The sequence below is a fragment of the Schistocerca cancellata genome, chromosome 1 (assembly GCF_023864275.1).
Source record: "Schistocerca cancellata isolate TAMUIC-IGC-003103 chromosome 1, iqSchCanc2.1, whole genome shotgun sequence".
Lineage (NCBI taxonomy): Eukaryota > Metazoa > Arthropoda > Insecta > Orthoptera > Acrididae > Schistocerca > Schistocerca cancellata.
This window is the reverse complement of record NC_064626.1, coordinates 914,891,186-915,035,364: the sequence shown is the minus strand read 5'-3', so window position 1 is coordinate 915,035,364 and position 144,179 is coordinate 914,891,186.

The following is a 144,179-nucleotide window of genomic DNA, read 5'->3' as shown; positions in this document are numbered from 1 at the left end:
CCCAAGTCGTCTCTGCTGGCCACTTACAATTTTTCAAAATGGCTCTGAGTACTATGGGACATAACATCTGAGGTCATCAGTCCCCTAGAAATTAGAACTACTTAAACCTAACGAACCTAAGGGCATCACATACATCCATGCCCGAGGCAGGATTGGAACCTGCGACCGTAGCGGTTGCGTGGTTCCAGACTGAAGCGCCCAGAACCGCTCGGCCACACCGGCCGGCACAATTTTTCAAACACCTCGATAAAATACAGGGATTTTGAAATGTTCTCAGGTATACAGCAGTAGTAGCGTCTCCGGAACCGCGGGACTGCTACGGTCGCAGGTTCGAATCCTGCCTCGGGCATGGATGTGTGTGATGTCCTTAGGTTAGTTAGGTTTAAGTAGTTCTAAGTTATAGGGGACTGATGACCACTGCAGTTAAGTCCCATAGTGCTCAGAGCCATTAGTAGTAGCGTCGTTCAGATGGTGGGATATTTCGGCAAGTTGAATTGTTGCCATCTTCAAGTTGCAGCTTTGCAGAAATATCGCACGACCCCGATGAACGCCAGAGAATATTTGAAAATCATTACACACCGGGAAAGCCTGAAATTCCGCATCAAGTAAGGGAACAAAATTTCACTATTTTTGACGGTAATTATCGCCATCGTCGGTGGTTACCTTTAAACTTATTTTGATAACTTCAATTCAGTGCTAGGGCTGTCGGTCGCGTGGGGCTGCACAGCGCTTGTGGGAAGTCGGCCACGTACGGGTCACACGCGGCCGGCCACGGGCAGTGCCTTGAGCGGACGCGAGTATTTACCAGATATGGTGATTGCAGGCGTAATGGCCAGGCCGTTACACTAATGGCGCGGAGAGTCACGTCAGCTGGGATGCTTTCAGCTCCGTCCGCCTAGAGACAAGTGTCACCAACGCACCACGTCACACCGATAGACTCCTCCGTGTCATCAAATAACGCCCGGAGCACGAAATTAATGGCGAGCCTCCCTCCCCCCCCTCTCTCTCTCTCTGTTTTTGTCTCTCTCTCTCTCTCTCTCTCTGTGTGTGTGTGTGTGTGTGTGTGTGTGTGTGTCCAGTTAGTTATTCCTGGCCTGGCAAAGTTTTAAAACCGTGAAAAAATTCGGTGAGTCAGCACTTAGAGAGACAGTGTCACGAAACAGGGAGACCCCCTTCATTAAAAAAAAAAGCGCTAGAATATACATATATTTCCTCTTTTTTCTCATCATCTCTCGTGATTTGTCTTTAGTCAGTTATGGAATGCTATCTTCGTGCGCCGGCCGCAGTGGCCGAGCGGTTCTAGGCGATTCAGTCCGGAACCGCGTGACCGCTACGGTCATAGGTTCGAATCCTGTCTCGGGCATGGAGGTGTGTGATGTCCTTAGGTTGGTTAGGTTTAAGTAGTTCTAAATCTGGGTGACTGGTGACCTCAGATGTTAAGTCCCACAGTGCTCAGAACCATTTGAACCATTTATCTTCGTGCCTTAACACAAATTTTGAATATGTTTAGCCGGCCGGTGTGGCCGTGTGGTTCTAGGCGCTTCAGTTTGGAACCGCGTGAGCGCTACGGTCGCAGGTTCGAATCCTGCCTCGGGCATGGATGTGTGTGATGTCCTTAGGTTAGTTAGGTTTAAGTAGTTCTAAGTTCTAGGGGACTGATGACCTCAGAAGTTACGTCCCATAGTGCTCAGAGCCATTTGAACCATAATGTCAACATACTGAGTGTTTGTAATAGATGAATTTGAAATTTTGCGCATGAAACTTTAATACTCACTTGTTTCTTAATACGTTTGTGGGCACCCAGCAAACAGATATTTAATATCTTCTACTTCGCAGCTGCACAGGAGGGGGTCTGAGTCTCATGGATGCAATAGAGATGTCAACTATTTTGGATAAGGTTCTCAACAGTGATACGTAAAAAATGCATAAGAAAAATACGCAAGGAAAAAATGCTTTAGTGAAGCCGGTTCAACTACTTTTCACACAAGTAATGGATAAACAGTTGGTGTTGAAATTAACTCAAACAAGGAAACTCGAGTTTCATCTGGCGTTAACCAAGTTCAAATAATTTACGAGAATACAACTGGGTGACGTCTTCGACAGCTGCTGTTACTGAAGACGTCACCCGGTTGCGTCGATATGTGGCGGGGTTGGCTCATGTGGGAGAACATTGATCGTGAAACGCAAGTGCGTTCGATTCTAGAAGCGGAAGACTTTTTAATTTTTCCCCCCTGAGGTGCAAAATATTCTTTCTGAAACGAGTTCTGAAATATTATTAATATTGGCGTTCTTTTAAAAAACAAATATTCCTGGAATTTTAACGGACACCGTGGAGATAGCTACACCATTTCCTGCTCGCTAATTGCCAAGTTAGCACTCTTTTCTTACGGCAATGAGGAAAGGTGATTGAAAGTGCTTGCGCAGTGATCGATGTGGTGTAGTGGTCAGGACACAGCTCTCGTATTTGGAACAATGTGGCGTCGAATACCGGTCCGACAATTCATATTTAGGTTTTCTAATATTTCCCTCAAATTATTTAAGGAAATAGAGATGTGGCTCACGGCCGATTTTCTTTCACATTTTTCCTCACTCAGAACTTGTGCTCCAGCCTAAAGCCCCTGTTGGAAGAGGACTTTAAAGCATAAGCTTGAGTTTTGTGTAATATACTTCTTATTGATCTACTTTTTAAATGTCGAACATGATGGGATGTCTTACTGTCGGTGTTACTCAAATAATTAATCAGATTCACAAATTTCGGTAAGACCTAACATGTCTGAGAATGCCATTGTATTGTATTGTATGGAACTGGGGACCTAGAAACGACACAGAGGCTTCGTCCCCGCCGTAGCCCTCAGTGGTACACAACCCTACAACAGGCTACAGCAGTCCATGCGCCCCAACGCCGCCCCATATCGAACCCAGGGTTACTGTGCGTTTCGGTCCCCAGTGGACCCCCCGGCAATGTCTCACAACACTCGGGGTGTGTAACCTCAATGTTTGCGTGTTAGAGTAATGGTGGTGTACGCGTACGTGGAGAAAGTGTTTCGGAGGCAGTTGCCGGCGTAGTGTAACTTTGGCGGAATAAAGGGAACCATCCCGCATTCCCCGAGGTAGATGGAAAACCGTCTAAAAACCATCCACAGACTGGCCGGTACACCGGACCTCGACACTAATCCGCAGGGCGGATTCGTGCTGGGGACCAGCACGCCTTCCCGCCCGGAAAGCAGTGCTGTAGACCGTACGGTTAGCCGGGAGGGCGAGAACGCCGTACAGTCGCAGAATATCGGAAACATTATACAGGATTGACAGTTGCCTCGTATTTTGACACTACACGGAATGATTCGACTGTCGGTAATACTGCGCAGTTCAGAGCCGGCAGACTCTTCCACACAATAACAAGGAAATTCCAGGGGTCATGGAGGGCAAATTCTTTGTGCGTTGCAAGTATCGAGGACACACCTTTCTCGTTTGCTTTATGACTTTGTCCTATGATGTAAAATGAGCTTCACAAAGTGCACTCAAGGAAAAAGGAAAAAAAAGAAACAGTAGTTAATGTAGTGGCTATAAACTGATTGAAGCAGTAGATGCCAGCTAGTGCTTCATCGGAATGACGACAAGTTCCCATGCTCAGCAAGTGTGTTACCACATGGAGAAAACATATTAAAGAACAAGACTATTTATGTTTTACGTCAGGAATTTGTCAACTTCAGTTGATACAAAAATATCAGCTAGGATGTGCTTGCCATCAAACAGAAGAAAGGAATTGCAAATAATAGTTTAATGAAGTGACTCGATACAGCTTGAAATTTGAAAAATGACATGTTTGCTTTTAGCTGTACAAATTTGTTCTTTATTTTCCACCGGTTTCTGTCGTATTGACCGTCTTCGCAGGAATGCTATATCAACACAAAAAAACATTGTACAAGCAGTATAAAACAAGTAATTTGTCTAGTTGATCAAGGTAAAGATGTGGAAATACTTACAAAAAAGCTGTACATTAGTTATATATGCAATTCAGTTTTCCATTGGATAAACTGAAAATCATCATAACCATAAAATATTTATGGCACAGTACAATGGGACATGATTTCGATACCACGACAAAACTGACTTCACTCTTATTAAACAGAACGATCTTTAAGGTAGTAACAGGAGGACTGACCTCTGTTGATACAAGTACATCGAAGAACTTCTGCATATATGTGAAATCTTGTTACCTTACAGTGCAAAGATCATCTTTCCGTAATCGATTTTGTGTTATGTACAAAGATATATACTGTCAACTATCAATGAAATGTAGATTATGAACGTCTTTCTCTGAAAAATGTAATGTTTACATTACAATATATATCTTTGAGGATAACAGAAATTCATTACTAAATGATGATCTTTACTTTGTAAAGTATCGAGATTTCTCATATATATGTAAGTTCTTTGATGTGCTTATATCAACATAGATCATTCCCTCTGTTACTACATTAAGGATCGCTCTGTTTAATCATAATGAAGTCAGTTTTGTGCTGGTACCGACATCATGGGCTGTTGTACTTGGTTCTGCAAACATTCTATGACTCTGATAATTTTCAATCTATCCAATGGAAATCTGATTTCCATATCCATCTAATGTACAGCTTTTTTGTAAGTACTTCCACATGTTTACCTTGTTCAACCTGACAACTTATTTGTTTTATGCTGCTCGCTCACTGTTAGTTGGTTTTTGTTTATATAGTCTTCCTGTGAAAATGGTCGGTACGACTGAAGACAGTAGAAAATTCATATAAATAAAAATGAACGTTTCTTTGTATGTTTGTCGTCATTGTGTTACTAAAACAGTCATGCGATTGAAATGAAACTTTGGTAAGTTGTTATCCGTACGCCCTCGAAGGTTTCTAGGCACCCCCCCCCCCCAAAAAAAAAAGCGTACGACACTTTAAGGAGATATGAGGTCATAACACCGTGCGGAAATATCGAGATTTATGCATCCACTGTTTGAGAGTGAAGGCACTTAGTAACTGGCAACAAACTTAACTTAATTTACAATTTCAGACTTTTACGAAATTTTTTATTGCTGACACCCTCCAAAAAATGATGAAAGGAAAAAATTTATTGCTTACCACATTTGCTCTGTACAAGCCGTAAAACTGCCGCATCACGCACAACGTTTTAATCTATAACTAGCATCTCCATTCGCAATATATTTTGCATACAGTATCCGTATATATCACTAAATGTGCCGGCAAACTTATATCACTCTACGACTCAGCAGATATGATGTCATAAATTCTTGACATGCGTGAGAAACTGCCGCGTCAGGCACGGCGTTTTGTTTTATTGCTTGTTTGCTACTAAAGCTTTTTGCAACACATTTCGCAAACGCACGAAAAAAGTATGTGAAGCCACGGGTGTATTCCTTTGCAATGTTGTGACAAAATTTCAGATCAATCCGTGGCATTGATAGCATGCCGTGTACAGATAGTAAATTATAAATTTGTACAGCTGATGGCAAATCTTCGAACTACTACTACTACTACTACTACTACTATTGCTACTGCTAAAAAAAAAAAACACCAGCTGAAATGACAGTCACCAGTGAAGTCAAATGAAAGTATTTCCTAGCCTCTTGGATGGATACATGGGTGGACGGATGATTGGATCTAAAGAAATGAAATCAACACACGGGAGGCGCCTTTTTCTGGAACGGGGAATTAGTGAGCGGAAAGCATGATTGCTGGATTTCAGGTCCCCTGTTAAGCAGACAGATGTTTTTAGTAACATGGAATAGAATTATTCTGCCAACAGTACTTGTGCATCCCGATTTATTTGTATGGGTGACGTTGGTATATTAAGTGAAATGTAGAATGATTTTATATGATTATGATCTGATAGATCAATCTAGATCGTAAATTATTAGGCACTAGATTATTTCTGATGTCCTTCAGCTATCAACTAAAGCAGTACTTCACGTTAAATCGCAAACAAACTTGGATATCCCTGCGACTCAAGAAGTTACGGACGTCCTATATAGCAAATTAAGTTGCACATTACCTCATCAGAGAAGTACATAATTTAAAATTATAATGCCTCTTGGAATATACAGCTGGAAGCAAGGATTCGTATGGTCATGCTATAAAATACTTTCAAGAATGCACGGATTCGAAAACATGTATTACGCTTGAACCTGCTAAAAGAGTTGCACAAGACTGCAGACAGAACCAAAGAAATCTGCTGCACAAAGAGGTAATCCCTTCAGCCACGGAACGCAACATCTCACAGTTACGTAAGGACGAATGATTTCCTCCGCCTCCTCTTCACTTAAAGCGCACACAGAATGAGCTGGGAAAACGTGTGCTGTGGAAAACCGCAGGTTGCTGCTCCGTGACACGACTGAAACCACAAGCTGTTGCTTGCACCTTGCACCTGTTGGATTATGCTTCCTCATTCTCGGTAAATGGGCACAGACTAAAATATCATTCCTGATGATGAATCTATGACTGATACCCGAAAAGTCATTATTGCTTTAGCTGACACGTAGTATTCATTTTATACGTTTTCGATCCGATAGGTGAGTTACACGTACACTGATGGCCATCAAAAATTGCAGCACCCTAAAGACGGCATGCTGCAAGCCTCAAATTGGCAAGATGTATACTACATGGCTCGATATGCAAATGATTAGCTTTACAGCACAACCGCAGGAAGTACTTAGCAGTAACGGCGTCTACGTTCTGAATACAGAGAAATATTGGTTACGCAACGGGTATTCATTCAGAAATGACATTTAAATGTTGCGTGCTTGTAATAATATCGCGTTATGTTTCCTGTAATCATGGTAAGCCAACGGCCTTGCCGCAGTGGTAATACCGGTTCCGATCAGATAATCGATGTTAAGAGCTGTCGGGCTGGGCCAGCACTTGGATGGGTGACCATCTGGTCTGCCGAGCTCGTTGGCAAGTGGGGTGCACTCAGCCCTTGTGAGGCAAACTGAGGAGCTACTTGATTGAGAAGTAGCGGCTCTGGTCTCGTAAACTGACATACGGCCGGGAGAGCGGTGTGCTGACCACATGTCCCTCCATATCCGCGTCCAGTGACGCCTGTGCTTTGAGGATGACACGTCTGCCGGACGGTGCCGTTGGCCCTGAAGGTCTGTTCCGAGGACTTCCTTTTTGTCCTGACCATCACCTGGCAACAGTGCCGATCTGAAGTCGATTGAAAGTTTGTTGTCAAGGCTGGACATTGTGGTTTTACGAAGGAAAACCAGTAACAAGAGGGAGGTGTTACAGGCCATTGTCAGTTCATGTGCCAGAATGATCAAACCGGAAAATAGACGATGTTTGGTGGACTCGATGCTATGCGGAATAGATGCAGTGATAAAATCAAAAGGATATTCTACGAAATACTGAGAAACTTTGTAATAACTTTTGTGCCAAATAATTTGCAAGTTCTGAAATTGTTGGATTGTAAGCAACAAAATTCGAGAAATTAGAGCTACTGCAGAGGCTTACCGACAATCATTCTTCCCATTTGCCATTCGCGAATGGAACAAAGAAAGGAGGATTAGTTTGTGGTACCAGACGTACCAAATGGTTCAAATGGCTCTGAGCACTATGGGACTTAACATCTATGGTGATCAGTCCCCTAGAACTTAGAACTACGTAAACCTAACTAACCTAAGGACATCACACACATCCATGCCGGAGGCAGGATTCGAACCTGCGACCGTAGCAGTCGCGCGCTCCGGACTGAGCGCCTAGAAACGCTAGACCACCGCGGCCGGCCCAAACGTACCGCCCCGCAACACATCGTCAGGTGGCTTGCGGAGTATTGATGTAGATGCAGGCTAGAACGGAAAGTGTTGGTTACCAGAGCATGCGATCGCACACCAGAATAACAAAACTGCACCACACAATGCCCTGTCGTCCTTCATCTTTCCTCGAAGATGGAAATGCCAGGGAGTTCACACAAACTCAAGGCCTACAACAGGAGAGCAGAGTTCGTTGACCTGCATCACCAAGATGGCAACGAAGAAAGACGCCGGCTCTTGTACGTGACGACGCGTAGCTCGTGCTGTGTCGAGGTTGGCCGTGAGTGCACGAGAGCCGCTCCGCCGTAGTAAAACGGGTCCTCACCGCCAGGGCGGAATTATTCATGTCGTGTGTCGGCAGGGCCGCCCACGCGCGGCTCTGTCAAAGAGGGAAAGGCCAGCGGCTGCGGCAGTCGCTTCACTTTCGCAGGGTGCGCGTGTGAGAACGGCCGTGGGAGGGCCGCCCGCCGTGCTGTGCGGGGGACGTTCACCTGTCGCTGCCGCTGCTCCTCTCGGAACACACGCGGCTGGCTCACTTCACATACAGTGCCCATTGTGGCAGCAGCCTGCAGGGCACTCTACTGTGCGCGCCAATGTTAGGGGGCTAGCAAATATCCTGTAATTGGTTTTGGACGACCGGGCTAAGAGAAACCCTTAACGCATTCAAAGCTATGGTGTATAAAATGCTGCAATATCTAAAAAAGAAAAAAGTGGTTACAACTTGGTAATTACTAATATGCGATTTATAGTAGGCAGCCCAGAAGAGCGTCTGAGAACGATAAGCCGGTGAGCTCTCTTCCGCCCTGCGGCTGCCCGTGCTCAAAATGTTATTTGTGGTCCGAAAGATGTTGCCTTACCTTCATTGTCAGTCTCAGTCAGTAAAAATGGAAGCCTTACACGAACACTTTGCTGTCCGTCGGTCTGCCTGTCCGGCTGTTAACACCCCTTTTTCACAGGAACGGGTAGAGGTATCAAATTTAAATTTATGTAAGATACTAGGATCTACCTCATAGACTGACATACGGCCGAGAGAGTTATTTGCTGACCACGTGCCCCTCCATATCCGCATGCAGTGACGTCTGTGGGCTGAGGATGATACGGCGGCCAGTCGTTACCGGTGGGCCTTCATGGCCTGTTCGGGCGGAGTGTTTTTTTATTTACTTTTTTTTTTTTTTACTTGGATCTATGGTCTTTTGGCGGTGTGAAAAATTTAAGCTTCTAAGTCAATGCAATAGAAACAAAAATACGGCTATATACGTCAGATATTTTAATACAAACTCACTACTCAGAACCTGTAAATGAACAACCTATATATATGTCGGCCCTGCTGGCCTAGCGGTAAAGCAAATTAAAGATGTAAATTTCGGGGAACAGTGTGATGGGAAGTGGTAAGAACACCAACACTACTAGTATATTTCACTAAAAGTAAATGGAACATTTCGCTCGCTTTAATTAGAGTTACCTGTCATTTTTTAAAAAAATGTTCAAATGTGTGTGAAATCTTATGGGACATAACTGCTAAGGTCATCAGTCCCTAAGCTTACACACTACTTAACCTAAATTATCCTAAGGACAAACACACAGACCCATGCCCGAGGGAGGACTCGAACCTCCGCCGGGACCAGCCGCACAGTCCATGACTGCAGCTTCTAAGACCGCTCGGCTAATCCCGTGCGGCTACCTGTCTTTTTCTTGCAGTGGTTGCGATAAGATACAATTTGGACGCTTATGCCTCTTCCCACGATCAAATTCGTCCCACACATAGCTATTTGATCAGATGGGTGTTGTCCTTGAGTTGCGAACGAAGTACGGGAGTATCAGTGTCTACGTGGATTGGTTTATATGAGTTTCCTCTTTTTATTAAAAACTTTGTTTTTATGGCGGTTACGGCTGAGGGTGGGTTCGGGTTCAACTCCCCTCCTGCCTTTTCCTCCCCCTTCCACCACTGAACCCCTTCAGCCCATTATGGGTCCTCGCACACAACTACCACATGTCTTGGTTGTCACTCCATCAGATGGTTCTAATTTGTCGGGACGAAAGAAGTACATGGAGCAAATACAAGGAAAGGCAACTCGGGTAATCACCCCTCCCTCCCTACGATGGCCTCAAAGAAGTAATGATGATTGATACAATCAAATAACTGAAAAAATTGCTGTTTGAATTAAGTAACCAATTTGCTTTATAGGGGCTCAAAAGCGCGTCGTTTTGCTGAAAGCTCTCAACCTTCCGCAAAAAGACCGTTAGCATTTACCGGTGAACGTCATTTCTGGAGCTGTATTTATAGAAAAACCGATCACGAAAGCCTTCCAAAAGGAATGTTAATCATATAGAATGTTAACATAATATTTTGCAGATCATAATTTGTTACATGTTCCACAGATCATAAATTCTGTTCAAAAATGTTAAACGAGTCACTTTGCAAGCTATATTTACATGGATTGTTTGTGTGTGTGGATCCATGCTTGTCATTTACAGAACACTAAACAGTTTAGCAATGGCTCATATTTAATAAAAATGAATGAATCAGTTCTTTCATTATTCACATTAAAATTTATTAACAACAAAAGGAAGGAAGAAGGAAAATTAGGGTTTAACGTCTCGTCGCCATCGAGGTGATTAGAGGCCGAATGGTTCAAAATGGTTCAAATGGCTCTGAGCACTATGCGACTCAACTTCTGAGGTCATCAGTCGCCTAGAACTTAGAACTAATTAAACCTAACTAACCTAAGGACGTCACACACATCCATGCCCGAGGCAGGATTCGAACCTGCGACCGTAGCGGTCACGCGGTTCCAGACTGAAGCGCCTAGAACCGCTCGGCCACTCCGGCCGGCTGATTAGAGGCCGAGCACAGGCTAGGATTGTTTTCAAGGATGCGGAAGTAAATCGACCTTCCCTTTTCAAAGGAGCCATCCCAGCATTTGTATGGACCGGTTTATGGAAATCATGGATCACAAAAATATAGATGCTTGGACGCGGATTTGAACCGTCATACTCCCGAATGCGAATTCCATGTGCTAGCCAGACCGTCACCTCCCTCGGTTTTAACAACCTAATAAACGTCTTGTGTACTATTCTTCACATACTTCCTTTGTGTAGTTAAGTATTCATCAGTGGAATGGACGATGTATCCAGAAGAACTGGTTGACTGCAAAATTTAAAATCTGTATTGTTATCTGTCGGGCATTTTGTAATGTTAGGTAAACGATCAAGGAGTTCAGTGGTTGAACACACTTTTATCATTTATACATCTCTCATAAAGCGCCTCCTTTAATCAATCAGTGATGAACGAAACGCGGACAAACAGCGAGGCATTCCTCACGCATGCGTGCCTGGCGAGAACACTTCACATGAGCTGCTTGACAAGCAAGGGAAGAGTCGTACGGCATTGCTTGCTGCGAGACCCATAGGGACAGGGTCAGCCTCGTAGTGAAAAAGGGTTTTTTTTCCTCTGCATACACAACACTTGTAACCTATGTGTATCTGTTGAGTTTAGGTTATTAAAGTGTATGTCTGTGTGTGTTTGTGTGTGTGTGTGTGTGTGTGTGTGTGTGTGTGTGTGTATGTGTGTGTGTGTGTGGGGGGGGGGGGGGTGGGTGGGTGGGTGCGCGCGCGTGAGTGTGTAGTGTGGTATCATATTTGTGTTGAGTGATGATGACCTTAGAGGGGAGAAGGTGAAGACAAGTGGGACACTACCGCATAGCTATGCGTCAGAAACCTCGACTACGGCCTAAACGGAAGGAACGACAGTGAACCTCCCAACATTCAGCTAGTGCTGTGGATTCTGATTTGACGGGATTAAAGAAGTGCATGGAGCAAATACAACGATAGGCATCTCCGGTAGTCATCTCTTGCTCGCAATGGTGTCTCACAAAAATATTGATAATCTATACAATCAAATACTTGAAAAAAAAGTTTGTGTCTGAACTTGGTAACTGTATTTGTAAACCTCAACAACTGCTTCCCTTAAGGAATTTGGCAACGCATTACTTTCTGCGTACTGTTTCAGTAGTTTGATCACACCTCAGCAATGGTTCGTGCACCAGCAGAAAATACTAATTGTCATCAACCTGATGTGAAGTAAAGGGCGTAGATTGCGTAGCGAAAGCACTGTCAATACGGTATGCGTTGAGGAGTAGCAGAGACTAAGGACACACCTTGTGTGCTACGACAATAAGAAAGGCAGCTCTGTTAAGCCCAGCAGTGTGTCATATAAAACATTACGCCGTAATTATAAGTGATTATATACCTGACTGTCCTTTATTGAAGGAACTCAGCACGTAACCTGGGTGAAATTGTTAATTCGCTTTGTTGCGGAGAACGCTGCTACAACTGGGCAGGATAAAGTTGGTTTTGGCTCGTTGGAATAGTCTGGCAGCAAGATTTGCGTTTCCACAACTTTATAGCCGAACTACTTTGAATGAAGATTCGTCCACTGTGTATATCATTACACGCATACATAGTATCATTCAGTAGCTGGTGAGCGCAGAAACACAGAATTAATGAGTCGTCCTAAACCCGCACTCATGCTCCAGGCGGGGATTCCAACCCATGCCCTGTGCTTTATGTGGCACGAAAGTTGCATGAGACGACAGATGTGGCAAGCTATGCTTTGGCTTGAAGCTGCGTCATGATCTGATAGTGTGCCGTTGGAGGAAATTAGGGTATTGGGCAGTTCTCTTCGTTTGTGTACCGAAGGCCGTGTCTGATTTTCAGATTCCGGTTTGAATTATACGTCTGGGGATGCGCCGTAGGCATATGGGAGTCATTCAAGAGAAGCAAGTTTAATGTATTCGTCATGCTTTTGTGACTTTTGTATCGTTTAAGGTGAATGGTTCCTCTGTGTCTGGCTCGACCGATTACTTCTACCAATAAGCATGTATAAAATGTAAACAAACACATATGTAATGAGTAAACTGGTACTTTAAGATCATATAAAAGGCGAGTGTTCGTCTGCAGTTTGTCACGTGCGTCGGCTATTCATTCCAAACGGAGCAGAGCAAATGCCCGTCGTGACCGACCAACAGCTAGTTTGAGTCAGCACCGAGTGATTCATCATGTTTACGGTGTTGACCTACCGTCTCTAAGTCCTTCACAATAACTGCGACACGGTTTCGTCATCAACTGCGTTTCACTCTCTCAGACAATATACACACTCGACAGTCATATTATCCCGGCGCACAGTACCTGAAGACGATGAATATTGAGTGAAAAAGTAGTAAGTATATACACTATTTGATTAAAAATATCCAGACACCTGTAAGTGAAATTAATGTGAGCTGTGTCCATCCTTTTTCTTTATGACGGCTTGAACTTTGGTGGAGATATTTTCAGTGAGGTGTCTGCATGCCTGAGGAGAAATGGCAGGCTGCTCTTTCTCAAGAGCCGGAACCAGAGAGCGTAGTGAGGTTGGGCATTAGGGTCTGGAGCGAAGTAACGTTGCAACCCATCCCAGACGTGATCCATTCGGTTTAAGGACGGGGCTCTGGGCAGGCCGGTCCATTACAGGAATGCTACTGTCCACAAACCATTGCCTCCCAGGGTGCACTGTAGCGGTAACAAAGTGGCTCTGAGCACTATGGGACTTAACATCTATGGTCATCAGTCCCCTAGAACTTAGAACTACTTAAACCTAACTAACCTAAGGACATCACACAGCACCCAGTCATCACGAGGCAGAGAAGTCGCGGTAACACTATCACCGTCTCCAAACTGCTCCTTTACTGTACGTGGTACGCAGCGCTGTCACATGAGTACATATCCTTCCGCATTTTCTTAAGGGCAATAAGGGGATCAGAGCGTAACCACGAAAAATATCTCCATACGATTAAACTCCTTCTCAGTACTACAATGTTGACACACACACGATGAGACGTAACTTTCTCCAGGAATTCGCCAAACCCATACCCTTCCATCTGATTGCCACAGTGCATAACAGCTTGATTCATCTCTCTACCTTCCATCTGATTGCCACAGTGCATAACAGCTTGATTCATCTCTCTAAATCATTAGTTTACAGTAATCCACTATCCAATGGTGTCGGTTTTACACTACTTCAAGCGTAGCTTGGCATTGACTATAGACACATGTGGGTTATGAGAGCGGCTCGTCTACTTTACCCCATTATTTTTAACGCCCCACACGCAGTCATTATTCTAGCTGGACTGCAGGCAGCACTTTTGAACTCGCGAGTGATTCCTTCCTCTGACTGGATACCACGTTTTAGAGTCATCCTCCGCAATGTTCGAGTCCCCGTCTGGTCTTGGTTTACCTGTGGTTTTTTCTTCGCGTTTTCACTTTGCAATCACGTCGCCAACAGTATACTTGGACAGCTTTAGAAAGATTGAAATGTCCCTGATGGATCTGTTGCTCAGGTGACATTCAATAACTAGCCCACGTTCGAAGTCAGTGAGCCCTGCTGGCCGACCCATTTCGCTGTTGCTGTTTCTCTGTTGACAACAATATACTCCGCGCCTCCTCTTTAAACTGGTGGATTCGTGACGGCTAGTGGTCAATTTCACATTACATAGGGGTGCCCAGATACTTCTGATCAGCAACTAATCTAGATAGCGTAATATGTAGTAAAAGAAATCTGATGGATGTATAACCTAAACAGCTGTTTTATTTGAAACTAGTTACTGGCATGAACAGAAAGCTGTTTAAGAGATACCACTGAACAATCCGTCATAGGGCGTGCTGAGGAATAATGTCGTGCACAGTATTTGGTATTTCTGTAGGCGGGGTGTTGCAGGCACGACAGGAACTGCTGCTCTCTGTGGATGCAGGTCCATGTCGACCAGTTGTGAAAGGAAGTACACACAACGGATATCTGGCCACTGCTTAGTGCGACAGATAAACCTGCGCTTCTTTAATGGCCCAGGCTACATATAGACTGGACAGTGGGTCACAGGGCGTGTAGTGCGCTCCGAAAAGTCTTCATTTCTCCTCTTTTGTGAACGATGCAAGCCACTGTAGGCAGCGGCGGCACAAAGAGATGTTGGAGGGTGTCATTCCAGATGGAGGTGGTTCTGTGATGTTTTAGGGCCCGTCAACACCGACATTGGACTGTTGATGACTGGAAATATGTTGCCTGGCCGGACGAGTCTCGTTTCAAATTGTGTTGAACGGATGGACGTGTACGGGTATGTAGACAACCTGATGAATCCATGGACCCTGCATGTCAGCAGGGGACTGTTCAAGCTGGTGGAGGCTCTGTAATGGTGCGGGGCGTGTGCAGTTGGAGTGATACGGGAGCCCTGAAGCGTCTAGATACTACTCTGACAGGTGACAGGTGACACTTACGTAAGCATCCTGTCTGATCAGCTGCATACATTGTCCGCCGCGATAGCTGAGTATTCAGCGCGACAGAATCCCATGCAAAGGGGCCCGGGTTCGATTCCTGGCTGGATCGAAGATTTTTTCCGCTAAGTGACTGGCTGTTAAGTTGTCTTCATCATCATCATCTCATCATCCCCATCGACACGCAAGTCGCCGAAGTGGCGTCAACTAAAAAGACTTGCATCAGGCGACCGGTATTCCCGACGGGAGGCCATAACCACACCACATTTCATTTCACCTACATCCCTTCATGCCCATTATGCATTCCGAAGGACTTGGGCAATTCCAATAGGACAATGTGTCGCCCAAAACGTCCAGAATTGCTACAGAGTGGCTCCATGAAAACTTTTCTGAGTTTAAACACTGCTACTGGCCACCAAACACCCCAGACATGAACATTATTGAGTATATCTGGGACACGCAGCAATGTGCTGTTCAGAAGAGGTCTCCATCTCCTCGAAGTATTACGGATTTGTGGACAGCCTCCATCCCCTCGAAGGATTACGGATTTATGGACAGCCGTGCAGGATTCATGGTGTCAATTCTCTCTAGCACTACTTCAGTAATAATAATGTCGAATGACTAGGGCCTCCCGTCGGGTAGACCATTCGCCAAGTGCAAGTCTTTCGATATGACGCCACTTCGGCGACTTGCGCGTCGATGGGGATGAAATGATGATGATTAGGACAACGCAACACCCAGTCCCTGAGCGAAGAAAATCTCCGGCCCAGCCGGAAATCGAACCCGGGCCCTTAGGTTAACATTCTGTCGCGCTGACCACTCAGCTACCGGGGGCGGACACTACTTCAGTCATTAGTCGAGTCCATGCCACGTCTTGTTGCGGCACTTCTGCGTGCTCGTCGTTGCCCTATACAATATTAGGCAGGTATATCAGTTCCTTTGGGTTTTCAGTGTAAAATTCCGGGTAGATGTGGGACGGCTTGCATCGCCTCTTCGATTAGCACAGTTCAGGACAGAGGTGGAACATCGCCGTCACGCGAGCATACAACAGCCGGAAAAATCGACGGTAGCAGAACATTGATTGAACAGGGACATGGGATGAAATTTGACGAGATCATGATAGTTTCCAGTACTTCCGGTTTTTGGAAGAATGTTTACAATGAGTAAATTGAAATTATATTGGCAGAGAATATGATTAATAGAAACAATTGTTTTTCTGTTAGCAGGACATGGAACCCTATACTATCACGCATCGAAACGCAATGTTCTTCGATGTGGCCAGTCCAAGCGTGTTTGTAAATAGTCTTCAAGTGCGGGATACCGTTGACGCCCATGTTCTGCTAAGGGCGGCGCTAACAATCCAGTTTTGGAGGGCAGTAACTGGTGAGCGGGATAGGCCTATACAGGGTGAAAAGTATTTAAACCGACATACTCTGGGAGGTTGTAGGGCACATCAAAACAAATATTTTTCCCTAAGGTCATTTTTTCCTATGAGGATTATTTAAACCGGTGGAGGCCTTATTACGCTCTTCAGTTGTTAGAGGCCGTATTAGGATCTTCAGTTTTTAGAGGCCGTATTAGGATCTTCAGTTGTTAGAGGCCCTATTACGCTCTTCAGTTGTAGGAAACTGCTGTCCACCAGTGTAGTAGCGCATTGCCTCTGTTTACTAATGGAGCGATACACCTGGAGTGAGTATACTGATACGGTTGGTGCGTACTACGTAGCGCACCGCAGCGGACGAGCTGCACAGCGGGTTTATCAACAATAATATCCTAATCGTGATATCCTGCATCATACGATCTTTGCTGTACCAACGTGTGCGTGAGACCGGGTCATTTAGCAGATTACCTGGACAGGGACGCCGTCGCACGGTAAGAACGCTGCAATTTGAGGAAGCTGTCTTGGAGCATGTGGAGGGGCATCCTTCAATCAGCACTCGTGCAATTGCACGTAACATGGGGACGAATCAGACGAATGTAAGAACAGTACTTCGAGAGCAATTGTTACGTCCATTTCACTTACAGCGTGTCCACAACGTGGAACCAGTTGATTATCCACCCAGAGCACAGTTTTCGCAGTGGTACCTTGAACAGTCGAGGGGCATGAAAGGGAAGCAGTGGTTAGGAAAGGAGTAAGACAGGGTTGTAGCCTCTCCCCGATGTTATTCAATCTGTATATTGAGCAAGCAGTAAAGGAAACAAAAGAAAAATTCGGAGTAGGTATTAAAATTCATGGAGAAGAAGTAAAAACTTTGAGGTTCGCCGATGACATTGTAATTCTGTCAGAGACAGCAAAGGACTTGGAAGAGCAGTTGAACGGAATGGACAGTGTCTTGAAAGGAGGATATAAGATGAACATCAACAAAAGCAAAACGAGGATAATGGAATGTAGTCAAATTAAGTCGGGTGATGCTGAGGGAATTAGATTAGGAAATGAGACACTTAAAGTAGTAAAGGAGTTTTGCTATTTAGGGAGTAAAATAACCGATGATGGTCGAAGTAGAGAGGATATAAAATGTAGACTGGCAATGGCAAGGAAAGCGTTTCTCAAGAAGAGGAATTTGTTAACATCGAGTATAGATTTAAGTGTCAGGAAGTCGTTTCTGAAAGTATTTGTATGGAGTGTAGCCATGTATGGAAGTGAAACATGGACGATAACTAGTTTGGACAAGAAGAGAATAGAAGCTTTCGAAATGTGGTGCTACAGAAGAATGCTTAAGATAAGGTGGGTAGATCACGTAACTAATGAGGAGGTATTGAATAGGATTGGGGAGAAGAGAAGTTTGTGGCACAACTTGACTAGAAGAAGGGATCGTTTGGTAGGACATGTTTTGAGGCATCAAGGGATCACAAATTTAGCATTGGAGGGCAGTGTGGAGGGTAAAAATCGTAGAGGGAGACCAAGAGATGAATACACTAAGCAGATTCAGAAGGATGTAGGTTGCAGTAGATACTGGGAGATGAAGAAGCTTGCACAGGATAGAGTAGCATGGAGAGCTGCATCAAACCAGTCTCAGGACTGAAGACCCCAACAACAACAACAAACCTTGAACAGTGTGAAATGCGTCCTACATTTCCATCCTCTGAGTTGTTTACCGAGGAAGGAACGTTCGGGCGTGATGGAGTCTTCAACATGCACAATTCGCATGTTTGGAGTGAGGGTAACTCCCATGTCACAGTTACTAGCGCTCATCAAGTGTGGTCCTTCGTTAATGTGTGGGCCGGTGTTGCTGCGGACTGTTTAATTGGGTCGTATCTGCTACATAGGCCATTAAATGGCAGGCACTATTGCAATTTTCTCGCCACAGCATTGCCAGAATTTCTGGAAAACGTCCCGCTCCGTACAAGACAACGCATGTGGCTCCAACATGACGGGGCGCCGGCACATTTCAGTAATCGTGTGCGTCGATTCGTGGACCGACGGTTCCCAGAAACGTGGATTGGCAGAGGCAGAGTGTTTGTTGGTTTAATTAATTTGCCGCCAGAGAAATCTTCCTCTGCCGGTTTAAATACTTCTCACAGGAAAAAATGACATTAGGGAAAAATATTTGTTTTGATGTCCCCTACAACCTCCCAGAGTTTGTCGGTTTAAATACTTTTCCAAAGCTGTTTCACAGAGGAAGACCGCACTGCAGTTCCTTCTCTAAGTCACCGCACGAACTAAAAAATGGCTGACATCGAAATAAGTGTCCAAGGAATAGAAAAGCAACTGGAATCACTCAACAGAGGAAAGTCCACTGGACCTGACGGGATACCAGTTCGATTCTACACAGAGTACGAGAAAGAACTTGCCCCCCTTCCAACAGCCGTGTACCGCAAAGCTCTAGAGGAACGGAAGGTTCCAAATGATTGGAAAAGAGCACAGGTAGTCCCAGTCTTCAAGAAGGGTCGTCGAGCAGATGCGCAAAACTATAGACCTACATCTCTGACGTCTATCTGTTGTAGAATTTTCGAACATGTTTTTTGCTCGCGTATCATGTCGTTTTTGGGAACCCAGAATCTACTCTGTAGGAATCAACATGGATTCCGGAAACAGCGATCGTGTGAGACCCAACTCGCTTTATTTGTTCATGAGACCCAGAAAATATTAGATACAGGCTCCCAGGTAAATGCTATTTTCCTTGGCTTCCGGAAGGCGTTCGATACAGTTCCGCACTGTCGCCTGATAAACAAAGTAAGAGCCTACGGAATATCAGACCAGCTGTGTGGCTGGATTGAAGAGTTTTTAGCAAACAGAACACAGCATGTTGTTGTCAATGGAGAGACGTCTACAGACGTTAATGTAACCTCTGGCGTGCCACAGGTGTTTGTTATGGGACCATTGCTTTTCACAATCTATATAAATGACCTAGTAGATAGTCTCGGAAGTTCCATGCGGCTTTTCGCGGATGATGCTGTAGTATACAGAGAAGTTGCAGCATTAGAAAATTGTAGCGAAATGCAGGAAGATCTGCAGCAGATAGGCACTTGGTGCAGGGAATGGCAACTGACCCTTAACATAGACAAGTGTAATGTATTGCGAATACATAGAAAGAAGGATCCTTTATTGTATGATTATATGATAGCGGAACAAATACTGGTAGCAGTTACTTATGTAAAATATCTGGGAGTATGCGTACGGAACGATTTGAAGTGGAATGATCATATAAAATTAATTGTTGGTAAGGTGGGTACCAGGTTGAGATTCATTGGGAGAGTCCTTAGAAAATGTAGTCCATCAACAAAGGAGGTGGCTTGCAAAACACTCGTTCGACATATACTTGAGTATTACTCATCAGTGTGGGATTCGTACCAGATCGGGTTGACGGAGGAGATAGAGAAGATCCAAAGAAGAGCGGCGCGTTTCGTCACAGGGTTATTTGGTAACCGTGATAGCGTTACGGAGATGTTTAGCAAACTCAAGTGGCAGACTATGCAAGAGAGGCGCTCTGCATCGCGGTGTAGCTTGCTCGCCAGGTTTCGAGAGGGTGCGTTTCTGGATGAGGTATCGAATATATTGCTTCCCCCTACTTATACCTCCCGAGGAGATCACGAATGTAAAATTAGAGAGTTTCGAGCGCGCACGGAGGCTTTCCGACAGTCTTTCTTCCCGCGAACCATACGCGACTGGAACAGAAAAGGGAGATAATGAGAGTGGGGACGTAAAGTGCCCTCCGCCACACACCGTTGGTTGGCTTGCGGAGTATAAATGTAGATGTAGATGTAGATGTATAGGACGACAATATGCAACCTCGGCATCAGTTTTCAGCGAGACGTATCAGCTGGATTGTCGTGAAGATGTCGGACAGAGGGATCGCCGAAATATGTTGATTTTAGGATCCAACAGCAAATCCGAGGAAATGTTAACGAGGATGCCGTAATATGTTAAAAATTTTAGAGCAGTAGGGAGGTTGCAGACTCACTGCAGATGGCAAATGGAAACAGACCATACTGTGGTGGGGAGCGCCCGTCGGCCTGACCCGCCAGGTTGCGCTGCCCGGTGCCCGCCCAGCGCGTCCTTGACCGTGAGCTAGCAGCTCTCCGCCGCGCCGCAGGAAGCGACGCGGACCGCGCAGCGCCGCTCGCCTGTTTCTTCACGAGATCGCTCATACGCTTCCTGTTTCCCCTGTGCACTTTGCGCCATCTCGCATTGGCCGTAGGTGCAGAGTATCCTCCATCATCCGCAACTCTGTCACGCGTGAAACTTCGTGAGGACCGTAATAAATATATCGCACCAAAGCTATTAGGCTGGTGCGTAAGTCCGTTGTGATTTTGTTTTTGCATGTTGGTTCTCCGGTTTGTTTATCGATTTTCATTTTTGGTTGCAGTTCACTGTTGCTATTTGAATTTATATATTGTCACTTAGAGATAATGAGTGGAGCTGTAGACGATAGAAAATGGTGTGCCTAGAGGAGAAATCCGAACATTTCCGACATAATATTCTGTTTGCGTTCAATATAGAACTGACAGCAGTGAAAGCAGCCAGGTACAATTGCGCCGCGTACAGGGATAATGCCATTGAATAGAGCACGGCACGGAAATGGCTTTCTCGTTTCAAGGAGGATGATCTTGACATCGGTGACTCTCCACGTTCAGGAAGACCACAGTTTAAACGCATTAATCCATAATGAGTCTCGTCAGTGTACAAGACAACTGGCAAATGCAATGAACTATGATCATTCCGCCATTTGCGTGCAATTGGGAAGTTTCAAAATCGGGTGTATAGCTACCGCATGCTCGAAGCCTAAATGCAGAAATCAGTGGATGGCCATAAGTGCATATCTGCTTGCTCGTCACCGGTTGGCTCGTGAGCAACACCGACCATTCCCACCCTGGTGACGATAAATGGCGTCTTTATGCTAACACATGGAAATGAAAGGAACAGTTGAGCCCAAACAAAGCAGCAACTCCCCGTACAAAGAACTACGCGGAATCATAAAAGTTAAGTTATGCAATCTGGTGGAACAACGACGGTGTGCTGTACTAGGAATTGCTCCCCCGAGACGTAACCATCACGGATGACATTTATTGTCAACAACTGAGAAGTCTTGCAGACAAAGTCCAAGGACAGCGACCGGGAAGACTGCGTGAAGAGATGGTACTGTACGATGAGCCCGTCAGCATTCTGCTAGACTGACAAAAAACGCTATACGGGAATTGGGTTCTGAAGTCATTCCGCACCCACCTTATTCACCAGATCTTGCGCCGTCAGATTTTCACCTTCTCCGCTCTCTTACGAACGACTTTCAGGCAACTTCCTTTCAGGATGAAAATGCTCTCCGAACATGGCTCGACCAGTTCTTCGCCTCAAAACCACATAATTTTTACAGTCATGGAATCGAAAAGTTACCTCAGCTTTTTCAGATTGTTGTAAATAGTAAAGGAGAATATATTAGTGATGACTAAAGTCTCTGTTAGGTGTATCTGTTGTGTTTACTAAACTTATGGAAAAATGCTATGAACTTATGCACTAACTCAATACTAGTCAACCCACTGGATGTCGCAAACACGCTTGAGTGAATGCTGATATCTTTCTGCGGAGTCTGTTCCTACTCTAGCGATATTTATTATTTGTTTTCGAGTGCTTGTACAGAGTATAATCGCCTGGATACCCGTGCGTATTAAGGAGTCGCTTCCGTGACAGGGATGTGCGCCGACGATTAACGAAGAGGGCGAGTGTGCCGGTTAGCCTGCACGAGGTTTTTAGGCGGTTTACCACATCCCACTAGGTGAATACAGGACTGTTACCCAAGTCTAGCCTCAGTTACACGATTCGCCAACATTTAGAAAACTTTCGCTCACTTTCACATGAGTAACACTATATGCAGATAGTTGGGTATATGTGTTCCACTGCGAGGGAGAGAGGGGCGGGGGCCGTAAGGAATGGAATCTGACCAACCCCTAAACTAACCATGTGAAATTCGTTAATAACCACGCCTACACTGCGCTGATATGGGGCAACGGTACAAGAAAACGAAGAAGAAGTTCTTGTAGAGAGTATATTAGCATCTGCGCCCTTTTCACTTTGTTATGTCGTAAATAAGTTTTGTTCCGAGTGATCTCGTGCACATGTCTTTCTTGTCATTTCTTGCAATCTATCGGTTTTTTTTTTCATCTGCAGTTCATCCTAGTGCCTTATGCGGCTGTGCAATTCAGCCAGCTGTTGTTTCACACCGAGCCTTCAAGCTACTAATTTTGCCGAAGTGTCATAGAGACATTCGTGGACTGTTTTCCGCTGAAAATGTTAAGCTTGAGCGCAGTTTCTATTCTACTGTGTGCAGTTGTGACGAAGTTAGTAACGTTAAGATGTGACTGAAACAGTCTAGAATACGTTTACAATACGCGAAAAGTCGTGAGGAAGCAATGCCAGTATGAAGTTCACGCTAAGCGTCACGGAAGAAACTGCGTGAAAACAAAGCATGCGTCATCTCTTTACCTTCTGTGTGAGCTTCTGCAGTCCCTTCGATTATCAGACCGAGTGGGGTGGCGCAGTTGTGAGCACAGGGGAGTCGCATTCTGGAGGGCAAAGGTTCAAATCTCCGTCCGGCCATCCTGACTAAGTTTTTCCGTAATTGACTTTAATCGCTCCTGGAAAATGCCGGGATGGTTCATTTGAAAGAGCACGGCCGATTTCCTTTCCATTCCTTGAAACATTCTCAGCTTGTCCTCAGTCTCTTACGACATCGATGTTGACGGGACGTTAAGCTCTAATCTTCCTTCCTCCCTCGGCTAAAACAGACAAGGGATGGATTCCTGACTGGAAATGGAGGAAAAAGTGTCCTATGAACAGCTGTCCGGAAATACATCGTAGCCACGGTAGGTGACGCTGACGAATGGAAGTTCCTGTGACCACATGCTGTGAATCCCTTCTGTGTTGCAGGCAGTGAGACTGACGCAGCGTACTGCGAGCAAATGGTTCAAATGGCTCTGAGCACTATGGGACTTAACATCTGAGGTCATCAGTCCCCTAGAACTTAGAACTACTTAAACCTAACTAACCTAAGGACATCACACACATCCATGCCCGAGGCAGGATTCGAACCTGCGACCGTAGCAGTCTACTGCGAGCAGCGGAATGGTCCGGTATGCATGTCGGGAACAAGCTGAGATGGTGTTTGTGTACGGCTAAGAAGATGGAAACAGTCGAGAGGCAGCATGGCTATACCAAAACAAGTACCCGGACACCAACAACATCAAACAACATTCCAAGCCCATTTTCGGCGTTTGTGTGATCATAGGCCCTTTCAGACGGACGAACGTGCAGAGACGCGGCTGACATATGTACATCAGATTCGAGGGAAAGTATCCTACAGGATACTGAAACGAACCCAAGTACAAGCTCCAGGCAAGTGGCCCACCAACATGGTGCGAGCCAAAGTAAGATTATATGTAACTTGCATGACAACTGCCACATGCAATCCTATGGAGACCGCTTTGGACTTTTGTTGTGACGGGCGTTCCGGGACTATTTGTTGTCGCCGTACGCACAACGCCCATTTCCGGACACATGTTCATAGGACCTTTTTTTCTATATTTCCAATTAGGCAGTTTGGCAGTTCCATTAATGATTACGCTGTAGGTGAGCTTATGGACGGCACACCGCTCTGTCTGCAGCTCGTGGTCTAGTGTATAGAGTTGCTGCTTCTGGTTCACGGGGTCCTAGGTTCGATTCCCGGCCGGGTCGGGGACTTTCTCCATTCGGGGAGTGGTTGTTTGTGTCGTCCGCATAATTTCATCATCATTCGTGAAAGTGGCGAGTCTCGACTGTGTAAATATTTGGAATTTGTACGGACACTGATAACTGCGCAGTTGAGCGTTCCACAAACCAAATATCATCCTCAGCACACCGCCCTCCCGGCCGCCGTACATTTTCGTGACCGGAGCCGCTACTTTTCAGTCAAGTAGCTTTCCGATTGGCCTCACGAAGGCTTAATGCACCCCACTATAGCGCTCGGCAGAACCTGATGGTCACCCATCCAAGCGCTAGGCAAGCCCGACAGCACTGAACTTGGGTGACCTGACGATGTTACCACTGCAGCAAGACCATTTTTTTTCTTTATTGTGATTTTAAACTCCTTATACAAAGGCGGGCTGTCAGCAGCACAATACGCCGCTCTTCAGCCTTGAGTTTGACAACAAGTAGTACATAAAGGTGGCACAGAGAAGACAGTCAAAACGGTGGGCAAAAAATGTAGACACTAAAAATCGAAAAAACATGGAGCCGTTCACGCTGGACGAGAAACAGCACTAACACGAGGCGACACGGTGCACATAACATGGATGATGGCGACGGCGTGTGAATGGTGGTGGCGTGACGGCGAACAACACTACACACAAACGAAGGCACACACACGAAACACTGACGGCGATGATCTCCGGCGCGCGAATGTTCACTGAGCGTGTACGAGTCCTGGGATCTGCCAAGAGTTAAGGAGGAGGAGGAGGAGGAGGAGGGGAATGGGAGTGGGGAGAGCAGAGATGCCATGGGCAGAGGAGAGAGGGGGAGGGAGGAAGGGGGTGGGAAGCCCGGGGGAATAGGGGAGGAGGAAGGGGGGAAAGGAAAGAGAAGGGAAGGGAGGGAGGGTGACTAAGGGAAAGGACACAGGAAGTGGGGGGGGGGAGGATCAAAGTTGAGAAGAGGGGTAGAGGGAGGGGAGGAGGACATCATCAGGGAGGGGGAGCTGGCGGAAGCCACCTTGGGAGAGGGTAAGGAGGGTGGAGAGATGGAGACCGGGTGGGACGTGGGAATACAGTCGCGGCAGCGGACGGGGGTGGGAGAGGATCCGGGAGACTAGCGGGTGAGGAGGATCAAGTTTACGGGAGATGTACAGGATCCGTATCCTGCAAGACCATTGGAATCAAGCGTATATAGTAACGAGATTATGAAATAACTGCAAGGGACATTTAAAAAAACTGGAAAAATCTGCATTTTTCTTGACAATTGACGTACTAACTGCAGTAAACGACGAAAATATTCAAACGATAAGCTGAAATCTCAGATAATGTAGAAAGAAATGTAATGTATTTGACGATTTAATTTTGAAATTAGTAACAAAAGCTTCTCCTGAAATTTCGAGCCGCTTTTGGCTGCAAGAAGGTGAGTACAGTCTTGAAGACCGTATAGCGTGTATAGCGGCCAGTAGATAGCAGCTCTGTTTCCGAGTATGGCCAGGGTCGCCACCTGCGAAGATTTCGCGCTGGCATTGAAGGCGCGTCACGGCGCCGCTGATACTCTATACTTAGCAAGGGATTCTCCTTCCCCTCCCGTAACAAGGCCTGCCGCAGCCGTCTCTCTCACGGCCAAGTACGGCGGGCTCCTGTTGCCATCTTGTCTTCTGCCTACCAATTCTTTTTGTTCGCGTTGCTGTTGCTGCAGAATGATGCTTCTTTGTGTTACATAAGGAGAAATACCAACACTTGTGGTACAGTCTCTTTTAAAGAATATTGGATAAAAATCACTAGCAGACGAGAGGCTCTTCGTGTTTAGAGGGTCTACTTCCTTCTTGGAACGCCATGTAGCACTCGCGGTTGCGTGAACTTCCAAGAATAAGTTAGCCTTGACCGCACGTACGCTACGTAGCCAAACAGAAACCTCAGAGCTTATGATGTAAGGAAAAACGTTTTCTAGTATTCAGCGAGTAGCTTTCAGAGGCTTACTTTGCGTTGCTCAGAGTTGTAGAAGTTTTCTTTTTTCTTTGTAGGGACATTCCTTACGTTAACGAAATAGCTTCCATCCGCCTACGTTACTCTGAATGTCTCTGCGTGCCGGCCGGGGGTGGCCGGGCGGTTCTAGGCGCTTCAGTCTGGAACCGCGCGACTGCTACGGCCGCAGGTTCGAGTCCTGCCTCGGGCACGGATGTGTGCGATGTCCTTAGGTTAGTTAGGTTTAAGTAGTTCTAAGTTCTAGGGACTGATGACCTCAGAAGTTAAGTCCCATAGCGATCTGAGCCATTTGAACAATTTTTTGTCTCTGTGTACGTCGAAAGCGGAATTTTTACGTTACTAGCTATTTTTGAACATAATGGGACAGAACTGTTTAATCCTATGACAGAATTTATGCTGTTCAGGTGACTATAATGTTGAATGGAGAGTGGACGGAGATGTTTGTGAGTAGCAAGAAGCTGGTTTCATTTAGAGAGGAACGTAGATGAAGAGCGGGCTATAAGTATCGATGCGAAGCAAATGACTACTGAAATGTGATTTTGCTTTTGGACATGCCTTCATGCCTCGAAGGTCTGGAAAATCTAGACGTTGTGAGGTGTATGGGCTGAAGCGTGTCAGCAGATGTGAAATTATCCACGTGTAAAAATCTCTCGCAAACGGGGTAGAAAGGCAACACTTGCGAACTGAGACTGTCGAGCGACTCACAGCTTGTGGCTGCATATCCGCTTCTTGAGAAACATCCCGTTCAGTTTTCAGGTGACACACAGCGTCAGGTGCGTCGTAGACATCAAGAAACATCAAAAATTAGTAGCCTCTGAGTGGCTGTATGGATGAGTCTCTCAATTTGAGAAGGCTTTTAGTTACGAGAAAATCGACTCTGATCCAAGTTTCCACTTTCGGTCCCGCAACTACACTACCGGGCATCTGAGTTCTTCGTCTGACCTTAATGCTGAGGAGAATGGAGAACACTCCACTATTAGTTGCGGCGTAACGACTCCCTTGGTAACTACTAACAGCAAATACTTCCAGATGTCGATGTCAACCACGTGTCCGCCATTAGATTTCATTGAAAGGTTAATAAAGTTACGTACAGTTTCTGTTTCCCATGCTCAATTTTTTCATGTGAATCTGTATAGACACTGAAATTAATTGTAATTTCATTCTAACGAGCTGCATGGTCACCGATGGTATCTGTTCTTTGGGGCATGTCCGAAAGAAGATACCGTCTTCATATGTATAAGTATAGATACTGATGCCTTTTATAACCGAAAATTTATACATACCACGCCATATGTCAGAGCTTCATTTTGAGATAAAGGTTATTTTACCCCTGTGATTTAGTAATTTAATCTGCTGTTTAATATATTATGCTATATCTGAAACAACAATAGAAATAACAGTGACTTGTATCTATTTCAGTGTTTCAGCCAGCATTTCATTCCCTCTGCCAGTTTGCAGCTACCTCGTAAGAAAAGTGAACTGCACTGTAAAAGCATTTAACGGAAAACTTCTCACTAGGTGTCGCATCAGTTATGTAACGCTGAACGTGAAGAAAACATTTAGAAACGCTAGTTCTTCCTCCTGTCCAGCCTACAATTTAGTGGCGTTCGGAAGAGAGCGACATCTGCTTAACGGAGACTTCAACGCTCAGTAGGAAAAGGAACCGTATATGTTACTATGGGATGATCAACGAACTGACATTGAGTAGCATTCAAGGTAAACAGTACTGTCAGATCGTCGTAATTGTGAGCTATGTAAATCGCTTAAATACACTTCTTGAATTAAAGGGTACAAAATTCTTGGAATGTGTCACAACACCCACCTAGCGGACGTATTTCTACAGATGTTAACTGTAGAAATAAATTGTTTTGGCTTAAAGAAATTGGACAAGGGGCAGAGAGTGGACTGGTGGTCACATCACGACCACCGTATTATAATCGTATCAACGGAGTCACACAAGCATCAAGATCGTTTCCCCAACGAGGCTACGTTATTTCTTACCCTATTGCCGTCCTGCTCCGCTTACGTTGTATCCGTGAAAATATATGTGTACCATAGCAACAAACTAAAAGAAGTACTATGCTGTGAGTGCTATTTACGGTCGAAATATGTTGCAGAAGTAAAATATTTTTCATCGAGCAGGAAAAATAAAAGAATCTTGAGCGTTTGCTTTATGAAAACAGTAGTACGAGAAGAATTTGGTATAGAGCCAAAGAGAAATGAATATTGAACGCGTGACGATAGCCTATTTGTCACGTAATACACAACATCTTAGACAAACCGTCGTATTTAAATTGAGTGCATCTTAGACAAACCGTCGTTTGGAAAGTGAGTGCTTTTACTTTGGTGGTTTGTGGCTGAGGCACTAGACACTGCGAAAGTAGCCCACGTTGCAGGTGCCGTTTCTGTGGGTCCTGGAGTTACCGAAGCCGCCCCCAGGGCGCTCGAGGGACGGTACCCGCGGGAGAGGCAATTAGCACGCTGTTTCCGTACTGCTGAACGGGCCAAACTGGAGAGGTCCGTGGGCTACGTTTAGCACCGGCCCGAATACTGACTCGTTTAATGGTCCCACTCTTCTCGTTTCTTTTTACGAATGGGTTGGAGTTGTCGTTTTTTGCAGGTGTGAGGCTCTACGTTTGCGAAACCGGCTTCGACACAGTTTGCAGCTTCATTGCGAAACTCAGAGAAAAGAGGAAAGACGGAAGCAGCTATCTGCTTCTCCCGAAACTCCAGGCAAACAGAAGTTTTTTCTTCAATTTGTACTCTCATACCCACGTGAAGCTTTGAGGTTAGAACAATTAAAAGCCACAGTGGCTCTTATTCGAACGTTTGTTAAAAATTCATTAACAGGTTTTTCAGGGACCGCTCCCATTCTCGGTCTTTGTTAACTATTTCTACTGCATCATGTTTCGACATGTAACTCACTCAGGCGAAAATGTCAGCTCAAAAATACAGAGTGTATCAAAACGAACCATCCGATTAAAAAAAAATCGTAACAATTATGTTACTTGTGATACATGCGTGAACAACGTACTGTTAGAGAGAGCAAACTCTCAAGTTTTACGTCGTTTCCACTAGGTAGCAGCAATGTGCGCCAACTTCAGTTCTAGTAAAAATGGTGTCGGGACAACAGAAATCGTTTTGTATTCTACGTTTTGTGCAGTGCGGATCAGTAGTAATAGTTCAGCGTGACTTTCGTACTAGGTATGGCGTGGATCCTCCTACAGCACAGAGAATTAGATGATGGCATAAACAATTCGGAGAAACAAGTAGTTTGTGTAATGGCAAATCGCCGGGCCATCCCTGACGGGCCATCCCTGACGTCGAACGCATCCGCCATAGTTACACAAGGAGTCCGCAGAAATCCGTTCGCCGTGCAGCTCGACAGCGCAACATGCCCCTGATGTCCGTCTGGCGCGTGTTGGGACGACGTTTACACATGACACCATACAAAATTCAGCTACTGTCACAACAACGTGTGGAGTTCTGTAATTTCGTTCTTGGCAAGATGGAGGACGATAATTTTCTTCCATACTTAGTGTTTACTGACGAGGTTTTTTTTTTTTTTTTTTTGCTTTTGCTACTGCCTTTATCCCGCATTGTGCGCAGGGTCGGCAGGGTTAAGAATGGATTTGGCAAGGATAAGTTTGAGGGGTGGCCAGGTGCCCTTCCTGCCGCCACCCCATACCCCCCGGGACGGAATTTGTGCACCCCAGCTGTCTGCGTCTAGTGTAAATCGTGAAATAGTGTGAATGTGTTTCAAGTGCCTGCGAGTCGTGTAACTGAGGCGGGTCGTGGGGACCAGCCCGGTATTCACCTAGTAGGATGTGGAAAACCGCCTAAAAACCACATCCAGGCTGGCCGGCACACCGGCCGTTGTCGTTAATCCGCCGGGCGGGTTCGAACCGGGACCGGCGCGCCTACCCGAGTCCAGGAAGCTCGGCTACCCTGGCGGGTGTTTACTGACGAGGCAACATTCCATTTAAATGAAAAGGTAAAATCACCATAATGTGAGAACACGGGGATACGGAACAACCAAATGAAGTTGTACAACATGAGAGGAACTCTCCAAAATTTAATGTGTTATGCGCAATTTCACGAGGAAAGGTGTATGGTCCACTTTTCTTTGTCGAGAACACTGTTACAGCAAGCACGTATGTCGATATGCTTGAGAACTTTCTTTTCCCATAGTTGGAAACTGATTCGAATGACTTCATTTACCAACGGAATGGGGCACCGCTACACTAGCATCTGGAAGTGCGGGAACTTTTAAATCAAAGGATTACTGAGTTATGGATCGGTCGCACTGGACCAAATGGTTCAGCCTTACATTACTGGCCTCCAAGGTCACCAGACCTGACTGTATGTGATTATTTCTTGTGGGGTCTTATAACAGACTCTGTTTGTGTACCTTTGATACCAGCAACAATGAATGAACTGAGACATCGCATAACAGCAGTTGTGCAAGCTGTAACTCAAGACATGCTCACTGCAGTGTGGGAACAATTTGAATACCGCGCTGACATATGCCGTGCATCTCAAGGAGGTATATTGAACACTTATGAAAAAGCATGGGAAAAAAAACTTTTTAGTTTCCCGTTAATCAAAAAACAATATTAATTGCGTATCGGATGATTCTTTTTGATACACTCTGTACTGTTTAACATAAATTCATTTTGTCTTAAAGTAACTGTATTCTGTGTTGTCATGTACTGTAGCTGCCTGCCTACTTTAACCCTGTGCTGCACGTGTCCGCTACATTGGATAGGTGTTAATGTCACTCCTTTGGCGATTTAAATCGGTCCTCAGGCTATAAATGCACGCAGTCCGCTGCAGTGGCCACTCCCTACTGCTGCTGTGCCCTGCGTGCATTTTCAGCCTCAGAAACGATTGAAAACTCCAAAGAAGTTACTATTAACAGCTGCCCACTGCAGTGGACACGTGCACCACAGGAATGAGAACTATGTGTATGTAAATGTTTTTGTGTATACATTATTGGCTGATGATCAGATTATACCTCGAAACATGTTGTAATATTAAATAGGAGCCTAACAAAAAATTGTAACTGGTAGCAGTTTTCTTAAAAGCCTGTGTTAGTTTTAGTATGAGATGTATTTCGCATACACCTTTTCTTAAAAGCCTGTGTTAGTTTTAGTATGAGATGTATTTCGCATACACCTTTCTGCGACAACTTCCAGTCCTGTGATGCCTGGGATAAAACAGTTTCTGTTGTCTTACTAAAAGAAATATGAGAGAAATCTTAATATTTCGGCTCTTTACTCAATTATATTCGTCTTTTTACAGTGGGAACATTTGCTTGGTTACAACGGCTTTAATTTTATTATTGTTATGTTCTTTGAGAACTTTAAGGCGCAGTATGTTACTTGTTCCGCTTTCCTGTAATTGAGACGAGCTTGGCACTTAGTATCGCCAAAGGACTACGATTAAACTAAATTTTGAAATGAGCAGTATTCACTGTTTATACAAAATTACAAAACTGTAAATTCAGTGTTACACCATAGAGCAAACAGAAATGACACCAACCATAACGCAGTGTTGAGATTAGTTTCTTACAAAGTGATTTGGTTTCACAATCTATTCATGACATTGTCTTAAATTTGTACAGGAGACTAACACCAGAAACACGATCTAGAATCTGGTTTAGGTCTAGACCTGGACATATCTTAACACCCAGGAATGCCGTAACATGATAATTAAAGTTCCCCGGTATGCAGCGAAAAACTAAAACTTTTTATGGGTTAGCGAAATTCTTGCCTCTCAATATTTATCGTATTTACGGTTTTTGCTGTGATGCAAAGCAGAGGGAAAATAATTTAAACAGAGCAGAACCCCCTGCATTAAGTGGACTTGAAAACAGCGAAATACAAACAACATAATCTTATATCTGACTTGATGATTAATACGAAACAATAACCAACGGAGAATACACATTTTAACAATCAGCTCAACAAAACTGCAGCAACATAAAAAGCTATGTATTTTTAAATTTTAATGTGTAGCACAGTCTCTCTTAACTAGAGTGCTCTTTCTGTAAAGGGCCAGTGAGGCAGCGTGCGTAACCTGGAGTCCTTACACGCTTCGCTCACGATAGTTGCCACTGCCATGTTCGGATTCCTCCTTGACCGAGAAAAAAGCCTGACTCACAGATACAACGCAATCGTAACCGCCCGCGTTCCTCCTGAGATTTTATCTTGACATATATATTATGTTACAAGAGCACTTGTTTTAATATACCAAATGTCAATAATACTGACGTGGAACTTACGTCCTTGAAGTGCTATAATTAAGGGGGGACTCATGAGAAAATAAACTGGTCATACAAGTATAAGCCTATGTAACTTCTATTGTTTGAAGAGATAATTCAACTCAATTTTGCACAAGTTGTCATCATGTTATTGGCGTCAATATGGACTGTTTCCAACTTTTTGTGAAATAATTCGATCCGAAAGTTGCTGGATACTTTTAGAAAACATACTACGAACATCATATGAGGAATATTTTCTCAGACGTTACTTTACTTACTATCGAAATGTGATGGGTCATTCTTAGTAATTAGACATACAAATGCGTGCACCAGTTTTTCAGTATCAGTCTTAGAACTTTCGCAAATATTTTTGAAATTTATGTGTATGATACACAGAAATTATTATTCCACAAAAATTTAAATAAATTTGACAGGTACGTACTCTGAAAAAGTTTCTACTACAGGAAGTTGTGTTATGGTATGTACAAATTCTATAGCAAATTTCATGTTTTGATCTGTATACGGCCCAGCAGAAAATGGAGGAGGAGGAGGAGATTAATGTTTAAACGTTCCGTCGACAACGAGGTTATTAGAGACGGAGCATAAGCTCGGATTGGGGAAGGATGGGGAAGGAAATCGGCCGTACCCTTACATCAGAAACCATCTCGGGATTTGTCCGAAGCGATTTAGGGAAATCACAGAAAACCTAAACCGGGATGGCCGGACTTGAGTTTGAATCGTCGTCCTCCCGGATGCGAATCAGCAGAAAATGTTTTTTATACCATGTAAGTGAAAATTGCTGGAAATACGAATAAAATATATCTTGTTAGCATTTATGCCAGAAAAAAGTACCTTAATGCTGGTCATAACCTTGCATTTGGTATTTTCGGTCTTCATGTAGCTCTTTCCTTCTAGTCTGATCCTTCTGCAGCGCCCTTTTTGAAAAATTCTTCACTGACATTTCAGAAATAGTAATAAGCACTTCATCAGTCTTCTTCAGTAGATTTTCAGTGAAGCAACCTGCATCAAAACCTAGTCCCATAACAGTCCTGGATCTTCCAGTGTCCCCATCATTGGACACCAGACAAGCATCATACAGGGAAATAAATGAGCAAAATGTTGTCTTTGGGCGTCTCTTCTAAATGAGATTGTTCAAGCTTTCGCTCGGGTTTTGTGTTACACCACGTGTACATTTCTCTAATAAATCGTAATTAATCTCATCGTAAATGAGCTCCCAGCCTTATATACTTAACACATGTCTTCTCTGATGGTAGGAAGTAATAAAATCTCCCAAACAAGGACAGAGTCGTGTAGAAAAGGAGCCGTGCCTCTGTGCATTGGTTGAATAAAGATGGATATTACATCATTTGTACTACGAATTAAACGCTGAAAGTGAGAGACAATATTTCTAATACGATACAGAACTATCTGGTGGGAAAATTTTACATACATCCACCTTAAGTAGCACTGTTGCAAACACTGATACCATGATATGTCAAACATCAGAAATTAGAATTCTGACAGTAGCGAGGTGAACAGGAAAATGTGAAGGAAAGGAATCAAAAATGCATCGCTGAACGTTTCATCCGGCAAATGACCTGAATAAATTTCTGTAAGCAATGACGATTTGAATCTGGCACGTTTGTTGATGAAACTCTTGTTGCTACTCACAGAAACAAAAGCGATTTTATTACCAAAGAGGACTACTTTCGACGCAACAGTCAGCATTTAAAAAAATGAAATAACGAAAACATGTATTTGAGGAAGGAAATGAGATTCATTATTTAGGTGTGGGAAAACAACTGATCACTCTCGTACCAAATGGCATCCTTGGTTAGAATTTGGTGCCATTCCGCTATGTTACTATCGCTGTGATTTGCTTCTGATTCAGACCCACTGTGGTCAAATACAAGTAAGATTCGCTGTAAACATTTTTTGTGCATCATCTGCTTTGTATAAACGACGCATACAGCGATTTACGAGATTTTAGTGTTGGATGATTTGGAGCGCTAAGAATTAGTGGATTTGTTGCTGATTACTGAAATGTTCTCTTGTTCCTCGATAAATATCTTGTTGTAATGTTTATGAAATCTCGTTAAGTATCAGTTTATAAATTTCATCCATGCCTCCCAAACGGGGAATGCCAATACGTTCCCGGTTCTTACTTTGGCCCAATCTCAAACCTCTAACTCGTGTTGTGAAGCGTCCCATACGACGTTTAATCAGAGTGTATGCAAGGATAATAGGGTTTTCTGACAATGGCGGAGAGTTAAAATATGTATAATAGTATTAAGCTACATGTTTCGTGGAAGCAGATGTTATTGGCCATAATTTTCGGCGTAAAAAACAAGCAAGGGCACTGTATGCGATTCATCGATACGGAGGTGATTTGCAGGAACAACAACACAATAGTGACGATTTAGGAAGGGGAAAATAAGCTGAAGAAATGAATTAAAATTTGTGTAAGGGAGGGCATTGGACTAGGATAGTCCACACACCTGTGTTACCTATACTGTTATGGTGATCTAATGGCCAGCCCACCTTCCTAGTAAGCAAAGAGACCTGGGTTCAAATCAGAGGATTCTCCGTAGGAGACAAAGCAATAGCATGTATAGCCTACGCTGACGACCTAGGAATCTTTATTAAAGATCAGGAAGATATTGGGCGAGTAGAAACTATCATGTGCACATTCCAAAAAGCGTCAGGCGCCCAAATCAACCCCAGAAAAACAGTACTACTGCCGACAGGGAATCAACGACCCAAAACAGACGGGCGGTGGTACAAAATAGCAGACTGCTATAAAATTCTCGGAATATTTATACAGTCTTGTCCGCTTAGAATGGCCGCATACAACTGGAGAGACGTGCTACACACCATAAAAGGTCTCTCCAGACAGCACGCGAACCGTAAACTAACAATCCACCAGAAAATAGACCTCATAAACACGACGATCCTGTCGAAAGCATGGTACCTGGCGCAAATCCTAAGCATAACTACAGAAACTGCGCGAGCACTTACGAGCGCAGTGTACTACCCGCTGTGGCGTCGAAATATATTCAAAGTGGCGCAAGCAACGTGCTCGCTGCCAACGAAAGAAGGGAGACTGGGTCTAGTTGATAAAAAGACCAAATGTGCAGCACTCCTATTAAAGCGAACGCTCGCCATCCACGACAAAAACCCTCACAGCGTCACAGCCACGGCGATTGCAGGATGCAGAGGACGCGCCGGTCGACACGAGGCACATCCCCTTCAGGATGCGACACGTTAGATTGCACGACATCAACAAAAGCTACGCCCTGGACACCGTGGCGAACCCCGGCTACAGAACAGCAAAGAGAATATACTGGGCCCTCAGGGGGAAGCCGGCGAAAACAAAATTAAAAACAAACTTCCGCAGTACAATTGGAAACAAATATGGGACAATGTCTCGGAAAACGTATTGCCTAAAGATGCAAAGGAGACATGGTACAAATCGTAAACAGAACTGTAACAACCAACCAACGACTGGCAGAGATAAAACTCGTCGCAAGTGACAAGTGGGACCTATGTGCTGTGACCGAGGCCCTCGAGCACCGTTTCTCCTGCGGGAATGCCACCAACATATGGGAAGCATGCCAGCAGATGGTGGCCCACATCAACAGAACCGCGGGAAGCAATCACCGCCCCAGACTGCAACCCATTTCCACGACCCAAGCGACTGGCGACCCTCTGGACTCTCGCCATGACGGCACACGCCATCGTAGCGAGGAGCCAGACCGACCAGCTGGCCTTTCTGATGGACCTCTGGGAGGAGAACAAGACGGCCCAGCAGCACAGGCGCTACCGCGAGAACTTCAAAAACTTCCTGCAGATTCCACTGCAGACGGCAATCGGAAGAGTTCTCCCCAGCCTGTGACCCTCAACACCGCCACCACCCACCACACCGCACTCACCACAAGAAGAAAGTGTGCAGTGAAAGTGGATAAGTGCAACAGAAAAGATAAAGTGTTTCTCCTCTCGCCTCAAATAGTCAAGTATAGTATTATAAAGAGTTTCTTCTCGGCGAAATCAGTGCTAAAAAGTGCTCCCCACTAAACATCTGCCATTCTCACTTTCAAATCAGAGTGAAACCTACGTCCAATAGTACTACCAGTGTTTCCTAAACGTGTGTTTGTTAAAAAAAGCAACAGTCACTTCCTGTCACGCGGTGTTGCATAGCATCCAGGTATACTTCATTATTTGTACTATATTGTTTAGGATAAAAGCATTACTTAGTGAAAAGTGCCTATTACTCATAATAACCGAATAGTTTCCCTTATTATGTGCGCTATAAAATTTATATTGTTTGTTCACATTCTCCTCACGTCTTCTCTTAAATAATATGACATTATTTTTCTTTTTTCTTCAATTTACCTTTTAGTTTGTAGTATATACAAAAAACTTTTTTCCTCTTCTGTTCCATTTGTCATGCTGATGTTTTCTCACTGTCCCACCTAACAGTGCTGACTAAAGAAAGATATCAAACCAGCATGCACAATGTGCCTGTGGCACCATACAGTGCATCACATACACAAATCTGAACTCATAATGAATGATGTGTTGACGCTAGACATGAATTATTATGCCTGTCCTGCAATGGTTTATCCACAAAGAAGACGAAAAAGGGCTATGGAAACTGGTTCGAGGATCAAGAATAAGGGAAAAATCAAAAAAGAAAAGAATGTACAAACGAAAAACTATAAAAACGACAGTAATGTTAACCAACTGTAGGATATAATACCTTAATAGAAAGAAATGTTTAAAAATGTATAGTTGTTAATAATTTAAATAAATATATATGCTTACAAAAAAAGTCCTGGCCATGGCATAAATTTTATTTCATTTTTTCAGCTTCAATCATTATTTAACTTCCATCACTAAAAGCAAAATTATACATCTTATGGGTGATACAATTTAGGGAAGTTAGCGAATAGGAGTCATGCGCTAATCACTGCGCCGCCATATTCGACGCACATAAATGAAGAAAAAGGGGTGTTCGGTCATTATCTATTTACTCCACGGAAACAATGTTGCCGATTTCGTGAGTGTTATCCAACATCGGGTATAATTTCACAAAATTGATCATAGCAGGTATGGGGTGAAATTCTATTACCTCTGTCTTCACCTTTACGCTAATACTGAGTTTTTACCTCAACATTCTTACATCAATGGGGTGACAACATTGCACGCTAGTAATATAACATCTGCAGATCATTTACGAAGATTTACCTATCGACTGTCGAGGGATATTAGCAGTAATTTACTTTTCTTTGTTTTCTTCGGAAGTTCTTGAACAGTTTTGACATTGTTAGTCAAGATACACTGGAAGCCCTATTTGTTTTCAAGTTTTTAACAGTGTTCAAATTCCCGACTTGGGAGAATTTGTAACTTTTTTCAGTTCAGTGGGATCTGATAATTTTAACTATCGGAAAGGTATCACAGTTTGTTTTTTCAGTAGCAATGAGTAACACCACGATTCGTTTCAGCAGCATACCGTCATCATGGAAGTCTTTTTGTGTGTAGCGTGACGACGATAGTGTGTTGAAACGCATTTTTCTGATGTATCAAACCTAGCAAGAAGCAAGTCATAGAAACGTATAAGTTCCTTTACATCTACATCATCAATATCAACATACATACTCCGCAAGTCATCGTATGGTGCGTGGTAGACGGTATCCTGTACCACTGTTGGTCATTTCCTTTCCTGTTCTACTCGCAAACAGAGCGAGAGGAAAACGACTGTTTACATGCCTCCGTTCGAGCCCTAATTTCCCTAATCTTCGTGGTCCCTACACGAAATTTACGTTGGCGGCAGTAGAATCGTTTTGCAGTCAGCCTGAAAAATTCCTTCTCTAAATTTTCTCAATAGTGTTCCTCGAAGAGAACGTCGCCTTCCGGCAGGGATTCCCATCTGAGTCTCCGAAGCATCTCCGTAATACTTGCGTGGTTTTCAAGCCCACCGGTAACAAACCTGGCACCCAGCCTCTGAACTGCTTCGATGTCTCCCTTTAATTAGATATGGTGCGGACCCCACACACTCGAACAGTTGAGCAGTGGATCGCACTAGTGTCCTGTGCGCGTTCTCCTGTACTGATGAACCACACTTTCCTAATATTCTCCCAATAAATCGAAATCGACGGTTCGTCTTCCCTACTACGATCCTAGCACGGTCATTCAGTTTCATAGTGCTTTGCAACGTTAGACCTGGCACACTACTAATGCTGTACTCTAATAATATGGGTGTCTTTCCTACTAAACTGCTTTAACGTACGCTTTTCTACTTTTAGAGCTAGCTGCCATTCACCTCCCCAACTAGAAATTTTTTCTTAGTCATCTAGTATCCTGCTACAGTCACTCAAGGACGAAACCTTTCCATACACTACAGCGTCGTCAGCAAATAGCTGCAAATTCTGCGCCGGATCAGTTATGTATATAGAGAATAAAAGTGGTTCTATCACACTTCCCCGATGCACTCCTGACTATACTCTTATCTCTGATGAACACTCTCCTTGAGGATAACGTTGTGGGTTCTATTACTTACCAAGTCCTGGAGTCATTGACATACCTGGGACGCTATTTCGTACGCTCATACCTACGTTAACAACCTGCAGTGGCGCATCGTTTCAAAATTCGTCTAGAGGTCTAGGAATATGGAATCTAACTATTGCCCTTCACCTATGGTTCACAGGATATCCTGTGATAGAAGAACAAGCTGACTTTCGCACGAGCGATGTTTCTTTAAAACCGTGCTGACCTGCGGACAGAAGCTTTTCCCTCTCAAGAAAATTCATTCTATTCAAACCGTGAATATGTTCAAGAATTCTGCTGCTAACCGATATGGAGGATACTGGACTGTAATCTTGAAGGTCCATTCTTGTACACTTCAAAATGGTTCAAATGGCTCTGAGCACTATGGGACTCAACTGCTGTGGTCATAAGTCCTCTAGAACTTAGAACTACTTAAACCTAACTAACCTAAGGACATCACACACACCCATGCCCGAGGCAGGATTGGAACCTGCGACCGTAGCAGCAGCGCGGCTCCGGACTGGAGCGCCTAGAACCGCACGGCCACCGGGGCCGGCTGTACACTTCTTACATCCAGTAGTCACTTGCGCATTTCTCCAGTCGACTGCTGACAAATGCAAGCTAAGTAAGAGGCCAATGCTGTACTCTGTAAAATCGAATTGGAATTCCCTCAGGACCTGGCAACTTATTTGCTTTCAACTGCTGTATGCGGTACGTACGGCCTTCGCGCAGTCATGGCGCAGGAAGTATACTAAAAATCAGGTTGTGGTCCTGGTGACTAGCGGACACTACCACAGCTCCGCAGAGGGAGTAGCGAGCAGACTGGCAGTGCGGCCAGGAGCCGCACAGAGATCGTGGTGCTATGATAAACTGCCCTTCGCAAATGGAGCCGGCTGCTGGCTGCAGCGCAGGTCAACCAGTCTGCGCGGAAACCGGTCGCCGCAAGACGCGTCACTACACAGGGGCGGCGACGGCGCATGCTCATGGCGGCGGAGCCAACAGGCCGCTGATTCCCAGGGAAAGGCGGCGGGCTGCATGTCTCGTTACGGAGAAAGCCGGTAATAGCTCGCCCGCGTTTTTCGCTAAAGGAGAAACTGATAATTGTTGGTGCAGCTGACGAGGGATCCGTCAGTGTCATTCGACACGCTGTGCTTCGTGCAAAGCGAGGCAATATGTCGATAAAAAAAGGCAGCGCTTACGAAATGGTAAGAAACAAAAAGTATTAAAAAATTGGCCAGGTGCGAATAGGACTTGCGCACAGAGGGTTCCGTAGAAACTTAATTAAGTGTACAGACAATCCATCCATTCCGAGAATCTAAAATCTCGACGATCTTTGCCAGTTATGGACACCGATACTGGCAAAATATCGGTCCCAGGGATTTCAAGACATTCGAGTCGGATAACAAATGACAAAAGAAATATTTTTCGAGTGACGTGATTGCAAATTAACGATTTTATGGTTTTAATTTTCATTTACTTGTACTATTAAACGTTTCTTCTTGTCAAATTTCACGATTCTACGTCGAGGGGAAGTACCCATTAGTTTTAATGATCGAGTTTGCGAGAGTCAAAATATGTGACTTAACTAGCCGTATCATTTGACTGTATTGACGCTTCACTTTCTTATATCTCTAAGGGTCGGTGGACCTAATATGAGACATAAATTACTTGGTAGTCTACCCGTTCCTGGAAAGAAGAGGTCTTATCAGACGGAGGACAGAGCGACAGTCTGATAACAAACGAGAAAAATATGTTTTTGGTGTTACACAATTCCATATTAACAATTTTCGAATTATTTAATTTGGTTGAAGTGTGAAACCTTGCTTGTCGGAAAATTTCTAGATTCTCGGTCAACGGAAAGCACCCTGTAGGTTTTGTTTGACGAGTGAGCTTGCGACTGTCAAAATACGTGACGTAAATGGATGAATCTTTTGATTACATTGACTTAGAACCTTCACTTTCTTACATCGTCAGGCGACCTTAAACCTCATGTGACACAAATTTCAACTTGAGACGTCGGGAAGACAGACAGAGAGACGGACAGACAGACAACAAGTGACCATGTAAGGGTTCTGTTTTTATCAACTGAGGTACGGAACCACAAAAATTACGGCAAAGATCACTACCGAGAACTCACGTTTTACATAAATTCCAAGTATTTTTGAGGTCGGACGTACGGATACATGCCACACCCTTCCGTTTTGAATACGACTCTGATGTGTGTCTGTGTATCTGTGTTTTAGTTCGGGACCCTGTTTCTGCTTTCTCCGTTAATTAAAGCCTTGCGTTGTTTATTTTATGGTTAGAATGTTTATAGTAACTTTCTTAGTTTTTTGTAAGGTCATAAAGGAAACACCAGTACATCTATGTCTGAAACGAAGTTGTTCCCTTAATATTGTGTGTCCCTGTTCTTGATTAACGTACCTGGAAAGTAAAAACGAAAGATTGTGGAATGAGACATAAATTACGGACAAATGTAGCTTTTCCTATTTATTTTCTCCTATTTATTTTAATTTTAATGGAAAAATTAGATATGTGAATTTAGTTCAACGTGAGACGTTGCTTAAAAATTTTAAGTGTGACGTGGCTTCACGATTCGGCGCTGAAATTGTTCGAGAAAATTGTCTTCGACGATAGTCAATGCCACCAATGTATCGAAGAGAAAAGTAAATTCTATTTACATTATATATTTGCTAAGAGATGTTAATAAGAGTTTTTTACACAGTGTAACTGTCGGGTACATTAAAAATTCTCATTTTGTTTTACAAAACTCGTCTCTCATTACGTTGTGGTAATTTAATATCGACAGAAAATCCAAGAAGGGAATAGATGTGTTCGAATTTGATACGGTCAAGAGAAAAGGAGGAGGAACAGGGAGAAGAAAAAGATAATTATGTCGACACAAAAGGAGGCGGAAAAGAGCACTTTCAGGGTTATGAATTTGCATAGTACTTACACTTGCCATTTTCACACAATTACGACTATACAGTTTAAGGGTCAGGCTTTTAAGTAAAAAAGGTTTAACAGTATTGTAATGAACAGGGAAACTGTTGTTAAAGTGCCAAGCAATAAATAAAATGTTTTCTCCCCGACTACGACAATGCAATGTTCATATTAAGGTTATGCTTTCTAATACCCATACTCATTGATGTGTGAAATTAAAAATGAAGACTGAAGATACTTATCATACGATAAAAGGGAGGTTGCGTGCCACGTAAACGACATAAACGCCTTGCCATTTTCGCAAAAATCGGAGGTCACCCCAGTACATGTCATTGTGTCTTCGTTTGCGATGGCAGCTAACGAAATTACTGTGAACGAGAGTGTGTGATTCAGCAGGCAGTAGTCACGACTACAGCAAGACCGTGTCGGGATTAAGTAAAATATCTGCACGCTCGACGTCTTACCTTCACCTTTCAAGCAAAGTCCTCCATCGCTTCGTTCTGAGCAGTGCCACATATAATGAAGACATCGCGAGGCTTTCCTTGAGCTAGTTGAACGAGTAGCACACAGATATCAATCCAATTTCTTCAGCACTTTTGTGCCAACAGCGTGTTCCATTACAAACCTAGCAAAACATTTACTCATAGATTTTCTTCTACTGTATACTTATATAATCCAAATACAGAATGTATTTTTGTACCAGAAAACCAAACTACAGGCAAATCCATTATCCAATATTGCAAACGTTGAGACAGTAATAATCGTAAGCCTCTGTGCAATACAAATCTATTGTTAAGTAAACTGTTCATCAGTTGAGGGATTATTTTCCGCTAAAGACAGAAGACCACTGTTCGTGACGTCTGGCGCTTGGAAGAAATACTTGTCGCCCTCATTGACGTAGACCGGCAGCAGTATCTGCCGAGAATGCTACCACAAAGCTCTGCAAATGTGAACTGGAAATCTGGCACAGTGTAGGATTTAATCATCCCTCAGATCTTCCATAACAACATGCTCTTAGCAGCCCTATTTAGGGAACACCATTATTTCTGTCCACTCAGCTACGCTACTCAACATAGCTCATTGTCTTTTTCTGCAAAACAGCGTACTTCCGTGTGTTCGTACGTGCACTACCTTCTTCCTACCACTCACACTCTTTCTCAAGTCAGCAGGTTGGTATCTGCTCAGATTAAGAGTGCTAGCACCGCTGGTATGACACTTCTCTAAAAAGCATGTTTCTCAACGCATTAATCCGAACAGATAGTATCTCGCTGCTTTCCACTTGTTTTTTTTCCACTTGTTTCTGTTATACTTCTCCTCTGCCTGTCTGTCAAACAAAAACGCCTGTCGCATCGAAATCTTACCTCTGATACATCATTCTTTTGAATAATTTGTTGCCATTCTGAATTTCTTCCTGTCCTCCATGCATCTGTTCATTTTATGATACTGAATATACATAATCATATTGTATCCTACATCAACATACAATTCGGCCCAGTTGTCTAACCTGTGATTACTGCGACAACATGTTTCAGCACGAAACTATCCCATATAGCATTTTTAAGTGCTTAAAATTTTTTTATGCCATAAAATGAGATAATGTTATCCCGAAACATGTTGTGACAATAACCACACGTTTGACAACTGGACAGAATATCCTCAATATTGCTTGAATAACAGTTGTATGATTAATTTACAACAAATTATCCTATACCGACATCTTGACTGCTTCCACCATTGCCACATAAATGAATCCCTTATATTTCAGTATATGTATCTTCAACTATCCCATAATTTTATAGCAGTTGAAATGTATTACTGCACTAGCAACTCTTCGGTTCGTACTATTTCTAATTCTCATATGATTAGAATCTACCTCTAGAGTGTCCCTAAGGTTTGAGAAACTCGGTATAACAGAATAATTTGAACACTTCCAGTTTTTTATTCTCTGTATTGTTTCTTTTCATATCAAACAGCGTAATTCAGCTCCCCCTACCACTGGGTTTCATGCAACCTGCAGTGCCTTCAAAACAATGTGCGAGATTTTCATACTCTCCCGTTTGCTATGTGCAAACTTTTAGTACCACAAAAGACCTCTTTGTAGGAAATTTTATGCAGTTAAATTTTGTATCAGAATACGTTTTCTCTAGAGGCCACGCTTTTCGTGTTATTCAAGAAAAATGCGTTTGTAGGTTACTTTTGTACGTTTTTCTTGAATAATTCGAAGACTACAGCCTCTAGTGAAAACGTATCCCAGTACAAAACTTAACTATATTAAAGTTTCTATGAAAAGTTCCTGTTCATTTTCTTTCTGTACCGAGCGAGAAAATGAAAAGTGCATGCTATTTGAAAGCGTTGCAGGCTGCGTAACACTCAGCGGTAGGGGCAAATGAATCAACTTATATAGGTGATCCTTCATTCCTCGTCCATGTGTACTTGAGGTTTGCCATCTTACCTTATATAGGGCGGAGGTTGTTTAGCGGTATGTTCTGAGTATTTGCTAAACGGGACCCGTGGTCCGCGATAGACGTGACAGAGAAGAAACCTGTAAAATGACATCACGGAAACATACCAGACAAAACGCAGAGTAATGTGAGAACCCTCAGCAGCAAAAGTTCTGCGATGTGGTTGTCACCAACGCCTGGACAGCTCAAGAAAGCGTCATTGTGCCTGTCTTCCTTTGCATTCAGTGAAGTATCTTCAAGAGTAAACCCACCCACATCGCTGGGTATCACGGTTAACGCTGTCGGAAACACAAGCCCTCGGCAGAACCAAGTATATAAAGTGTATTACGTGCTGATGTTACAAACCTATGTACCTGGAATACATGTACTGGCACTGTTGCTGCTAAGATTATAGGGCAGACAACTTTCAGGGGTGGTAGTATGGAACACAAAAAGAAAAAGATGTGTAGTAAACAATTGCTCTAAAATGCATACCTTAAAAGCTATGAGTACCTTTTCATCTTCGATACTGTGAAACATACCTCTTCTGCAGGAAGCTCTTTGGCTTCCGTATTTTTGGAGGAGGTAATGTGGACCAAAAGAAGAAAGAAATGTCCAGCAAATGTGGGCTCCAAAATACATACCTTACGAGTTATGGGCAGATGTTCACTAGAAGAGATGTTTCACAGCAGCGAAGATGAACAAGCGTTCTTAGTTATGCTTGTTAGGGACCACGTTTACTATACATCTCTTTCTTGTTTTGGTCCGTACTATCACCTCTGAAAGTTATCTACCCTAAAATATTAGCACAAAAAGTAGCGGTACACGTATTTCACTGCCAGAAGTACCCGAACTATTTTCGCTTATAAGTTTCGACTCGGTCAGTTCCGAACAGGGGCCCTTACCTCAAATCGATGCATTTACCCTTCCCTATCATCTATGGAGGTTTTTAACATTATCACGAATCACCATGTTGGATTCGAACTTGATGGAGAAGAAGTAAAGTGAGCGTCACTGCTGTCAACAGCAAGTACCGGGAATGAATGAAACGAGTTTGTTTCCACACAAGACCGTAGACGTTTGCACAGTTGTGGAACTACTTCACTTGTAAAACAGATTCAAAGATAAATAAGGGTAGGAACTCAAACGAAATGTAATTGCTGTGTAACGAGCTATCGTAGACCAGGGTCCTCAAATTAGAATAGGAAATATCCCTGAAAAACCTCCGAAATGTCACCGGTAAAATTGTCTTCACCCTGTATGTGCAGGAGAGATTAAGTATGAGTAGACTATCGAAAGCAAATGTTAAGACAGTTTTGTCTAGCTAAGTGGTCAAACGTCTTTCATCGAAACGAACTGCATACCCATTCAGTATTAGGGTAAGGACAGCAATAGCGACCATGGCTGGTGAAGTGACCACCTCGGTTTATTTAGGCATTAGACGCTATAAGAAAAGAAAAGTTGCAGTTTGCTACAGCAGCCAAGCTGTTCAGTGTCTCAAGAAACACACTTAAAAGAAGAGTTGTTAAAAAAAAGTGATGCTATTGAAGACCAGAGGATTCTTGGGAAGTCCGCTTGCCGGCAGGCCGCACACAGCTCAGACTCCTGCAATGTTGGAACGTGCGGACTCTCATTCGACGTGATCGACGGATCACAGTCAAACACCTGCTGTACAACTCACGTTTCTGTTGGTAGTACTGATACATGCGTTCACCATTTGGGGTACTTAAAAGAGTATGGACCCGCTGGATTCCTGGCCGCCTAACAAAAAGACTATAAAGGGCAACGAAGGACCATACACTATGTGATGAAAAGTATCCGGACACCTGGCTGAAAATGACTTACAAGTTCGTGGCGCCCTTCATCGGTAACGTTGGAATTCAGTATGGTGTTGACCCACCCTTAGCCTTGATGACAGCTTCCACCCTCGCAGGCATACATTCAGTCAGGGGCTGGAAGGTTTGTTGGGGAATGGCAGCCCATTCTTCACGGAGTGCTGCATTGAGGAGAGATATCGATGTTTGTCAGTTCGGCCTGACACGAAGTCGGCATTCCAAAACATCCCAAAGGTGTTCTATAGGATTCAGATCAGCACTCTGCGCAGGCCAGTTCATCACAGGGATGTTATTGTCGTGTAACCACTCCGCCATAGGCCTTGCATTATGAACAGGTGCTGGATCGTGTTGAAAGATGCAGTCGCCATCCCTGAATTGCTCCTCAACAGTAGGAAGCAAGAAGATGCTTAAACATTAATGTAGGCCTGTGCTGTGATAGCGCCACGCAAAACAACAAGGGGTGAAGTCCCCTCCATGAAAAACACGACCACACCATAACACCACCGCCTCCGAATTTTGCTATTGGCACTACACACGCTGGCAGATGACGTTCACCGGGCATTCGCCATACGCACACCCTGCCATCGCTTCGCCACATTGTGTACCGCGATTCGTGACTCCACACAACATTTTTCCTCTGTTCAATCGTCCAATGTTTTCACACCTTACACCAAGCGAGGCGTCGCTTGGCATTTACCGGTGTGATGTGTGGCTCATGAGCAGCCGCTCGATCATGAAATCCAAGTTTTCTCACCTCTTGCCTAACAGTCATAGTACTTGCAGTGGATCCTGATGCAGTTTGGAATTCCTGTGTAATGGTCTGGGTAGATGTCTGCCTATTACACATTACGACCCTCTTCAATTGTCGGCGGTCTCTGTCAGTCAACAGACGTTGTCGGCCAGTACGCTTTTGTGCTGTACGTGCCCCTTCACGTTTCCACTTCACTATCACATCGGAAACAGTGGACCTAGGGATATTTAGGAGTGTGTAAATCTCGCGTACAGACTTATGACGCAAGTGACACCCAATCACCTGACCACGATCGAAGTCCGTGAGTTCCGCGGAGCGCCCCATTCTGCTCTCTCACGATGTCTAATGACTACTGAAGTCGCTGATATGCAGTACCTGGCAGTAGGTGGTAGCAAAATGCACCCAATATGAAAAACGTATGTTTTTGGGGGTGTTCGGACACTTTTGATCACACAGCGTATGTGGGGAATCGCTTGCACTTTACAAGGCTGATCGTGGCAATTTTTTGTCGAACGCCGTCACACGCTATGAAACATGGTTTCATAATTTCGAACCGGAAATAAAGTGGCGATCATGATGTGGCGCCACACAGTTTCTCCTAGGAAGAAAAAGTTCAAAGCCGCGCGCTTAGTCAGTAAAGTCGTGGAGACGTTCTTTTCGGAATTTGAAGGGGTCAGTCTGTTTGATGTCCTCGCTCATGGTGCAATGATCAACTCTGAAGTGTATTGTGCTTCCCTCAGGAAATCGAAAAAGTGAGTTCAGCGTGTTCGTCGCCACAAGAGAGCAAACGAACTTTTCCTGCTCCATGACAACGGAGGACCTCACACAAATCTGCGCACCTAAGGGGAACTCACAAAAGTTCATTGGACTGCTCTTTCCCATCCACCCTACAGTCCGGATCCTGCAACTTTCGATTTCCATCTGTTTTGTCCAGTGAAGGATGCACTCCACAGGAAGCAGTACGTGGATGATGGGGTGGTTATTGGTTCAACAAGACGCTGGCTTCGGCGTCGACCGATAGAGTGGTGCCATGCAGGCTATCCCACAGAAATGCCGTAAGACCGAAGCACTGAACGGTGATTACGTTGAAAAATAGGGTTTTGCAGCCAAAAGAGTAGAGAATAATATGTTGTACTGGAATCCTGAATAAAAACAACCTGCCTTCAGAAAAAAAATAGTTGCATTACTTACTGAACTTCCCTCGTAGTAATTTGTTTACGTCATTTGACATTTTAACTTGATGAGCAGAATGATTTACCCACACCTATTCAACAAAGAGAAAAAGATAGCAGACAAGGATTCGGTAACACAGTTTAGAAAGAGACAGCCAAACATGATAATTAGAAAACCATATTTCACTTCATCTGAGTCTTATTTTTCCTTTCTCTGTCTTTGGCCACTTGGTCCTTACCAGAAACTGACCATTTTGTAGATTTTCACTTTTGACTTATCACGTTCACTTTTCTAGTACGAAAAATCATCTGAATAATAATATCATTGTTTTACGGTAGTTGATTGTATACAAGTTTATACAAAAATATGTTTATCTATGAGATGAAGTCTGAGTAAAAACATTATTTTCTTTAGTGTTGCCAGTTTTGCCAGCTTTGTAAATGTTCAAATGTGTGTGAAATCTTATGGGACTTAACTGATAAGGTCATCAGTCCCGTGGCTTACACACTACTTAACCTAAACTACCCTAAGGACAAACGCACACGCCCATGCCCGAGGAAGGACTCGAACCTCCGCCGGGACCAGCCGCATAGTCCATGACTGCAGCGCCTAAGACCGCTCGGCTAATCCCGCGCGGCGTCAGCTTTGTAGCAATGTCGTTTGAGTCTGCATGTATGGCTCATAGATGTTTGTGACTTGGAAGGGCTCTGAAATCATATATTTTCATTTGATTATCCAGCATTCCTCGAATTTAGTTAATCTTAACTCAAAAGAATGCTCCAATACAAGACTTTGTTTAGCAGAGCCGCATGATTTATAATGCTCGAACTATTTCGCATGAACTCTCTGGTGCTAGCTGCACCTTGTGCGGAAACTGGACGGCGTGGTCCATCGAGATGAACGTGGACGCCGTCCTCTAGGCCGAAGGGCTCGCCCGGCTGGGCGTGGCTGGTCGGCTTTCTTTACGGCGGCCCGTCCCGCCCCACTCATTACGAGGACGATGGTCGTTAGGTGCCATAAAGCGGAATGAAATCCTTATTGAAACCATAAACTCCCGGCCCCCCCGGTAAGTGGAGTGTCCAGCTGACAAACCCGCTAGGCTTCCCCGAGAAGCGGTTCTAGTTCTGCACACCGGATTTTCTTCGTAGCTGTGGTCATGGAAGGCACTCGGCTGTCAGTTGTTGGGATAATGGTCCGTGCCAAAATGTTCACTTTCTGGTCCATCAGTTGTTCTGGTGAAGGAACCTACTTCAAAAAAGCCCGTAGAAAATTTTTGTAGCTTCTTATTTTGCTTCTCAATTCAGTCTTTACTAAAATCATTGTGTCTTTAAATGCGACCTTCGTAATGTTATTTCTGCAATTTACAGATGATTGAGCGCTACACTTTTGATTTTACATACTATTTCCCTCAAATTTTGATCTGTCTTGTTCATATTTCTCCTCAGAAAATTCACTTTTTCCTACTGAAACCAGATTTGGTCTTTCCTCAAAGAACACATCTGTGGAACACTTTATTATTTTTTTATCCAATGCTACAGGTAAGGGTGATGTATTGCTAATATCACATTCAAAGGACCCCAGAATATTTCTCACTATATATACAATTATAAAACAAGCCGAGCAAATCACTGCTTGCTACTGAATCATTTTTTATGCTATACTTTCTGGACATCCAGTAAGTGCGATATTTAGAGAGTAAGAGTCTTTAGTGTTCTAGCACGTGTGTTGCTGGAAATGATCTGGTGCATCTTTTACGATATGTCCTCTCTCCTGTGTTCAATTGTGACAAGTTCCCATCTAAAAGGTAGGTAAGTTATGATAAGTGTCTACATCGAGGCCATTAGACTTAGAGCGTTAGATCCTTTGTATAAGTATGACGTTAGCACATGGCAGCGAGTTTCGTTTAGGAACTGTCTTGGATTTGCTGATACACCATATGCGAAGAAAAGGAGCCATCCGAAACGGACGGAAATCGGCAAATGCGATGTACAGACGAACAAATGATTACAATTTCAGAAAAAAAACGAGGTGATTTCTTCAAAAGAAAGAGCTTCACAAATTCAGCAAGTCAATAGTGCACTGGTCCACCACTGATCCTTGTGCAAGCTGTTACTCCATTGGCACTGATTGGCAGAGTTGTTGGATGTTTGACTGAGGAATATCGTGCCAAATTCTGTCAAACTGGCTCGTCGGATCGTCAAAATTACGATATTGTTGGAGGTCCATGCCAATGATGCCCCAAACCTTCTCAATTGGGAAGAGTTTAGTATTCTAATGCTTATGTTCGTGCTGGCCAAACTCTACCTTGGCCAGTGATGTCGCCGTATCTCTCCCATTGAGAAAATTTTTAGCATTACGGACTGGGCTCTCCAACTAGCGGGGGATTTTGAGGATCTAATGCGCCATTTGAACAGAATACGGCACGACATCCTCTCGGGAGGACATCCAACAACTCTATCACTCAATGCCAAACCTAATAACTCATAGCGTAAGAGTCAGAGGTGGACCAACACGTTATTGACTTGCGCAATTTATGGAGCTCTTTCTCTTGAATAAATAATCCACATTTTCTGAAATTGTTATCATTTGTTTGTCTGTACATGTTCATCACATCTCCCGACTTCCGTCCCATTTGGATAATTCCTTCGTGGTGAGTCGTTTTTTGTCTCAGAGTGCAATTATTTCAGTAAACAACATAAAAGGCGAATCTGTTTGGCCGGATCTGTACTAAAACTGTGCTCGCCTGAATGCAAAAGTAGCTTTTCAACCATCGCTCCATTTCGCACATAGAAAGAAACTGAGTTTCATTCTTTAGATGAGAGATTAACAATGTATATAGACACGCGCGTGCAAAGAATCTCAAGCAAGCTACCATCTCATGAGTAGGGAATGAAAGATGTTCTCTAAGGATCTATTTCTACCGTCAAGCAAACCTTTACGTCGATTACGAAACAGCTTAGAATTCTAAGAGTAATTACCCTCATGTTTGTTGTAACGTGTGAGAAAAGAAAAAAAGGGGATTCAACGGGCAGAGCCTTCTAAGACTCGCTATTTGAACAGTAGTTCGTTGTGGTGAAGAAATATCATAGTCAGACACAAAATAAACACACATGGACAAGATCTACGAAAGACTGATGACTAACTCATGTGTATAAACAAAGCAGCTAATCGAATTAGTAGGTAATAAGGGAAAGGTTGATAAAGCTATCACTTGCACTGTCGTTTAGGGCCAGGCCACAATGCAAGATACATTAGCAAAACTACCGGACTACCGTATTTTTGGCACAGTTGAATGCAACGCGTGATGGTCATCATACGAACGCCTGATTGAAAACCGTTTGATAATTCTACTATAAAAACTTCTACAGGACGAAATTTGTACGATTTCACAGATGATAAGAGATGCACAAAAGGCAACTGGTGCAAAATGAAGCCCGTTTCGTAAAAATAAAACTTTTTTTGTTACTTTTAAATTACGTAATTTTATGGTGTACATGAAATTTTTATTTGTAAATTTCGTGTCCTTGACATGTCCAACGTAGAATACTTTTACTCTCGGTAGTGACGTAATAAATATTACTAATCAGGACACCACACAGCAACCGGATTTTTGTAATTTTTCATATTTATGATACGTGAAGTTCAGGACTCAAATATCGATCTTGCGAAGTGGTTCGATACACTTCCAAAAATTTTCGAGAAGATCCCCTTTTTAAATTTTCAGAGCGAATTTAATACGCTAAACAAAGATAAAATATTCCACTGGAAGCTTTGCTCTGTGGTACAATGTAGGAGTGTCATGCGGGGGACACGTGTTCGATTCTCGGTCGACACAAATCTTTGAAGAAAGAAGCATTTTTTTTATCATTTTCGAAGTGTAAAGTACATTAACGTCAAAAGATTACGTTATATTTGTTAATTTAAAAAATCTTTGTTAACAATTTTTTAAAGAAAAGGTAGCTAGCCAGAATTTATGTTTGCAATGATAACTGGATTACTGTGTGTGATAATTTATTAGAAATAAGACGTGAATTTTTCATAAAAACGACAAATATGTATATATATGTTAATTAGTATATATTTTATGAATTTTGTATTTAAATGACGTAGATACTCGAACTGAACGAAAAAAATGAAAATAATAACCGGAACTAGACTCGAACCAGCGATCCACCTATTATCAGTCTCGAGTGTTACCAATTTCTTTCCTTTTCATGTATTTTACGTTTCACATGGATGGTCATAGAACATGTAGCTTTATTTAAAAGCCGGCCTGTGTGGCCGAGCGGTTCTAGGCGCTTCAGTCTGGAATCGCGCGACCGCTACGGTCGCAGGTTCGAATCCTGCCTCGGTCATGGATGTGTGTGATGTCCTTAGGTTAGTTCGTTTAAGTAGTTCTAAGTTCTAGGGGACTGATGACCTCAGGTGTTACGTCCCATAGTTCTCAGAGCCATTTGAACCACTTTTTTATTTAAAATTTTGCAATGGCATGGAATCGAACCCACTCCCCTCCTCACCCTACCCCTACACGGGAGATGAGTATTCAACCACAGGGTTACGCCGAAACGTAGATCGTATTTTTAGGGTATAAAAGCCACTCTGAAAACTTCAAATCCGATTTTCTCAAGAATGTTTGAGAGTTGCCTTGAAATACTTTCGGATACTGATGTATGAATACTGAACAACGCGTACCATAAAACTGAAACTGAAAAATTACAGAAACTTGATTGCGCTATGGTCTCCTTAGAAGATATTAACTCATATCGTGATCTAATAGATAAATCGTAATATCGAAACAGCAAATGAGATAATAATCCATTTAGCACAATTCCATCACGTTATCAATGTGCCCTCCCGAAATATAGTAGTTGTATCAGAAACGTATAACAGAGCTCAAGGTCATCGTTTAATAGTTGGTAACAGTGCTTTTCAGACAAACTACTGCATGATCGCTAAATGAAGCTCTGTGGTGTACTACTGCGGTCCGCTGAGCGTATGGTATTAAGGACACGCGCTTTCCGTGAGCGGCAGTCTTCGGAATGCAGATTATATCGTCCATTGTTTGGCAGCCGGAGGACACCCGGCCAGACATGCGGCCGGTGGCCTCATTCCCCGTGTTTGGAGAGGATCTCCACGAATTCCCTCCAATCTGAACCCAGCTGAGACTAAGGCCACAGCAGTCACTTCGAGGCCAAGACAGTCCCTCCTGCATCCACAGACACGAAGAGAACGTTCGAGAGTCACTTAACTGCTTGCAGTCACTGCAAACACAAACGTCCGGAAATCAATGCGTTTGCGAGGCAAGAGCTGTTAGTGAAGTCAGGAACAACAAACAATTTTAACGGAGAGTGAAAAGTTGCGTTACTGTTCAGAGCGCTGGTTTAACTTTAAGAGCATTTATACGCCTATTATTGTCGCCCTGGACTACTCAACAACGTGAAACCATTACGCCAGATGTGTTTGCTAGGCGTTATTAGGAATTTATGGGAATCTGAGCAGCACCGACCGAAGCAGCTGATGAGCCGAAATACGATGTACACTTGTATGTCATCTGACGAGACGATCAGAGAGGCCGTGGTGATCCACCGATCCTGCTCTGCGAATCGACTTCTCACCACACGAGATTATTCTTTTCTTTATTTGTTAACAGTACGACATCGTATTTAAAGGCATGTAGCACAATACAATGTACTTAATTTTCTTATTTATATCATAATTCTCGGAATATTTTTTGATTAAGGCATATTGCGACATACATATAAGCAACGTTCTCCTTTGTTCGTATTACTTGTGAACTGTGCACTTACAGAAAATTTTCTGCAATACAGGGTCGAAAAAGGTATTCCGCATCTCGAGAAGTACAAGCTTTACTACTTGCCGATGAGAAGCATCGAGTTAAAATACAGACATAGATGGAGTAATAAACAATACCTATTGAAAGTAAGCAGGAGCAATAGAAATAGAATACAGATGGGTCTAAAAATGTATCCACTGTTTAAAAGTCCATACCTTGCAAACTAATCGACGGAGCTGTCTCATTTTTGGTGAAAGTGTAGCTTAAAGTCCAACTTAAAGATATCACTGTAGGTGTTCGAAATGGTCACCATTAACTGCAGCACGAACTACTGATTGCAACGTGTTCAGTTGGATATTTGCACATGAATGTACGATGGATTCTCGAAGTTCATCCAATGTGCGTGGCTTTTGTCGATAAACGACGTCCTTCAGTGTTCCACACAGGTAAAAGTCTAGAGGAGTTAGGTCTGGGGAACGTGGTGAAAACTCCACAGCACCTCTACAGCCTACCCATATTCCTGGTAGATTTTCGTCGAGATACGCCCTAACACGATTTTGGTAGTGGGCTGGGGCACCATCTTGTTAAAAGTAAACTCTTCCGTCTCCATACAAGTCTCGGATGGCAGGTAAAATGGATGTTTGAAGCTTCTCAAGGTACACCTCACCGGTAACTGTGCCGTCAAAGAAGAATGGCCCAATCAAGCCCCGGTAAGACAACTCGCACCACACATTTACTCCTGACAAATTCACGGCTTTGGCTGCATGGACGTTCGGATTTTCGGCGGCTCAGTAGATGCAATTGTGGCGATTTACTGTACCATTGAGTTTGAACTGTGCCTCCTGAGACCACACAGTCATCTCTACAAACTCTTCATCGTTGCACACCATGTTAGTAAACCACTCGCAGTACTCCATTCTACGATCTGGGTCGTCTTCGTCCATTGCGTGTAGCAATCGTGGGATGTAGCACTTCCACTTTGCTGTCTTCAAAATTCGCCGAACACTTGAGCGACTCACCCCAGTTTCACGGGAACAATGTCTCACAGACTTCTGTGGTGAGCGAGTGAATTGTTGTAATACACGACGGGAGTTGGCTGGACTTGTTACAGGTCGCCCAGATCGTTGTTGGTTTACATCTTTAGCACAGCCTTCGGCTTCAAATTTGTCTCGAATGCGACGAATCGTTAAACGGGTCGGTGGCTCTGTTTCGAATATAAGCCTTGCGCCAGCCATGTTTACTCGAGTAAGTAGGTGCAACTAAGAACAAGACACTATCTGGCGACTGTCATCTGACAAAACAAAACAACGCAATACAACGCTTGTGTGGCGATTGTCGGAACTACAAACTATTACACTACCAAAGATGAGACAACTCTGTCTATTAGTTTGTCAGTTATGGACTTTTAAACAGTGGATACATCTTTTAGACCCCTCTCTATTATCCCAAAAATATTCCTATAAAGAAGAGTGTAAGGCATTCATGCAACGTCGTATTTCTCCTTAATTTGGATGCCGAAAAATTTGTGAAAGTAAGCGGAAAAAAGGAACACAAGCGGAAGGAAAACACCAATTTCAAGTTACGGACGACAAAGGCTTTTTGAAGAAAAGAAAGGAACACTTAGAATTGCAAGCCATAACTGACAGCCTACCTAACGAAGAATTTACACTGCGGATAAACGATATAGATATAAAAAGAAGACGACGTGTGGAAAGCGGAAAAGCGATTTGCTAAATGTCCAAACTGTATAATGAGAAGAAGTTAAAGAAGTATTTTGCCGAAGGAACAAGATTACACAACATGTCTGGGGCAGAGAAAAATCAGATTATTGCAGGGAAAGAAAGTTTCCTTCAACAAATGAGGCCTATCAGTGTTAGATATTAACATGAAATTAGAATATTTCTAACAAACCATCTATTTTATATGAGGTGCTGCAGAAAGATGTTAAATATTAAATACACTGACGAAGTTCCTGCGACGATTGGGCGAGGATATATGATGCGAAATCCGCTAAGTTATTCACAAGTTGTTAATGTGCAAAAGGAAGACGCTGTGGATAATCTGCGGGTAATGAAGGATTAGGATACACAAAATAAATTATGAAGAATGTTCAGTGTAGTAGATACGTATATAGGAACTGATTAGCGGAGTACAGGAGGAAGTGAACAGTGACACCAAACAAGTCAAGTGACTCACAAAAAATTAAATAAAGGAAAAAAGAATAATGACTTGTGTGTTGTAGTTTAATTGCGCAATTCTGCTATTAGTGCACATCGTGAAAATGTAGCGAAAACATATAGCAGTTTATTAATCCTCCACTCTCAGCAACGACTGCAATTGAGAAATAAGTCTACCGTTCTGAGATTCGACGATCTCTGTGACGGAAGGCAAGAGAACAGAGAGAAATGATTTGCGCATTCCGCTCTGCAGTAATAGCCAGACAGGAAAAATAGGAAGCTGGTGTGCGCAGGCGCTGGAATGCAGCCAGAGTGCTGCGGGAATTGCCCGACGGCGGCAGCGACAGTGGCAAGGCGGTAGCGCTGGTTGATCGACTCTCGCTGATCGACTCTTACCTAAAAACCCGGCCAGACACTGACAGATCTGTTCCTAGCAACACGTTTAAAACTGGGGTTTTCTAAACACATGAGTATCAGACATCCGCGCGGAAATGAACAAATTTAGAGCTGTTTGTAGCGCAGTGTTTTTTTTTTTGCGAAGTCATGCACTTAGTATCCATCCCTCTATTAAACTGTTGTGTCCAATAGTTACAAGTGCATTGCAAGGAACGGAATAACTTTGGTATCCTATGGTTTAATGAGGCAACATAAACGTTAGTATCGAAATTTCTGTTGTGGTTATGCCGGCCGGGGTGGTCGTGCGGTTCTAGGCGCTACAGTCTGGAACCGCGTGACCGCTACGGCCGCAGGTTCGAATCCTGCGTCGGGCATGGATGTGTGTGATGTCCTTAGGTTAGTTAGGTTTAAGTAGTTCTAAGTTCTAGGGGACTGATGACCTTAGAAGTTAAGTCCCATAGTGCTCAGAACCATTTGAACCATTTGTTGTGGTTATACAGAACGATCTTCCTCTTTCTCCTTTTCAGGAGTCCATAACAATGTCTAAATCTACATGTTTCATTTCTTTAAATTTTTCCAAGGCAGTTCAAGTGTTGCTCCTAGAGTGCAACATCTACATCACGCGTGCCATATGCAATAATTTGTGAATGATTCCTTCTCTTATTCAGTTATTTTTTTCATGTGCAAATTAGCACCGATAAAATGGAAAGGCCCTTCATATTCCTGCAGGGGTTTTTAAAAGAATAAAACAAAGTTTGACAAACGTAATATACACTGCCAGTATTCTCGCTTACACTAGGTCTAAAAGGGCAGCGCATTGGGGGAGCTGTCGTTTGTACTCAGTTGATTCACGTGAAAATGTTTTCGGAAATCATTACGCAATTCAGTATTCCCAGATCCACAACATTAAGAGTGTGCCAAGCATATCAAATTTCAGACATTATCTCTCAGCATGGACAACGCAGCGGTGGGCGGCCTTCACTTAAAGACCGAGAACACTGCATGAATTACCGCAGAAATCAGTGTGGAACGTAAGACAGACGTATCCGTTAGGACAGCGCGGTGAAATCTGGCGTTAATAGGCTAGGGCAGCGTCTGACCGACGCGAGTGCCTTCGCTAACAGCATGACTTCGCCTGGTCTCGTGACCGTATCGGTTGGATTCTAGACGACTGTAAAACCGTGGCCTGGTCAGATGAACCCCTGTTTCAGTTGAAAAGAGGTAATGGTAGGGTTCAACTGTGATGGAGGCGCCTAAGAAGCCATGGACTCAAGTTGGTAACGAGGCACTAGTGCAAGCTGACGGTGTCTCCAGAATGGTGTGGGCTGTGTTTACATGGACTTGACTAGGTACTCTGGTCCAGCTGAACCGGTCATTGACTGGAAACGGTTATGTTCGGCTACTTGGAGACCATCTGCAGCCATTCATGTACTTCATGTCCCCGAACAACGATAGAATTTTTATGGACGATAATGCTTCGTGTCACCGGGATAATTCGAGCGAATGATTTGGCCACCCAGATCGCTAGACATGAATCTCGTCGAACATTTATGGGACATAAGCGAGAGGTCAGTTCGTGCAGGAAATCCTGTACCGGTAACACTTTCGCAATTATGGACGGCTATAGAGGGGCAACACCTTCCCAGTTACGGGCTGCTGTAGAGAAAGCATGACGCAGTATTTCCGCAGACGACTTACAACGAACGGTGGAGTCCATGCTACGTCGAGATGCTGCACTACACCGGGAAAAAGGACCCCCGGTATCTCATGACTTGTTACTTCAGTGTACAATGAAAGTGTAAAAGAGACTTTCATAACTCTCTTCATCACTATCTCGGCGCAATTTCTACGTATTCGCCTGAGGAGGTTATATAAGCTTTGATTAGCTTCATGTAATCATAATATGTGCTTTTGTTTTATTTTTATTTTTTTATTGCGTTCAACGTTCTGTCAAAGAAGATATGACCAGGATCAAGGAAGTAGCTGCTCCACGAGGAATGAATTTTTCCTGCCATCTCTGAAGTATCCATCCACTCCACCGTCTGGAGTATTTTAGCTATACGACTGAGAGATTGGTTTCCAATTCGCCTATGGTTTAAACCTATATCAGAACATTCGGTTCCTCCTGTATTGTCGCTCTCAGCTCTCAAAATAACTTTTTACCACTGGAACGTCTTTGCCATCGCTTTGAGGGCTCCTTTTCTCTGTTAAAGTGAGCTGACGATAGTAATGGGTAAGCTTCTGAAAGGAGAGAATGAAGGTTGGCGTTTAACGTCCCATCAACGGCGAGGTCATTAGAGATGGAACACAACCACTAACTGGAGAAGAGAGTCAACCGTGCCCTTAAAGAGGAACCATTTCAGCATTCGCCTAGAGCCGTACGAGTCCGCGTTCTTACCACTGCGCCATTTCGCTCGGTGCTTTTAATGGCTCACTTAGTCTGTAGGTTCTTAATGCTGTGTGGCGCACTGCAAACACACAAGGCAGTAAAAGTTTTCGCACTTTGTCTGCATCGGTTAGAATGTCACCACGAGCAGACTTAACAACTTCCAGTGGGGAATGCGTCGACAGGATCGCGTCCAGAGGCGACAAGTAACCTTGCTCCCTATATGGACTTTCCCGGCTGATCCTCTCACTTGTGTGCTGTGCGGAATGGTGAACTGGTGCCTTGAGGCCGCCTCCATAGTCGCACACAAATTTATGAAAGCTGGTGGTGTCAGCCTGAAATATTGCACTGAGTCACTGAGTTATTATAACGAACTCCCTGACGACAGGTCTAACGAAGGCTGCGATACAGAGTTACCCCGTACTTAATTCTAAAGGTTGCTTGAGACAGGACGAAATTTGCTTTTTTTTTTTTAATTTAGTCTTCACTGGAATTTTCAGCAAAGAGGAGAGCATAGGTAAGAAACAGTGAAATTCTGCAGGAACGCTACGTGTGTGTGGCTTTTTTTCCGTTTAAACTATGGAAGTTAGAAATTTCGTTTGAGTTTTAGGTTCTTCTTACAGTATTTAGAAACTCCTGTATCTCAGTTTGTCGCCCTTTTACTTTTCGGGTATATCGTTGAAGATCCACATTGTTCTAGATAAGATCCCTGATAAATAATTCTTTTTTATAGTTCCGTACCTAAATCGGTAAGAACGAAACCCTTATAGAATTGCTTCGATGTCCGTCAGTTTGTCTGTCCGACTCTTAAGAACTCTTTTTCTCAAGATCGGGTAGTATTACCCAGTTGAAATTTGTCTCTCATACTAAGATCTCCGGTTTCTTGGTGATGTAAAAAACGTAAGCTTCGAAATTACTGCAATGAAAAAATGCGGTGATTTACCTCAAACATTTTGGTAAGCGCAAACTCACTCATAAAAATCAATAGGGTAGTTTCCTTTAAGCTATAATCATGAAATTTGGCGAGAAACAAGGTTTCACAGCGCATGTAAAGGAAAAAAAATAAACTAATTGTATTACATAAAAAATATCTTTCTGCAATTAGAGCTTACATTGTATTCAACATCCGTCAAAAGCATGATAGAAAATTATTACTGGTTGGAAACATAAAATGCACCTTCAAGTCATGTCTTTAGTTAGTAAATAAGAATATTTCATTAAAACTCCTGTCCCTACATGTATAAACTGAAGTCCCCTGTTCGCTAATTTCTAAATGTGCGTACTGATCTCAGGAAGTATTGTAGAGATTTTGATACGGTCTTTGAACACCAGGGACCGATATCTTGCCAATATCGATATCGATAACAGGCGAAAATCGTCGAGATCCTCGATCTTCGGGATGGATGAATAGTTGGGTTTTCATGGAACCCCCAATGCGTGAGTACTACTCACACTTCGTCAATTTTTTGTAACGTACGTGCTTTCCAATTAAGTCTGATATTAATTTGCGTCGTCTAGTTTGTCATTGAGGAATCTCAGCCTCAGAAAGAAAAACACGCTGAAGGCTGACTCCACGACAACCATCGACCGATAATGTAACGCGGCTCCCTGTCTGCAATGAAGTACTCCTTCTTTTTTGTACGATTTCAGCACGACCTTTCTTGAAACTGCCGAGGTGACGTGTATTTGTGTGTGTGTGTGTGTGTGTGTGTGTGTGTGTGTGTGTGTGCGTGTGTCTGTGTGTGTGAGCGTGAGTGTAAATGAATTCATTGATTTGGCGTGTAGGAGACTTATAAGAACAGCTACTACCATTCAGGTAGTTATCTACCAAGGCCAAGAGTTTAAAATGAGGTAAGAAACATCTTGAGTTACCGCATCAGAATTATATACGGCGGCATTTTCACTTAAAAGTTGCCAATCTGCAGAAGGTATGAGAACACAGTTGGAGAAGCGTTGAGCCTAAGTGTTTCCTATTCCGTATTCGTTCGTCAGCCTGCATTGTTAATAGTTACAACACATTCTTGACGTCAGATATTCAGTTGTTCGGCTCACATTTCAGTTGGAAATATTTCCTCATCGAACTACGCGGAACAGAAAAGCAAGTCTGCACGCAAGAAACGTTCCAAGAAATGCTTAAGTAGATTAAAAAGAAAAAGTGTAACTCATTTATTGTCAAGGCGCTTGCGTGAAGTGAGAGGTTGGTAATGACCTTCGTAGGAATGGTGAGGGAGGATGTGAATTTATGTTGATTCCTTGAAACAGAGTCGTCCTGAATCAAAGGAAGAATGAGAGAAAGGTTGGAAGTTGACGTCGCACGACTATGAGGCCAATGAAGACGTGGCCCCGTGTTATTCAAAACGTGTGGGCTGTGTACCGACACAAGGTCACCCTTTCGTCCGTCCTTCCAACGCAGTTATTTACCATGCGGTCGTAACAATGGACAGAAAAGTCGGTCACAGTAATCAGAGCTAGACAGATAGACGCTTTAATCAACGCAATAGGAGAAGGAAACGAGTATGCCTTGTTTAGTATACCCCACAGGGTTACAGTGCCCATATTCGAACAAACGAGCGACAGGCAATTGACTTGCACCGTACATGGTTTCTGCGCAGGTACCGAAGGATTGCGCGCTGCCACTGTGCTCCGAGTTACGGCGAGAACGTCGTGTTGGCTGGGGATTTCTGAGCGCGGAGCCGTCAGGCGTTCGATGCCCGTGACGGCGTCCGTCCTTGCCGGCGTATCACGTGGGAACGCGCCGCCGCAGGAAGAGCCACATCCAGGATGATTCACCGAGCCTCGTTCCGAAGGCCGTCTCCCTCGCTGACAGCTGGAGGCCTCTGCCATCAACACGTTTGTTTCCTACTCTCTAATAACAGTGCAGCTCCTGCCATTACGGACATGTGCTCGGTTACTACGAAGGCTGCTGAAAAGTGATGCCTCAGAATTTTTTTGTACGAAATCTTTTAGAACAAACTTTATTAACATTCTATACCATTATCCTTCATGTTTTTTATAACACTGTCACTCTGGCGACGAACACATTTCTACAAACGAGAGATCAGTTTGTTGATACCGTCACTGCAGAACGACCGACTTTGTTGAGCCACAACCTCGCCCCTGCTTGCACCGCTTCATCACTAACAAAAGTGAAATGGCCGAAGATGTTATTTAAGTTTTGTAAACAACTGAAAATAAAACGGTCCTTGTATGTATTTATGTTAACCGGGGACCCAGAAACGACGGAGAGACTCCGTCCCCGCCGCAGCCACAGTGGTCCACAACCCCACGACGACTACCACAGTCCACTTCATCCCTCCGCCGCCCCACACCGAACCAAGGGTTATTGTGCGGTTCGGCCCCCGGTGGACCCCCCCCCCCCCCAGGGAACGTCTCACACCAGACGAGTGTAACCCCTATGTTTGCGTGGTAGAGTAATGGTGGTGTACGCGTACGCTCAGAACTTGTTTGCGCAGCGGAATAAGGGGAACCAGCCCGCATTCGCCGAGGCAGATGGAAAACCGCCTAAAAACCATCCACAGACTGGCCGGTTCACCGGACCTCGACACAAATCCGCCGGGCGGATTTGTGCCGGAGACCGGCGCTCCTCCCTGCCCGGAAAGCCGTGCGTTAGACCGCACGGCCAACCGCGCGGGCTAAACGGTCCTTAGTCTGAACTGTATGGTGGATGCTCGGTGACAGTGAAACTAAGGCGTCGGATGGTTGCATATGTCACACGTGTGCAGTCTGGCATTGTCACGCTGAAGGAGAGAATGCTCCACGTGTGGGCGAACTCCTCTGCGGCTATAAAATCTAAGTGAGCAGGCCGTTCCTCACGCGCCGACATACACTGAAGAGCCAAAGAAACTGGTACACTTGCTTAATGTCGTGTAGGGCCCCCGCGAGCAATCAAGAGTGACGCAACACGACGTACATGGACTCGACTAATGTCTGAAGTAGTGCGGGAGGGAACTGACACCGTAAATCCTGCAGGGCTGTCCATAAATTTGTAAGACTACAAGGGGGTGGAAATCTCTTCTGAACAGCACATTGCAAGACATCCCAGTGATGCTCAATAATGTTTATGTATGAAGGGTTTGGCGGCCAACGAAAGTGCTTAAACTCAGAAGAGTGTTCCTGGAGTCAGGCTGTAGGAATTCTGGACGTGTGGGTTGTCTCATTGTCCTGCTAAAATTGCCCAAGTCTGTCGGAATGCACAGTGGTCTTGAATGGATGCAGGTGATCAGCCAGGATGCTTACGTACGTGTCACCTGTCACAGTCGTATCAGGGGTCCCGTTTCACTCCAACTGCACACGTCCCACACCACTACAGAGCCTCCACCAGCTCGAACAGTCAGCTGCTCACTTGCAGAGTCCAAGGATTCATGAGGTTGTCTCCATACCGTACACGTCCATCCGCTCGATAGAATTTGAAACGAGACTCGTCCGACCAGGCAACACGTTTCCAGTCATCAACAGTCCAATGTTGGTATTGACGGGCATAGGTGAGGCGTAAAGCTTTGTGTCGTGCAGTCATCGAGGGTACACGAGTGGGCCTTCGGCTCCGAAAGCCCAGCATTGAAATGTGCAGCAGTTTGCAGAAGGTTTGCACTTCTGTCACGTTGAACGGTTCTGTTCAGTCGTCGTTGGTCCCGTTGTTGCAGGATCTTTTTCCGGCCGCAGCGATGTCGGAGATTTGATGTTTTACCGGGTTCATGATATTCACGGTACTCTCGTGAAATGGTCGCACGGGAAAATCCCCACTTCATCGCTACCTCGGACATGCTGAGTACCATCGCTCGTGCGCCTACTTTAAAACCATGTTCAAACTCACTTAAGTCTTGATAACCTGCCATTATAGCGGCAGTAAGCGATCTAACAACTGCGCCAGACGCTTGTTGTCTTATACAGGCGTTACCAACACTAGTGCCGTATTCTGCCTGTTTACATATCTCTGTATTTGAATACGAATGCCTATACCAGTTCCTTTGGCGCTTCAGTGCAGTTACATTACATACCGACATGTCACACGCTACAGTTCAGAGTCCTCTAGCGATAGAGGGTCTTATATTGCGTCTGGGAAGCGGTATAAATCGCTCGTTACTTCACTTAATCGTGTGTTAGCACTACTTCTTCCTTGTAATGATCAACTACATGACACGGTACAAGTAGGATATATGTGGCTGTCGTGATAATGTTTTCCCACAGCGTTCGCAAATCATGAAAGTTCCACATCGAATATGCAGTTGCCCGCGAGTTACCGTCTGTGATTTATTGCCTATCTTTTTACACGCTGATGTCTTTCTATTAATCCAGAAGCTAGTCCTTTTTTGTTCTGCTGAGGAAAACGTCTACGGCAAGGGTTTCTTGGCTCGTTGAAGGACGACATGAGGACTACTTTGCAAGCGTAACGTTCATCTAACTACTTGTTTATTGGCGGAATGTTAAGGTCTCAGACGAAAAGTAAAGGAAGATATTTGACGGACTTGTAACAACCGTACATTAGAAGACGTGAGTGTGTGCTTATTTTAATAACTTGGTTACATCTAACTTTGATCTAAGAAAAGCAAGCTCTGACAACCCTGTGATTCTGTACCTCATTTAACGTCACGCTTGTAAAATATGGAAATGTAAAACCTTCTTCATGCTTTCATGGTTCCTTCCAGGCAACTGTTTTCAGGTAAACGCTGATAGTTTCACCGTAATACGAAAGGTATGAGTTTTGATAATTAGAACGCTGGATTTCATTTGCGTGACTGACTTCCTACAGACGTGTGAATCCTGATTGAGGGTCAGCTGTTAATGACATTACGAGAAGCTAAGTCCGACTGAATGTACGTAATCCACTCATCAATCCGCAGCCTGCAGCGTTATCCCCCGGTACACCGCTGCAGCGACTGCCAGAGTTAAGTAATGTACTCTCCTCCCCTCATCGGTAGGTCGTTAGCTCTCCGACAATAGCATTTTACTAATGTTCGTCATTAACTTGACGGACGAGTGCTGTCCGTTTTACTCATAACTGGTATTTCGGGAATTTCAGTTCTGTTGATATTAACTGAGGGGTAATCGCGAGTTTCCCTTACGTATCTACTTGTAACATGATTTTTTTTCTCCAAAAAAATTTGATTGTGTACATCTACATTTACATCTACATTTATACTCCGCAAGCCACCCAACGGTGTGTGGCGGAGGGCACTTTACGTGCCACTGTCATTATCTCCCTTTCTTGTTCCAGTCGCGTATGGTTCGCGGGAAGAACGACTGTCTGAAAGCCTCTGTGCGCGCTCTAATCTCTCTAATTTTACATTCGTGATCTCCTCGGGAGGTATAAGTAGGGGGAAGCAATATATTCGATACCTCATCCAGAAACGCACCCTCTCGAAACCTGGCGAGCAAGCTACACCGCGATGCAGAGCGCCTCTCTTGCAGAGTCTGCCACTTGAGTTTGTTAAACATCTCCGTAACGCTATCACGGTTACCAAATAACCCTGTGACGAAACGCGCCGCTCTTTTTTGGATCTTCTCTATCTCCTCCGTCAACCCGATCTGGTACGGATCCCACACTGATGAGCAATACTCAAGTATAGGTCGAACGAGTGTTTTGTAAGCCACCTCCTTTGTTGATGGACTACATTTTCTAAGGACTCTCCCAATGAATCTCAACCTAGTACCCGCCTTACCAACAATTAATTTTATATGGTCATTCCACTTCAAATCGTTCCGCACGCATACTCCCAGATATTTTACAGAAGTAACTGCTACCAGTGTTTGTTCCGCTATCATATAATCATACAATAAAGGATCCTTCTTTCTATGTATTCGCAATACATTACATTTGTCTATATTAACGGTCAGTTGCCACTCCCTGCACCAAGTGCCTATCCGCTGCAGATCTTCCTGCATTTCGCTACAATTTTCTAATGCTGCAACTTCTCTGTATACTACAGCATCATCCGCGAAAAGCCGCATGGAACTTCCGACACTATCTACTAGGTCATTTATATATATTGTGAAAAGCAATGGTCCCATAACACTCCCCTGTGGCACGCCAGAGGTTACTTTAACGTCTGTAGACGTCTCTCCGTTGATAACAACATGCTGTGTTCTGTTTGCTTAAAACTCTTCAATCCAGCCACACAACTGGTCTGATATTTCGTAGGCTCTTACTTTGTTTATCAGGCGACAGTGCGGAACTGTATCGAACGCCTTCCGGAAGTCAAGAAAAATAGCATCTACCTGGGAGCCCGTATCTAATATTTTCTGGGTCTCATGAACAAATAAAGCGAGTTGGGTTTCACACGATCGCTGTTTCCGGAATCCATGTTGATTCCTACATAGTAGATTCTGAGTTTCCAAAAACGACATGATACTCGAGCAAAAAACATGTTCTAAAATTCTACAACAGATCGACGTCAGAGATATAGGTCTATAGTTTTGCGCATCTGCTCGACGACCCTTCTTGAAGACTGGGACTACCTGTGCTCTTTTCCAATCATTTGGAACCTTCTGTTCCTCTAGAGACTTGCGGTACACGGCTGTTAGAAGGGGGGCAAGTTCTTTTGCGTACTCTGTGTAGAATCGAATTGGTATCCCGTCAGGTCCAGTGGACTTTCCTCTGTTGAGTGATTCCAGTTGCTTTTCTATTCCTTGGACACTTATTTCGATGTCAGCCATTTTTTCTTTGGTGCGAGGATTTAGAGAAGGAACTGCAGTGCGGTCTTCCTCTGTGAAACAGCTTTGGAAAAAGGTGTTTAGTATTTCAGCTTTACGCTTGTCATCCTCTGTTTCAATGTTTTCAATGTTTTCAATGTTTTCTTAACTTCAGCAATCTTTTGAGAATTTATATTTGCAATGAAACCCAGTTTTTTGGGTCCGATATGTAATTAGAAAGCAGAAGACGTGTATTTTTCTTGAAAAATAATGGTTAAGTATGAGTTAATTAACATATATTTGATGAATTCCATATTTAAATGATCTAGGTATGAGTTAATTAACATATATTTGATGAATTCCATACTTAAATGATCTAGATATTCCATTAAAAAAATTATAGATCACAACGAGATCCGAACTGTTGCCTCAAAGCATACACGCGATCGATCTACAACGCTGGCGATTGCGCCATGCCATTAACTTGTCTATCAGGTTGTGTTCAATACATTGTCTTGCTACAAAAAGTCACAGCTGTTTTTTCCCTGTATGCTTGTGAAAACATTAAGAATTTGTTTCTCGCCATTAACTGTGTTCCGCGCACATGTTTCACTACGAAGCATTTTCACAGAACGTATTAACATCGAGGCAATCTGAGCACAAATAGTATTTACGGAGACTGTGACTGTACACGATTTTTTAAACAAAAATTACGTAGCCAAAGTATGATTAAGAAAAACGTTGATGGCTGTTAATACATGAGAATGTCTTAAAGTTTCATTTACAATGTCGTAGTAATAAGATACCTATTACACAAGTTGGACCTACTTCCAGGAGTGGATCATCACCAGTGTACTAGAGTTACGGCTGTGACCAATCATTGCGCTTGTGTTAATTTACATCTTGTTTATTCTTATGATGAACGAAGTATAGTCACTGTTACTCTCATGGCTCATTAGCTGCTCAGTTATTTCCTTCTGATTGGTTCTCTCTCAATACATCGAGTAATTTTCCCTGAAGGCCTGAACGAACCCTTACCATTATATTCTTGCTTAATTTAAGTGCAATTTTTCCTTGACCAACCTGCTTGTGCCAATAATACTCCAGAATTGTGAATTCAAGGTTTTAGTCATATTTTGCAGGCTTTCTCGCCTTTTCCCACCTTCTTAAGTGCACTATACTGACTTTAATTCAACTGAAGCATCTCTGTTACTCGTCTGTAGCCTTTTCCCCTGTCCCCACATAATTTGAGCAGGCCACAACTGGAACACCTGTTTCCGCTTCTACCTCTGTCGCAGAACGATGTAGGAGACAAGCAGTTTTAAAGGAAAGGTGGGATTTACTTGTAAAATTCCAGGAAGGAGCGCCAGAGTTGCAAGCACGTTTGTGATCTATCGCACCACGCATTTTCGTTTAGTTAATCTCATTACTAGTGATGACGAATCCACGATATAATTTCCTTTATATGACAACGTGGTGTGTCAACTTTGACCCTGCCCCACCCCCAACTTCCGGTGTCCTTTCCTTTAGGCACCCTCCCTCCCTTCTCTTCCCTTCCCTTCTCTTCCCTTTTCCAACGTCCACTCCCTCCACCCCTCTTCCCCCGGGCTTCCCCAACCCCTTCCTCCCTCCCCCCTTTTCTCCCCTGCCCGTGGCATCTCTGCTCTCCCCTCTCGCTCTCCCACTCCCCTTCCTCCTCCTCCTCTCTTGGCAGGTCCCCGGACTCGCACACGCTTAGTGAACATTCGCGCGCCGGAGATCATCGCCATCAGTCTCTCGTGTGTGTGCTTCGTTTTGTGTTTCGTGCAGTTACGACTCCACTGTTCACATGTGCCATCGCCGTTCTCCGTGTTTTGTGCGCCGTGTCCACAGGTGTTAGTGTTTTTATCGTCCAACGTGAACGGCTTCATGTTTATTGTTTTTTTTTGTATCTCCATTTTTTGCCCGCCGTTTTTTGTATTGTCTGTATCACCTCTCTGTCATGTTATTGTTCCACTTAAGGCTGAAGAGCAGCGTAATGTGCTGCTGCCAGCCCGCCTGTATAGGTGATTAAAATTACAATAAAGGAAAAAAAAACCGTGGTGTCTGTGCTTTCGGTCGTGTCCGCGTTCATTTAATCGATTCGCATCGAAGGGCAATGAATCCACAGCCTTCAGTGCGGACGCTCATTTACGTTCGACCTCCAGCGGAAATCTAAAACTAGCGAGCTTGGAGGACATGGACGAACAGGTGGCGCTAGGTGCAAATGTGAGTCAGCCGGAGAGCGTCCGCGAATTTGCGATAAACACTGTGTGGATGCGGATAGGAGGGGCGTGGGGTCAGCACACCGCTCTCCCGGTCGTTATGATGGTATTCTTGACCGAAGCCGCTACTAATCGGTCGAGTAGCTCCTCACTTGGCAACACGAGGCTGAGTGCACCCCGAAAAATGGCAACAGTGTACGGCGGCTGGATGGTCACCTATCCAAGTGCCGGCCACGCCCAACAGCGCTTAACTTCTGTGATCTCACGGGAACCGGTGTATCCACAACGGCAAGGCCATTGTCCCTCCAATTTACAAAATAAGATATAATTTACTTCGTGGCTTCACAGGTGTGGATCATCATTTATAACCCACTATACAGGTTACAAACTTACCAAAGTGGTGCATGAACATGGATTACGGGTTCAGTGAAGGATCGACGGCAAAATGGGTCGGTGTTCTATCGCGCCTCACCCGGGTCAGCTTTCACTACTAATTCTGATGCACCCTGCATGTATTTTACTTCGTAACTAAGAAACGAAGCCTCAGACTTGACACACAGATACCAGAGGCGAGGTGAAGTCTCCCGTGGACAGCGAGACAGCAGCTTCCGTCCCGGTAACGTGGGCGGCTGCGCGGTCGTGCGCCTCGAGAAAAGACACGGTCCAAGCCGTCGGCAGCGGGCGGGCCGCCGATGGGTATCTTAATGTGTCTGCAGCGCCGGACCAGAGCCACCGGCTGGAACCCCTCTCAAGGGCAAGGCCAGGCGAATAATGGGGCGACAAAGAAAGCCCTCCACTCCCGCAACTGCGCGGTTTCTTTGGTAGCCGCAGTTGGGCCTCTGTTCACCCGCCGTTCACGTAGCGACGCTGTGGTTGTATAACTCGGGCCAGCGCCGGCATCGGCTGTCCAGAAAAAAAGCGCCAAGCGCACAGGAGGAAAGCTGCTTGCTCTGGCGGATTAAGCTGCAGGCGCTGTGCGAGCCGCGTGACTAACTGCCGTACTGCGGGAAACGGCGGCGTTGTTCGAGACAAGTATGTAAGGGTTCATGTAAATTACCGCACGATCTGAGGCATAGAGGCGAGTTAGCGCTGCCCAGGCGTGTTGTAAAGGCACAAAATACCCTTGATAGGCGAAGTATTTTAGTTCATAAGCAGGCCGTTGTGGCCGAACGGCCCTAGTCGCTTCAGTCTGGACCACTACAGTCGGAGGTTCGACTCCTGTCTCCGGTGTATCCACTACGGCAAGGCCGTTGCCCCTCCAATTTACAAAATAAGTTATAATTTACTTCGTGGCTTCACAGGCTCTGAGTTCTAGGGGAGTGATGACCTCAGATGATAAGTCCCATAGTGCTCAGAGCCATTTGAACCATTTCTAGCTCATATACAAACAAGTACCGGAAACGTACACCAAAAAACGGAGGAAGGAGCCAAACCGAGTCAGACAATAGCATCTGCTAATGTCCACACCAGTAAATTTGGATGAAATAACTTCACGGGCTCACGGGGAATGAGAAACGGATCACCGCGACAGTAGTCAGTGATATTAACCTTAGAAGTAACAATTTCACTGTGCCTGTTCGTAGTGTATTCACGGACGTATTACAAGATGTAAATGATGGATGAACGATAGTCGATGGCCAGAGAAACTGTGGCAGTGAATCTCAGCAGAAAGAAGAAAGCGTGGACGACCTAGGAGGAGCTGGAGTCGAGAGGTGCGGATATCGGTGGCTGCCAGAGAACTACAAGAAGGAGACTGGCGTGACCAGAGAAGTGGAACACGAGAACACAGAAACGGCGCCAGCCGTAGAATACCCGCAAGATGATAATTATGATGCTGATGATGACGATGATGATGATGATGATATTGATGTTAATGAGATGTAACGTTTTAAACCCGTGTATGTAACGTACGAATACAGAATATACAAAGTACAGAAGAGGGAAAACTGTATGAACTAATAACAAATCTATACCATGGGACGAAAAATGAAGAATACAGTGAGTCACAAAATCGGAATTGGACGAATTGGACGAAAGAAGAACACAGAAAATTTGCGACTTATAGAGACGATATTTGAGCGATGTTGTCTTGTGACCGTATTGTTATGAAATGAAAATAAGGGAAGATGGTTCAAATGGCTCTGAGCCCTATGGGACTCAACTGCTGTGGTCATAAGTCCCCTAGAACTTAGAACTACTTAAACCTATCTAACCTAAGGACAACACACAACGCCCAGCCATCACGAGGCAGAGAAAATCCCTGACCCCGCCGGGAATCGAACCCGGGAACCCGGGCGTGAGAAGCGAGAACGCTACCGCACGACCACGAGATGCGGGCAAAATAAGGGAAGAGTGGAGCTTGTGTCAACCCATAGCTGACCGTTTTTACGCTTATGTTTGGCTGAAGGATCACTATAAACAGACGTAATCCGCAATGAACTGCAAACAACTTTGAATTTAATTCCAGACTTTGGTGGAGAATCTGCTGATCAGAAAATGTTCGCCGTCAATCTTCTTCCTAGCCACCTTGTAGAGTCGGTAAAAATTTCAGTCGTGTGTAAAGTTCGAATGAATTGCTTCCACATCGAGTGCAACAACATTATGAGATGTCATTAGACTGTCACGGAGGTAGTAATTAATTAGCATTCAATCTGCAGTCGACTAGACGCCAACGCACCATATATAGCCCGCATCTCGTGGTCGTGCGGTAGCGTTCTCGCTTCCCACGCCCGGGTTCCCGGGTTCGATTCCTGGCGGGGTCAGGGATTTTCTCTGCCTCGTGATGGCTGGGTGTTGTGTGCTGTCCTTAGGTTAGTTAGGTTTAAGTAGTTCTAAGTTCTAGGGGACTGATGACCATAGATGTTAAGTCCCATAGTGCTCAGAGCCATTTGAACCATTTTTTTTTGAACGCACCATATAACCCAAACTGAATTAAAGCCTCTCGAAAATATAAGATACATAGTGCATGCTGGTATCATCTTGTTGGGAAACAGCGACAGCTGTGGACAGAAATGATTGAAGCCTGCGGTGGAGGTTTGCGATCTGCGCTGTGTCAAGGCCAGGGAACCACAGCCGTTCCGCGCTGACAGGTTCGGACCGCAGCACAAGGCGGGAGGTTTCCAGGCGTCACTAACGCCGCCACCAACGAACCTGACGACGCCATTTAATGTTTCCGCCACTGGGTCACGGTTCTGTAGCAAAGCAGTGTCCGCCTAGCCATGCGAAAGCAATAATTTCCCACAACTAACTAGACAGTTTTCTCCCTGTGCTCCTTAAAAATCTCTCACTCCTGGTTCATCATAGCAGCACCGCATTCCGCCATCAGTATATAAAAATTCTCATCGTACTACAACCATATGTCTTCTAATTAATGGGTAATGAATACTGCCACTCAGTCATCCGCTACAGAATACTCTGAGACGGTTACTAGGAATCGAATCCGGCTTCTCTGAATCAGTAGTCAATAACACTATCAGCTAGACCGCGGAGACGGCCTTGAGTTGTCTCTCCCGGCGAGACAGTGAGGTGATGTTTGAAATTTAACCCAAAAATTTGGAGGAAAGTCTCCTTGCAGATAATTTTTGTGGAGACCTGGAGTACTTCCCAGACGATGTTGTATACCCGATAATTGCACCTTTCGAACATCGTTCCGGATGTATGAACATGATCATCAACTATGCAAAACTCTAAGCATAAATAAGTGGAATCTAATGTGCCTCAGTATGCCCGATCTCGTTTGACTACGCGGTCGGTGACGAGTCAGACAGGACTGTCAAATGTCTAGAACGATTAATTCGGAGCGATTTCAGGTGAAACACCGACATAAATGTATACGTGGCTGACACCAAAGTACGATTTACTGTAAAATCTTGAGGAACTACAATTCAGCTATGAGACTGCTTCTAAAACACCTTGTGGACCGGTTCATGACCTCCGTTTGTCAGTCAGGGCATTTAACAAGTTGGATTATAGGGAGAGATAGAAAACACCACTAAGCGCTTTGTCTCGGGTGGCGCTTAGCTTCCCAGAAATGTAGGGGCAGACGCTCCAAGACGGACATTGTGTATCGTGGAGAGCCTGTTCGACAGGTTTCGTTCAAGCATGAGACTTATACAGGGAGGTATGGAGAATCCATCCCCCTTGCTACGAAAGGAATATGAAAAAGAGGGGGAAGGGGAGTGGTGAAGATTAATTTTGGTTGACCACATAGCCTACGCCATACACTGTATGGCGTCTTGCAGAACACGAATGTAGCTGAGGAAGAGAGAACATTTAGGATTATACTTCACCATGACTGCTATGTGTGCCGGTTGAAACAAGTTTCCTGTAACGGGGGACAATTTACTTTACTTCCACTAAGCCTTCCCGAGGTTTAAATCTTCATCATCAGGTCGATTTACGTCAGTTAATAAGACATGTATGTGTTGTATGTACGACTTTCGGGTTTTTCTGCCATGGTGTTCAGGTGGAGAGCAAGCCTGGTCAGGAGAGTCGAAGTACTCATAATTCGTTATGAAGGTAAAGGAAGTTTATTGTTGTACTTCAGGCCGGCCGGTGTGGCCGGGCGGTTCTAGGCGCTTCAGTCTGGAACCGCGCGACCGCTACGGTTGCAGGTTCGAATCCTGTCTCGGGCATGTATGTGTGGGAAGTCCTTAGGTTAGTTAAGTTTAAGTAGTCCTAAGTCATTTTGGAACGAAAGTTCACAAGTGAGTTAGGAAAGAAACACGTTCTAGATGACGTGGCTTGGTTTGGAGCAGACTCTCTTCGGTAGTGACATTTCAGTGTATAAAAAGCGTATGTGATATTGTATGTAAGGCTCGAGAGGGAAAGAAGCGTGTGACAACTTGAGACAGTGCTATATAAAAAAAGTCGTATGTACAATACATACATTTCTCATTAACTGACTTTATGATGGAGATTTAACCGTCCCGAGCGCCCAATGGAACTCAAATGAATTGTGACCAGAAAAGCTACAAGTTTCTGAAACTTGTAGTTTCCACTGATAGGCGAGAAACAGCAATATTTAATCGAGAGTATATGTGAGAGCGAGGGCAGTGGACAGCTGTTACGACGCGCCTGTGACCTGTTGGCCGCAGTCTGCTGTGTCGCCCAAGTATGGAAACGAGCGCAGCGAGCCAGTTGCTGCTGAAGCGAGACGCGGCGTTTCATTGCCATTTGGTTATTTTCTGGAGACCTCGCTAGGCCTCTAGTGTACTTGGGGACAGAGCGTATCATTAATTTTAACGTTGTGACACGGAGGACACCAGGGTGGATCGGTGTGGAATGTCACGGAGAGATCACGGCTGCGGTTCGGGCAGAGCGACCGGTGAGCGCGGGACAGATGGCGAGGCGAGACTGCCGCAACGCGCGGGGAATTCTGCTGCCCGAACGCCTGCGGCAGCCCGCAGCGGACAGCCCGTCCACTCCGGCTGTGCCACAGCCGCGTGGGCCGAGCCATTATCCTCCCTGGAGTTTTCCGCTGAGCCTGAGCGAACGACATACAGAAAAAGCAAGTGGGCTGCAGTGCGGCAGATCTTCCTCTGCAAGTTCAACAGTCGTTCCTACTATTATTTCCGTTAACGAGTTTAACGAATTTATCATAATGTAACACATCGGGAGTAATTTCCGGTAAATGGTGTACTTTAGCGTGTTTTGTCAGGTTGCTGATACCACTTTTCTGCGCCGTATTTTGACGACCTACCAGTCCACTTCTTAATGTGCTGCGAGCTGTGTTGTTATGCGTTCCGCTGCCACGACTCCAACCGGACTGTGCTGTTGCTGGTATTGGCTCCTGGCGACCACCACCTCTGTTTCCTGCGTAAATTTTCATAGTATTTTGAAATAATTTACGACTAGGAAGTAGAGGATCGACCACCCGATCCTGAAGACGAACATTAGGATAACTTCCACAATTTTTAAATCAAGTATTGTTGCTTTAGGGCTACTGTGCCTGTAGAGTTCCCTATAAAAATCGGGTGTATATAGTTGGGAATAAAACTTCTTCGATTAGTTTAGAAAGAGGCGTTTCGGGGTTCAAAATCTAGTCTTGAGGTATACGAACATTAGAGGTTATCTTCGTTGATCCATTACGGATCGTGGGACAACGGCTGGCATGAACTTCTTGATGCAATAATTTACCAACAGCCGTATGCATTGTAGAAATTTATTTTATTTTATGAACTTCTACGTGCTACCAGTTTCGGCATTACATTGATGCCACCTTCAGGCCCCATTCGTCATAGTCGTAAAATCGCTATACACGGAAGGAAACATATGGCTGAGCGCATGGCCTCCAAGAGCTGTTGCAGGAAGATTGATTCACGGATCCAGTTATATGTCTCCTTCCGTGTATAGCGATTTTACGACTATGACTAATGGGGCGTGAAGATGGCATCAATGTAATGCCGAAATTGGTAGCACAGAGAAGTCCATAAAACAAAATAAATTTCTGCAATACATGCGGCTGTTGGTAAATTATTGCATCAAGAAATTAAAGGTTATAGTTACGTTGCGGTAAATAAATTGAGGGTAGTCTAAACATTTAAGAACGAGGGCAGTTCAGTAAGTAATGCAACACATTTTTTTCCCCTGAGAGCTGGTTGGTTTTATTCGGGATTCCAATACACCATATTATATTTCACTCTTTTGACTGCAAAACCCTGGTTCTCAACAAAATTTCCGTTTAATGCGACGACCTTACACCACCTTACTGGCAGTGCCTGTACTCCTGCATGGCACCTCTCTACTAGTCGACGCCGGAGCCAACGTCTTGCTGCATCAATAACCTCCCCATCATCCACGTACCACTTCACGCGGAGTGCATCATTCATTGAGTCAAACAGATGGAAGTCGGAATGTGCGAGATCCGGTTTGTATGGTGGACAAGATGAACAATCTAATGAAATTTTATGAGGATTTGTGTTGTCGTGGAGAAGGAGAAGTGCGTTTACATTTTTGTCGCGACGAACACGTTGAAGTTGTGTCAACAGTTTCCTCAGCGTAATACAATACAATTCAGAGTTGGTTGGTACACTTTGAGGGATCACATCAAATAGAATAACTCCTTCAGAGCCGAAGAAGACAGTCACTATGACAGTCCGCATTTTTTCAACCGAAATTAGCCGAGGAAAGAAGTGTGCTGCATTAACTTAATGAACGACTCTCGTAATTCACTCTTCTTTATATATCCAAATAAGACGGGGTTAGCATTGTAAATGCAAGTATTTAAAATGTTTCAAATCTTGGAACATTCCTTCCAAATTTAACACCTTGACTGCCATCCATGAGGTCGCCAGCAGACTGAGCCGAGCTTCATCTCTGGCCGACGGCCACAAGCTCCAGTCTGTGTAGAACAGTCTGCCTTTTGATAACGTATCCGTAATACAAATACAGTCACATACTGCTTGTTGATCGCAATGGAAATGCCGTGTGGCTAGGGCCTCCCGTCGGGTTGACCATTCCACTGGTGCAAATCTTTCGAGTTGATGGCACTTAGGCGACTTGCGTGTCGATGGGGATGAAATGATGATGATAAGGACAACACAACACCCAGTCCCTGAATGGAGAAAATCTCCGACCAAGCCGGGAATCGATCCCGGGCGGTTAGGTATGACATTCCGTTGCGCTGACCACTCCGCTACCAGGGGCGGACTGCTTTTTGATGAAAACTAGATACTGGATGAACGTGGTACGTAAATGCGAACCCGGACTGGCGATGTACTATCAATTTAAACTTGGTCACAGATGTGGCATCTAACGAAGCTTGCTGTAGATTTCATGCAGTACTTTGCATTTATTTGTGTTTCTTGATACAATTGACAACGGTGTACAGGAAATCTGGTGTAATATTTTGTTCAGCGTTCTCAAGGGAGCAATAAAAAAAATGTTAGTACAAGTTCATGGTCCAGTAGCAGGAGATACAGGTACACGAGGGGAAAGATAACAGAAACATAAAAGTGCGAAAGAGATGGCAAGAGAGTTACTTGAAGTTTTCTAAAACTCACGCTAGGTCTGAAGATTTGAAAGGAGTAAAGAAAACTCAAACATATGGCTCTGCCTACAAAATAAATTGTATATGTATACGTGATCGTTTTCTTTTTTCTCGTTTATGGTTTACCAAGTTTTTACAGCTAGAATTTTTTTTTCTAATTCTCATTGTGAGGAAACTAATCTGCACGGTAGGCTCTCGCTGTGTCCACATGTTACACTGACAAGTGATCCATCTACAGGCATTCTAGATGATTTTTGTTAACACGTTCACCTATAATGGACCTGTATTAACAAGATGGGGAAAAATAACATCATTTTGTGTGATTTTCTAATATTTTTCTTAACGTGAACTGACTTAGAGCGGCCACACAGTGTGGCCGCTGGAGGACCATTGCGTTTGGTGTGAGCCTCTATCGCGTCCACCGGCGGCCTCTTGTAGGCGTCGTGCTGATGGAGTGAAATGAGACTGGGTTTCGTATATTGGCTTACTTAACTGTTAAACAGGAGCAAAATTTCACTTGGATATCCGCTGTATTCAGCTCCTCACGGTTGTAGAAACTGGCTTCATCCTCTAGCCCGGCATTCGGTTCCTTATCTTCCTTATCTGGGCTCTGGTGCTCGTAAGTTGAACGTCGCTTGAAGCCGACTGTCTCAATATTGCTTCATCTTATTGTGTAACGTAGCACCAGGAGGACTTCCCAGGCAGGCGTTAAAAGCAGTCAAAATAAAAGGATTGAGGCTCGAGAGGAAAGTGCAGTTTGCTAACAAGGTCAGCGTGTGAATTCTCCGTAATGGCACATTTGCCACGTGAAGGAAGAACAACGTCTCACTTGGGGAGTTTGCACTGCACATATTTTAGTTGTCTGTCTGTTTCGCTGAACTGGAGACTTATTTATTGAATGAATGAACTATTACAGTACGTTTGGCATACATGATGAGGTTCTTAACACTGAATTGAATACTCCCAGCTCATTCGGATGTTGTGATGTGACAACGTGAATCTGAGCTACATATCCTAAATCGGACATAAAAGAAAAAGACATTTTTTAATGTTTCCAGTTGTTTTCTTTTAATGTGATGTGAAGCAAACTCGCTTAATTAAGTACCTCCGTGCAGCGTTTATAGTCTTCACTAGGTTTTCGACTGTGTTAACATACGAGAAGGCCTCTTACAGACCTAACACACTATTTCTTGAAATTATTTCTGCTGTCCCTACCTATGTGTTTTGTGCAACCCGCAACGCCTTCAAAAACCATGAGTGATATTTTCATATTCTCTCGCTCGCTACCTGAAAACTACTAGTCGTACAGAAAAAATGAACAGGACCTTTTTGTAGGAAATTTAATTCAGTTATATTTTGTATTGGGATATTCTTTCGCTGGAGACCACGGTTTTCAAAAAAAATTGTTCAAATGGCTCTGAGCACTATGGGCCTTAACATCGGAGGTCAGCAGTCCCCTAGAACTTAGAACTACTTAAACCTAACTAACCTAAGGACATCACACACATCCATGCCCGAAGCAGGATTCGAACCTGCCACCGTAGCAATCAAGCGGCTCCAGACTGAAGCGCCTAGAACCGCTCGGCCACTGCGGCCGGCCCACGGTTTTCGAGTTATTCAAGAAAAAACACGTTAAAAGTAACTTTTGTACGTTTTCTCGAATAATTCGAAAATACAGCGTCTAGTGAAAACGAATGCCAGTACAAAATTTAACTATGTCAAATTTCCAACAAAAAGGTCGCGTCCATTTTTTTTTAGGCCTAATAGCGATCGAGAGGCTATGGAAATCTTGCGCGTGGTATTTGGAGGTGTTGGGGGGGGGGGGTGAAAGCCATAGGTAGGGACAGCTGAATCACCATGTATGTGTTAGAGGTTAAAATCACCACAGACCGGACATATTAAAATCATACGTGAGTGGAGAGTAACATGAGCAACTTAATTCATTTCAGTTTTCGATTCTATATTCTCGGAACATGCTTATTGACACTGACTGGAGCAGTAATTTTTAATGGAGGTTTATGGAAACAGTTATTAATTAATATTGGCATATTACTTCACAATACTTTTGACAAATAGTTCTCGTTTGTATCGCTTATGGGAGGCAATGTAGTTACTATTGGCACTGAAATTATTGTGTTAATAATTGTTGAAAGTTTGACGACTTTTGATTTGTTATTGGTAGAGCCTAGATTACTATTCAGGAAAACCATGAGCCTTCGAACGTAAGTACACAAAATATTGATTAGCTATATTAAGTACAGTAGTCAGAAAAGTTAAGTTTTAGTCTTAAAATTCCGTCGACGACAAGGTTATTGGAAATGGAGCATAAGCTTAATTAGGACGAGCGTAGGGGAGGAAATCAGCCATAACCCTTTCAAGGGAACCATTCTGGATTTCGTATTTTTTGGTATTTGGTAAGCACGAAAATGCTAAATGAAAGTGCTCGGACAGAGATTTGAATCCTGATGCTGTCGAATGCTAGTCCGGTGCCATAAAGGGTGCGTCAGTTCTCTCTATTTTTTGTGCAGTTAAAATATTCAACAACGCTACCGACATTTTTGGTTAGATGTTCCAAACGAAGCAGTCGGCGAACCCCTCAGTGACAGCGTAACTGATAGCAAGAAAAACAATCTGAATGTGTCAGTAACTACTTCTTGAATCCCCGTTTACTCGAAACGCATTTTTCTCCAGGATAGGGCACTTTTGATGAGTGAAATGTGAATCAGATAAGCGCTGTCAGACTATACGCTCTCTGATACCTATGGAGCATATTTCGTAATAGTGTTCATATGTTACGAAGAGATGGATGACGATGTTAAAGCCATCGAAACAGTACTGACCTAAAAATATACATCACCGACTGCAGCCATCACAGACGTCGTTATTAGGTCTACTCCGGTAACGAGCGGGTGTCAGAAATGCCAACACATTTACGTACTTCCAGCATGTTGGAATAATTGTAGGTCAGCAACTCCTGTTAATCAGTACAACGGAAAAACCAGGCAAGGTCGCAAATTTCACTTTTTTTTTTTTTTAATTCACTCAGTGACTGGTTTTAGGCTGAGACCAATTTTCAAATAATCCTACAGGGCAGAAAACCAAATTTACACTCATGTAAAATACGGGTATTGAAAAATTTTTAAGCAAATGCCAAAAATACGGACATATCTTTTGAAGAGTTACTTAACAGATAGTCAAATTAGCATTAGGATTTGGTAAGGTAAATAAGTCTGCTCCATGGTACGACAGACAGTCCTTCTTATTCATAGTATAGTCCGAACGTCCTCATATTTCTTTTGTTTTTTGTATCTTATTGCTGTCTTTCAGTTAATGACCTCTCTCGTGCCCCCTGTGTGTGACCATCATTACAGTGTACTACGATGAAGCTTTGAAGCTCTGTTGACTCAATGTAATACGAAAAGATTTTCTCAGGAGACAAAACACACACTATTCTTCAGAGTGTTCGCTATGCAACAGAATTTAACTAATCGACACTTTATTGTATGGTTAAACGGCGATGACGGAGGAGGGACATAAGTGTTAACGTCAGTGTCATTTTTTCCAGACTGTGGTGGCAGAAACAAATGAGTTGTTATTTAAATAGATAAGTAAGTAACTGCAGCGATCTAGTTGGACCTATAAGAGAATTAGTATCCAAGTAATATCTCGAAGGTTTACTCATCTAAGAAACGAATAAGGTAAGTCAACTTATACCTCTAATGTTTGTACCGGTGCAAGATAATGTGAAGAATAATAACGGAAGAAGTCGTCATAAGCTTGAGACTGGCGTGGCAAGAACTCCGTGAAGCATTTACTCAGTCTTGATTACATAATAATAGACTCGTTCTTCGTTAGAGAGTTATGATTTTTTTGCTCCTAACACTTACGTTGGTAAGCAACTATAGCCAGACAGTAAGGAATCTAATGAGCTAATTTAGTTCCAAGAGGAGCATAAATTACGCAGAAATGAAACTGTTGGCCGAGAAAGTACAGCCGTCCTTCGCCTTGCCTTTAGGGTTTAAACTGCAGGCTGAAGTGGAATATGGAAGAAAATGGAATACAAAATACTAATAGACGAGAAAAAAACTTATTTGTTGTAACAACAGAACATCCGTTGTGTACAATTTCTTTTCATTGCTTCCTACGCACTTCGAATTTCCTTGTCTTTCAAAATTCATATAGGATCATTAATAGGAGTGTGAACACGAAAAGTACCGTACCACGGCCCATTTAAGAGTGGGCTATAAACACCCGCAACTAATTGTTCTTGCTTTTAATAGGCAGTAATGAAACAGAATCTTATTGTAAGCTTTTTAGAGCTGTACAATTGGAACCATACTCACAATATAGGTAGAGTTCTAATACCGCAATCCTAACCTAATGAGGCATTATGTACTGGGGAACTGTTTCATGATGTTACCTGTATTAAGCATGTATCATGCCTGTGCTGGTTGCCCGTATTGTGAACTTGAAGTGAGCTTTTGTTTCAGCTGTCTTAGTAGTACAGTCAGAGTAATCCTATAGCTGCAAACTGATTCAAATCTCGAAGGACATGACTTGAGCATTTTATGTGAAAAATACAGACGAGAAGAATAACAAACACTAGTAAATGGAACCCAGTCGACCTAATTTAAGGCAAACAGCTGTTTTTTAATCGTTTGTGTCCATCGATTGAATCGAGAACAACGCTTGAGGTGCAGCCCTGAGACAGAGGAGGGGAGGGACAGAAGGACGTGCTGGTTCCAGTCGGTCTCGTCCGGCTGGCGGCGCGACGCAGCGTGAAGACTGCGCCTGTGTCTGTCGCTCGACCAGAGCTCGGGGCGAGGCTGTTTCCCGGAAAGCCAAGGATTCAGCCCAGAGCCTGCCACAACAGCAGGCAACCCGCGCTCCGAGCTGCGAACCACCAGCTTGTTTTCACCCAACTTCTCCTGAACACCTTGGTGTAACCCAAGATCTGAGATACGTTTGACAGAGTACTGAAAGACCTGAGTCGAAACAAGGCCCCGGGAGTAGACAACATTCCATTAGAACTACTGACGGCTTTGGGAGAGCCAGTCATGACAAAACTCTACGGTCTGGTGAGCAAGATGTATGAGACAGGCGAAATACCCTCAGACTTCAAGAAGAATATAATAATTCCAATTCCAAAGAAAGCACATGTTGAAAGATGTGAAAATTACCGAACTATCAGTTTAATAAGTCACAGCTGCAAAATACTAACGCGAATTCTTTACAGACGAATGGAAAAACTGGTTGAAGTCGATCTCGGGGAAGATCAGTTTGGATTCCGTAGAAATATTCTAACACGTGAGGCAATACTGACCGTACGACTTATCTTAGAAAACAGATTAAGGAAAGGCAAAATACGTTTCTAGCATTTGTGGACTTAGAGAAAGTTTTTGACAATGTTGACTGGAATATTCTCTTTCAAATTCTAAAGGTGGCAGGGGTAAAATACAGGGAACGAAAGGCTATTTACAATTTGTACAGAAACCAGCTGGCAGTTATAAGAGTAGAGGGGCATGAAAGAGAAGCAGTGGTTGGGAAGGGAGTTGGACGGAGTTGTAGCCTCTCCCCGATGTTATTCAATCTGTATATTGAGCAAGCAGTAAAGGAAACTAAAGAAAAATTCGGAGTAGGAATTAAAATCCATGGAGAAGAAATAAAAACTTCGAGGTTCGCCGATGACATTGCAATTCTGTCAGAGACAGCAGAGGACTTGAAAAAGCAGTTAAACGGAATGGACAGTGTCTTGAAAGGAGGATATGAGATGAACATCAACAAAAGCCAAACGAGGATATGGGAATGAAGTCGAATTAAGTCGGGTGATGCTGAGGGAATTAGATTAGGAAATGAGACACTTAAAGTAGTAAAGGAGTTTTGCTATTTGGGGAGCAAAATGATGGTCGAAGTGGAGAGGATATAAAATGTAGACTGGCAATGGCAAGGAAAGCGTTTCTGAAGAAGAGAAATTTGTTAACATCGAGTATAGATTTAAGTGTCAGGAAGTCGTTTCTGAAAGTATTTGTATGGAGTGTAGCCATGTATGGAAGTGAAACATGGACGATAAATAGTTTGGACAAGAAGAGAATAGAAACTTTTGAAATGTGGTGCTACAGAAGAATGCTGAAGATTAGATGGGTAGATCACATAACTAATGAGGAGGTATTGAACAGAATTGGGGAGAAGAGGAGTTTGTGGCACAACTTGACAAGAAGAAGGGACCGGTTGGTAGGGCATGTTCTGAGGCATCAAGGGATCACAAATTTAGTATTGGATGGCAGCGTGGAGGGTAAAAATCGTAGAGGGAGACCAAGAGATGAATACACTAAGCAGATTCAGAAGGATGTATGTTGCAGTAAGTACTGGGAGATGAAGAAGCTTGCACAGGATAGATTAGCATGGAGAGCTGCATCAAACCAGTCTCAGGACTGAAGACCACAACAACAACAACAATAAGAAAAGCAGTTACGTTCTACCATTTCGACAGTGCATACATAATTACATATTTCATAGAAAGATGACAAAATTTTTGCAGGCATTGGAACAAGCGATAACAGTTTGCCTCTTAAAGTGTTTTTTTCCGTTATTAGCTTGATGCTCCCCCTACGAATTCCCTCACTGTACCAACCATTTCATATTGGAGTAGCACTTGCATCAAACGTTCTCAATTATTTGTTCGATGTATTCCAATCTCTCTCTTCCTCCGTTGTTTGTACCATATACAGTTCCCTCAAGTACCATAGAAGGTATCGTCCTATGCCAACTTCTCAACGTTTTACACATCTTACTCTACTCGCCGATTCTGTGGAAGTCTTTTCATTCCTTATCTTATCAGTCCACCAAATTATCAACACCCTTCTTCAGCATTACATCTCGAACTCTTAAGATCTGTTTTCCGGTAATCGTAAGCCTTTGTTTCACTTCCACACGGTGCCGTACTTCAAACACACAGCCGGCTGCGGTGGCCGAGCGGTTCTAGGTGCTTCAGTCTGGAACCGCACGACCGCTACGGTCGCAGGTTCGAATCCTGCCTCGGGCATGGATGAGTGTGATGTCCTTAGGTTAGTTAGGTTTAAGTAGTTCTAAGTTCTAGGGGACTGATGACCTCAGATGTTGAGTCACATAGTGCTCAGAGCCATTTTTCAAACACACATTCACAGAAATGTCTTCCTCAAATTAAGGACGATATTTGATACTAGAAGACTTACGTTAGCCATAAATGTCCTTTGTGTCTGTGGTGGTCTACTTATTATGTCATGCTTACTTTTTACACAGCCGTACAAGTTGTCAAAGATTGTCTGGCGATTTTATCACACGAGAAAGTGTGTGTTCCTAACTTGGCCGTCGACACACAGAGAAGCCTTGTTCAGTGTTCCTGCAGGTAGAGGCAGTTATTTCGAGTTCCAATAGCAGATGGAAGGCAGTAGAAATCACATACAGCCACTACATTTCTGCTATTCACCGTTCACACTAAGCGTTTTTTGTGTACATACAATGAGATTATACGGAAATATTATTTCAGACTTTGCGTGCTTCTGTTTCTGGCAGCTGGCCTGTTTCTGTTGCTGGCTCAAAAAATTTAGAACTGCATTCGTCAAGTGAGTACTTAACACAGAAGTATAGTTAACCAGACTAGAACTATATTGTTCTTCCGATTTATGTGACGAAACAGGAACTGATATGAATGCGTAGTGTGAAAAATAAAATTAACAAAATAACTGTATGACTGTTCTTCATAATTTTGTTATTTTCTTTTATTAGTTACAGCCAGAGCTGCCCATTGATTTAACATCAATTATTGTGAAGTAAAAGAAGCTAGAGTGTGAACTGGTATCTTTCATTGTGTTTATTGTGTATGAACTGAGGTATTTCGAGGTGATCACAGAAATAGTAATGAAGAAAAAGAACCAACGAGAAAAACGGTTATCATGCATAGGAACATTTTTATGATTACTATAGTGTTGATGTTCCACAATTAAGGAATTATTATAATGCGATCCTTTAGACGGTTATACAGTATTGGTCTCTATGGCAATAATCAGCACTGCATAGTAGGTGGAACAGGAAGACAACACAGGAAGTCAAATACAGAAGGGGCATACAGTTCAAAAAGCCACGGCTCCCGCCGGAAGACGTCATACTGCGAAATTGAAGTTTCGTTCAAGTCTGCATATATTACAAAACAAATCATCTTGTTTTCCAAGTAAATGAGTAATAATGAACTTAACGGAATCTTAATAAGCACCAAACTCCGTTATTGTACTATCTTTGTTAACAGTCGTATGTTTTCTTTCCTAACACAATACCATATTTTCCTGGTGCAGATGAATCCCTTTCACATTCTGCCTTTGTCTGGATGTGTTTCACGCAGCACTTTTTTATAGTTCTGCCTGCCACCTTCCCCTCTTCCTTTCTTTAGAAAATTTTCGACTGTATTTTGGTTAATAAAATCACTGATGACGCGTTCTCTTCGTTATTGTCACATGTAGTGTATAGTGATTTCAGTCTTTCGTTACGCAAGAGAAGTACGTAGATGATTATCTACAACCATGAGTAATATTAGCTTCATCGCGACTGTAAACATTGCATAACTGTAACGCTTTTAACTGGGAGTGAACACATGTGCCTTCTGTTTCCTACTATTCTGCCCGCACGTATGTGGGCTGTGGACGGTTTTATATTCCCTCACGAAGTCAGCTGTTGAGCATCTGATGGTGGATGGCGAGGGCGGGGAAGAGGGAGGTAGCAAAGCTATTACAGTCGCTTGTCCCTCCGGAAATAGCACCGAACTTAAGACGCAGGACTATATTAGTCTGACAAGAGTGATGTCTGGCTACGAATATATCTGTTCTATTTATGCGCAGATACTCTCGATAACATCAATCGCTGGGTGATCCACGGCCAGAACAACGGCTGGAACAATAAACTCCCGTTTATATTGGTTTGTGGGGGCGTTTAAACTATTTGCATCGCCCGACCGAAGAGAAAGACGCGGAAAAATAAACCTGAACTTCAACAGCTTACCGTAAGGTATTGTGTGTCCGTTCGAGGGGAGTATTTAAACATGAAATAGACTGCTATTAATTGCCTAAGAATCACAAATATTTCTTAGACGAGCAGGATATCGAATGAGACTCAACAGTCATGATTATTTGGTGACCAAACAGAACAAGCGGTTGTAGGATCTCGAACTATATCGCTTTGTACACAAATACGTGATACCTCGCAGGAATTGTGGACCGCGAACCCATCAAAAGCCATCTAGTATCGACACAAAAAATATCTGTCGAGAAAACTGGACTCTTCAAGAAAAGCAGAGGTTATGTGCATTTATGGTCGACGCTTGGTAGCAAATTATAAATTAGAATAGAGGAAATGAAATGAAAAAGAACTTTATTTACATATAATGCTTGTAAGGCAGTTTTTTTTACTTCGCTTTATTGGCTTTCGTTTCGTGCCCATACAGTAACCTCAGTTGTGTAATGACTAATGACAATACGACACTGTGTTTAAGGCAACTTTGGTTCCAATAGTGAAAAAGTGAATGTAACGACAACACAACACCCAGTAGCCGAGAGGAGAAAAATCTCCGACCCGCCCGGGAATCGAATCAGGGACCCTCCTATTAGCAGTCTGCCGCGATAACACCACAGCTACCAAGGCAGAAATGCTTGTAAGGTTGCTCTAGCTTCCTGCTTTATTTACTCATCCATACAAGGTCTTGATACGACGTTCAGATGGTCTCCAGTGCTACACTGTCGAAAATCATGTCCGAATTGAGGTAATCTGTTTAAAAATTGAAAAGACGACTTTTGCAACAATGCTACTTAACCACACTACGCTGTAGGGCAATGAACGCCACCTGGCTGTTTTAATAGGAGTACTAATACGGAATCGTGTTTTACCCGTCATAAATTATGCGTGCTTCACATTGACGCCTACAAACTGTTGTAATTAGTGTAGGCGATGGCTGATCTGTTAAGTGTCTTAGATCGGCCTAGAGGTTTTGATCCAGAATAATTTAATGAATGTGCCACGATGTGCTGCCACAGCTGTTCATTCGTCAAGATACTGTATATGGAAAACAGCACCACTGCTGCTGTTAAGAAATTCTTAAATATCTCCCATCTGTTGTAAGTTCATTGAACATCCTCAGTAGACAGCTACCTAGGACAATGAGAAATACTTTGATTCACATGAGAACAGTCTCAGAAGCATGCAGTTTATTGCCAAGATTCACATATTAATGAAGCTGTTCTCACGTTTACTAAAGCCCTCCACAAGGATTTAGGCACATGAGAATATTCAGAAAATGTAGCCGTTAGTGGATATTAATGTATTTCCTAAAAGCAGCTGAGGTACTGTTTTACATATACTTTAAAATTTAACTGAAAGAACAGTTTAGTTCGGAGATTTACAGGGTGATTCAAAAAGAATACCACAACTTTAAAAATGCGTATTTAATGAAAGAAACATAATATAACCTTCTGTTATACATCATTACAAAGAGTATTTTTTCACTCAAAAACAAGTTCAGAGATGTTCAATATGGCCCCCTCCAGACACTCGAGCAATATCAATCCGATACTCCAACTCGTTCCACACTCTCTGTAGCATATCAGGCGTAACAGTTTGGATAGCTGCTGTTATTTCTGGTTTCAAATCATCAATGGTGGCTGGGAGAGGTGGCCGAAACACCATATCCTTAACATACCCCCATAAGAAAAAATCTCAGGGGGTAAGATCAGGGCTTCTTGGAGGCCAGTGATGAAGTGCTCTGTCACGGGCTGCCTGCCGGCCGATCCATCGCCACGGGTAGTTGACGTTCAGGTAGGTACCAACGTTTAATACACCACCTATCAGGAGGTTTAACACCATACTTCGTTCGAAATGCACGCTGAACAACTGTCGTCGATTCACTTCTGCCGTACTCAATAACACAAAAAGCTTTCTGTGAGCGGTCGCCATCTTAGCATCAACTGACGCTGACGCCTAGTCAACAGCGCCTCAAGCGAACAAATGTACAACTAAATGAAACTTTATAGCTCCCTTAATTCGCCGACAGATCGTGCTTAGCTCTGCCTTTTGTCGTTGCAGAGTTTTAAATTCCTAAATTTGTGGTATTCTTTTTGAATCACCCTGTAATTTATACAATTTGCCTCAGACAATGCTATACTTGCACACAAAAAGCGGTTACGCAATTCGTAGGTGTAATTGAACACCGTGGGTGGAGAAATGGCAATTAACTCACTTGCCAGTCCAGAGCCTGTCTCTGTCCACATAACGACTTCAGAGCTGGCAAAGGCTACTAGCTTACGCACGAGCAGTGTGGCGCTCTGAACGATTCCCTTTGCAAGCGCCCCACTCCGCCAAGTCATCACATCGTCCAAGGTCACCCCCGCAGCGCTACAGGTCCGCCCTATTCACAGTTTCCTATCGCTGCGCTTCAGGCGTATCGACGCCCCAGACTGTCCTCGCAGCCGGCTTGCAAGAGTTAATAGACTGCCTTTGTGGGAGCGTTTTCAATAACGATCCTATCGCAGCCTTCACTTGAGTATTTAAATGTATCCATGCGTCAACAAGCACCTATTGTAGCTCGTGTTGCATTGCATGTTCTTTCCTCACTTCTGCACTAATACGGAGTCGTACGGACGGCACTCTTTAAGCATTTGCCGATTAACAAGACAGCCAGTCTTTAATAGAGGTTTTTGAAGCACATAATTAAGAAAATTTCAAAACAAGCGTGATGCCGAAGAACCATTTACCATATAACGTTGTAGGCAGTCTTCTGAACTTCTGATATTATTATGTGTGGAGGTTAACTGAACTTTGAACTATTACGACATAGTGCTTTATACATCACATGCATTATTATTATGTTGTTTCATAAGTTCGTAGCGTTTTCCTTAAGTTTAATAAACACAACAGATACACCTAACAGACTTTAGTCATCAATAATATATTTTCCTTAACTGTTTACAACAGTTTGCCAACGCTGGAGTTCACTTTAGATTCTACGACTGTAGAAATCACGTTGTTTTGAGGATAAGACCTCGTTGTCCCATGGAAAGGAAGCTTCGTGAAGGTTGTTCGATAGAATGTGGAAAAGCTTAAAATCAGAGGGCGCGAAACAACGTGAATTAGGTGGGTGAAGAATGACTTTTTACTCCAACTCCCGTATAGTGTTCCTTGTCAGTCAAGCAAAATGAGGGCAGGCGTTATCGTGAAGTAGGTTCATTTCACGCATTGTTCTTGTCAGTTGTTCTCGGATTGCGACTGCAAGACGTCTCAGCTGTTGACAATAAATGTCAACAGTGATGGTTACAGCTCGGGGAAGCAATTCGTAGCACACCACACCGTTGCTGCTCCACATGATAGACATCATCATCTTTTGTACATGCGCTTGTGTCTTTGTACGGCGAGTTGCTGCTTTGTTTAGGTCCTTTCTTTTCCTTAAATTAGCATAAAGACACCATATCTAGTCACTAATAACTATAGAGTATAGGCATAGTCGGTTTCTTCACGAGCCAGTTCATGATTAACAATCAGAGATGCACATATGGCCATCCGCTAATTTATGTAATTTTGGCTTAGAGTATGCGGTAGCCACACATTCGATTTTTGAGCGTTCTAGATCGCGTAACAAATGTAGCACGATGATGCCATGATTACAGTTCATCACATCTAGCAGTTCTAGACTACGCTAGCTTAGATCATTTTGGATTAATGCGGTTAAACGATCTTCATCAAACACCAAAGAACTTCCTGAGCGTGGAGGGTCACTAACGTCAAAAAGATTCTCCTTAAAATGAGAAAATAATTTCCTTGACGAGCTCTATTCAATAGCATTATTCCTATACGCGGCGCAAATACCGGGTGATAAAAAGTCAGTATAAATTTGAAAACTGAGTAAATCACGGAATAATGTGGATAGAGAGGTACAAATTGACACACATGCTTGGAATTACATGGGGTTTTATTAGAACCAAAAAAATACAAATGTCCGACAGATGGCGCTTCATCTGATCAGAATAACAGTAATTAGCATAACAAAGTAAGACAAAGCAAAGATGATGTTCTTTACAGGAAACGCTCAATATGTCCACCATCATTCCTCAACAATAGCTGTAGTCGAGGAATAATGTTGTGAACAGCACTGTCCGGAGCTATGGCGAGGCATTCACATCGTATGTTGTCTTTCAGCATCCCTAGATATGTCGGTCGATCACGATACACTTGCGTCTTCAGGTAACCCCAAAGCCAATAATCGCACGGACTGAGGTCTGGGGACCTGGAAGGCCATGCATGACGAAAGTGGCGGCTGATCACACGACCATCACCAAACGACGCGCGCAAGAGATCTTTCCCGCGTCTAGCAATATGAGATGGAGCGCCATCCTGCATAAACATCGTAAGTTCCAGCAGGTGTTTATCAGCCAGGCTGGGGATGATTTGATTCTGTAACATATCGGCGTACCTCTCACCCGTCACGGTAGCTCAAATGGCTCTGAGCACTATGCGACTTAACTTCTGAGGTCATCAGTCGCCTAGAACTTAGAACTAATTAAACGTAACTAACCTGGGGACATCACACACATCCTAGCCCGAGGCAGGATTCGAACCTGCGACCGTAGCGGTCGCTCGGTTCGAGACTGCAGCGCCTAGAACCGCACGGCCACTCCGGCCGGCGTCACGGTAGCAGTTTTGCTGTACAGCGCCATCTCTGTCTGACATTTTGCGAACTTTTTTTGTTCTAATAAAACCCCATGTTATTCCAAGCATGTGTGTCAATTTTTATCCCTCTATCTACATTATTCCGTGGTTTATTAAGTTTTCAAATTTATACTGACTATTTGATCTCCCGGTATTTCTGGTTGCCTCCGCTGCTTTCACCCCTCTATTCATCGTCATTTTATCCTCATCATCGGCCGCACGTCATCCAATGTGGCACGGAATGACATAAACTTGCACTTGGCGGCCGAACCCGAAAGGGACCTCCCGGCCAACAATGCCATACGGTCATTTCACTTACCACTCTACTGTTCTTAAACAGAAGAATATGTCGGAAGTGATCCGATTTCTGCGCTAGGCAATCCATTTTCTAGAGTCCACAGCTCCATTCACTCTCTCCAAATGACAAAATGACAATATGTTAATTCAAGCCGGCCTGGGTGGCCGAGCGGTTCTAGGCGCTACAGTCTGGAGCCACGAGACCGCTACGGTCGCAGGTTCGAATCCTGCCTCGGGCATGGATGTGTGTGATGTCCTTAGGTTAGTTAGGTTTAAGTAGTTCTAAGTTCTAGGGGACTGATGACCTCAGAAGTTGAGTCCCATAGTGCTCAGAGCCATTTGAACCCTTTTTTTGTTAATTCAAACAGCAACAGTGAACTACAAATAAAAAATGACAATCGATAAACAAATCCACAGCAACCGGAATACCAACATGCAAAACAAAAACGCTACGAACTTCTGCACCAACCTAATATCATTATTAACGAGAACGCATATTCTGAGACGGCTGATTGGGTATGCTGTTTCATGTGGTATCAAGGAAGCAAAGGAAGCGAATTCCAAGGCTGGGACAGTGTTCACGGACAGGCGTTCTCTAGCCTTCGCAGCCGTTCACACGTTGTAGTCCACCTCCTTTCCCGGCGCTGTACAACGGGGGCGCTCGCTGCGCCGTCTGTGTCGCATGCAGTGCTGCCAGAGAATGGGCAGGCGCTACGGAGCACAAAGACGCGGAGTCGTCTGCGTTTCCATAGCAACGCCCGCTTTGTCTCCGCCACGGCGCTATTCTCATGTGTCGACCGACCTCGATTTCCTCCAGGGTCGGCAGAAAATAGCTCCGCTTCTTTTGTGATCTCCCTCTGTGGCAACAGACTAGCTCTCTGACGCAGCTATAGCACTAGGAAAGGCTTTCGTAACTCCACAGCACCAAATGGGGAGCGTAGCGGTGCATCGTCGAGGTAACTGGGATAAACGGATTCCTAAGGGGAGGTGGGAAAATAGCATTCAGCCATGTAGGTTAGTCTAGCAGTTCTGTGACGTACTTCATTAACTGATTCTTTCGCCGGGCGTCAAAGTTGACCTACCTACATGGAAACGGCTCGTTTCAGAACAGGTGCAAGTGATCGTGAAATGGGATGTTGGAGATATGAGTGCGCTGCATCAAGCTGATAGCCGGTCCACAGTGTGTCTCAACATTGAGAAGTAACTCGAAAGTTTCAGTCTAGTGTGCTTAAATCATCATCCCATCATTATGGACAGATATAAACTTCGGACAAATGTTTCTCTGTTATCTTGTAGCGTCAAATCTGTCTGTATGCTCAAGCATTTAATGCCTTCCTCTGTCAACATCATCAGGAGTTGACAGTTGTATTTCTTCTTCTTCTTATCCTCTTCAGTTCCACTAGCAGATAAATATGTTTAACCATCTAATATTTCTATTGCACGTTACTGGCGGCATAGAGCTCTGAAAGTTGTTCCCTAATAGGTAGTGATACTTCGCAGAAGATGAGCGAACTAGCCGGCCGCGGTGGCCGTGCGGTTCTGGCGCTGCAGTCCGGAACCGCGGGACTGCTACGGTCGCAGGTTCGAATCCTGCCTCGGGCATGGGTGTGTGTGATGTCCTTAGGTTAGTTAGGTTTAAGTAGTTCTAAGTTCTAGGGGACTTATGACCTAAGATGTTGAGTCCCATAGTGCTCAGAGCCATTTAGCCTTTGAGCGAACTACTGGCACGTGTATCTCTTGCGTTACATGGGTACTCTATTCAGAAAGGAGTCACGGAACTTCCATATGTTACTAGATATTATGTAGGTACCAATTACAGAGGAAGATCAATTAGTGGCAGTTAACTTTACAGCCTTTCAACATCGAGTGCCCGTTTCCACGAACGACTAAGGATATAGCCTCTATTCCGGCGGTTAAAGTAGCTGTTGCACGTTCTGAGCTCAGAACCCTCTTTGATGATAGAATCTCAGACAGTAGATGGCTGGGATAAGATTTTCGTTTAAACGAACAGAAGAGAATGTGTTCGGCAGCAGTATATTTGTCAAAATCACGATATTTAGCTTCAGTTCTCTGTGGAGCGTATCGGAAATCGCACGTACTGATTGACAAATGTAATTGTCACCAGCATCAGAAGGAATTTTACAAATTTCAGGAACAATCAGGCTGAGGCTGTCTTTTACTGGTTGCAGCATGTTTTTAACTTTCTTGAGTGCTCGAAAAATTTGTTGAGTATGAACTTTGTTTAACTATGAAACAAGCATGAAGGTGTAGATAGTTTGAAAAGAAATTCATCGTTGACGTTCGACTCTTCACAACAAACATAAGGCATGTGGTTGAGGATTTTTTTTAATTTTCTGTAGATATGTATGTTTAAATGGAATTGTGCAAGTAAATAAGTAAGTAAATTCGTAAGTAAGTGTGCGTGCGTGTGCGTGCGTTTACGTGTGTTTGTACTTATTTTATTCTTGTCACTGCTACTTGTTTACGAACTTTTATCCCGTCTGTTATAAATTTGTCCAAAAAAATCTTCCAAAGCTACTAAATTCTAGATATTGTATGTCATCAGGAGTTTTTATATTTTTGTGTAAGTGTCCTTCATTTCAGTGCATCGCTTAGACTAATTTCACATCATGAGAGTAAATGAATACAACGTAATATACGATACTATTCATCTAAATGCGTCTGCGTCTACGTCTGTGTGATTTCTCTGGTTCAAATGGCTCTGAGCACTATGGAACTCAACTGCTGAGGTCATTAGTCCCCTAGAACTTAGAACTAGTTAAACCTAACTAACCTAAGGACATCACAAACATCCATGCCCGAGGCAGGGTTCGAACCTGCGACCGTAGCGGTCTTGCGGGATTTCTCTGGTATTCACATTTAAGTGTCTGGCAGAGGTTTCAATGAACCACCTTAAAACTCTCTCTACCGTTCCACTCTCGAACAGCGCGCGGAAAAACGAGCAGTTAAATTTTTCTGTGCGATCCATGATTTCTCTTATTTTATCATGATGATCATTTCTCCCTACGTAGGTAGGTGCCAACAGAATGTTTTTGCAATCGGAGGAGAAAACTGGTGATTGAAATTTTATCAGAAGATCCCGTCGCTACGAAAAACGCCTTTGTTTTAATGATTGCCACTCGAATTCACGTATCATGTCTGTGGCGCTATCTCCCCTATTTCGCGATAATTCAAAACGAGCCGCCCTTCGATGAACTTTTTCGATGTCATCAATCAGTCCCACCTGATGCGGATCCCACACCGCACAACAATACTCCAGAATAGGGCGGACAAGCATGGTGTAAGCAGTCTCTTTAGTAGATCTGTTGCACCTTCTAAGTGATCTGCCAATGAATCGCAGTCTTTGGTTTGCTCTACTCACAACATTATCTATGTGATCGTTCCAATTTAGGTTACTTGTAATTTACAGCCTTCAGAACCGAGCGAGGTGGAGCAGTGGTTAGAGACTGGACTCGCATTCGGGAGGACGACGGTTCAATCCCGTGTCCGGCCATCCTGATTTAGGTTTTCCGTGATTTCCCTAAATCGCTCCAGGAAAATGCCAGGATGGTTCCTTTCAAAGGGCACGGCCGACTTCCTTTCCCGTCCTTCCCTAATCCGATGAGACCGATGACCTCGCTGTCTGGTCTCCTTCCCCAAAACAACCAACCAACAGCCTTCAGATTGGTGTGACTTATCGCGTAATCGATATTTTAGGGAATGCTTGTATCGTTCCGACCCCAAGCGCTTTAGTTTCCTGAAACTATTTAGCTTGCAAACGCCATTGTGGCAACGTTATTACATCACAAAATGATGTTCTCTAGGGATCTGGCAAAGTATATTTTTCCTTGAACATTGTTAGAAAGTGCATAGTACCTATGAGGCCCTCGACGACGTATATTTTTGTGAATGTATGCGTGTGGCCACACGGTTGGAAGGATGGCGAGAATAATTTGTCTCTTTCGCATTTTAGTTACTATGTTTAATTTCACATTGTCCTAACACAGCAATTTCTATTTCTGTTTCAAATACAAAAATCTCGTATCTCTGATATAGTACGAGATATCTGAATATTTGTCTCCAGAAATTTGTCTCCCTTAATTTGGTGCTGAAACTGGTTTTGACATTAGTAGAAAATGGCTCTGAGCACTATGGGACTCAACATCTTAGGTCATAAGTCCCCTAGAACTTAGAACTACTTAAACCTAACTAACCTAAGGACATCACACACACCCATGCCCGAGGCAGGATTCGAACCTGCGACCGTAGCAGTCCCGCGGTTCCGGACTGCAGCGCCAGAACCGCTAGACCACCGCGTCCGGCTTTGACATTAGTAATAGTTACAAACTGAAAATCTGAAATTCACTACAGGTGATGTGTGCCTACTACAGAGCACCGTGAAGAAGTATTTATTTTAAACTTGACGTATCACATCTTCTGATTTTTATCATGGCACTTTTCAACGGATCTTCTTTTTGATTCTGGCGTGAGGCATCTGGTAGCTGAATAATCCCTTTTATCCGGAGACTTGAAAAAATTTTGCTTGATCGAAGAACCAGTTCAGAAACGCTATTAAGAGATCCTTCAAGACATGACAACGACATTCTCGTGGACCGTTGGTGTGCCGTGCTGAAAGAGCGAGTTTCGTAGAGGTACTGATAAATATCGTTTCACAATCCTGTTTAACTTGAATGTGGAATCGGGAACTTGTTCACCCCCTAACATAACGTTAGCGCCGACAGCGCTGGTCTCCGAACATTTAGTTTCGTTTGAGAGTGCAGTTGTTCCGGCAGTATCCTAAGCGACGCCAGCTGGCGGTTCCAGCGCCCCCTACGGAGATTAACGTCGCAAATTTACAGGCTCGTATCTCAGGAGGTCGGAGGAACACAGCTGTCCCTGACACTGGCAATGAATCCAGGGACGGGACGGAAACTGCGAACAGATCTGGCCGCGGTCATGGACCCCTGGTGGTTCGCGAAAGCGATCTGCGGCACCATGTGTTGGACAAGTTGTTCTTCAGAGGGCGATAGCGCTCTGGGCCACGTGAGGCGCTGACCTCGAATCCCTGCCGGGTGTTTGGCGAGGCGACTCCTGGGGTCCAGCAACAGGTGGTCTAGACAGCAGGCCCCACCACCCCGCTCGTCGCCCCCATCTCGGCAGCCAATCACGGGCTTCCGCACGCCACGCTTCATAACGCTGCTCAATAGCGATCACGACCAGCGCTCTAAGCGGCGGATGGAATCGTGGCCTTCATCGTGAATAGCCACTAAATGGGAGCCGCAGGTTTATTACGCATTTGCCCTATCTTGACTTTGACCATCACTAACTAACTCGGGGCGATCAAGCTGTTGTAGTCTTCATTTCAGAGGCGATTCCATTGTAACGACGTGGAGATGCTTGTTTGTCGAAGCGTGAAGGAACAGGGGAAAAGAATGCGCACGCCATTACAACACGGCCGAGACGTGACGCGACAAGTACGCCGTTAGTGTCGATCCAGCAGTTCCGATTAGGGGACTGTCACATCATTGTACCAATCCAAAGGCGACAGTGATTCATAGGAAAGAGGAAGTGTGAGATGTTCGCAGTGTACCTATAACGATTCAGACGCTTTTGTAATATTTGCATCATTCTTTCATTGCGAATTTTTAAAATACCGCTTTTGATTACTAATTTCAATCAGTAATGATCATCTTTAGAAATCAAATAAAATGTAAAAAGCTCTTTTCATCAAGGACTGATAAAAACGGATGGTTGCAAAGTCTGTGTTTATACAGTGTCTGTATCTTCTCACTACAATGTCCTTTAGACATGCGTGAACGCCTAAAGGACATTGTAATGTGAAGATACAGACACTGAGACACTGTATAAACACAGACATTGTAACCATCCACGATGTATTCATGCCTCGACGGGCTAAAACGGCAATAAAATATTTGTCACTCCCTGTGCAGGAATCACAAATATGCCAGCGGTAGGGTTGTGGATTCTGTGACATATGGAAGTTTGGATCGGGCTTGCAATCGTGCTCGGATAGCCGAAGTGTTTAAGGCGATGGTTTACGATAAGCGAGAAGTCTGGGTTCGAGTCCCGATCGGGCAGAAATTTTCATGTGTCGCAAACAGCTGACGTCATTCTAGATTCGCGAATTTAGGATCCATTTCGTAATACTGATAAAAATACTACAATTTCATAGGAATCTCTGGTGCAGTTATGATGGTGGTGCGGAGGTTGTAGTTTTTCCTTGTGAAAGTTCTCCCTCTGGATTTGGACACTGATCCAAGCTAGGCACGAAAATTTGTCTTTATTATGTTGGTACATTTTCTCCAATAACGCGAGACAAGAGAAAACCTGATTCGCAGTACAGTTGTGTGTATATGGTTTTCAAAATACCTGTTTGTGTGGCATGTGCTTGATTCAAATGGAGGAACTGGAACTCCGTGCCATAACAAAATTCCTTATTGGTTGATTCATCTGCAACAACCATTCTGCAAAACTTGGTACATGTTTGTAAGGAACATATTCCCTCATTCTTAACAGTTAAAAAATGGCAGATAGTATTCCGACGTTACTGTGCGTCCCCTATGACTAACATTTCAAAATTGCAGTACCAGATGAAAACATCGAAAAAGAGCACAGTATGAAGCACAGTATGATACCGGATGACAGGCAGTTAAAGACGGTGTCGATGGGACGTCAGGAAAAAGAGAACGATACATTTCACAAGAGAAGCCACTGTGTGTGACTGGAGCAGCATCTGTTGTCTGTTGGCCGAAAATAAATGCAGAAACGAATTTCTCGGTAATGTTTGGTCTGTTTTAAAGCAAATCCGACTGAATGTCAAGTGAAACTACAATTTGCTCCACCCAATCCCAATTTCTCAGTATTTTCACTACGCGTTTCCGAGGATTGTTACGCGCCTCGGAGAATTATTACCTCCATCAGACGGATTTACTTGAGTTAATGACGCGAATATGTACTATGTTAACAACTTACTGGCTAACCTGTGGCACTGTCTTTCATATAATAGTAGTTGAAAACTGTAGGGTGTTGCCCTATCCTCGTGGATACTTGACTTGCCGCAAGTGATCAAATTTCCTGACGCGAAGTACAGAGGTGGATGTAGAATGTTAAATGGCCGAGTCAACAATGTATGTCATTTCGAGCTCTAGAAGCACGGCACCGCCGAGATACAGCTTGGTGCTGACAATAGCTCTCCTTAATTCCTATCGACCTACCGGTGTCGACTTAAGACACTTGCTGGAAGCAATTTCTTCTTCTTACACGAGGCTTGGCACGATTTTCTCACAACCAGACATCATTGAAAGTACTATTTATGAATGACAAACCCGCTGCGTAATAGTTCCTTGATACTGAATGTAAACAGCGTTGCTGCTATGTAGTGCAGCGGCTGTGCTGAAAGGCTGATCATTTGGATATTCAAGCATAGTGTATGCACTTTATGGCAGTTTGACGTTTGACGCCTGCCACCTTCAGTGTTACAATTTTAACTGCCAGCAGTTACGTGGCATGTATCTGAGGCCGATGGATGGAGGATGCCACTCTGATAAGAAGATCGCACGGCAATCGGATTTCTGTAATTTTTTAAATTTTTTGGTACATGAAGTTCGGAACTCAAATATCAGTTGCACAAAGAAGTGCCTTGAACACAAAAAATTCACCAGAAACTCGACTCTGGTGTTTTCTGAGTCTTTTTAATAGCCTACATGAAGATCAGATTTTCGATAGGCAGCGTGTCCCTGTGACAGAACGGTTGCCTACCACGTGGGTGGCTTGGGTTAGATTTTTACCTACGATAAATTTTAAAATAAAGTTGCATGTTCTACGGGCATGCCTGTAAAGAGTAAAATACACCAAAAAGAAAAGACCCACGTATTACGAAAGAATTATCGGAATGTGACGGAAATCAGTAGATTTGATTAATATGTACACACAAAAAAAGGCCGCTATCGCAGAGCGGTTCTAGGCGCTTCAGCCCGGAACCGCGCAGCTGCTACGGTCGCAGGTTGGAATCCTGCCTGGGGCATGGACGTGTGTGATGTTATTAGGTTAGTTAGGTTTAAGTAGTTCTAAGTTCTATGGGACTGATGACCTCAGATGTTAAATCCCATAGTGCTTAGAGTCATTTTAACCATTTTTGACAAAAATGATTACAATTTCAGAAAAACTGGATTATTTTTTCAAGAGAAAGAACTTCGAAAATTGAGTAGGTCAGTAACACGTCGGTCCGTCTCTGCTCTTTACGCAAGCTTTTATTCGGCTTGGCTATGACTGACAGACTTGTTGGATGTCCTCATGAAGAATACTGTGTCAAATTCTATTTAACTGGCACGTTAGATCGACAGAATCCGGAGATAACTAGAGGGTGCTGCTAATAATGCTCCAAACGTTCTCAGTTGACGAGAGATCTGGCGACCTTGCTGGCCGAAGTATAGTTTCGCAACGACGACGGCAAGCAGCAGAAACTCTCGCCGTGTCCGGGTGGGCATTGTCCGCTAAAATGTTATCCCTGGATGGCTTGCCATGTAGGGCAACAGAACAGGGTGAGGAATGTCGCTGACGTACCGCTGTGCTGTAAGGGTGCCGCGGAATACAATCAAAGCGGTCCTGCTATGAAAAGCGATGGCGCCCCGGCCCAATTACTCCTGGTTGTCGGCTCGTATGGCGGACGACAGTCACGTTGCTATCCCACCGCTGTTCGGGACGTCTCAGTACTAGTCTTTGCTGGCCATCGGGGCCCAGTTCGAAGCGGAACTCATCACTGAAGACGGTTCCACTCCAGTCAATTACACTGCAGACCCAATGTGACCGACTGCACCCCAAATCAGCTTGTTGATATACAGGGGTCTATGGTAGTCGGCTCAAGTGTCACCATGAGCTCGTCCCCCTTTTTCTGTGAGAGGCCTATTAATGGTCCTTGTTGCCACTGAAGTATCAGTTGCACGTCGAATCAGCGAAAATGATGAATCCGGGCCTCTGAGCAACTTTCTGACGAGTGCTTGGTCCTCATCTTCTGTCGGCTCTCTAGGTCGACTGCTTGTTTCTTGAAGCTGCGTTCGGCCATGTATAAGCGATTCCTGTCAACATGGTCGAATAGGCCATCGCTCCTATTAACATGTTGAGCGGTTTGTCGATTACTTCAACCGCCTTCTTTGTGCCCAACTACACGTCCTCTCTCAAATGTTGCCATGTGCGTAGCCTATATTGTGCACTCACTTGTCCGCGAGGCATAGTTATTCTCCAACTGGCCGGTCGGAGTGGCCGAGCGGTTCTAGGCACTACAGTCTGGAACCGCGAGACCGATACGGTGGCAGGTTCGAATCCTCTCTTGGGCATGGATGTGTGTGATGTCCTTAGGTTTAAGTAGTTCTAAGTTCTAGGGGACTGATGACCTCAGCAGTTAAGTCTCTTAGTGCTCAGAGCCATATTCTCCAACTCAGTACACGGAATGAAATTCGCAAAGACTTCATGTCCTGGTACCAACATGTCCCCTGTTTACTATCCTTTGCACTGCAGCGTCACACATTCGTCCATCGGCCGCCAAAGTTTACAATTTTGCATTTTACGTAAGTACCAGTTTGTGACCAATTTGGAAACTCCTTCGTGGTGCGTCATTTTCTTATAGTTTTCTGTTTTGTTTTAGAGTGCATATAAAGATGAAATCACTGTGCTGTTTCTTTTTTAATTTAAAAGATTTTCATTAAGAATATTTTAGAAAAGATCGGTATTTAAGAATTCGTACTTGCAATGAAAACTGGATTTTTGTGATTATTTGTTTCAAGTTTCTGCTACCAGTCACTTTTTATTTTATGCTTAATCTAACATGATGCAACACGTTTCGAACATGTTTTGTACATCTGCAGGCGTTTATACATACATACATACATAGAGAAATGTTTCTTAAAAATAAACAGTCTTAAACTAGATTAATCTAGGCTGTGATGTACTTAATCAACCACAAAGAAGAAAACCAGCAGAAGACATCACTGATTTCGATTTCTAGCCATACACTGTCCCCCTCTTTCCACCCAAATGCCACACCAGCAGCTACAGTAAAAAACAATGGACAAAGTGTCTAGATCAATCTAGTTTGAGACTGTTTATTTTTAAGTAACATTTCTTTATGTATGTATGTATGTATAAACGCCTGAAGATGAACAAAACATGTTCGAAACGCGTTGCATTAGGTTAGATTAAGCATAAAATAAAAAGTGACTGGTAGCAGAAACTTGAAATAAATAATTATCCCACACAGTGACGGTTCACAAACATAGCCATTATGGCTGGAGAAATTATGGATTTTTGTGGTTCAAAAATGGTTCAAATGGCTCTGAGCACTATGCAACTTAACTTCTGAGGTCATCAGTCGCCTAGAACTTAGAACTAATTAAACCTAACTAACATAAGGACATCACACACATCCATGCCCGAAGCAGGATTCGAACCTGCGACCGTAGCAGTCGCTCGGCTCCAGACTGTAGCGCCTAAAACCGCACGGCAACTCCGGCCGGCTATGGATTTTTGTGTACGATATATAATCGGAAATAAGGAGATGCGCATTTTTCATTAAATGACCACTAGATATGTGTTAAGTAGCATATATTTGATGATTTTTATATTTAAATGATCCAGATATTCGAAGTGGACGGACAAAAACGAAAAAAATAATGACTGAAACAAAACTCGAAGCAGCGATCCAGCGATTACCAGTCTCGAGCACTACCGATTTTTTTTTCGCCGTTTTCATGTATTTTATGCTTCACGGAAGTGCTCGTACAACATGCACCTTTGGTTAGAAATTCGCATCTGCCAAGAATTGAACCCAGGCCGCTCACATAACCATCGAGCACTCCAACGCACAGCCACAGTGCCTGTCGAGAAAAATCGATCTTGCCTTAGCACATTAACAAAGTTCGAAATTTAAAGCAGATTTTCTCTATTAGTTTTCACAACAGTACCTCTGTGTTTGGTGCCATTGATAGTTCTGGACTTCACGAACCACATATATAAAAAAAAAAAAAATTCAGAAATTCGATTACCATGTGGACTCGTTGTGAGATGAGAAACTGGCCCAACAAATGGAATCGTGGCGCAAGGCATCACGCTAGTAATATCGGATTGCTAACCGAAGGGGCCCGCGTTCGATGCCCGGGCGGGACGGAGATTTTCTCCGCTCGGGGACTGCGTGTTGCTTTGTCCTTACGCTCGTACCGTCATAATTGACATTCCACTGTTGAGTGGCTGTAAGGGCACGAGCAAGAAGCCAATAGATTACTAAAAAGCAGAAAAGCTAGTCACAAGATTAATGAAAGGTGAATAACTACTCGGCGGCCAAGGCAGTAGCGAGGCGTGAGGCAGCGACGCTGCGGCCAGCCGAGAGGAACGGCCCGACACACTTGGCTCGCCGCACTTTCGCCGCCCGGCTGGCCGCTCGCTCGCTCTTGAACTTGACACACAGCACCGGTCGCTCTTCCTTGAGGCGTCAGCACTGAGGAAGTACTGTGCCGGTGTCGGGTCGAAGGAGAGGGCCAGAGGCGCGCGGCTCCAGACGTTGCCACTTCAGGCGGTCCCTCCCGTGGGAGCAGCGCAGTCCATATTATCCCGCAAGCCGCTAAATAGTGCGTGGAGGGCGGTGCTTCGTTCCAATATTAGCGAATTTCTGTCCTGTTTCATTCACGTATTAAACGAAGAAGGAGCAACGGTCCTTGTAGCTCTGTAAACACCTTAATTTTAATCTCTCATACCGTTTATTCTCATGATCCCAACATAGCTATACAACGGCGGCAGCAGAAATGTCAACAGACTTCGTCGAACGTAAAAGGGTTTCGTGAGAATAATGTCACCTGTCTTTCAAAGATTCTCATTTGAGTTCTCCGAAAATCTGCATCACCTTTTCGTATGGGCTATGGCGATCTGCCACGAATAGTTAACTAGAGCTCCGAAAGCTCTAGAATTAGTCACTCTAGCATCTTGTGCACGATTTCCTTAGAGATATACTGCACGTTCCTAGAACGCTTCCTACAGATTCAAGTCTTCAGTTTCCTTACCCCATCATTCATTTAACGTGTTTCTACTGTTTCATAGCGCTTACATTTAAATATTTAGACAATGTGACGTGTGTCAGCTACTATCCTGTTCTTTTTCATACACATTAACTAGCATTTATGAAACTCACAGCGTATAGACCAGTGATCGTCAGCCTGGTCCCTAGAAATCTTTCTAGTTTTCGTGGTGGACGGTAAGCGTTAGTAATTTTAAAAACATTTTCTTTACGTTTTCATAACATTTTGACATAAGTACCTAATAAGTAATTAAATGATAAAATTTCAGAGACTTTACTGGTCTCATACAGATACGATTTTATGTATGGAGCGGCTTGATGGCAAACGCACCTGCTTAGTAAGCAGGAGACTCAGGTTCGATCCCCAGTCTTGATACAAATTTTCACTCGCCGCATGAATTCATATACACAATATCTGGTAAGTAATTGTTATTTTATGCTTTAATATGCTGTAACTTTGTTTTATAAATTTTATAAAGTTACTTCACTACTTCATAAACCACCATTACTGTGGAGCTCGTGGGAAATTACAAAATTTTACTACTAACTGAGATACAAAAGTGGGTCTTAGGTAGAAAAATTTGACTACCCCTGATGTAGACACACCCAGATTGCTGGCACAATTGCTTCTGTTTTACTACCAGTTTCGTATCGTCACGGTTTAGTAATGTTGACATGCTGATTTACTGACAAGTTGATCTAGCCAATATGTGTGGAAGTCCATTAAGAGTCTTATTCGAGCAAAACCTCACACTAGATTTCTTTAATGAGTAACGTGAAATTCTATACATTCGACAACGTAGTAATTATCCTATATAGCATATACTGCCGAAAAGCCGTCTCATCTAGTCTATTTTTATGTGCAAATTAAGTTCTAATACTCTTCATGAACCATTTATTGTACAAATTCAATCGAGTGAACATGTGTGTATTGTGGTGATGTTTTTGTTTTTGAGAATGATCTGAAAGAACAAACTTAATAATAGTAAAATAAAAACAAACCACCTGCATTCTCGTCGTGTCTATATTCTATCAGATTCATACAATTCTTATTAACCGAGGAGCGCAGCTTAACAAAAATACTTTGCACTTATCAACATTTAAAGAGCAATACAATTTATAGCACCAAGAAGAAATGTTGCCAAAGCAAGCAGATCCATAGACGTCATCGCTGTCAGTTTAATAGAAAAATATTGGTGAACAGTTCTCCACTTGACAGGTGGCTTCATGTAAGTCATAATTTCATGAAACTAGATATTATGTTGGTAAACTGAACAAGCCATCGTAGAAAACTCGATGTCGCGATTGCAATTCATGTTCTACCGAAGTTGCACTCAAATGAAAACTTAATTTCTCCCAGAAAATCTACGTTTAACCGAGACAAATCGTCAATAAAATAAACTTTCTGGTATTTTCGTTTACGTATGTTTCTGATACAAGTTTTAAGTACAATTCCTTGTTGGGACTGGCATTTTCCATTCCTACTCTTTTTCCGGGTCGTTCCATTATCAGCTGTGTACTACACCGAACATCCTCAAACTGAGACTATTTTACTGCCTTCACTTACAATGTCTCTTTTGCTGTGTCGAGATAACTACTACTGAATGTCTTAGAAATGTCCCTCCACGTTACCAGTTTTCGTTCTCCATCGCTTTTGACTTTTCCTTCATACCACTTATTTAGCATTTGATCATCCGCTTTGTTCCGTACGATCACAATTACCATTATTTCATTTGAGCTTGACATAAGCAATAACGAAGAAATGTTTTGCGCAGCCTATGCACAATCGGAACAAATGAAGCTGCAACATTTCTTCTTCTCTCTGATACAATGATGACTGAAACGGAGATAATAACACTTCAAAATAATGTTTGACAAAATCAACTTCTTTTTCATTGAAAATGCCTCGGAAACATGGTTTTGTCAGGCAGAATACACTCCTTCTTCTGTGGTCGCTATTGCTCAAGGAGACCACCTCGATTGGATTAGGTCCCCGTGTAATTTTAAAATCCAAGGTAATGAAAAAGGAAATGAGGTCATAGAAAACGGACTAAGTCCTTCAGATTCTCATAACAATCTAGGAAGAGAGATCAATAAATTTTAATGTCTTAAAAATTGAATGTTTGAATGAACTGAATTTTCGTCTAAATGCAGTTGGAAAAATTACTAGCAAAGAATATTGTCAATTGCTGTATAGCCACGAACCATACTGAGAAGTGGCCGAAAAAGCTGATTACAAGGAATATGTCTCTCTGCCGATAGATAAAAATGTGGAAAGCATAATGACACATTTTTCTATTGAATGCTCATCTTTCTCGCCCTTGTGGCGATGGATGGAAGGCAAATAGTGAGATTCCAACTGAGAAAGTTTTATGACGCTGTGGTTCTTTCAGTCTGTTTTCTAGTGGAGGTATCCACAATAGATCACTAGTTTGCATAAACAAATAAATACATTTTAACCATAGAGCATCGCTGGATTTGATACCGGTCGTAGCTGTCAAAACTATAGCAGTATAGACCATAGATAAAAGACCAAATCTGACATTTTCCTACAACAGCAATCTTACGTGAAGTAAATGATTAAAAATAAAATTAAGCTGCAGTTAAAGTTCTCTATGCAGCAATAAGATTAGAAGACAGCGACAGCACCACGGTCCAATATGGATGTAAGTACGAGCACGAAATCAAACAAAATGGTTATTAGTTATAATTTTGCAACTGTTAACCAAGCGTATCTGCCTACAGATAGCCTGAATATGGCCACAGAGCTGAAATATGCCTCTTGCAACTGTATACCCAACAGCAATAAAATAACTTCAATCATAGCAGCATCTTGGTTCAATACTATTATTGCAATGTTTGAAATTTTTGTGTTAGCAGAAGAGCCAACACCGTGTTACGAGTGGAGGCCGAAATGCACGCGTTTTAGTTTAGGCTGGCGTGAGAAGGGAAGAACTATACTGACGTGATGACCGTGCGGTTCTAGGCGCTGCAGTCTGGAGCCGAGCGACCGCTACGGTCGCAGTTTCGAATCCTGCCTCGGGCATGGATGTGTGTGATGTCAATGGTTCAAATGGCTCTGAGCACTATGCGACTAAACTTCTGAGGTCATCAGTCGCCTAGAACTTAGAACTAATTAAACCTAACTAACCTAAGGACATCACACACATCCATGCCCGAGGCAAGATTCGAACCTGCGACCGTAGCGGTCGCTCGGTTCCAGACTGTAGCGCCCAGAACCGCACGACCACTCCTGCCGGCTGTGTGATGTCCTTAGGTTAGTTAGGTTTAAGTAGTTCTAAGTTCTAGGCGACTGATGACCTCAGAAGGTAAGTCACATAGTGCTCAGAGTCATTTGAACCATTTATACTGACGTGAGGTCTGGAACATGACAAGGAATGAGAAATCAGAAAGTGGACGTAATTAGTTTGACACTTAACTTTAATCCATTAATGATGACCGTCGCTCTTGACGGTACATGATTCACAATATTATCTGTTCAGAATACATTCTTGAAGACAGTAATTATAGTAACTGAATATGGCGTCATGCTAGGTCGTAGCAAATGACGTAGCTGAAGGCTATGCTAAACTATCGTCTCTGCAAATGAGAGCGTATGTAGACAGTGAACCATCGCTAGCAAAGTCGGCTGTACAACTGGGGCGAGTGCTTGGGAGTCTCTCTAGACTAGACCTGCCGTGAGGTGGCGCTCGGTCTGCAATCACTGATAGTGGCGACACGCGGGTCCGACGTATACTAACGGACCGCGGCCGATTTAAACGCTACCACCTACCAAGTGTGGTATCTGGCGGTGACACCACAGAAATATTGTCGATATCTATGTAGGAAGGAAAGCGCTTGTTTAAAATATTGTCGATATCGAGGTTATTGGAGACGGCACGATAGTTCGCATTAGACAAGGATGGAGGGAGGCATTGATCGCTTCCGTGTTAAAAGAAACTTAAGTGAAAACTGCTCCTACGGAGATCGACACCTACAAGTTCCAAACCACTCCACAACGACGCTGTGTATACGAGTAGTTGAGTGGAGAACAGTATCTTCTCGGTTTTTGTACGTCTTGGGAAAGGGTATAACAGTTTTGTATAATAACTGGTTATTTTGCGTTTTATGTGGTTCACCAGGTGTACCGCCCGGTGCATACAAACTAGCTGATTAGTAACTCATACCGTTAGGAGTGATTTTCTCGCCTCGGCTGCACGTGTGGAAGGCGTACCGTGTGAGTGTTCGATCACAAGCTGTTGCCCGGTTGGCCGGCCGGGGGGCGGCAGATGGTGTGACGAGAATTGATCACAGGCCGGGCTCGCCACCTGGCCGCGCGTGGGACAGGTTCCGCGCCGAGGTCGGCCCCGGTCACACCGCGTCGCCGGTTGCCTAGCAACGGACTCCTGCCTGCTGAGTCACTATACTGTGGGGCCAGGCGCAAATTACAGCCGTCGGTGCGGCGGGTTGTGTAATGCGAAGCGACTGTGTCCGTTTAATGGGAAATTCCATGTGTTTATTTAAGATACGTGGTTTCTTTGTTCTACGAGTCAGCAGCTCGTGCACAAGCCGACGGAAACCGCGGCCCGTACCGTAAGTTCATTCCGTACGCGGCTGGGACTTGATGGAGGGTCGTCCACTCTCGACCTCAGGCGGCTGAAGGTTAATACAATCTCCAAAGTAAACACGTTAGTTTCCTTAGACGTGCACCTCTACAAAAATGAGTGGGCAAAAAAGTTACTTTACAAACTTCTTTCAGCAAGGAAGTGGACGGTGCCTTGTTCCAGTTTGGTCTAAAGGCGCGTACACACTAATCCAAAGAAGGCCAACGAACGACAGAGACTTTATTCTGGCGAACGTTGGTCGCCAATGCATTGGCGTTCGTCTTCTCGTCCACATCGAACGAAGGGCCTGGGACCGAGAGATTCGGCCATATGGAATTATCAACTGTCTCTGATAACTTGCTGACGTTGCTCCCGTTTCGTTACTGTTTTAATTACAGATTCTCCGGCCGATATTATGAGCGAAGATGAGGACTTAGCAGTTGTTGCATGTGCAGAATTTATTTTACTACAAGAAGATGATCATCAGAAAAAGAAGAAGAAAAGTCGCTGGTGGTTGAGCTCTCTTTTAAAAAGCAGGGAGCACTGTGGCAGGATAAAATTAATGTCTACCTTAAGGCTGAATCGGAATAGGGGCTATTTAATTGTGTAAGCACTAAAATTTCCAAAGATAACATCTTTTTCGGAGAGCTGTACTTGCAGCAGAAAGCTAATAGTGATTCCCAGTTTTGTTTGTTACTCTTTGTCGTTCACTGCGAAAAAATGTCAATAGAAGCACAATTTTCCTTTTCACATCGTGCATATCGCTTTCTAGTAGCAGTTATTTTCCTCCAAGCGTCTAGTCTTTTCGCTTTGTTTTTACAGTTGCAGTTCTATCAGTTTTAATGTTCTTTCCATATTCCGCTCTATATCATAATACTATTGAGCACAGTAAATACAAACCATTAGCGAGAGTGTGCATTGCCTACAGGGGAAACAGGACAACCACAAGTCACACTCAGTTTACTGGTTTCGCTCTTTAATTTAATAGTTAACTACGTTAAACTGCAAATACCAGAGTTTCTGATAATTGCCTTGTTAAACTACAGAGTGAAACCGGTCAACAAAACAGACCAAGTGGGACTTGTGGCTGTCCTAAAAAAGGTAAATACACACCAGTTCTAGAGACACAAAAAATCGCTGCTAAACCAAAGAACATCCAACCCGGCGTCCACACTAGGAGAGGGGGCCAAAAGCCAACCAACCGTCGACGTTTTGGTGTTGCTGCCAGCAGACCGAACGGCAATCAAGGCTAATCGCTTCGTTGGCTCCGATTTGCCATCGGTAAACACTAAGAAAATATCGCCGAACGAACTGGCTGAATGTCGTTCGTTGGGCTTGGTTGGCCTAGTGTGTGCGCGCCTTAATACGAACTAGCGTTGCGTCTCCAATTACTTCGAATGTTCTAATGTGCGCTAATTCCTAGGGGACCAATCTGCTGAGGTCATAGGTCCCTAGACTTACGCACTACTTAAACTAACTTACACTAACTTATGCTAAGAACAACACACACACACCCATGCCTGAGGGAGGACTCGAACCTCCGGCAGGAGGAATTCCTTAAGAGTTGGCAGTACTTTAAACACGTCTTTTCCTTAATACCTCACTCAGTGTTGTTTCTTCTTAAGGAACATTTGGAGTGTTTGAGTAGGAATTTGTCTTCAAATGATAGACTATTGAATCTCTACCAGCACTAGCAAAACTGCTCGAAAAGCAATGTAAATTGAATGGTACACTACTTGACCTTTTTCCTTTCCAAGGTGTGAAATAGTTAAGAGTACTACGCGCATGAATTATCTGGGAACAGAATGCCTTGTATAAGCAATTGTCCGCAGCTCGTGGTCGTGCGGTAGCGTTCTCGCTTCCCACGCCCGGGTTCCCGGGTTCGATTCCCGGCGGGGTCAGGGATTTTCTCTGCCTCGTGATGACTGGGTGTTGTGTGATGTCCTTAGGTTAGTTAGGTTTAAGTAGTTCTAAGTTCTAGGGGACTGATGACCATAGACGTTAAGTCTCATAGTGATCAGAGCCATTTGAACCATTTGTATAAGCAATTAGGACGATTTAAACTGTTGTTTTCCCATATACCTATTCAAAGGTCGGGGGAAGTCACTTCGACATTCACTTGAAACGATACAGGGAATCTTAAACGAAAACTGCTGGAAGAGGATTGGAACCTACCAATGAGAAGTTCAGAACTTCTCCACGACCACGCCGTGTATGTGCGGTTGACAGAAGACCAATCTGTACACTTTCGGTGTACGCTTTAGGAAACCTCCAATAGGACTATTCTTAGTGAAGCACTGTGGTGTTGAACGTCGTCAACAATGTGAAATTTGAAGAACAGTATAGAATGCTTACGTTGACTTAGCGTCTAAAACTACCCTTAAGTATTCAGAACGGATTTTCACTCTGCAGTGGAGAGAGTGCTGATATGAAACATCGTGGCAGATTAAAACTATAAGCCGTACGGGGATTCCAACATGGGACCTTTCCTATCGCAGGCAAGTGTTCTATCGACTCAGTTACCCAAGCACGACTCACGACCGGCCCTCACAGATTTGCTACAGTTTATCAGTCGACACCTATGAGTCGCTTCGTGAATGACTCGTTAGATGTACTGCTGGTTGAGAAGTTGAAACTTAAAAGATAAGAGTTACGTTGCTTAACGAAAGACCAGCTTACCGCTCACATACACAGAAGAAAACAGCGTGAGAAGAGGCTCACACAGTTTGATAAACCAAAGGACTACTTCAAACGAATTATCATCACCCTTATAGGTTCAGGAGACTTGGGGGTACCAATAATTTTGTGCTTCCTTTCTAACATCCCTTCGCAGCGAGATTATACTAAGCGAAACACTTCTTCGGTATCGATTGAAGCATCCACTTTTTCTTCGGATTGTAGACCCAAGGTGATTTTTGGGGACAAGGCGGAGAACGTAAATTCAATAAGGGCGAGCGCACAGGACTCTTGAGCGCCGTCCGCCGACTTTACAGCGCAGCGCTCGCGGCGGCGGCAAACTGTACAGCACAGCACGTGGTTGTCTGCTGAGACAATTGTTCAGACATTCCTACTTATCAGTAAACTCGGCAGCTGGCCTTGGGGGAACGCCACAGATAGCGCTTATCAGTCACATGCGACTGTCATTTTCGCGAACATTTAAGTTTTCCACTTTGTGGTTTACAAGTCTCACGAACAGGCGTGGAACTTACTCGCAAGTAAATGAAACCAACTAGGTCTACAGTAAAAGATCAAACGTTACTATGTGTTACTGGAAGCGACAAACAAGCTGACGATGTTCTTTTTCCGTTATGGGACATCCATTAATTACCTGAGGCGTTTTCTTCAAAATTTGGACCCCCTGTCCCCTTGGTGAGATTTTGTGAGATACCTCCACCTCCGACTACGTGGTTTTTACTTCATTGTTGGGAGAAAATGATTTTTTAAATTTGTTTTTAATACAGATCAACTATAATAAAACCGTATTTTATTTATAAAACATGGGTTTAACAGTGTTTCAAACGCGTGATTGAAAACGTGTCAACACTGAGCAGTATTCGGAGGGACAGACACACAGAGACAGACGGACAAAAAGACTGCTCGAAAGTAATATTAACCGTTTTGACGGATCCCTAAAAAATTGACCTCATATTGGATACTGTATACATTAGCTGTCACTGAACCTTTATTTATTTTGCAGAAGGAAGACAACACTGTTTGCACTATCAGTTGACTCTCATGATTACCATGCCTTTCAATGTCTTGATTTATGTCGTGGGACCTCAGCTTAGCTTCCTTCAACAAACGATTAATTTCTTGTTCGCACGTTCTTGTTTCGACTTGTAAGCAGCTCGCTCCACGTACGCGTTGTAAAAGTTCTGAGACAAACTGATGTTGAACACACTAATATCGGTGTTATGAGCATTGCGGAATATGACGGCTGACTCACTGACGAAAATGCAGTGACTTCGACTGCCGTATCAGAGAACTTACCGAATGAAATCTAATACGCGTGTGACAGTTATTTCAAATTGCGGAACAACGGGCATGCGCACATGCAAAGTTTCAGTTAAGTTCAGTTCAGTGAGGCCATAAAGATTGGTGCGCACTTTAATACAGTCTATATTTGGGATTAATTATATAACGATACAGTCGCAGGTTCGAATCCTGCCTCGGGCATGGATGTGTGTGATGTCCTTAGGCTAGTTAGATTTAAGTACTTCTAAGTTCTAGGGGACTTATGACCTCAGCAGTTGAGTCCCATAGTGCTCAGAGCCATTTTTTTGAATTATATAAAACAAAATTTTATCCGTTACAGCAGTGTGTATTATCTGAATTAAAAAGTTGACGTGAGATCTTCATTGCTTCCTCCCTCTTTGGGCGTAATGTCAGCTTAAACATAAAAAATGTGAAGACAAGTATTAGTCATGTAACGCTCTGTTTCATTGTTCAGAATGGCAAACTTGCAGAAAACTGGTATCTATGACGCAGTAAACAAAGAATACTTTTCCTAAATGAAGTAGAAGGTATAGATATTGCGACCAGTGTAAAAGTTTTTGTAAACCAAACTATCGCTTGTACACTTGTGTCATGATTCCCCGATGTTTATAATGCGTAATGTTCTAGCCCTTAATTACCAGATTGTTGAGCCACCTTGGTGTCGATACCGTAACTCGTTGTAATCTGCAGGTTTCCCCACTGACATACTAAAGTATTCAAGTACAAAGTGCACTGTTTTTTCTTTTGCAAAAGCCGATGAGAGGCGAACTGCCGCCGTCCTTCGCCTTTTGGAGATGTTAGTGGGTGTTCTGCACGCCGTCCGATTCCAAGTGATCTTCGCTCGTCCGGAGTCTTCCGTAAGCAGCCGCTTCCACCGGTGTGACTGGCATCCAGGCGGTGTGTCACTGGCTGACTTAGCCTTATTGTGGCCTAAAGTAAGCTTCCCGGCGCTCATTTATTGATTTTAAGGCAGGATCCGTTACCTTCCTCAGACCGTAAACCGAAGCTCTGTTGATAAGGTTTCCGTCCAACTTAATCGCCTTCCAGATATGACTGTGCAAGTACCTGGGGGCCTGTATCAAGGTTTTGTACCACCGTAATCCGCTGACTGATTTAATTTTCAGTCTGTGTTCAGGGAAAGCTGATTTGCTTTTGGCTAATAATGTAGAAACCTGCCCAAGTAGCCGGCTGCGGTGGTCGTGCGGTTCTAGGCGCTCCAGTCCGGAGCCGCGCTGCTACTACGGTCGCAGGTTCGAATCCTGCCTCAGGCATGGGTGTGTGTGATGTCCTTAGGTTAGTTAGGTTTAAGTAGTTCTAAGTTCTAGGGGACTGATGACCACAGCAGTTGAGTCCCATAGTGTTCAGAGCCATTTCATTTTTCTGCCCAAGTAATTTTCACCTAAAGTCGACGTTAGTTACGGAAAATATATTTTTGGTAGTTCTTCCATGTGCTCCGCAATTATTTGTTTAATTAGTGATAAATCCAAGCCAGTTGCTCTGTAGAACTTTACCTAGTCCCCCACCGGTTTCACCATTATTTGTTAAGCAAATCCGAAGCGTATCTGAAACTGCAATACATATGATAGATGTATACATTTGTATGATTGAAGGTGAAAAAACAAGGCTCAGATATATTTATCTACAGACTATAAAACTTACAGTGGAAAAATAATGTTCGCCGGCCGCGGTGGCCGTGCGGTTCTGGCGCTGCAGTCCGGAACCGCGGGACTGCAACGGTCGCAGATTCGAATCCTGCCTCGGGCATGGGTGTGTGTGATGTCCTTAGGTTAGTTAGGTTTAAGTAGTTCTAGGGGACTTATGACCTAAGATGTTGAGTCCCATAGTGCTCAGAGCCATTTGCACCATTTGAACCAAATAATGTCCTAAAGATGTAAGTACAAGTCTGATACATCTAAACTCTTGCTTGCCTAATGATGTCGTGAGAATATGGTCGTGTCAAGACTATGATTCACTACATTGCAATTATTCTTTAGCTTTATGAAGATTTGTTTTCTGACGTATTCCAGTTGGCATGCAACTATGTAAAACTTTTACTTAAAAACTATTTTTAAGCCCTTACGTATCCAACATGGAAATTTTATAAATCGGAAAGTAATCTCTAGAAACCAAAAGAATAGTTACAATGCAATGTATTATACAGTGCCAACACGATCAACACGACCATATTCTCACGACGCCATTGGACAAACACCTTATTAAATCTGCCAAACTTGGACTTATATTTTTTGGACGTTACTTCTCCACTGTACATTTTATTCTCCGTCTGTAGATAAACTTATGCACGCCTCATTTTTTCCATATTTATTCATATACATGTATATGTCTATCATTCGTATGGAAGTTTCAAATATACCTGAGAACGGCTTAACAACAAAGTTGAAACCTGTAGCAGAGTAAATAAAGTTACACAGAGCAACTGGAGTGATCTTTTCGTTAATAATCGATTGTGTCTAAAATAGCGTTGCCTGTTGCAATTTGTTTCCACGCTGATGCCGGCCGCGGTGGTCTAGCGGTTCTGGCGCTGCAGTCCGGAACCGCGGGACTGCTACGGTCGCAGGTTCGAATCCTGCCTCGGGCATGGGTGTGTGTGATGTCCTTAGGTTAGTTAGGTTTAAGTAGTTCTAAGTTCTAGGGGACTTATGACCTAAGATGTTGAGTCCCATAGTGCTCAGAGCCATTTGAACCATTTTTTTTTTCCACGCTGATGTTTCCTGAAATGTTCCCACGTGGGCCCCATTTCAGTTTTGCTACCAAGGAAACATTTTTGGCAGCTCCTGAATAACATCAGGACGTAAAACTATGGTGATTTTTACGGTCAAGGCAGAGAATGTAAGTTAAATGAGCATGGCCACACAGGACTCACGAACACTATCCATCAAGTTTACATAGGGATGGCGGTTATCACTGAAACAATTGGTTTTCTGTTATATCGGTTTTTTACAACGCCAGTTTAAGCTAACTACTAAAAACGCTCAAAATAACCGTTTTTTGAAATAACCGATTTTCATTTTTTTAGTCCTATAATAAACGTAGTCCACCGTTCGCTGCTTTTCTCTAAAAGTGATAAGTGGCTAAATACTACAAAAAAGTCACCTGTATTCTCTTACTGATTCCAGTTTTTTGAAATTTTGCTGAAAAACAATTTTGTAATCGGGGATCATACCACTATTTGGGCATTACAAATAGTCAGTGCAATAGTGTGAAAAGTGAGGTTGCAGAAATCTGTTTTTCGTTTTAATTTGTCCGTTTTCAAGGGCTACTCGTTTTGTATTGTAAAGCAATATTTCAAAGAAATGGAAATTTTACAGAAAAATTACTCGTCTTTTTTCAAAAAATAGGTTTATTTAAAAACTAAATTTTAGCACATCTACTATATCTAACGATATTTCGTTTTTTTACTCGGTTATTATTAAAAAATACACTGAAGAGCCAAAGAAACTGGGACACCTACCTAATATCGTGTAGGGCCCCCGCGAACACGCAGAAGTGACGCAACACGACCTGGCATAGACTCGACTAATGTCTGGAGTGCTGGAGGGAACTGACACCATGTATCCTGCAGGGCTGTCCATAAATCTATAAGAGAACGATGGGGTGGAGATCTCTTCTGAACAGCACGTTGCAAGGCATGCCAGACATGCTCAATAATGGTCACATCTGGGGACTTTGGTGGCCAGCGGAAGAATTTTTAAGTCCGTCGGAATGCGCAATGGACATGAATGGATGCAGGTGATCAGACAGGATGTTTAAGTACGTGTCACTCGTCAGAATCATATCTAGACGTGTCAGGGGTCCCACATAAATCCAGCTGCACACGCCCCAAACCATTTCAGAGCATCCACCAGCTTGAACAGTCCCCTGCTGACATGCGGGGTCCACGGATTCATGAGGTTCTCTACATACCCGTACACGTCCATCCGCTCGCTACAATTTGAAACGAGACTCGTCCGACCAGGCAACATGTTTCCAGTCATCAACAGTCCAATGTCTGTGTTGACGGGGCCAGGCGAAATGTAAAACTTTGTGTAGTGCAGTCATCAAGGGTACACGAGTGGGCCTTCGGCTCCGAAAGCCCATATCGCTGATGTTTCTTTGAACGGTCAGCACGCTGACACATGTTGATGGCCCAGCATTGAAACCTGCAGCAGTTTGTGAAAGGGTTGCACTTCTGTCAAGTTGAACGATTCTTTTCAATCGTCGTTGGTCCCGTTCTTGCAGCACGTTTTTTCGGCGGCAGCAATGTCGGAGATTTGATGTTTTACCGAATTCCTGGTATTCACGGTACATCGCGAAATGGTCGTACGGGAAAATCCCCACTTCATCGCTACCTCGGAGAAGCTGTGTCCCAGCCGGCCGCGGTGGTCTAGCGGTTCTGGCGCTGCAGTCCGGAACCGCGGGACTGCTGCGGTCGCAGGTTCGAATCCTGCGTCGGGCATGGATGTGTGTGATGTCCTTAGGTTAGTTAGGTTTAAGTAGTTCTAAGTTCTAGGGGACTGATGACCTAAGATGTTGAGTCCCATAGTTCTCAGATCCATTTGAACCAAGAAGCTGTGTCCCATCGTTCGTGCACCGACTGAAACACCACGATCAAAATCACTTATTCTTGACAACCTGCCATTGTCTCAGCAATAGCCGATCTAACAACTGCGCAGACACTTGTTGTGTTGTATAGGCGCAGCACCGTGTTCTGCCTTTTTGCATATCTCTGTATTTGAATATGGATGCCTATACCAGTTTCTTTGGCGCTTCAGTGTAAGAAACACTTGTTATAGCCGAGGTCAAACTAATACCGAAAAATACTGGCCATTCAGAACTAACATACTGGTATCGGTTTTAACCGGTCGGTTTTTTCCATCCCTGCTTTACGGCCGAGCGTCAACAGCTGCGCAAAGTGAGGAAAACTGGTCAGAGTGGGAAGTCCCACGGGCGAGAGTGAGCCTCGGGCACGCCGCCTCCCGACCCGCGCACGGCAGCCCGCGGCGCGCCCGGCTCGGTTCGGCGCGGGTCGGTAGCCGGGGCAACGCGCGCGACCTTGCGGCTCGGCCGGCGCCGCTGGTTTCGCCGGCGCTGACCCCTGACCGCCCGCAACCCGTGGCGCCGAGTGCTGAGCAGGGCCCACCGAGGCCGCGCTGCTGGCCGACACCGCCGCGGCTTCCGAGAGCGGCAACTTTTATCTGCCCCCACCGGTCCTGCGACTGCACCAGACTGGCTTAGGGCGTAAACAAAAAGTCGAAAGATTGAAAATAGTTGTTCAGAAAGGTAAGGTTTATTTCTCTGTTAATGGTAGTTGGTTGGAAACTGTCACGGTGAGACCCTGGGTGGGTAAAAATACACGTTACTTGCTGCAAAACGCCACGCGGGATTAGCCGAACGGTCTCAGGCGCTGCAGTCATGGGCTGTGCGGCTGGTCCTGGCGGAGGTTCGAGTCCTCCCTCGGGCATCGGTGTGTGTGTTTGTCCTTAGGATAATTTAGGTTAAGTAGTGTGTAAGCTTAGGTGCTGATGACCTTAGCAGTTAAGTCCGACCAGATTTCACACACATTTCAACAGTTTTTGCTGCAAAAAAGGATAAATAACAACCATCTACTGTTGGTAATACTGTTTACTAAACCAAACTGCCCCGTTACCGATTTGGAACCGATATGTTTTACACGTGATGTTGTAAACGTTCAAAACTAGATTTATAAGGGGCGATCAAAAAGTCAGCGGTAAACTTAACATCAAAACTGAAGACCATGCAGTAGGCTATATGAAGGAACTCTGCTAATACGGAAGAAAAATAGCTCATGACTGACAAAGAAAAGATGATGTAAAAAGTTAACAGTACAAGCAGAAACATCGTTACTCACCAAAAGATTATTATCCAGCGTTGGCCTTAACTTGAAAAAAGAAACTCCTCAGACAGCACGTCCAGCGTTCGCCATTATACGGAAGTAAATCGAAAAGAAGAGATTTTAAGCTTTCCGAATGTGATGTTACGGTGGATCCAGACGATTAAGTGGATCGAAAAAAAAAATAAAGTGAGAAATTCAGTTCAGAATTGTCCACTGACTAGATGAAGGGAAAGGGTTACATTGACTGGATGAAGGGAAAGGATGGTAGGTCATGTGTTACTAGAGGGAGATGTGGGGGGGGGGGGGTCTGTTACATACAGGGTGCTTCAACTGGAATGGTAGATGTTTCAGACTAATTGGAATAAAACATACAACGTAACATGTGCCCAGTTCTTGTACTTACAGAGATAAAACTGTCAGAATGTAGCCCAATCAAATATTCACCGAAGGTGTTACGAAAGACATGATTAAGATTAAAGCTGATTTCCATAAATTCCACCTCCGACTTTATTTCGCATTTGAATTGTCGTGTCTACGTCATATTTAGCTCTTCTGTAGTCGTCTTAGCCTTCTTTTGTAAGGGCAGCACTATACACGGTCCGAACGATTAATTCGTCTCTTGTGTTTACTCCTATGTAGACTTCGGCTTTCAACCCATCGCACAGACAAAAATGTAAATGGCTAAAGTCCGGGGGGCGCTCATTTCCTTCTCGAAGGAGTTGAATCCGCTGTAAATAAGGACAGAGGCCTTGCATACTCTTGTATACGGAACACAGAAACGTGGAGAAACACTGGGTGTGCTTGTTCAAGGAATTATTTCTTCCTACTGAATAATGTCTTCAAATTTATTCACACTCGGTACATTTACGTGTACGGACGAGATACGATTTCCGCGAACGGCATTAGTCGCAAGCAGTTTACTGAAAACGAGTAAATGTTCTTAAACTGTTATAAGGGACGATCAAAAAGTTTCAGTTTGAGGGCGTTGCTGCAGCGTATATGAAACGTAGCGCGATTCCGAGAAGGAAATATAAGAACCGACATGTAGTCAAGGGATTTGTGTGGTATTCGCGTCTTCCCGACGTGTGTGCTGTACATGCGGAAACGTGAACCACGGCGACGTCATTACCAAATACGTCCAAATAGGACCAACGTATTGTTAGTCTTTTCTTGGCTGCGAGGGACAGACACCGATGGACATCCATTGATGGACGAAGAATGCGTATGAAGTAGAAAGACTGTCGAAAACCAAAGTTGTGTAATGGTGGGCCAAGTTTCGTGGTAGTCGCTGTTCGATACAGGATGTCGGTCGATCTGGGATGCCAGCCAGCCACATCCATTACAGGCAAGTAGGAGATACTGTAGCATCCTATAGTCCTGACTTCAGTTCCTTAAAAAAGGATTTGAACGGTCTACGATTCCTGTCGGACGAGGTTGTGTTAAAGGACGCGGTGTTTTAAGGGTATCTTCAACCAGGTGCGTCAATGGGATGATTGCCTTAATGCTCACAGCGCTTTTGCCTGATTGACATACCGATCCTCGACTGTATGGCCTTCGAACAGAAACTTTTGATCGCCCCTTGTAACTTATGCTGTCAATGTGATGTTTTAAACGTGAACAGCTGTCTGAGTATGAACCTGCTGGCAACAGAATGGTGACGGTGAAATTTCAACAGCTTTTGGATGCTCTCGTTTGTCAGTTTAGCCCTGCCTGGAATCTCAATTGTGACCTCGAAGGATCACCTACATACAAAGCATCCTAGTATTGTTTCAAAAACTGTCGGAGGCGTCGAATCATAATTTTCGCCTGGCGCTATCTAGCAGAGGTGCGAATCTTTTTTCTCTACTTTAAACCACCTACGTTAAAGGAAAAACATTCTTGATGTTCTGCGAATACTACTTATTTGTACACAAATTGGCTTCTGAATTCTTAGGCCGTCGTCATAGTGCAGAAAACCAGCTTCTTGTGTGATAACGTGAATAATTAAACTACTGCCATCAGTGAATAATCAAGACAGTTCGCCAGCGATTAACTTTTGGAATATTTCAACGACACGCAAGGGGAAAAACACAATTCGTTTATACGGGGTGTTACAAAAAGGTACGGCCAAACTTTCAGGAAACATTCCTCACACACAAATAAAGAAAAGATGTTATGTGGACATGTGTCCAGAAACGCTTAATTTCCATGTTAGAGCTCATTTTAGTTTTGTCAGTATGTACTGTACTTCCTCGATTCACCGCCATGATTTCATACGGGATACTCTACCTGTGCTGCTAGAACATGTGCCTTTACAAATACGACACAACATGTGGTTCATGCACGATGGAACTCCTGCACATTTCAGTCGAAGTGTCCGTACGCTTCTCAACAACAGATTCGGTGACCGATGGATTGGTAGAGGCGGACCAATTCCATGGCCTCCACGCTCTCCTGAACTCAACCCTCTTGACTTTCATTTATGGGGGCATTTGAAAGCTCTTGTCTACGCAACCCCGGTACCAAATGTAGAGACTGTTCGTGCTCGTATTGTGGACGGCTGTGATACAATACGTCATTCTCCAGGGCTGCATCAGCGCATCAGGGACTCCATGCGACGGAGGGTGGATGCATGTATCCTCGCTAACGGAGGACATTTTGAACATTTCCTGTAACAAAGTGTTTGAAGTCACGCTCGTACGTTCTGTTGCTGTGTGTTTCCATTCTTCGATTAATGTGATTTGAAGAGAAGTAATAAAATGAGCTCTAACATGGAAAGTAAGCGTTTCCGGACACATGTCCACATAACATATTTTCTTTCATTGTGTGTGAGGAATGTTTCCTGAAAGTTTGGCCGTACCTTTTTGTAACACCCTGTATATACACATTCTCTCAACGGTCTTATAACTGTCTTGAAAGTAAATAGTCCTACCGTTGCGACCTACCTAGCTAGTGAAGGTATTATCACTTCTCATACAATCATCATAAGGTGCTTTTCATGATACACACACACACACACACACACACACACAGGCGCGCGGGCGCGAGCGCATGCGTGCAATACAAATGGCAATTGAAAATGAAAGCGGGGAAAAGTCAGTAAGCTTCTACGAAAGAAAAAAATAAAAGAAAAAAAAAACGTTTACTTCATACCACACCAGAGGCAAGATTTACGAAAAGTAGTGACGCATTAGGGGATTATGGCTGCCATCGTGAAGTTACACACGCCTGTGGAAGTGACAGCACTGTTGCGACGTTAATTATAACTCGTAGCAAACAAGAACTGATGTGCTAACATGGCTTGTGCCGAAGCGGCGTTCGTGCAGTGTGGCGGAAAAGCTCTCTGAAAAATCAGGATCTCGAACAACGTTCTACATGAATTTGCTTGTGTGATTGTTTGTGTGTGTGTTTTATTTTTTAAGATGAAGAAATATACAACGCTCTACGTTCTTTTCAGCGCACAATGCGTAATAGGCATCCTTCTTCGATCCTATATCACAGCTCTTGGTAGTACAACATGAAAATAAATACCTTCAGTTCCATATTAACTAGTCACCATGAAAACACGCATGCTACTAGTCTTAATGCCATTCTCATCTCATTCGCCGACAACGCGTTGTAAAAACAGCCTGTCTACGTTACTGCGTGCGTTGTAATCGCTTTCGTTTATGACCTCTAGTAGTGGTTGTGTTGGCGTCAACCGGTCATTAATCAGCACGTTAACAGATGGATGTGTCGTCATTATAACACACTGATGCCTAGTACGCTATTACATGTTATTTCCAACGTTATGGTATGTCACCAAGAAGTGACAAAACTGCTGTAATTAAAAACATTGGAAAAACGTAAAAGTTACCTTCCGTGTAGTAGATATTTAGAAAGTTATCACGCTATGTAACATCGACAGTGCTGATCTACAACCAGGGATAAATTAGAACTTTTATTGTCCAGGGAAGGATTTCCACAGAGAATTGAAGGACAATTTTCAGCCATCTTCCAGTGCCATTCAATCCTTGACTGCACCACTTCACGTGACTATCGTAACAGGTCAATGATCACTGATGACATTGTGATTCTCGAAACTTAAAGTAGCTTTTGAGAGAAGTTCAAATGGTTCAAATGGCTCGGAGCACTATGGGACTTAACATCTGAGGTCATCAGTCCCCTAGAACTTAGAACCTAACTAACCTAAGGATATCACACACATCCATGTCCGAGGCAGGATTCGAACCTGCGACCGTAGCGGTCGTGCGGTTCCAGACTGAAGCGCCTAGAACCGCTCGGCCACACCGGCCGGCTACAGGGAAGTAATTCATTTTATTTCTCTTCGGTTTACATTTTGCAATCTTTAAATACACTGTCTTCGTCTACGCGCTGTACTATACCTGATCTGTTATCATTGTCGCGATAGGCGATTACTCTGCACAACCTTAATTTTTTTGTCCACATCGTGCTTAATGTCAACGGCCATTACGTCTTGCAGAAAACATGTAGTACCAGTTCATTTAAATGAATAAGTTAATGTAGTTGTTACGAATATGGCTTTGTAAACACCAGTAGGAAAAATGTCATGTATTGAAAGAATAATATTAGAGGAAAAGATTTCCTAGGAAAATATTACATATAAAGATTTGCTTTCTTCTGAAGTATTCAAAGAAAACCGCAAGCACAGGTAATTCTTTTCCATATTGTTGACAACTGGTTACGGTACCTTTCAGAAGTAAACTTACTGAAATAATTACATGCTCCACTTGCTCCCGAAATTGATAAAAAGTAGTTTTTCATTAAAACCATCACACTTACACTGTTTCTGAAACGATTAGATGTGTGTTTATGAAGTAATTACCTACCAATTAACACTGCTCATGTTTACCTGTTCGACGAAGACGAATTATCTGTGGTGTGCAAACGAATCTTACATGCAGCTAACTGTAAATACACATTGCAGGCAGTTTTTCTACCAACGGCATAGAGTTACTGACATGGAATGTAAACGGTACCGGAAATGGCTTGCTGTTGCTAGCTAAACCTGAGCTAATTTCATGAAAGTCGCTACTGTGGTTACACGAAATTCTCTACTTTTGTAGCAGAGAATTTTCCAGGTAGCGTAGGAACGACGAATTTCGTACTTTTTAGAACCGCCGGCCCTTATCTCAGGTGCAAGGTGACAGTGTGCCATTGCGACACAATGCCGCGATAAACAACGCGGTGTAAGTAGTCCGGGACAGTGTCTTTTCTGTTGGGGATATTACTGTGTCAAATTCACTATCAAGTGTCATCCAAAACTTGATCAAAATGTAATTTGGAGGTTCCGTAAATCTGGAATATCTTCGTAAGTTACGGATCATTAAAAACGAAGTTCATGCTTGGACACGGCCAGGATGAGGAAGGAAATGGGCATTGTACGCTAAGGAAACCATGTGGTGTTTTGTTTAAACGATTTAGGAAAATCATAAGGGCCAAGAAGTTCCTCGAGGAATACATTGCCTATCCCTGGGTGCTCAGCTTCAGTGCTTTAGATTTTGGAACTTAATGTATAAACAGTTAGTGTGTTAGTGTTCTTTTAATGTGTTGGTCCTTTGCCATGGGGGATTCGTTGTTTTCCATTTCAGAGCCATTCATCGTCGGATTACTGCTTCTGTGACATGCACTGTGAGAAGCTACCTCAGCGAATTGACTAGTTACCAGACACATGAACGGAGGTACAAAAAATTTCGCAGACGTCCTACTTTAAGTAATGAGTCTAGCAAATAATACATCGGTTCACTTGTCACTGAGTTCTTATTGTTTCTGTGCAGTTGTGCCATCTCTTTTTGTATGATTTTAGGGATTCCCAGCATACAGAAATCTTGAATATTTTTTGGTTATTCAGCTGAGTGGCGTCGTTCAAAGGGCGCGATATTACGGATAGCCGAGTTATTGCCATCTTCCGACGTTTCTGATGACACCTGATGATAGCAAGAAGTCGACTTTCTGAAATATCGAGCCTTTTGGGCGGGCCGGCTGCAGTTGCCGAGCGGTTCTAGGCGCTACAGTCTGGAGCCGCGCGACCGCTACGGTCGCAGGTTCGAATCCTGCCTCGGGCATGGATGTGTGTGATGTCCTTAGGTTGGTTAGGTTTAAGTAGTTCTAAGTTCTAGGGGACTGATGACCACAGTCCCATAGTGCTCAGAGCCATTTTGTACCTTTTGGGCGGACGCCATCCTGCTGAAGATGCGATAACTACAGATACTTGATTTCTTGTTTACATTACCGCTCAGTATCGTCCTGTATTTTTAGTGTACTCTGACTGAACGACTTAGCATCTTCAGAGTTAACGTAACCGAAAAAATACAACGAAAAGATATATATCCTCACACTAAAGCGTCGCAACATCAACTGGTAGTGGAACTCAGAAAATCAGCTTCACTGATTGTGGGTCTGTTGCCTGAAAATAAGACACGTAAAATTTGTTGTGATATTGTAATACAGCTTTTAGGATAATTTAAGAAGCCTTTTGACATTAGGGATTCCAAAGTTTACTTTTCCACGGTTTTATCACTCATATAACGTCTAGGTACTGGCGTCTTTCAAAATGTTAGTGACACATGTGGTTCCGGTAATTACGGAAAAAGAAACGACAGTTACTGTCTCGTAGATGTCATTGTAGAAAGCAGTTGGCATTTTGGAAGCGCCATCGTAGCGTTCACTTACAGTGGCGGACGAAAACAAGAGGTAAGTTCATTGACGATGATTAGGTGGGGAAGTGACCTTACTCCTTCAGAAGACAATTCCAGAGTCAGCACCATTTAAATTGGTAATGATGAGGAACTTTAACACACTGGCCAGATGTTGCTGTGGCTGCGCTTTGTGAGGGATATAACAAACATGTTCTTCGTAGGCACTGGCTCAGAGAAACAAGTCTCATCTATGTAAAGTAAAACTACCTCGATTTCCATAAATTGCCTCTTAATGTCATTCGGCAAGTTACTTATATACCAACTGAACTTAACCTGCCCTCAGATATGGCGCGATAAGAGCAATCGCCGACTTTGGTACGACTGTCAACGAGAGTGCGTCGAGTCGCAGTGGGCGTATCGGTTGAGCACTAACCTGTCACGTGGAGTATGCAGTCGCCGTGCCGCGCCTTCCGGCGTATCCGCAAACAGAGAGGAGACGGTAGAGGCGAAGCTCCAAACACAAGCACAGAGCGGAACGGAACGCAACGGCACGGCACACACGCGCACAGTCACAGTCGCACGTCACAGACGCTGGCGGCGGGGTGCGTGGCACGCGCCGGGCGCGGGCGACACGCCACTGGGCGCGGGGGCGGCGTCTCGGCGGGGGTGGCGTCTCAGCGGGGGCCGCGCCGCGAACAGTCGGCGTCCGATAAGCAGCGCATCGCGCGGAGGGGGCGTGCTCGCTGGCGCAGGCAGTAGCGGGTGCGCGGCGGCAGGTGCTCGCCGGGACGGTGTCCGGTGCAGAGTGCGCGCCAAGTTCGCGTGCGGCGCGGGCATACGGCCGCGGAGCGCCCGCCGGCGGCGCCGCTGATTGGCCGGTGCGGCCGCGCGCACCTGTCGCCATTGGCCGCGGAGCGGGCGCCGCTTCCGATGACCGGCTGCGCCGCGTCCTGACGTAACGTCACGCCGCCGCTGCCGCTGCCGCTGGACGCCGGCGCTCCGAGGCGCCGGGCTCTTTCGGACGCGTCCAGTAGCAGCCCGTCAGCCAGCTGTTTGGACTGGGACGCCGCACCAGTTCTCCTTGACTGAAGACAGCTGGCCGCAGCTGACTCAACGGCGGCTCCTCGCCTCTTCTGCAGTGTTCTCCTGCCATCCTTTGCAGTAAGTTCGCGCACTGACTGTACTTCCAATGTACACTACTGGCCATTAAAATTGCTACACCACGAAAATGACGTGCTAGAGACGCGAAATTTAACCGAAAGGAAGGAGATGCTGTGGTATGCAAATGATTAGCTTTTCAGAGCATTCAGACAAGGTTGGCACCTGTGGTGACACCTATAAAGTGCTGACATGACGAAAGTTTCCAACAGATTTCTCATACACAAACAGCAGTTGACCGGCGTTGCCTGGTGAAACGTTGTTGTGATGCCTCGTGTAAGGAGGAGAAATGAGTACCATCACGTTTCCGACTTTGATAAAGGTCAGATTGTAGCCTATCGCAATTGCGGTTTATCGTATCGCGACATCGCTGCTCGCGTTGGTCGAGACCCAATGACTGTTAGCAGAATATGGAATCGGTGGGTTCAAGGGGGTAATACGGGACGCCGTGCTGCATCCCAACGGCCTTGTACCACTCGCAGTCGAGATGACAGGCATCTTATCCGCATGGCTATAACGGATCGTGCAGCTACGTCTCGATCCCTGAGTCAACAGAAGGGGACGTTTGCAAGACAACAACCATCTGCACGAACAGTTCGACTACGTCTGAAGCAGCATGGACTACCAGCTCGGAGACCGTGGCTGCGGTTACCCTTGACGCTACATCACAGACAGGAGGGCCTGCGATGGTGTACTCAGCGACGAACCTGGGTGCACGAATGGCAAAACGTCACTTTTTCTGATGAATCCAGGCTCTGTTTACAGCATGATGATGGTCGCATCTGTGTTTGGTGACATCGCGGTGAACGCACATTGGAAGCGTGTATTCGTCATCGCCTTACTGGCGTATCACCCGGCGTGATGGTATGGGGTGCAATTGATTACACGTCTCGGTCACCTCTTGTTCGCATTGACGGCACTTTTAACAGCGGACGTTACATTTCAGATGTGTTACTACCCGTGGCTCTATCCTTCATTCGATCCCTGCGAAACTCTACATTTCAGCAGGATAATGCACGACCGCATGTTGCAGGTCCTGTACGGACTTTCTGGATACAGAAAATGTTCGACTGCTACCCTGGCCAGCACATACTCCAGATCTCTCACCAATTGAAAACGTCTGGTCAATGGTGGCCGAGCAACTGGCTCGTCACAATACGTCATTCACTACTGTTGATGAACTGTGGTATCCTGTTGAAGCTGCACGGGCAGCTGTACCTGTACACGCCATCCAAGCTCTGTTTGACTCAATGCCCAGGCGTATCAAGGCCGTTATTACGGCCAGAGGTGATTGTTCTGGGTACTGATTTCTGAGGATCTATGCACCCAAATTGCGTGAAAATGTAATCACGTGTCAGTTCTAGTATAATATATTTGTCCAATGAATACCGATTTATCATGTGCATTTCTTCTTGGTGTAGCAATTGTAATGGCCAGTAGTGTACCTAATGTGCTCTGAGGTGACAGAAGTCGTACTATAGCGATACGCACATATACAAGCGGCGGTAGTATCGCGTACACAACGTATAAAAGTGCATTGGCGGAGCTGTCATTTCTAGCCATGTGATACACGTAAAAAGGTTTCCAAAACGATTATGACTGCGCGACGGGAATTAACAAACTTTGAACACGGAATGGTACTCATAGATAGACGCATGAGACTTTTCATTTCGGAAATCAGTATTCTGAGATCCACAGTGTCAAAAGTGTGCCGACAATAACCAAATTCAGGCATTACCTCTCACCACGGACATCGCAACGGACGACGGCCTTCACTTAACGACCGAGAGCAGCAACGTTTGCGTAGAGTTGTCAGTGCCGACCGACGAGAAACACTGTGTGAAATAACCACAGCAGTCAATGTGGGAGGTACGCCGAACGTATCCGTTGGGACAATGCGGGGAAATTTGGCGTTAATGGTTGTGGCAGCAGACGACCTTCGTTGGTGCCTTTGCTAACAGCACGACGTCGACTGCACCGCCTCCGTTGGCTTGAGATCGTTTGGAACCTAGACGACTGTAAAACAGTTGCCCGGTCAGATGAGCTCCGTGTTCAGTTGGCAAGAGCTGATGGCAGGATTCGAGTTTGGCGCAGAACCCACGAAGCCATGGACCCAAGTTGTCAACAAGGCACTCTGCAAGCTAACTGTGGCTCCATAATGCTATGGACTGGGCCCTCTTGTCCAACTGAACCGATTATTGACTAGAAATGTTCACGTTCGGCTACTTGGAGACCATTTTCAGCCATTATGGACTTCACATTCCCAAAAACGGTGGAATTTTTATGAATGAGAATGCATCATGTCACTGGGCCCCAATTCTTCGCTACTGGTTTGAAGAACATTCTGGACAATTTGATCGAATGATTTGGCCACCCAGATCGCCCGACATGCATTCAGTTGAACAATTGTGGGACATAATCGAAAACAACATCCTGTATCGGCAATACTTTCGCGATTCCGGATGGCTATAGAGACAGCATGGCTCAATATTTCTGGAGGGGACTTCCAACGATTTGTTGAGTCAACGCCACGTCGAGTTGCTGCACTTCACCGGGCAAAATGAAATCCGTCACGATATTGGGAGGTATTCCATGACTTTTGTTACCTCGGTTTACTATGAGTTCCACAAGGTATTAAGAGATGCTCCGTTTAGTTATCAAATTAAAAGCGACTAACCTAAAGAAGGAAAGTGGTGTGTGTTATCTGTTTATAAGTTCCATAGACTTCGATCTGTGCCTTATCATCAACCCAAAGGACCCAAAGTCACCCTCTTAAATGTGCAAGGTCAAGAGCTTCACCCCCCCCACTCCACCCCACCACCGCTAAACGAAGTCATTGCACTGGATCGGTGCGTGCACTATCTGACCAAAAGTATCTGGACATCTATTACTGAACGTCAGTATGTAGTATGTGTGTGGACCCTTCTCTTTTACGACAGCTTGAACTCTGCTGGGGATAGTTGAGTGAAGGTAGGGGTGGCAGACGCTGGCTTTTGTAGCAAATTCAATGTTATAACTTATCCCAAAGTTGTTCCATTGGGTTCAGGTCAGGAATTTGGGCAGATCTGACAATTTATGGAATGTTGTTGTCCACAAGCCATTACCTCACATACACTCCTGGAAATGGAAAAAAGAACACATTGACACCGGTGTGTCAGACCCACCATACTTGCTCCGGACACTGCGAGAGGGCTGTACAAGCAATGATCACACGCACGGCACAGCGGACACACCAGGAACCGCGGTGTTGCCCGTCGAATGGCGCTAGCTGCGCAGCATTTGTGCACCGCCGCCGTCAGTGTCAGCCAGTTTGCCGTGGCATACGGAGCTCCATCGCAGTCTTTAACACTGGTAGCATGCCGCGACAGCGTGGACGTGAACCGTATGTGCAGTTGACGGACTTTGAGCGAGGGCGTATAGTGGGCATGCGGGAGGCCGGGTGGACGTACCGCCGAATTGCTCAACACGTGGGGCGTGAGGTCTCCACAGTACATCGATGTTGTCGCCAGTGGTCGGCGGAAGGTGCACGTGCCCGTCGACCTGGGACCGGACCGCAGCGACGCACGGATGCACGCAAAGACCGTAGGATCCTACGCAGTGCCGTAGGGGACCGCACCGCCACTTCCCAGCAAATTAGGGACACTGTTGCTCCTGGGGTATCGGCGAGGACCATTCGCAACCGTCTCCATGAAGCTGGGCTACGGTCCCGCACACCGTTAGGCCGTCTTCCGCTCACGCCCCAACATCGTGCAACCCGCCTCCAGTGGTGTCGCGACAGGCGTGAATGGAGGGACGAATGGAGACGTGTCGTCTTCAGCGATGAGAGTCGCTTCTGCCTTGGTGCCAATGATGGTCGTATGCGTGTTTGGCGCCGTGCAGGTGAGCGCCACAATCAGGACTGCATACGACCGAGGCACACAGGGCCAACACCCGGCATCATGGTGTGGGGAGCGATCTCCTACACTGGCCGTACACCACTGGTGATCGTCGAGGGGACACTGAATAGTGCACGGTACATCCAAACCGTCATCGAACCCATCGTTCTACCATTCCTAGACCGGCAAGGGAACTTGCTGTTCCAACAGGACAATGCACGTCCGCATGTATCCCGTGCCACCCAACGTGCTCTAGAAGGTGTAAGTCAACTACCCTGGCCAGCAAGATCTCCGGATCTGTCCCCCATTGAGCATGTTTGGGACTGGATGAAGCGTCGTCTCACGCGGTCTGCACGTCCAGCACGAACGCTGGTCCAACTGAGGCGCCAGGTGGAAATGGCATGGCAAGCCGTTCGACAGGACTACATCCAGCATCTCTACGATCGTCTCCATGGGAGAATAGCAGCCTGCATTGCTGCGAAAGGTGGATATACACTGTACTAGTGCCGACATTGTGCATGCTCTGTTGCCTGTGTCTATGTGCCTGTGGTTCTGTCAGTGTGATCATGTGATGTATCTGACCCCAGGAATGTGTCAATAAAGTTTCCCCTTCCTGGGACAATGAATTCACGGTGTTCTTATTTCAATTTCCAGGAGTGTATGCTGTAGACACCAACGTCTTCCAAGATGACACTAGACATGTTCATAGCATACGTTTCTAGATTCACGAACGCTTAACCTTCCTATCCAACGTCGGCTGGCCACCTAAATCACATTATCTTAATTCCATGGATAAGACTGGGGGCTCTTTGGAACGGCATGTGAAATGTGAATATTGCTTCACTATCATTTGATAGCTCTACGGGACCTAGTGATGAATGGTTGGCTTTAGTTAGATACGCCACACGAGAACAAATTCACGGGTTCTCTTTCTTGCCAACCGAAACCACTATGAAGGGTATAGTTGGTGTTACGCGGTATTAGCGTGTGGTTCCCGGTGCGAGTAACTGTTTATCCGGCTTGCTTAAAATCGACGCGGCATGTGTTTCATTTGTAATGTGGTTATAGCTCACCAGTTTGGTCATTGGCTAGTGTTTGAACATCATCTTCCCAGGATCTGGTGCCGAGATGCAGAGCACTATGATGCTCGATTTTTAGACCTTAATGTACTTTGCCGCCAGTTTTTTTCCCATTCTCATCTCATTTCTCGAGACAACCTGTGTATGTTCGACATGCTCTCTTTGCTCCTTTATCTTCACAGTAGTTTATATACACCATAATGGATTCCCAGAGGCTGATGGTTCGGTGAATGCGAAATTTGCAATGTATTCAGTTATTATTATTCACTTATTTCAGTAGTCAGAGAGTGTTACAGGAAAATGGCGTTTTTATTTTGATTATGAATTTATGAAATAACAGCTTATTTGAAAACATGGGAATACCATCTTGTGTGTGAGTAGGCTAAATATCTTACAAATAAAGGTTTCTAACCTGAGGATGTAGCTGGATTGCACGACACGGCCGTCAAATACAAGACAGTGAGTTACATCTTCTGGAACGGCTAGTGCTGTGAGCCTACAAAATACATTAAAGATGTGTCGTCGAAGGGATGTGGCGTATATGTAAGAGAAATTAAGACTCAACATATCAATAAGACTTGTTGGCTGCCTCCTCTAAATGTACAAAAATATTACCTGTAATCCATTAAAGGGACACAGAAAGAGTAAAATGTATCAGTCGTAAAATAATTCCAAAAGTGCTAGGAGGTAATGTCTTCGAATTTCGTTGACTACCTCAGCCCATACACTGCATCCAGTTATTGTTACTACACTTATATTGACTTCCATGTCTCCTCACACTATGATTACAGATGAAAATAGTGTGAAACTTATTGATACAGATATAGCTAACGTTTCTTCGTGTGCCCTTGATGCTTTACAGCAGGGCGCATTGACATGCTTTGACTGTTTCTCTACTGAACGCAAAACACGATGCTGCACAATGTGCTCATATCCTTCCGTATTCAGCGTTTTCCTAACTGCAATAAGTGAATCACTACCTAACCATCAAATGCATTCTCATACCAAAAACCCATCTCTTCTGTTGGCACTACACATGATGGCAAGTAACATCCATGGGATTGCCTTAGAGTATAATGTGATTCATCATTCCAAATCAGTCATTTCCAATCATTTTCTACACAGTGACACCGCTCCTTACACCCCCTCAAGGGTCGCTTAACAATGACCTCAGAAACGTGTGGCGTATGAGGGGCTGCTTGGAAGTTGTATCCGATTCTTTACGCACAGTCGTTGTCTTACCTGGACTGCTGGTAGCTCTTAGGAACTAGCAGGTGATTCATTCTACTGACTGCGTGGAATTTTTTACAATAATTCACAGTGCTCAACGTCCCCTGTCCATCAGTACATGAAGCCTATCTGGTCTTGGTTTCGCTGTCGTTGTTACTTCGCGATTCCACTTCGCAATCACATCACAACAGTCGACTTGGGGAGCTTTTGAAGGATTGAAATATCCCTGATGCATGTTTTACTCTGGCGACGTCCACTTACTACTTCAAGTTCGAAGTGACTCAGCTCCTATGGCAGACCTATTCTGCTGTTTTGATTCTCTACTGACAACAACACACTCCCCGCCTCCTTTTATACTGGCGGATCCGCCTCTCCTGACATCTAGTGATCAGTGTCGCATTACACACGAGTGTCGGGCTACTTGTTATCAGACATTAAGATGGATTGTCGTGGAGACGAGGCACAATGGCAGAAAGGAGATGTCATGTTTCGGCGTGCCCATGATCACACCGTGAATGAAGTGGCCATTTTTGCTGGTAAATTAACGCGGACTGTCCACCGAATCTCGAAGAATAGGGCATCACTTGCAATATGTAACACTGAGTAATAAAAGTCGTAAAAATATCCCAACCAACAGGGTTCGGAGGTGAGTGTCACCCCTTCCCAATGACTATCGGGTTAATACTCGAAGAGAATTGCTGCTTTTAGTGAACGCAGTTTCATCTTGAAAGACGTGAGCTAATCTCACACCTCTTTCACGAATCTATAAATCTCTAACATGCCAAAGTCCCGTACTGACCACCCTGTCTAGCTCATATTCTATTCTTGTGTACCCAATGCCTAGAGGAAGTTATCTGTGTGACATGATTTTTTCGTTTCCCTCTATTGGTCTCTGTGATCAGCAGTCTCGAGTCTGTGCATATTTTGTACCCTGCGCGAGATTCATGTAGTAAGCTTGGCTGTTGGCCGGAGGAGGATTTTTCTCTGTCTTCCTGGAGAAGGCTAGGGAGAGTTTCCGTTGCTTCCTCGGGATAATATCAACATCGTCGTTATAAAAAAAGCTGCCAGTCCCGACACCTGCACATTCTTGAGCGCCTACGTGCTGAGTTCGGCTTACAAGAGTTGAAACCTCAACGGTAGAAGCCTATGTCAAAAGCGAGATGCTCAATTGACTACTCTGGATTATTTCTAAAAGGTTCTAGAAACTTTTCCTCTGTTCTGGAATGAGCCTTGGATGACTTCGTCAGTTGCTTTGTATCACGCCGTGATATGGCCACCGCATCATGCTTTCCGAGCGCGACAGCAGATTGGTCACTTAGGCCCTACCAAAAATTCAGTCGCTACACGTTGAGTGTGCTGGAAGCTAGTAGTGCTGGAGGCTAGTAGTTTGACGAGGTTGAGAAGAGGACACAAAAAATGGTTCAAATGGCTCTGAGCACAATGCGACTTAACATCTGAGGTCATCAGTCACCTAGAACTTAGAACTACTAAAACCTAACTAACCTAAGGACGTCACACACATTCATGCCCGAGGCAGGATTCGAACCTGCGACCGTAGCGGTCGCGCGGTTCCAGACTGAAGCGCCTACAACCGCTCGGCCACTCCGGCCGCCCAAGAGGACACGGCATGGAGGACTTGCGAAGAGGTCTTCGGAGGGAACAGTCGTGAAGAGTAGTTGCTACTGCTAGCTGGTGAATGTACGTGAATAGGTTACTGCGAGTAACGTCATATAGGATATTAGAACGCGGTAAATTCAGTTGCTTTCAGTGCTTTCAGAGATAGAGAGTTTTTGTCGACATTCATATTACCTTTGGGTGATAACATAGCTTTTTTCAGTCATACGTGATGGCATGACTTCAGTTCTCTATAGGAACCAATGTCCACTACTGTGGAAAATCTTGGTTCACAGAAGCCCACCCTTTTCCTATGAACAGACATCTTACGCAACTGAACTCTATCCTCTCTTCTCCAGTTTGGTTCTGGATTCGTTCAAGAAAAGTCACTGTAAATACAACCCAGAATTCACCCTAATATCTTTCCGCTGTTCAATACAGAATACATAGCATCTGCATAACTAGGAACTGATGCGTTAATGGATCACGACCAGCTCAGTGTACAGAGGCATCGCAGTGAGAATTGTGTTTATTTTCCACATAGGTAGAGGAGAATTGCAGCTGGAAACCACGAAAATTGGTGCTCTTTAGTTTCCTGTTTGATATTCATCCTACATTAATAAATTGTTAACTTCACTTTCTCTTTATTATCCGTAGATCCAGTCCCCTCCAACCCTCCTTATTTGCTCTCCTATGCATCCTTAGCATGTGGTATCTGAGATCTGACAGGTTCGAAACCAAATATGAAACATATAAAGCCGTCAACCATAAGGTCAAGTTCGAGCGCCATCCAAGTCCGACATTAGTTTGGGCATATATCAGTTTAACTTCGGGGCTTAGATGGTTCATAAATAACTTAGAACTCGGTATGATCATTGCACTTATGGTGAATGAACAAACAAGCATACAAGAGAACGCATACGTCTTGGAAGTAGCATATTAGATACATAGCAATAGGGCAGAAACTGGTAACAGGTACGGACCACTCTTTTTACTACTAGTAACTACCTTCATAATACTCTAACAGATCAACCCACAGTCGCTTAAAAAAACAAGCAAACAATCTATTTCCGAATGAACTGAATACGATGGACGTTTTGAATAATGAACCCCGAAAATGGCTTTGCTCAGAGTGGCAAATGAAGGTCCAATTCTTCAGTCGTCCAAACAACACAAGAATTGGATAGTGGCTGCCTGCAGACTTTGCGAATGGTCCGACAGGTACCGACGTTACCCATTTTCAAACTGTGCAAAATGCAGAGTGCACCGACGGTCCAGTGGAGCGATTGACCCAGAGAGTATGGAGAGCGTATTTAAGGTCGGAGGTGGTCCTCGGTTGTTGTGGGAGTGTTTCTTTCGTACCATGACTTGGATCCACTCATAGTACCGCGGACATGAACCAGGATATCTGTTTCAACCTCCTCGGAGTCCATCTGTTGCCCTTTTTCCTAAATCTGCATGATAAATACACTCCTGGAAATGGAAAAAAGAACACATTGACACCGGTGTGTCAGACCCACCATACTTGCTCCGGACACTGCGAGAGGGCTGTACAAGCAATGATCACACGCACGGCACAGCGGACACACCAGGAACCGCGGTGTTGGCCGTCGAATGGCGCTAGCTGCGCAGCATTTGTGCACCGCCGCCGTCAGTGTCAGCCAGTTTGCCGTGGCATACGGAGCTCCATCGCAGTCTTTAACACTGGTAGCATGCCGCGACAGCGTGGACGTGAACCGTATGTGCAGTTGACGGACTTTGAGCGAGGGCGTATAGTGGGCATGCGGGAGGCCGGGTGGACGTACCGCCGAATTGCTCAACACGTGGGGCGTGAGGTCTCCACAGTACATCGATGTTGTCGCCAGTGGTCGGCGGAAGGTGCACGTGCCCGTCGACCTGGGACCGGACCGCAGCGACGCACGGATGCACGCAAAGACCGTAGGATCCTACGCAGTGCCGTAGGGGACCGCACCGCCACTTCCCAGCAAATTAGGGACACTGTTGCTCCTGGGGTATCGGCGAGGACCATTCGCAACCGTCTCCATGAAGCTGGGCTACGGTCCCGCACACCGTTAGGCCGTCTTCCGCTCACGCCCCAACATCGTGCAACCCGCCTCCAGTGGTGTCGCGACAGGCGTGAATGGAGGGACGAATGGAGACGTGTCGTCTTCAGCGATGAGAGTCGCTTCTGCCTTGGTGCCAATGATGGTCGTATGCGTGTTTGGCGCCGTGCAGGTGAGCGCCACAATCAGGACTGCATACGACCGAGGCACACAGGGCCAACACCCGGCATCATGGTGTGGGGAGCGATCTCCTACACTGGCCGTACACCACTGGTGATCGTCGAGGGGACACTGAATAGTGCACGGTACATCCAAACCGTCATCGAACCCATCGTTCTACCATTCCTAGACCGGCAAGGGAACTTGCTGTTCCAACAGGACAATGCACGTCCGCATGTATCCCGTGCCACCCAACGTGCTCTAGAAGGTGTAAGTCAACTACCCTGGCCAGCAAGATCTCCGGATCTGTCCCCCATTGAGCATGTTTGGGACTGGATGAAGCGTCGTCTCACGCGGTCTGCACGTCCAGCACGAACGCTGGTCCAACTGAGGCGCCAGGTGGAAATGGCATGGCAAGCCGTTCGACAGGACTACATCCAGCATCTCTACGATCGTCTCCATGGGAGAATAGCAGCCTGCATTGCTGCGAAAGGTGGATATACACTGTACTAGTGCCGACATTGTGCATGCTCTGTTGCCTGTGTCTATGTGCCTGTGGTTCTGTCAGTGTGATCATGTGATGTATCTGACCCCAGGAATGTGTCAATAAAGTTTCCACTTCCTGGGACAATGAATTCACGGTGTTCTTATTTCAATTTCCAGGAGTGTATGCTGTAGACACCAACGTCTTCCAAGATGACACTAGACATGTTCATAGCATACGTTTCTAGATTCACGAACGCTTAACCTTCCTATCCAACGTCGGCTGGCCACCTAAATCACACTATCTTAATTCCATGGATAAGACTGGGGGCTCTTTGGAACGGCATGTGAAATGTGAATATTGCTTCACTATCATTTGATAGCTCTACGGGACCTAGTGATGAATGGTTGGCTTTAGTTAGATACGCCACACGAGAACAAATTCACGGGTTCTCTTTCTTGCCAACCGAAACCACTATGAAGGGTATAGTTGGTGTTACGCGGTATTAGCGTGTGGTTCCCGGTGCGAGTAACTGTTTATCCGGCTTGCTTAAAATCGACGCGGCATGTGTTTCATTTGTAATGTGGTTATAGCTCACCAGTTTGGTCATTGGCCAGTGTTTGAACATCATCTTCCCAGGATCTGGTGCCGAGATGCAGAGCACTATGATGCTCGATTTTTAGACCTTAATGTACTTTGCCGCCAGTTTTTTTCCCATTCTCATCTCATTTCTCGAGACAACCTGTGTATGTTCGACATGCTCTCTTTGCTCCTTTATCTTCACAGTAGTTTATATACACCATAATGGATTCCCAGAGGCTGATGGTACGGTGAATGCGAAATTTGCAATGTATTCAGTTATTATTATTCACTTATTTCAGTAGTCAGAGAGTGTTACAGGAAAATGGCGTTTTTATTTTGATTATGAATTTATGAAATAACAGCTTATTTGAAAACATGGGAATACCATCTTGTGTGTGAGTAGGCTAAATATCTTACAAATAAAGGTTTCTAACCTGAGGATGTAGCTGGATTGCACGACACGGCCGTCAAATACAAGACAGTGAGTTACATCTTCTGGAACGGCTAGTGCTGTGAGCCTACAAAATACATTAAAGATGTGTCGTCGAAGGGATGTGGCGTATATGTAAGAGAAATTAAGACTCAACATATCAATAAGACTTGTTGGCTGCCTCCTCTAAATGTACAAAAATATTACCTGTAATCCATTAAAGGGACACAGAAAGAGTAAAATGTATCAGTCGTAAAATAATTCAAAAAGTGCTAGGAGGTAATGTCTTCGATTTCGTTGACTACCTCAGCCCATACACTGCATCCAGTTATTGTTACTACACTTATATTGACTTCCATGTCTCCTCACACTATGATTACAGATGAAAATAGTGTGAAACTTATTGATACAGATATAGCTAACGTTTCTTCGTGTGCCCTTGATACTGACGAGAAAAGAAGCATTCCAGTAGATTGACAAAGATTTTAAATAAAGCTATTGAAGTTCCACAAATACGCGCTTAACGGAATGTTTGCTGACATATATTTCCTCTTGACAGCAGCCCTCTCCTTTATCAACAAATGCGTGGAGCATGTGCAGGTGATACAGGTAGCGCTCTTGGCTTCCCGTAGGACATTTATCTTCCAACACATTCGATAACTGAACCTCAGCACCTAACTTTCTTCTTTTCTCCAGATTTTTTTCTAGACGTTGCCAACTTAGCCAAAAAAAAATGGTTCAAATGGCTCTGAGCACTATGGGACTCAACTGCTGAGGTCATTAGTCCCCTAGAACTTAGAACTAGTTAAACCTAACTAACCTAAGGACATCACAAACATCCATGCCCTAGGCAGGATTCGAACCTGCGACCGTAGCGGTCCTGCGGTTCCAGACTGCAGCGCCTTTAACCGCACGGCCACTTCGGCCGGCTTCAACTTAGCCACCGAACGATTTATACGTAGGTTGGAACTTAAATATTGGCAACACTGCTGTGGAGACACTATGCAATGGAATCTACTATTGTCGCTGATAGCACACGTTGTTGACATACCTACCTTACCTCCGAGCAAATGGAATCGCCCGTCCCACGTCACCGGCGTGCGCACAATCGAGGTAAACTCAGTCACTTGCGAGCGAGCGGTCTAACGTAACGGTGTCACTGTGTTTTCAAAACAGGAACAACGGATTTGGATCAAGAGTGAATGTGCCAGAGGTCGTACAGCACGACAGTGTCATCAAGGTCTTCAGGAGTCGTGCGGGGAATCGGCATTGCCGTACAGAACAGTGGCACGTTGGGTAAAAGCCTTCAACGAAGGTCGGCAAACGGTGGCAGACATGCATCGGGCAGGTCGTCCTAGCGTCTCTGAAGAAGAAGTGCATGCTGTTGCCGCGTTAATGGACAGTGATCGACGCCATACGATTCGTGAGCTCGCCCACGAAACCGGATTAGCGCATTCGACTGTGTTTCGCATCCTGAAGGAACGCCTGGGCATGCGAAAAATTGCATCACGATGGGTTCCGCATGACTTGGCGAAAATGCTGAAATGGATGCGTTACGACGCTGCTCGGTCGCACTCGGAGCGCTATGAGCGCGAAGGAGAGGCTTTCTTACGCCGTATCGTTAACACTGGATGAGACATGGGCCACATCGTACGGGCCAAAACAAACGCCAATCGCCGCGAAAGTCGAAAGTGCGTCAGATCCCCAGTATGGTGAAAGTTATTGTGATCCTCGTGTACGACTGTGATGGTGTTATCCTAAAGCATTACGTTCCTCCACGGCAGACCGTCAGTGCACAGTATTACTGTTCGTTTTTGGAGCATCACCTGCGACCAGCTTTGCGAAAGAAGTGGCGACACTTCCTGCGCAACCCACCCATTATTTTGCACGACAATGCGCGGGTGCACACAGCGCAAGCTGTGGCTGCTCTGTTCGGTCGATGGGACTGGGAAATACTGTACCATACACCATACTCCCCGGACTTAAGTCCTCGTGACTTTTATTTGATTCCGAAGATGAAGGTACCACGTGATGACAGGGTGTTGTGTGATGTCCTTAGGTTAGTTAGGTTTAAGTAGTTCTAAGTTCTAGGGGACTGATGACCACAGATGTTAAGTCCCATAGTGCTCAGAGCCATTTGAACCATTTGAAGGTACCACTTAGTGGCATTCGCTTCAGAACTGTCCCAGAGATTCGACAGGCAGTAGACCGCTCCATTCGCTCCATCAACAGAACAGGTACTGATAACGGTATACTACGCCTCCCACATCGCTGGAAACGGGTTCTACACAACACTGGTGACTGCTTTGAAGGTCAGTAACAGGCAGAGGCAAGTAACTCTTTTTGTATCGATTGTGAATAAATAGTTGCCACTATTTAAGTTCCAACCCTCGTATTTCAGTGATTGCGGCAATGGAGCTGTATAAATAGCTAACCGTTCGTGAGAACGTGACCGTAAAACTTCTTAAATTTGCAGTTTTTCAACAACTTTAATACCTTCTTTCCTACACGATCAGTAATTGCTCTCCTAGACATAACCTAGAGAATATACTCTGATCGAAAGCCGAATGCGCTACAGGGCTCATCTCCAAATTGCAGGAGAAAACTCGCTTCCATCAACATGTAATAAAAAATTCCCCCTCCATGATCTACCACATACTTTTTTGATAAAGTGAAAATTTTATCTTTTTTCTGTCTCGGTGTGGCCGGCCGCGGTGGTCGAGCGATTCTGGGCGTTTCAGTCCGGAACCGCGCGACTGCTACGGTCGCAGATTCGAATCCTGCCTCGGGCATGGATGTGTGTGATGTCCTTAGGTTAGTTAGGTTTAAGTTCTAGGGGACTGATGACCTCAGATGTTAAGTCCCATAGTGCTCAGAGCCACTTTTTTTGTCTCGGTGTGGATCAATTGCAAACGTTTGCGTAAACCAATTTAAGACTATTAGCTACGATTTATCCGTAGAAATCTATGTCTATATTCTGCCTGTGGGGCACGAACGATAGTGATTGACTCCATACATTATGCTTCTCTAAAAAGCCAAAGGTAGTGTATTCTGTTTCCAATGCGATGGAGTATAGCATCAAGTGAGACAGGCTGAAAAAAAAAACACACCAAAAGAAGAGAGTTCAGCGTTCTAAACTGGCAATTAATTCTCGCCCGCAACAGCCGGACCCTAAAGCACAATCCAGTGACGCAACGTTAGAGAGGTGCCGAAATTGTCAGAGGCATGACACTGGCTGGCAGGAGCCATGAAAGCGGGAAGACGCCAGAACGTGCCATAAACATCGGTTCTCTTTTTTACGAGTACATTTCGGTTTCTTTAATTGCTCTTTACTTCAGATGCCTCCTGCTATCTCACGACTCGTCATAAATTTTGTTAAAAGCTCACGACAAGACATAAACGATGCCGTCCAAAAGACAAAGCCACGAGAGAAGACGTCACGATGGTTTTCTGCACCGCCATCACAGCCGCATCGCTGCGCCACTTGGGGTTTACTGTTGATTGCTTACGGTTATTTGTTCGTTGCTACACTCAGAGGTTGACGAACTCTTATCTGACAGACATCCAACCACGAAGAAACTTCTCTTCACCACACCTACCCCAAACATTTGGTTGCAGTACCCTTCTGCATGATCCGATAAATTTATTAACTGATGAAACGACAGTATACCTTCGTTCAAGTAGCAAGATGCTTACTAAAAATATATTTATCGGGACCTTATTGGAAAAATAGGCACAAGGGACAAATAAATTGGTCACCCCTAGGAGACGGAATACTACGAGAGCATGCTGAAAAGTAATGTCTCTGAATTTTTTATTCTGTCTCAACATCAGTTGATGTATTAAATGTCCATATTACTCGGTCGACTTCCAATTTAAATCCATAGAAGAATGAAAACTGTGTATGGTGATGATTGTTTCGAGTGTCAGTAGTGTGGGACGTTGGGTTGTTCGTGCTCGTAATGAAGAAAACGATGGTGGTAACATTGAAACGTCCTCTTAGAAAAATTTATGAATGACTGTGCTGATAAACCCCTTACATTATTTGATTTTCTAACAGCTGAGCAAAACTGAACGTACTCAGACATTTCTCTCTTTACTTATTCTGATCATCATTAAACTGACACACAATATTTTTAGCACAACGCAATTTGACTTTCAATAATCCCTACAAAAGAATGGCCCTGACTAACAATAACCTATAACTTTCATGAATCACTTACCTCACAAAAATCTTCGTTACTCCGTTACTCGAACTACTGCAATACAGCGAGCGCCAATACTGCCAGCTAAATAAAAGGTTCTAGCTACTGAAGTCACTAACTACTGATAGGCATAGTTAACAAATGAAAGATTTTGATAGAGAACAAACAATGTATTTACCTTAATAGTGTTCAAAAGTCATTATATATATATATATATATATATATATATATATATATATATATATATAATGACTTTTGAACACTATTAAGGTAAATACATTGTTTGTTCTCTATCAAAATCTTTCATTTGTTAACTATGCCTATCAGTAGTTGTGACTTCAGTAGCTAGAACCTTTTATTTAGCTGGCAGTATTGGCGCTCGCTGTATTGCAGTAGTTCGAGTAACGAAGATTTTTGTGAGGTAAGTGATTCATGAAAGTTATAGGTTATTGTTAGTCAGAGCCATTCTTTTGTAGGGATTATTGAAAGTCAAATTGCGTTGTGCTAAAAATATTGTATATATATATATATATATATACCGGACACACGACCAGATCATCCGCTCTCAAAACTCCGCCATCTCTCTTCCCACATCCACCACTGCTGGCGGCTCACCTCCAACTGCGCAACGCTACTCGCTGTTAACATCCAACTGGCCAACACTACAATAGCAAAATTTCCAACAATGCAAAGCAGCCAAAGACTGCACACAGCACAGTCAGTGATTTTCATACAGAGCGCTACGTGACGTTACCAACATAAAAACCTAAACAGCCTACTTACAAGATCAATGTGTGGAACAGAGCTCGGAGTAGGCGACTGCGCACGGCAGCTGACGAGACTCATAGGAATCGAGCTGATGAAGTCATCAGAGAAAAGCGTCGGATGACACAGACACAACTGTCAGGTAAGTGTGGCATATCACGAGAGCGTGTACAGCATTGCAGAACAGCGGTACTGAAAACTGCATGCGCGGCAGGTGTCTCGAATACTCACTTCTGACATGGAAGAGCGGAGACCGGATATCGGTCAAAGATTTCTTTTACGATTTGAGTGTAAGGGTGATGGATTCCTTAACAACATTGCGACAGATGATGATAAAAAGTGAGAATCAGTAGATTCCCGTCATGAAGAATCACCGACGCCAAAAGGGTTCAAGACCACGCGGTCAGCAGGGAAAGTCAACCTCACAGTGTTCCCGAATGTTCAAGGTGTGGTGCATTTGGTATTCATGCCTAAAGGCGCCACCATAAACTCTACAAGATGCTGCGAGACCCTCAGAAAACTGAATGGAAGAATTAGAAGAGTTCGTCTACTCTTTGAGCATCCCCTCGTTCAGCACGGCAATGCCGGACCACACGGGAGCGCTGTGACATCTGCAACAGTCCGACGCCTTGCGTTCACTGTCATCGACCACCCTCCACACAGTTCTGAATTGGTCCCATCAGATTTTCATCTGTTTTCAAGACTTAAAGAAGACTTTAGAGGACATCAGTTTGATACTAAGGAAGTGAGGCAAGCATATTTAAGGTTGTGTATTCGACAGCAATGTCAAAAATTCTGCAGTAATGTACCACAAACTGTCTGCCAATGGGAAAAATGTGTTATCCGCCAGGGTGACTACGTTGAGAAATAAATATGTGGACATAAAAAATAAGGAATAGGTTGTTGACAACATTTGTCTTGTATCATGTAGGTACTAGCTGAGAGGGTCACAGATGCAGAAGAGGAATCGACTATGGGATTGTCTAAGGAACCATTACGGCATTATTCTGAAGAGTTCCCGTCAAACTACGGGAAGCCTACACCAGTGTCGGACGTTATTTGGACCCAGTTCTCCATAATAAGAGTAAGGACGATTCATCACGAACTCAGAATGTTGATGGAATGGCATGCTGTTGCTTGTCTGTCTTAATCCACATATAAAATATCTAGGAGGTTGTAATGAGACGACTTCCTTCACTGTAGTTTCCACCAGTGATTTTTAAGGAGCGCTAATCGTTTCTCACTAGAAATGAACGCTGCTACCGAATCGTGTGGTTGATGAGCTGTTTTTCATTAGTTTACAGCTATCAGATCTACAATAGTGTTGCCGACGTACATGATATTGAAGTAACCAATATCATGGTCCAGTGTAGCTACTTGCACGTTTCTTCACGAAACATGATGAGCATTCATTATGTTATTAAATACATAAGAGTGATCACGGTTTGAATAACAAGGTAATTTTATGCATATTTATATGGCGTTAACAACTATTGCCTTAAAAGTGGGTACAAGTGCGCGTATGAACGACATATTTTCATTTTGCCGACTGAATTTACGTACCTGAGAATAATGGAGAAGTAATTAAGACAGTGGACTCGTATTCGACAACACTGCTCATTAAATCCGTGTTCGGCCATCCAGATTCAGAATTTCCGTGCTTCCCTACATCGCTTAAGGTGAATGCCGGGATAGTTTCTCGGAAAGGAAAGGGCAGAGTACCTCGTCCATGTTTCCGAAATTGAGCTCCGTTCCTAATGACGACCTCATCGACCGGACGTTAGATCTTAATATTCTCTTCTTTATTTGGAGTTACTCCAACGATTTAAGGAGACATCAGACAGTAAGAAAAGCTAGCCTTTCTATACTAGTAGCTGCGCGGGATTAGCCGAGCGGTCTCAGGCGCTGCAGTCATGGACTGTGCGGCTGATCCCAGCGGAAGTTCGAGTCCTGCCTCAGGCATGGGTGTGTGTGTTTGTCCTTAGGATAATTTAGGTTAAGTAGTGTATAAGATTAGGGACTGATGACCTTAGCAGTTATGTCCCATAGGATATCACACACGTTTGAACATTTTTCTACACCAGTAATGCAAATGGATGGCATTGACTCAAGCATTGATTGAAGGGAATGGACAAAAACTTGCTGAATGCTGAAGTTCTTACTGTCATGATATTTAGAAAAGCTTTCGCTTCGAAATAAATACGCTGTTAAGTCACATTAATGTGACTATATCCCAGAAGCCTGGATAACCACTTTTTCTAGTGCGAACCGCTGCAAGGCTTGCAGTAAGAGGGTCAATGGGTTGTGGAAGACACCGATAAGGATGTGGAACCATGCCGACTTCAGGGCCGTGGCCAGCTGCGCTAGCCTTCTCGGTTGAGGATCCACGATGCATAGTGCCCGATCGAGATGGTTCCACGTATTCTCGATTGAGTTTAAATTCGGAGAGCATGGTGTCCACGGCACTACGATAAACTTATTCTGGTGCTCTTCGAACCGTACTCGTACACTGCGAGCTATGT